Source organism: Maylandia zebra, linkage group LG14 (assembly GCF_041146795.1).
Source record: "Maylandia zebra isolate NMK-2024a linkage group LG14, Mzebra_GT3a, whole genome shotgun sequence".
NCBI classification, from domain to species: Eukaryota; Metazoa; Chordata; class Actinopteri; order Cichliformes; family Cichlidae; genus Maylandia; species Maylandia zebra.
The window spans coordinates 36,104,221-36,228,577 of record NC_135180.1 but is presented as its reverse complement, the minus strand read 5'-3'; the positions used below and the strand labels follow the sequence as shown (position 1 = coordinate 36,228,577).

Sequence of the window (124,357 nt, the reverse complement as noted above, 5' to 3'; positions counted from 1 at the left end):
CAGGCCCGAGTTCACTCAGCTGAAACATTAATGAAAGTTTACAATTATGCAACAGCCAGGACTGAATCCAAAGTGGGGCCACTGGGAGCTTCAAACTGATTCTCACGCAGCTACACGGGCTGTTTCGCACTGAAAACTCTCCTCTATTAACATGAAGATGAAAGGGGGGCTTGGGAAGCTGGCAAACACTAATTACCACTTTTAATTAAAGGAGAAAGAAAAATAGGTGGGATCTAATTTCACAATCGGGAACAGCAGGGGAGGAAAGCTGCAGGCGGCCGTCACAGCGAGACAGATTTAAGCTCATTTCTGCTCCAGGCTCCGCCAAAGAACCGCATTTTGCATAATTGAGACACGGAGCGGCTTTAGAGGTATTGGAGGTATTAGGAAATAATGTTATAAATAAAAAATCCTTATTATTTAACAGTGAGACTCAAGCCTCACACTGTGCGCTGCTGCATGGTGGCGTTGTGTTTTTGGAGGTTTTCCAAATAGTTTTTCTTGTAAACAGGAATTATGATGTTACATGATATGGCTTCAGCAAGGTGGTGCAAACTGGCACTCATGAAAGTGTGCAGAGCGATCAGCAGCTCCTGCCTGCAGTGCACCAGTTATAACTGCCACTAAATTGTTTTAATAATAAAGAAAAGTTGATGCAATTAAAATAGATTTAATTAAAGTTTAGTCAGAGATGAAAAATGTCGACTCTCGGGGCGGACAGACAGAAACTATAGAAAATGAAAATAAAAGGAAGGATTTGCTGATCTCCAAAACCCAAGAGCATCTTAGAGAGGCAGTTTTTCAGAAGTATAGGCAGGCAGAGGTTATTACTCTGTCCCTACATCACTAAATCTTCTCCTCCTGCCTGGCAGCTCCATATTCAACATCCTTTGCCCAGTATATGCTCTATCCCTCCTCTGCACATGTTCAAACTCTCTCAGCCTCGCCTCTAACTTGGTCTCCAAACTGCTGAGCTGTCCCTCTGATGGACTCATTTCTAATCTTGTCCCACCTCCTCCAGCTTCACTTCCTCTGTTTTTGACAGTGCCACCACCTGAACCACAGCAGGTCTCACTACTATCATGCAAGCCTTCTCTTTCACGCTTGCTCCTGTCCTTTATCCCAAAACACCCCTGATGCTCATCTCCACCCACTCCACCCCGCCTGCGCTCTCTAGATGAGTACAGCTTCACCAATCTGCATAAAACTGGATTTAAAAATTGTGGACCAGTTTCAGAATGTATCTGTGAACATCATCATCTACAGGACATAATACGAGGTCAGCATTAAATGTTAAAATTACCTTTTACAAATAATTCCCACATTTGAGTTTTCTATACAGCACTGGTGATGTGAAATCAAACACTCGTGCTGTGGTTTTTCCTTACAGTAAAGCCAGTTTTTCCAGTTAAAGCACCACCAATCTGCCAGTGAAACATTTAGGACAGACTCACTGGATATCAGAAGTATAGTTTAACCCTGTGTTTCCCAACCTTTTGGAGCCACGGCACATATTTCACATTAGAAAAATCACACGGCACACCAACAAAAATGTCACAAAAATCATATTGATAAGTTTTCCCTGTACACCAGGTATAGCAGAAATGGCTCAGTTTGTCCCCTGTATACCTTATTTGCTTTCTTCTGACCATGTCATGGTCCTGAGTCCGTGACTCAGTGATTTTGTGTTTGGTGTATTTATTGTTGTTGTTGTTATTATTATTTGTGGGCTGTTTTGGGATGGTTTGTGTTTTGGGGTTTTGGATGCTGGGTTTCTGCTCCCTCTGTTGGTCCCTGGTGTTAGTGTTCCCCTGTCTCATCAGGTTAATCAGGTCCAGCTGTGTCTCCCACCTGTGTGTGATTTCCCAGTGTCCCACTGTGTATATTAGTGTGTGTCTGCCACTGTTCCTCGTCGTGTCGTCTGTATTCATCCTCTGTGATCTCCTGGAAACTCTTTGTGAATCTACTGTGTGCTCTCCCTGTCGTCCTCCCCCCGTGTTCAGGTTTGTCGTTCTATAGTCTAGTTTTCCCACTTTAGTTTATCCTTAGTTCTGTTTTTCTATCCCCACTTTGTGTTCTGCATTTACAATAAACCACATCTTAGTAAGTGCTGCCTTTGAGTCCTCTTTTGCCCCAGTCGTGACAGACCACTACTCATGCCAGGGCCTTCATCTGGGTCGGAACTTTCTCCAGGCCCCAGGTCGGATTGACTACTTTCTTTTCAAATATTTATCTATTGCTATTATGCAATGCGTTGTCTCACACCATGACTATTAATTAACCATTAATTAATGTAATTTCTTCTTCGTCTTCTTCTGTTTTACTGGCAGTTGGCAACCCCTTTAATTAGAGCAGGTAGTTGTAAAAGGATATAATTGTTCTGCCCGTTACTCTGCCAATCGCTCAGAGTACCAATCAGGTGGAACCAGATAATCTCCCAAGGAACACCTGACCATTTCTCATGACACACCTATGTACCACGGCACGGTGGTTGGGAAATACTGGTTTAACCTCTCTACATCCACCAGGTCACCAGCATCACATCTCCGACGAGGGCTGAGTTTTGTTTTAGCATGGAATCTGTTTTCCTGATAATCAGCAGTCTGTCAGTGACCTTGTGACCTCACATTATAGCTGAGATCAAAATGCAGTGGTGTGGAGTCTCACCTTACAATGCTACAATTGAAACCTTTAAATACTTAAAAATAGAGCTGTTATTATTGTTCTGCCAATAAATACAGCTCTACAAATACAAAATATACGTTTCTGTTCTAGCGCCCCCTACAGTCTCTGGTTGTGCCTCAACATTGTGTAAACAACAGGTCAGTACATGCAGCAGCTTAAAAAAAAACAGACCAGGTTTTCAGTTTTTGTAGTTTTTATTTTTTTTTTTTAGAGTTGTTTCAAAAAAATCCAAAATGACTGAGAAACAGATAAATTATGGCTCTGATACAGCGGGGAGCAAAGACTTCATTTGACCTTCATTTGGACTGTACCAAGTCTGAACCCGCCCCTCTGAACTGCTGCGAGGACAGAGTCACCTCCTACAGTAAAATGAAGAATTTTACCAAAGTACGTCAAAGTAATGACGTCACAGATGAGGACCACCAACCAGAAAAACATTAAAAAAGGTAATGAAACATTTTACTGAGATTTAAAGGATCACTTCAAGCACATATTCTGTGTTTGTACACCCGCAGACAGCACAGGTAGAGACGTTTAACATTTTCTGTTTTACTGGAGTTAAAGTGGACCTATTATGCATATCCTCATTTTACTTACTCTGTACACACAGTTTTTAGCTCTAACTAAATCTCTCCTCCGATTCATTTAGGTAGCAGCTTCAAAATAAGCTTTTGTTCCTTTTATTTATTGATTTTCATTCTGTTATTTCCTGTACTGTTTTATTTCAGTTTAAAGCTCAGGACTGTTTTAAACGCTCAGTTTCAGACAGTATTTCTTTTTTTACTCTTGGCTCTGGATGACATCATAGAGAGTGGATGTTCCTAATATGGTTGTCTCAGACACAAAAGACGTTTTTTCCTTCTGTGAGAGGCAGAGGAAAGTTAGCTCAAAGGGAGGGTGACCTTTAAAGGTACTTTTGTAAAAACCCTAAAAAAAATTAACAAAAACTTTCACCACAAGGTGGCAGCATTTTCCAAACTCGTTTTAGTATGGGTGTGAATCCCCAACAGCTGACTTTTAACTAATCTAATGTTTCTACACCTATATTCTCTTTTAGTTGGTACACATAAATATGACAATAACATGAATTTTGAACAAATGCTGAGCTAAAAGCAGCTTGAATTAGATTTAAATGTTTCATGCTGCACCATCTTGTGGTTCAAAGTGGTATTGCATAAGCCTGCAGCACGGCCCTATTTAACCTTAAATTGATATCACTGCAGCACAACACACACCTGTCCTTGACATCACACCCTAAATGTTATTGACAGTTTGTTCATTTTGACAGGTTTTCAACTTGCCAGTCACAAAGTTTTACAAAACGAACCTTTAAAGCGAGGGGTGAGGGGCTGCACCGAGGCCCAGTATGACATAAAAAAAAGGATTATTCTGAACTGTGAATCAAGCTGCAGCAGTTGAAGTGAGCATATATATATATAGGTCCACTTTAAAACACACTTTTGCTTCAGAGTAACCACAGAACAGCTCAGCTCAGCGGTGGGGTTCAGACCAGGACACAAAGATACACGGTGGTGGTTAACACACTTCACACAGGCTTTGGATGTTTACTTCGGTGCCTTGCTTAATGACACTTCAGCAGCCACTGTCCAAATCTGTGCCCTCAAAAAGATCATTAACATGAGTTTATCATCCACGTTAAAGGGTTGGTCTTCCACTAGGACTGTGATTCTTTGTGAAAGGGTTTCATGTTTTCAAGCTTAAAAAACACTTTTGTTTATCACATGGCCAAAAAGAACAGGAGACGGGATTCTTTGCCGTCACGATTTACAGATCAGTCATGTTTACGTGCTTAATCGTCCCACAAAGGCTCACTTTAAGCCAGGAAAACCCCTGAATGCTATGTTAATACATCTGCCAATGCTGCAACTATCAGAAAATAACCTGCAACTATTTTGGTAATCGATTAACCGTGTGAGAGATTCAACCCATCACAGGTTCAGCGTTACATATTTTGGAGACAGGAAATGTCAGTATTTTTTGATATGTGCTAGTTAGTAAGGATGTTTTCTTGTCCTCTGATCACTAAAGTTTAGATAAAAAAAGATTGAAGTCAAAAATCACAACTTCTGAGCGTACAGGTTAGGAAACATATCCTCCGTGACGACTGTATCGTCACCTTTTTTAGAGAAAATCAATCGCTGCTGCTTTTGGACTTTTTTTGTTACATAGCAAACTTCTACAGATGTCAAACTGGGTAAGCGTGAAAAACATGCTTTCACTTTTTTCAATATTTGAGAAATTTACGGATTAACTGAAAAACAAAGAGAAGAATCAGCAGATTACAGCAAGCTGCATCCCTCAAATGTTGCCGTGGATCGTTGCCGTCACTCTGATAGAAAAGCAGTCCTGCATCTTTGAAACAGTTTAAGGCCAGAGGTACATTAACAGTACATAAAAACAATGAAATCATAGAGACGGTTTTGAATAAATGTTTTGGAAACGTCTGCTGCGTATTTACATTGCAAGTGTTCATTGTGTGAGCAAACAGTCGTGGCTGCTGATGGATGCTTTGGCTCTTGCAGGATCTGAACCTGAAACAGGAGTTTCTCCTTTGTTTTTAATTTTTTTTGCTAACAAGAAAAAATTTTGTTCCAAAACACTTACTCAAATATTCACATCTGAATCAAAAACAACTAATTTTCTATGGTCGATCAGCTAAAAACAATCAAATAAAAACAGTGAGTTTGTAAACAAAGGCAAAAACAGATTGTTGCTGTCATTTTTTTGTCATCTTGTAAAATATACACCTCGTATCGCGCAGTTGTCCAGGCAGGACGAAAACGACATCGTACCATCTCGCTTCTAAAAAATAGGATTAAGATATGATCTCCCGTATCGTACACAGGCGTCCTTCGTGACTGCACGTTTCAGCATCGCCACAACTCATTATTTTGTTTCTCTCTATCTTTAACGTACCGTATAAAAAAAGTTTGTTCACATGCACATTCTCTCCCTCAGCCTGAGCGTCGAGCCCGCAGACCGAAGCCCCAGAGCCGCAGATGGAGCCACTTCTCATGTTTGGTGATGGATAAACACAGAGTTTGATTTTCCTCTCGTACAGGATGTCAACAGCACAGAGGTCGAAGCAGGATTAGAGCTGACAAGATAACTTCAGGTTTAACTCTGAGTGATCAGTTAGGAAGCTCACAGAAACTTACGCAGAGCTCAGAGATCAGCATGTGCAAAACGGTCATCTACCGACCAATCCTCACCCCTGATCTCAGCCAGCGTCTGCAGCTCGTTGTTTCCTGAGCAGTGTCAATAAGAAATGTGGATTCTTATGAGCAGCTGTTGCAGGAGCTTCCTTTTCTCTTTTTTGCTGTCGATTCATGTGACTTCTAAATCCGTCTTATTGCTCTATAAACCATAAAGGAGTTTTATTTTCTGCAGGTCTGCTAGGGCCCTGAGTGACGCAAAACCATCGTTCTTCACAGCTTCACTACCCCTAATGCTACCTGCACACTGGAAGCGATTTGCAGCGATTTGCAGCGACATGACGTAAGCGGTGGATAACATTTCAGGACTTCAACCAATGGGAAGATGGCGGGACCCAAATATAAACTTGAGACCAAAGAATACCTGCGATCGGCATTTGGCCTGGTAGTAAATATGTTAGAGGGTTACTGAGACACCCGGAGACTCGTAGGTTCGCTTCCAGCGAGTATGCAGTTTTAGCGAGACAGCGAGTGTTTGCTGGTAAGTCTGCAGCTTCCACACGAATCATGGACCAGTGCCGTCGCATGAAGGCTTTCAGTGCAGCTCGTGTAGCTGCTTGTGATGAATTTTATCTAATGATCACTGCAAGCACTCGTCGGTTCCTCAATGCTAATGTTTCCCTAGCGACTGTTGGTCGCCAGTCAGTCTCTAGGCCTGTGTGACCGAGGCCTCACTTACATGTGGGACCCTCAAGTTTGGGTTCAGACACTGAGAGGTCGACTGACCTTTACAGTCGTGCAATCATATCTATATGAATATTTAAAGCCAGGGTTCACATCTTGAGATGATAAAACCTTCATGTGAGGCTAACAGGACTGCAGATGTTGGTGTACTGGAGGAGATCCAGCACCTGTAATGCCTCACAGCTGTAAGGGGACATAACGGGATAGCAGCAGTGCTAACAGCTGTCCAGATGTGCACCAGATGACATTGAGAAGAAGGTTTTTGATTTCTACATTTCTTTCTCCTTGAAGTTTTTGATTGTACTTCATATTCTGCACTCTGCTCCTGATTTTGAACCCTACAGCTGTGAATGATTTCCTCTCAGCGTAAAATGAAAGCTTCCAGAGAAAAACGTGTCCAAACCGGGTCCATCGACGGCTCAGGGTCCACCAGTGTTTCCTCCTGATAATTAATAATCTCCTCTAACTCACAGCTCACACTGCAGACACGACAACGTACCACAAATCGTCTGCTCCGTGTCAGAAACGACAGAATTTAACGCTACAATCAACAGAAGTAATAACCCAACATCCCCCGCTGTGACACTCACAATCACGCGCTAAAAAAAATAACAATAAAATGAAAATCAACAAATGCACTTTTAGAAGATGATGAAACGGGTACGGCCGTATCCGCCGATGCATCACAGGAAGTTAAAACACACAGACACACACACACTCAGTGGGCGCTGGTTGGCTGTTTGTGGTCCGGGGTGTTTACAGTTAGAAACAAACATCATTAAAAAAACAAAAACAGTCTTTGGGCTCTCGCTCCCATGCTGTGGTTGTTCATGCCGGCTGAGAGGGTGATGATGCCAGAAGTGACATCACTTCATTACAGTTAGGCCCCACCTTCCTGTCTGAGTCCAGTGGAGTGTCGAAGAAGGAGATGTTACCTTTTGCCATCCCTGTGAGTGTGGAGTTGGGGGTGGGGGATAAGGGAGGTCAAGCTTGGGGTCAAAGGTGACGGGGTGAAGGAGGAGGTAAAAACAGAAAAACAAGGAAGGAGAGAAAGAGTGAAGGCGTTCAAACGGTTGGACAAACCCAGCCAGCAGCCATCGCCGCCTTCACAGGAGGGATGACAGACACACAGAGACAGAAGGGAGGAGCCAAAGGAGAGCTAGCGGTTGTTCTTGGCCGCCTCCTTCGCCGCCAGAATGAGAGGAGTCAGACTGGAGAGCGGCTTCGCCATCTTCAGAAACTGATGCTGAGGGAGGAAGTGAGGGGCGGGGAGGAGGAGGGGACAGAGGGAGGGGAAGAGAGAAACAGAGAAAGACTTCAGTTCACTGCACAGAACATTCACCACAGGCCTGCAGCGCTGAGCAGGATCTGCAGGCTTAGCGAAACAAGTTCAGGTGTGACCCTGGGCGTGCAGCAGGACAGGTGGATCACATCACCACGCAGAGTTATGCTGCAGCTGTAACTGCTCTGGAGCAGGTGGTGTTTGAGATCAACGGGTGCAAAATCACTGCCTAAAGACCAATCAGATACCTGGAGGAGCCCTCAGGAGTTTTTGTCTTTCATTTAGCATCAATGAGAGAAAACAGATTCTTTGGTTCAACTTTATCCCTTTATTCCATTTGATTGTTCTGTAAGTATTAACATATGTACTTAACCCTAAAACAGGGATTACATATGTTGAGTAACCTGCTCGAAATCTGTTTTTAGTTGTTCTTTACTTCATTCACTGCTATCAGAAACCTGCAGGACACTTTGAAAGTCATTCTCCTCACAGTGCCGACTGTCACTGATGTCACTGCTGTCAAACTGCATCACAGATCCAGGCAGAGGAAATTCATTAATACTGACGTACATTTTAAACATGGTGCATTTTCTTAAACTGTTAAATAGAAATACTAAAATTATACAGGCTGTTTGGCTATTGAGCATCTTGAGACATTATGGGAAAGTTTGACACCATCAAAAATGGCAAACTTACCATATAGACCAGTACTAGTAGATTACTGGCACATGAAGTCCAGTATAAATACAGACACGGGTGCTTCGGACATAAAGTCACAGCAGCTGTTTCTTTTGCATGCTAACTATTTTCATCTACAGTGAGTCTCTTTAAATCAGTTTAATGCCTTTAACGCAAATACAGCACCGTCCCTGTCATCATCTGTCTTTACTTTACAGTCTAAAGCACCTCGAGGCAACTGTTGTTGTGACTTGATGGTATATAAATAAAACTGAACTGAACCTTTTTATTATGAGCAAACCTGAGTAACTGTGGAAGTCCTCTTATTTAATTGTCTCTCTCTCACTCAAATGTCTTCAAACTTGTGAGGACCAGGCTTTTAGTCCCCAAAAGTTTGGTGAATTTCCAATTTCTGGTCCCCACAAACATATGAATGCCCGCTCACACACACCTGAAACAACCTTTTAACTTTTATTTCAGACAACGAGACCTGTAACTGCACACACACACTCAGAGGATCCATTAAATTGAATTACATCTTCAACAGAGCTCCTCCTGAAACACTACAAAGACCTGCGAGATCTGACTCATCGCAGTTACACAACTCACGTTGCTCCTCACTCACACCTCCACCTCGTCTCCACACCCACTCAAACTGTCTGTCTGTGAGGCTCGGGCCTCCTCTGAAGGAGGTGAAGTGCTCAGCGTCAAGTCTAAATGGATGTTTTATGCCAAATTACAGATGAATCTGTCAGATATCTAACTTCGAGATAAGCGACGCCTGAAGGAGGAAAGCAATGCCAGTCAAATACAAAACTGCAGATCTGAATATTACTCTGATATTCAAAAGAAAACCCTCAACTTTCTATTAACTTTACATACACAAACTGGGAAAATAATAATAATAAATGTTACTTTATAGATTAAAGAGTCAAATTTCTGTTCATTCTCTGGAGGCTGCTCGTTCTTCTTATCTGATTATCTGATTTTGTTTCTTTGTTCTTTTCCGTTAGAGCTGCTGTAAAATAAGTATGAATTTAAATAGTGGAACCTGTACTTTACTGAGATATTTCTATTTTCTGCTGCTCTGTTTAAAGTGGCGGCCGTGGCTCGTCGACCAATGGGAAGGTCGGTGGTTTGAGTCTGGATCCTCCTGTGTGAGTCCTTGGGTGAGATACTGAACCCCGGAGTGAGTGTGTGTGCATGTTAGTCAAAGTGCTTAGGTAGGTGTGTGAATGATGCTCGCAGTAAAAACTCCTCAGGGCTCATTTAGAGTGTGATATAAGTCCCTGACCCTTTATTGACTGTCTGTAGTCTCACTCAGACCAGAGCAGCTCCTCTGCTGAGGTCTGATACGATGTTTTAAAGGTGGCCAATCACGGCACATTCGTTGCTACTAATTTCCAATAAAGCTGATTTGTTTTTGTGCGTCATTTCTGTTGCATCAAATCTCAGCAGTGCAGTTCGATGTCCTCCGTGTGACTGACTCACTGTTTAATGGATGTCGTTTCATTTCCTGTTTAACGTGTTCTTTCTGTCTTTCAGGTAGTTTTGGTTCTAGTTTCTCGCGTGTCTCATCGTTACAGTTATTGTGTTTTCCAATGTTTCTCATTCCTCAGTCGGTGTGTTTTAATGCTTCGCCCTTCACGGTGTTGCATATTAAATGTTTATGACTGTTTGGTGTTAAAGTTACAGGTTATATGTCCTCTGTCTAATCTCCATGAAACAAACTGTAGTCAGTCACTGAGGGCTGGGATGGTTAATCAAAGGATCGATCCTGTCTGCTCCTGCCCGCCTGGCCCTGAATCCCCCCGTTTCCAGCTTTCTTTGTGCTTTTCTGCGACTCCTTCTCTAACCTATCCGGTCAGCTTTGTGCAGCTCTTTCTGTTTTCAGGAAGTTTTAATAATGAAATATTGTGTTAGTCTAACCTGGCAGAGTCCAGGATCCACACAAGGCTCATGTTGACCTTTCAGCTTTGTCGCTGTTATTCGATAAATCTGTGGATGTTTTATCAGGTAAATGTTTGAAACAATCTTGGAGGTTTAGGGGTTAAAGGATGTCGAGATCGAGTGAGCGTCGCTGCTGTCTGTTCACTGAACAGTGACACAAACCAGACATCAGAGTGTTTCCTTCCTCGGCCTGTCAGATTAATGATGCACAGATCCACACTTTAACATCACAAAACCAACTCAATAAATCATTTATGAACTTTTTTTTTTATTTAATAGCAAATTATGTTAAATCTTACATTTTACATTTACTATCAATTTTTTTTTTATTTGTATTTAAGCTCTAACTGTACATTTTTCTCCCAGAGAAACTGAAACCAAAGAGTTTCATTAAAAGCTTTTTTCTGTCAATAAACACAAACGATCGAAACAGCGAGGAACTAAAAAGAAAACGTTCCAACACAAATTCAGAGCGATAATGAATCTGGATTTATGTTTGACATTTAACATCCAGGATTTTGTTGTTTGTTATGTTTACATAAACAAATACACTCGTTTTCATATCTTAGTGAGGACATCTCATTGACATAATGCTCTCCCAGCTGCTTACTCTAACCATCAAAAATGAATGCCTAATCCTAACCCTGACCGGTGAGTGTGTCCTCACAAGTGACTGTTGGTTCTCACAAGTATGGTAGCATGCCAATTTTCTGGCCTCAGAAAGACATATAAACATGTACACACACACACAAACACACACACACGCACCTGCAGCAGCTCTTTAGCCGAGCCTCTCTTCTCCACGTCCATTTCCAGACATCGGTTCAGGAAGTCTCTGAATATCGTCGACAGCTTCTCCGGGTTCTGCAGCTCCGGCGTCCCGTTGGTTGCTATGAGATACAGCGCCTAACACGTGAAACACACACAAGCAACATGTCTGTCTTCATCCCCACGAGGCAAACTCAGAGTCACAGAATGAAGGATTGGTGCCATCCAAGAAATACAGAAGAAATACAGGACTGTGCAAAAGTTTCAGGCAGGTGTGGAAAAATGCTGTAAACAAAGAATGCTCTCAAAAATATAAATGATTGTTTATTGGCCACAAATATATTCTGCAGCAGGACAACGACCCCAAACACACAGCCAAAGTCATTAAGAACCATCTTCAGGGTAAAGAAGAACAAGAAGTAGTGGAAGTGATGGTACGGCCCCCACAGAGCCCACAGCACATCATCGAGTGTGTCTGTGATTACGTGAAGAGACAGAAGGATGTGAGGAAGCCTGCGTCCACAGATGATCTGTGGTTAGTTGTCCAAGATGTTTGGAACAACCTACCAGCCGAGTTCCTTCAAAAACTGACTGTCAACATTTTGTTGAATGATGAAAATAAATGATTTTTTTGAAAGCATTCTTTGTTTACACAAGTTTTCCTCACCCGCCTAAACATTTTGCAGAGTACTGTATGATCACGTGCACTGTGCTGACCTGAATACACAGAAAGATAAATCTGCCTCATTTTCCAACACCTGTATGTGTAAGGAGGCTTTTTAAAGATAAATCATAGACTTTGATACAATGTGTCTGAAAAACAGAGAGTCGTGATCCCAAAAGTCTTTTCTCTCATAAATCTGAGGATGTGTGTCTTCTTCTCTCTTCTCCAGGATCTGATAAGATACTGGAGAGAGCCTGGGGTGGTTACAGCTGGGCAAACTGGGCATCTAAAGTTTTGTCTACCAAAAAAAAAAAAACTATTAAATTAAAATCATCTCAGCGTTCTCGAGAAAATATCACAAACTAACCTGGATCCATATCTGCGTCTGGACTTAAGTCATGCATGGAGTGGAGGGATTTCCCTCCAGTTGTGAAGTAGGGAAAGCGGCTGCTCTGACTAAGCAGTGCGCCGTAACACACAGCTGCAGCTGTTGTGCTAATTTTGAGTTGCTGAAGTGATCTTGGCCTTTGTTCCCCTTTTCAAACCTTTTTCAAAGAGCCTCCCCCTCAGAACTCACCCTGAGCGGATTCTCGTTCAGGTACGGCGGCTCTCCCTCCACCATCTCTATCGCCATGATGCCCAGAGACCAGATGTCCACTTTGGGACCGTAAGCTTTACGGGTCACGACCTCCGGAGCCATCCAGTACGGCGTGCCGACCATGGTGCTGCGCTTACTCTGCTCAGGAGTGATCTGAGCGCAGAATCCGAAGTCAGCTGAGAGCAGGAGAGCAGACAGAGTCAGTCGATGGAAAAACTGAAAAAACATTAATGGAAAGCAGTGCTCGGTAGATGATGATGATGATGATGATGATGGGAAAAGAAAACGCCTCTAGAGGAAATGTAGGTTTTAAGGTCGGGCTAAAAGCAGCACACATCCAGTAACATCCCACCACACCTGCCCCCTGGTGGTGAAACGTTCATTTAAAATTGGCAGTGGGTAATTTAAAAACAGTATCGGTAACAACTGCAAAGCAAAAACAGCGAGTTAAGAGTTGAATGTAAGTTTTTGTGGACTGACTGAGCTTGACGGAGCCGTCCATGCCCAGCAGGATGTTGTCGCTCTTGATGTCTCGATGGATGACCTGGTTTGAGTGCAGGAACTCCAACGCCTGGAGACACTGAAAAAACAGAAAACTATAAATTTAGCATGTAAAATATATATATTAAAAGAAACACGTCAGAATAAAATGGAGAAACTGACACTGTAACTGAAGATAATCTGAGATTCACAGGAAAGAGCAAATATCCAGCTTCATATTTTTATTGCATGACCTCGAACCTTGTCGTCAACCTTAAACTGAAACAAACTGTTTAAGCTCCTCCCCCTCTTCTGACTGGCTGCTCCTCACAAACTGAAAAACCAGGGGGCGGGGCTTCACAGGCAGTGAAGTCTGAGAATATCATATTGAGATATCCACTTTCATGACATCATACAGAGCCAACAATAAAAAAAACTGTCTAAAATTGAGTGTTTATCTGGAGCCTGAACATAGACTTTGTTTTTGAACTACGCCGTGTTTAACACCATCACAGGAACAGGAAACATGGATCTCAGGGCAGTTTGTGAAACAGTCACATGATCATTCGTCTGCCCCCTCTCACAACGATTCATGCACATGTAAACAAAGTTGTTATTTTTTACTTTTAAAGGTTGAAAAGGTCCACATTTGAGGTTAGGAGGGAGGTTGGAGGGTTTGAAATCATTTTGTTGTCCAATTTAGATTTTTTACACTTGATTTGTATTATTTTCATTGGGATGCTCATTTTCATAAGTAATAACTTGGTTAGGTTTCAAAGTTAAACGCAGCTGGGTTGGGTATAGAAAAAGATGGGTTAAACTGGAAAAGTTAATAATTTGATTATTTTGTTGAAAGATAACTCCAGTGCAAATTCATTAGTGATGAACACAAACAAATTACAATTGGATGAGTACCGGGCTGATATAAAATGAGGAAAAGCAGAACAGAGTCACTTCAGGAATTTTGTTCCAGGTTAAATTTGAGCTCGTTACGTTAAATATTGTGGGAAAAACAAACAAAACAAACAAAAGAAAACATTTTTTTTCCCCCAGAAGTAGAGATGTGTTGCTTTTCTGTCACTAGGAGCTCGCGAGAGACAGCACGGAGATCTCAGAGTGAGAGCTGTTTTTACCTCTCTGCACACAGCAGCAATCTGGGCTTCATCCATGCACGTTTCTGTTACGACATCAGTCAGCGAGCCTCCGGCCAGGTACTCCATCACCACCCAGAGCTCATCACCCACCAGGTAACTATTGAAATTAAGACATTTTATTGGAAACTGAGCTTCAGAACTTGTGAAGTCTTTTTCTGCAACCATGAAAAAAGTTAAACACAAGAAACATTTTTTGTTTTTTTGCTGTTCTGCTAAGAAAAAGATGCAAATGTCAGAAAATCTGTAAACTGTTTTGGCTTGAGTAATTTGGAACTTTGGCCTTAAACCTTTTCACTGTTGAAGTTTTGTTGGCATAGATGCAAATTAATCATTTTAATAACCGCCTTTCTTGATTGTTTTCTTTTCAATCGATTAATCTATAAAACGTTGAGGTCGAGTCCTCAGCTTTCATTTTTAATAGCACAAAGTCAAAGACATTTAGATCTGGGAAGGCGGTAACCACAAACACAGCAGTTTCTTTGATACATTAAACTTAAAGTTTTAGGAATAATTATTAATATTTAATTCATTTGGTAACACGATAACTTTAAAACAAGTTTTAGCATCAGATTTACCAAATTACGGCAAACAATGTATCGATGAGAGTGAAAAGTTCTCTGCATGGTTCAGTAACAATGCTCTAACTGTTGTATCAATGACAGCAGGCCAAAAACAAGCAGGACTGATAAGCAGCACCAAACAGTGTCAGCAGGTTTAAACTGTGTTTGTTTTTGAGGAAACGCGTCACACATCTGATCACTGAGACGCAGCTAAAGGTAAATCAGTTGATTTATGTTGCTCTGTGTGTGCACTGCTGAGAAACGACTCACAAATACTTTTGTGCTCTCTGCAGTTTCCCTTATGGTCTGTGTGGAAGCGTGACTAAAATCCTCAAACAGCGCAAACCGCTCGGCTCCCTGTAAAATGTAACTGTCCTGCCTTTAATACCCAACCTGGGGCTCTCCTCCTCCCTCGTCACTGAAAACAACAGTGCTCTATGATAGCTGTCTAAAAAAGTTACGAGAAATGAACCCAAACAATGCAGCAATCAGTGGGTTTATGGATGTTTTTTTAAGTCGGCACAGATCCTCCCACACACACACACACACACACACACACACACACACACACACACACACACACACACACACACACACACACACACACACAGTAAATCAGTGTCACAGAGAATGTTGTTTCCATGGGGATGGCAGCATTATCACCAGTCTCGCACATTTTTTTACTGTCTCTTGAGGCAGACAGGTAACTACGGTAACCAGACACCACGCTCACAGACACATGTCCAGTGGGTTACCATGGCAACAGCAGCCCCGAACCGGGTAACCTCTCAAGTCGTTTCAGTCTGAACATTTGTCAGCTGAGCTGGAGTTTCCGTGGTGACGCCTGCTGTGTATCATTTGTCCAGAAACATCTGGAGCCTCTGATTTGTTCTCCGCGTTTAAAGGGAACGTTTAGGAAACTCGCATGTTAATATTTGTTTGCACACAGTATGTAGGTAAGGAATCAACATGTGAGGAACAATCAGGTTTTTGGGTGGCACTCAACGGTGGGAACCTCCCCTGCCCACTACGGAGTAAATCATTCAAAATGGCTCTGAAACGACTTCTTTTATCAAGAGAAGAAAAAATGATTAAAAAGCAACTTTTTAATCCAGGAGAAGAACAGCAGTAAAAATGAAAGAGAGACGAAAACTGAAAGTGTTAGTGATGAATCTGTGTAGTTCATGCGAGGATGAGGGGGGTTTACGTTGCCCCTGTTGAAATCTACACAGATTTTGCATTGGTGAGACAGAGAGAGATAATGTGCTGCAGTGATTCATGCAGCAGTTACCCAGCAGACATCGACAACAGAGGTCCAGTCACACCGGCTCTTTTTACAAAACAAGAAAAGCTAAACACATCATTCCATTAAAAAAACAGAAATTAAAGCATGCATGTTTTTTGTTTTTAGCAAAAAAGCACTTGATTGGTCGCTGGACTCCATTAAGAGAAGACAGGAAATAAAAACCCAACAAAATAATCACCAGCTCAGCTGCAGCTTCTAGAAAGTCTCATCTGTCAGCTTTAATCTTTCTGAACAGGAAACAGGAAGTGCCTGAAACGCTCCATGCTTACCAGCCCGTGAGGCTCCGCTCGTACAGGGCAACACCCACCCAATAACATTTAAACATGTTAAATATGTGGTGACATGCAAACATCTCATCCTTTAGCTGCTCTGTCCCTGAGGAAACACCTCCTGGAGGTGTCCAGGAAGTTCCCTTGACAGGTGCATTTTATTGTGGAGTAGCTGCACGTCTATTATAATAGTTTTGTGTTTTCTTTTTTTTTTATTTTTAATTTTTTTTAATTACTTAAGTGCAATGATGAGGTTAACACTGACACCACAAACTGTTGCAAAGCTCTAAATCAGGTGTTGTGAAAATGTGAAACAATGTAAAAGATTAAAACTGGAATTTTAAACCGTGACGTTTTCCCTCAGCGTGGTGACGCGTGATGGCGTGCCTCACCTGTCCAGGTAGTTGACTATGTTTGGGTTCTTGTTTTCCCTCATCACCAGAATCTCGTTGATGATCAGCTCCTTTTTCGGCTGCTGCTGCAGGTTCATCTGTTTGATGGCAACCTTTAGGGAGAAAAATAATAGAGAGAGGGAAGAATTATTATAAGGAGAAGTCTGTGTATGAGGTATAATGCAAGAGGATGACAGACAGACAGAGAAAAGGCCGCGAGGCGGGGAAGTATTTAAATCTGAAAGTAGTGAAAGGCTCGTGGCAGACATTTAAACGCGAGCACACAGACTGATCCTCAGAGAGCGAAGCTGAGGAGGATTATTCCGACAGACGAGCGAGCTGAGGGTTAAAATCAACCTGGAAGTCTCGGTAAATGAAGCCAGACTAAATCCACTAACGGGTGTTTATATCATCCCAGTGCAAACTCCATATGATCACTTCTCCCTTCCTCTTCTTCACTTCATCTCATCTGATTAAAGTCTGCACCAATCGACACGTTCTTCAAACTTCCTGCTGAGTTTTTAACGTCACGCTGTTAGTTTAGTTTAGTCTGAGACTCCGTCTGGGGAACGAATCAAGGTTTTCCTTTAAACTGGCCTTTCAGACTTCAGGGCGTTTAAGCCTCAGCAAAAGGACTACTTGTATTCTGGGACAACAGGACATCACACAGACTTGAGAGCTGGCAGGTTAAAGACCAGCTGGTGTCCAGTCTGACTGAGACGTCCTCGCTTCTCTCTTTGAGGAGTCCAGTCCTCAGATACAAGCACCAGTGCTGTCAGATCTACTGTGGAAGGCTGTTTTTAAGAGAGATGAAACAATAGAAAGAGCAGTTTTGTTGCTTGTTCACCATAAAGAAGCCAAAGTGTGTCGATCAGGGAGGTCAAACTCATTCTACACTGTGAGCCACGTACAGCTCACTTTGATCTTAGTGGGCCGGACCAGAGAAAGTCGTCTTTCGGTCAGTGTACAGAAGTTGAACTACACATTTAATCCCTGAGATATTCTCAAATGAAAAAATGAGTATAATTTCAACACTGCATCTCAGTTTTTCTACATGATGAACAAATGCTACTTCGGGCTGGGAGCAATAATTGTGTACAATTAAAAAAATACATTTATTAGCTCACTGTGCAGATTTGTTATTATTGAATCTTTTTTTTATTACTTATTTACTTTGGTGTTGTATGGACAGCCGGGGGGGAAGTCATAAAAATGTAAAAAGTATAAAGTTACAGGTTAAAGTTAAAATTTATATCCACTTTACATTTTCCGTTCAGTGGGCCAGATTGGAGTCTTTGGCGGGCTGTCTGCCCCCCGGGCCTTATGTTTGACACCCCTGGTGTAGATTAACATCACACAGTGGTTTCGTTTTCCTTCTGTTTGCTTCAGGTGGCGCTGATTTACACATTAAACATCTGCATGTATGTCTGTGTATCCTGTAAGTCCCTATATCGTTATGACTGAGCGAGAAAACACTCCATATAAAATGTTGGTAAAGCCACGAATAGTTGGAGGTGAAATCTTTTATCTCGATTCTTGTCCAAACGTGGACGTTTCGGTGGGACGTCTGAGTCGTGTTTTCCACCTTTACTGTGCACATCAAATGTCTCAGCAGCTACTTGCAAAATTTTAATAATGGTCAGTATTTCCTTTGTATCTGAAAGAACGGAGAAATGTGAAGAGGAGAAGAAAATCATGCTGAGGACAAATAAGTACCTCCTGTCCTGTGGCGACGTCGATAGCTGTGTACACCGTCCCAGACGCCCTGAAACAGACAGCAGAGATCCTCAGTTAAACATCACACAGCAGGACTGGATCAGCTCATAAAGGTCATAAATCCTTTTTTTTTATCTTCTTTATGACGGCGGGAAAGTTTTTTCTTTGTTAAAACCGCAGCTTTCAAACATTACAGCTGAGCCTCTGCTGCCTTTTATGACCTTTAAATGTAGTCTTTAAATCACAAACGTCCATCGGCAGTTAATATTACTTTACATTTATACCTTCTGAATCTGCTTTAGTGACATTTTAAAATAATGAAGACACAGATGTTTCACCAAAGGAAGCTGAAGTGCAACAAGAGAAACAACGATGGAAAAATAGCAAATAATCGTTTTACGTTTTAAAGTGAAACATTTGGTTGTTTTGCTTTTTGTTTTGGAGCCGGCCTGGTTTCCACATCATCAGCGACTCACTGTGATGAAGTTTGGTGACTTAAAGTACAGAAGCAGCGAGCTAACCAAGCTAGCTGCTATCACACTCAAATATGAGCTGTGTCCCAATTCCTAGGCCGCATCCTTCGGAGGACCTCGGTCTAGCTGGGCCGGGTCCTTCAAAGACAGAGCAGGCCGGAAGTGCGAGGCTGTGAAATTGGACTGTCTAACCTTCAGATTTGCGTCACCAGCTCTCGGTGGAGTTTAATTAACTCGGCCGTCTGCTCCTTGCTATCTAAAATATATCAGGACACGAGTAAATTCTATCATCATTAAATAATTTCTGTTTATTCAGTTTTCTGTGTGACGTTTATTCAGCTGTGTAAAAACTATAACTTCAATCTCAGCCAAACCGATTTACTCAGGAACAAATAAAACATTTTTAAGTTATCTAAGTGACTTATATATCATGTTTCACCTGAGTATCGAAGGATCGTAGGGGTCTGAAAACGATGAAGCCGGGAGTCCGGTGTTCTCGCCGGCTCTAGTGAGCCTTGAACCCCGGTCAGCTATCGAGCTGATGGGTAACAGACGTCTCCGAAAATGTCGGAGCACTTTTGCAATTATATGATATTTGAAGTTTACACAGCTACATTCTCGCCTGAAAATATCTTAAGAGTTTATTTTGTGACCCAGATAGAGTCATATTAAAACTAAATAGCTGCCGCCATTGTTGGGAACTGGAATTGGCTGGGCTGCGCTATGAATTCTGGGTTGGTTGGACCACGAAGGATACGCCCGACCTGTCCTTCAAATCTGGGGAAATGAAGGACGCATTTGTCGGTGTCTTCAAATTGGGACAGCCTTCATCGCTTGGCTGTAACGTAATCGGCCTTCAAATTCGGCCTCCGAAGGATGCGGCCTCGGAATTGGGACACAGCAATGGTCACCTCCTGCTCCAGAAATCCAACATGGCGGCCGACAAAGCGTTAATATTAAGACCAATGGAGTCCAAAACCACAGGGGAACATCCATCATTTAGGTTCAGTTTGTAGTCATTCAACACCATCACGTACAGATTGTACTGTATGAATATTTATTGTGTACATGCTAAGATTCATGTTTCGAACACAGATGGCAGATTTTGGACTCACCCCTGTCCGATCTTCTCAAATCGTGTATATTTCTTCTTGGGGTCGCCCACACTGACGATCGTCCCTGAGTTAGAGGAAGGACAAAGAAAGAAGAGAAAAATCTTTTATCACAGCAGCTTTAAGGATCTGCAGGAAAACAAATGATAATAAATAAAAATAAAAATCAGGCCCTCACTGAGAGCTGAAATATTTTTATATGCGGATTTACAGAATCGCTGAATTTGGATGGATAGAAGAGTCGCGTGTCTTTCTATCCATCCTAGTTCTACTCTACGTTCATCACACTGAGGTCGATGCAGCATGCTGACTGGGAGGAAGAGCAGAGAGAAGAGAGGTGGAGAGCAGTAACGAGCGATGGGCGGGTCAGAGATAAAACAGGACGTGAGAAAGGTCAGAACTGTAAAGTCAGGATGGAAGAGACAGAAACAAAGAGAAGCTCTGCCTGCAGTTCAGAATTACAGGACAAAACTTTAAGTCACTCTTTTAGGAAATGATGGAAAGATAGGACAGCCAATCAGACGTGAGGATTGGACAACTGGGGGCGGGACAGAGGATATCAGGTCTGTCGATCAGAAGAGGCAGACAGACGAGCAGTATCCTGGTCTTACCAGCAGAGGGAGACCTGAGCACATCTGGACAGGCGCGTGGCATGGTTCAAGAAATATATACAGGCTCTTACTCAAACATTCAAACATTCAAACATTTCACTGCAGCGAAGAAAGCTTTAAAACTGTGCTCACTTTAAATAATAATTATTACATAATTACTTTAAAGTACTACACTTCTGAGCAGAGATGAGATGCTTTAATGTGCTGGTTTATTTAGGTAGAGCTTTTTATTTTCTCCATTACTTCTCCTTTTGTACCGGTGCACTGAATCATTTTAGTCTTTCAGATTTTAATCTGACAGATGCAGCCTACGATCAGGGTCACAGGTCAAAAAAAATCAATCAGTGCCTCCCACCTGACTCAGAATCACCTGATTTCTTTCAGATTAATGCTATTATTATGTTCAGACTTACAGGCGTTACAGGGGGGGGGGGGGGGCGATGAAATGTGTTTTAATGAATATTTATTTGGGATATTTGAGTCCTCGTAGCTTCAGGAGATAAAAACCAGTGAGTTATTATTAACCTTCCTTTTTAATAGAAAAACCTCACAGACCCTAAAAACCTAAAAACCTTTAAATCAAGTAAAAAATAGAATAAAATCTCCTGTGTTTGACTCTTACTCTCATCTGGCTCATGTCAGCTGCCAGAGTCAGTGGAGAATATCTGCGAGTCTGCAGGAAAGTTCAAATATCCGTTCATATCTGTGGCTCACTTCCTAGAAAAAACAGACCGGGATCTTTTATTGTTAGTATCCGCACAGCTCTGTGGGGTCACGCAGGGGGCGGTGGAACCAGAATATGAAGATTTGTACTTCCCATAATAACGTTTTTCACAGGAACAGCGAGCGAGCGCAGGCGGATATTTTAGTTAGCAAGAAGTGATAATGTTATATAAGTTCTTTCACTTTGCTTCACAGACTGCAGCCCTTCAAGCACAGCAAAAAGCAAAATCTTTCATGGCGATGGAAAGTCTGAGCAAATGAAGCAGAAAACAAGCTGCCCACAGACACACGTGGAAGAAAGGAGGTTTTTATGCTGCTACGCTGATGTCGTACTCATAAATGATGTTAAACGTGAAAATAAGAATCAGTTTGCTGAAATCAGCAGAGAGACGAGCCCAAAATAAACTCGAAGCCTGCTCTCTGAGGGAAGCTGCGCGTGCAGATAAAGCGATGAAATGTCCTGTCACGACTAAGAGAAGCTAAAATTAGCTCACGGACACTCTGCGCTCTGCAGCAGGTACATCAGAATATGGATGGATTATCAGGACCACAGGCCTCAGACTCAAACCTGCACACTGAGCCTGCACTTCCTAACTGCAGAGTTCACGCTGAGATTCACACCGCTCCTCTGTTAGCTTCCATATCTGACACATACAGTAAAGTATGCACAAACATTTATGTCTTAATAAAACTGCCGTCTGATCTACAGCACCGACTTTCATTGATCAACTTGTTAAAGTCCACCTCAGGCTGTTCAGGCGAGCTCACTTTGAACATGTTTAAAAAGGACCCCTCCCCTCGGCTGGAAGCATCAGACACTCTGAGCCGTATTTGTTTGGAAAATGCTGAATGTGAATCCGTAACCAGGAACCTTTTTCCTCCACAGCAGATGTCAGAGGGTGCAGTGACCTTCCCTCGCACTGCTGCTCCGTCACCATCGCTCATCGCCCTGTGACCTCTGGCTAGCAGCATTAGCATCCAGGACTGTGGCAGCTTTTCTCTCTTTATGCTTCCTCCCTGTCGACCTGCAGCCTACGTCATTATGATTTCATTCAATCAGCTTATTTCTAAAGCATTCAAACCATTTAAAAAATGTTTCTACATTTTCATAATGTAGAAACATTTTTTAATGTACACATTAAAGAACACTAAAAGGCTCTCTGCCTGACTCCAGCTCTCTGGGGATCTGCCCCTTTGTCCGAGTGGTAATCTGTCTCTGTCAGAGGTCAGCGACCTGCACACACATTAAACATATTTGAGGCTTTTAATGAAGGTGACAAAGCCTGTTAATGGCAGCTGAGCCGGTCAACATTCCTGAAAGTTACGATCCAGATATTTTACCACGTGTGATTATTCTGCAGTGCCTTAATGCCTTTAAGCATGATCAGACAAAGCTCTGCAGCCACTTTGAGTCTGAGCTTCTGTTCTTCATCTGTACGACGGCGGGATGAAGAAAATGACCTTTTTTATATTAATTTCTACAAATTGCTGAACCTCAGTTTGTGCTGGAGATAAATGTCTGAGCAAACTTTTTAGGGAACGACAGTTATGTCTAACTCACAGCACGAAGGGACAACAAACTGAGTCCAGAAACAACAATCCAGCACTGCCGGCACAACTTTAAAGCGCTACAGAAACAGCATGCTGCTCTTTTATACAAAATCTTTGACGCCACCTCAAAGCTAGGCGGGTGACACCGACACGGAGCTTATGCCGAGTCCAAACAACAGGACGCAGCTGAAGAGGCTCGCAGGCTCACTCACTGTCACCACATTTATCTGTGGGCTGTGTTTTTAAAGCTTTTCTGTTCTCAAACTCATCAAAACTAAAGAGTTTTCAACTAAACTGAAATGAAATCTCACTCTGGAAACTAACTGAAACCAGACTGAACAGAAAATTCAAATCTAAAAATAATCAATAAAAATAACTTTGCTAGCAGGTGTGAGCCATGAGCCCTCACAGCCATTACTGTGTGGAGTTACAGCTGTTGCCCAAATCTCAGCACAGCTCCGTCAGTCAGGGCTGAATCTCCACCTCAGCACAGTAACCGTTACCGGGGTCAGATTTGTCGTGTTAGCGTGCTCCGAGTGTCTGAATGAGCCTTACGTAGCTTCTCCAGGATCTCCTCGTCAGACATCTTCTTCTTCCTGGCTTTGTCCTGTGGGTGGGGCAAGGAAGGACCAGGGGCGGGGCTAGCACTGGGAGGGCTGCTGGGAGCTGCTTCTGCAGGTTGGGCGGGGGTGACGGCGGCGGCCGCGGCGGTCGGTGGAGAGATGGGTGAGGTCGCAGCATCTTTCGTGGGAGGAGGAGGGAGGGGCTCGATCACTGAGCGAGTGTAAATCTGAAAGATGAAAAAAGTCACTCCTGTTTTTATCTGTGGTGCCAAATAGACGTTTAAAGACGAAGCTGAAAGACATTAAAACAGCTTTTGTTATCTGTTCATCTCTTTTTGTCCACAGGCCTCTGGAACAGAGACGTGGACATCAGTGAGACACAGTTTAAATAAAGGCTGATTGTCTGTAAGCCATAAAAACACTGGAGAGTGAATCTAAAGTAAAAGTAATGAGTTTAACTGAGGCAAACACACAACACAGCAGTGTGTGTGTGTGTGTGTGTGTGTGTGTGTGTGTGTGTGTGTGTGTGAGAGAGAGAGAGAGCGAGAGATGGTGAGAGTCAGGTGCATGAGACTCATCACCGAGGAAACTGCAGTGGCGCCGTGGAAACAGCCTCTCAACCGCAAACTGTCTGAGTGAGAAGCAACAATGTGTGTGTGTGTGTGTGTGTGTGTGTGTGTGTGTGTGTGTGTAGGATGAGATGAAACAATGTTGCCTGACAACAACAGTGACAGTAAAAATCTGTCATTGTCTTTGATGCCAAAAATTGGAAGTTTACTATAGTTGTGTGGACCAACAAAATCCAGGTCCCCATGGGTTTGAAGGCATTTTTGAGACTCAAAATGTGGTTTTAGTGTCAGGGTTACAATTGGGTTATGGTTAGGTTTAGGGTAAGGGTTAGGGTTTAACATTCGTTTTTGATGGTTAGGGTTGCGGTAAGCAGCTAGAGAAAACATTATGTCAATGAGATGTCCCCATAAGATATGAATACCTGACGTGTGTGTGTGTTAAGCTCGTATGTGCAGTGGCAGAAAGGCGACAGCGTTTGTGTTCTTACTGATTTGGTGTGCTCCGGTCGGGGGGCGATCACCGGCGGGGGCTCGGCCTCGTCTTCGTCCTCATCCTCAGATACGGTTGCTATGGCGGGTGTCTCGGACACGGCCTTGGAGCTCTGCGTGATGTCACAGGGAGAGAGAGGGCGGAGCCTCAGTGACATCATGGTCACATGAGCCACAAACGATACCAGACCCATCATCGCTTCCTGAATTTCCTGCCACTTCCTCTACTGCTTCACTGTCTCATCATACAGAGGAGTCCTCCGGCCCGTCTTTAGCTCTCCTCCTTCTTCTCTGATTTCAGCCTCCCGCTCTGTCTTTCCACCCTGTTTTCCCTCCTCTCATCATCACTGCTGTCTGAAAGCTCAGGTCACATCTGGCTTCTGATGCCACTACATGCCACACATCCTACCTTTCTATCCCTCTCTTCCTCTCTGTCTCTCGCTGATAGTCTGACGCTCGGCTGGTGGCCAAGCTGCAGAGACAGGGAAACGGTGAAAGGAGGAAAAGATGCTGATTCACAATGCAGAGAGAGGGAGAGAGAGAGAGCGGGAGGAAGAGGAGTGCCATCATCCTCCTCCCTCTGTCTCTTATTCTCACCTTTACATTTGGGTTTAAATGTGTCTTTCAGAAAACACACACACACTGCGACAAAAACAAAACATCCTCATTCATTCAACAAGAATTTCTCAGCTTAAAGCTCGAGTCTGTCGTCCAGCAATAACGCTGGCTCTGTATTTGAAACCAGGAAGGACACCTGTGCCATAAGATGCTCAGAAAAAAGCATTTATTCGTTTATACTATTATCTAACAAGAAAAAAGTAAAGTAGACTAGCTCAGTAAAATATATTACAATCAAAAACTGCTCAAAAGAAAAGCACTTAGTTAAATAAGATGAAATCAATAACTTTCTAAACAAAAATCTAAATAAAATATGTAAAAACCGGAATATATACAAGAAAAATAACTGAAAAATACATTTGCCTGCTTCCTGTAGGGGGCGCCACAGCGGCTCATCTGCCTGGTCCTGCATCCTCCTCTATCACACCAACCTCCTTCACTACATCCACAAACCTCTTCCTCGTTTCCTCCTGCCTGGCAGCTCCATCCTCGTCATCCTTTGTCCAGTTTATCCCAGTTTAACCCTCTGTACACACCCAAACCAGCTCAGCCTCGCTAATTTTGTCCTAATTTTAATCATGAACCTCCCAGTTAACATCTTCAACTCTCCCACAGCCGGCTCAAACACAGCTAAATAAAATATGAATAAAATCCAACATGAAACTGTGTAAAGTGTAAAAATGAGTGAAGTAGAATCAATTTTTGAATTCATTTTAAATAGCAGGGTGTAAAAGGCAGTTTCAGAAAATGACCTGTTGGCTTAGGTAACAGCTAAACTGATGGAAAACATGCAGACGCAGCTAATAATGAGAGGAAGCCTTCCTCACAGTGCTGCCTGTATGTGGCTGTGTGAGAGAATAACGCTGTGACTGAAGAGGTCTCACCGTTGTGGTGGAGGAGCTGAAGGCGTCAGCAGTTTTATCTGAAGGAAACACAACACAAACACAAAGTTGAGTGTTCAGAGCAGATTGAGCTTTTAGGCTCTGAGGCTCATTGTTTGAACTTTGTTTAATGTGAACTGAACGTTATTGTGAATGCACGTAGGCGATGGGAGCACAGCGGTGGGGTGGGTCTTACCAGTGAAGCTCATGTACTTCTGGCTGTTGGTCGTTTCTTTCGAGTCGTAGAACTTTAAAACATCGAGGACGGCCTGAGGGTTCTTCTTCTGCTCCAGCTTGGTGATGTTGGATGTCTGCAGAAGCCGAGCCCACTGCTCCGGCATCCCCTGCACACACACAGATAAAAAATATCAATATTTTATTCATTTATTTCTATGTGAACTGTATTATTGTAGTTTACCTTTGTTAATGGCAACATTAACAACACAAATAACACAGCAAAGAGCAAACTCTGTGTATGAAAAATGACGCTAACAGTGAAATACTGAAACCCTTGTTATTCTCAGAGTTTTAGCATTAAACTGGATTTACTGCTCACAGAACATCTGCTGCCATTATAAGTTTGTATCTCTGTGAAACACCAACTAATGTGAAAAACACGGCCCACTGCACGAGAGTGTTCCCTAAACAGGCTGAAAGATTCAAGGTCATTCAGCAATTTTACAGCAGCGTTGTGGATATGAATGCAGCTTAAGCTAAACTTAGCATTAGCTGATAACGTATCGCAGCCAGTATACCAAAGCTGAGGCTTCAAAATGTGAAGTAGAAACCATCGAGTGACGTCCTGCTTTTACATACAGTCGATGACTACAGTAAGGAACACACACACACACACACGCACGCACACACACACACACACACACACACGCACGCACGCACGCACGCACGCACGCACGCACGCACGCACGCACGCACGCACACACACACACACACACACACACACACACACACACACACACACACTTCTTCGAATCCTAGCAAGGAAGTCTTATCATATTTGTACTTCAGCCACAGATCTGGGTCACATCTCCGTGTTTTCTGTCTCTTTCTCTACTCATCTGTCAGAATCAATCCATTGCACACACTCTTCCAGTTCCTGTTCCATCATGTCTCATATCCACCCACCCATCCATTCATTCGTGTATTTACTGTCTAAATTATATTTAGATTACATCAATTTGAGCAGGAATGTTCATCTGCATGTAGATGTGTGGAAACCTGGAAACCACACACACACAGACACACACACACACACAGTTAACTCCCAGCTAAAAGAAGTTGGTCAGGCGGACCGAGTGAGTCAGTGAAACAAGGCGTCTTTGTCTAAAGTGATTATTTAAAAAGGTTCATTTGCCAAGCATTTGTGTCTGTTAGGAGCTGTTTCACACACACACACACACACACACACACACACACACACACACACACACACACACACACACACACACACACACACACACACACACACACACACACACACACACACACACACACACACACACACACACAATGAGCATGGGTTCAATTAAAGTCTGTAAACAGAAATAAATACCAAATACCACAAAACACACTGTGGTTGAATCTGATAATTTTCTTTGTATACACAGGAGAGGAGACACAGACACACACACAAACACACACACACTTACAGTGAACTCCCCGGTAACAGCATCAAAGCCGACATGGATGGTGTGTTCGAAGTCTGACGGCAGAGAGATCTCTGGGCGCTCCTTCCTCTTATAGGCTGAATGACAAAGGAACAAAAAACAAACACACTGATTGATTTTTTTTAAAGTGTTGTAATAAAACACAGAACAGTTTTCCACCTTAAGGACTCTGGATTATCCCAGGATTTATTTCCGTTTAGAATAAATAGACACTAAAGAGCAGCAGACCCAAAAACAAGTTCTAACTTGGCGTTGAAAGGTTGCAGAGGAGTATCTGAGATGCTGGTTGCACCATTTCGATAATGATCCCGGCTCTAACAGAAAATCCTAAATGCAGCCCTTCATGAGGGGAACAAAGTGATTCAGGTTTATTAAAATTCCTGAAAAGATCTTAAATCCAGAGAGGATCACTGAAAAGAAAGAAACAGTGGGACAAAAGTTCATGCAAAACACGGGAGAGAAAATCAGGAGGAGACGGAGAGAAAAGTACAGAAACAGAGTGTTTCAGAAAACGAGCCAACACATGAGACGCCGCATGTTGGAAAGAGCGTGAAGATCTTCTGGGGAATCATAACTCCAGTGAGAATCACACGCAGCAGATTCCTGTGGATGGACTCACACTGACGCAGGACCACCAGCTTCCTGCAAAGCATCATGGGTAATCTGTGTCCAAGTGTGTGCACGTGAAACACATCAACAAAAACAGTTTTCCTCCAAAGATGAACCAGCAGCAGACGAGTAACAATCAACCAACTCCGTCTGATAATCTTTAAAAAAATAAATGTTTTGATCCAGTTTTTACCGCCTGTTGTAGATTTGCTGCTGTCGTTGGGATCAATGTTCTGTTGCACGATTGAACATTTGCCAAACTTTAACTCATGGCCTCATATTTGACTCTGGAATATTTTGTTATACAGGGGAGCTCACGGTCGACTCGGTGACCGCCCAAATCATCATCCCCCATCACTGCAGTGGTTTTCTCAGAAATGTGTAGCTGTGCATTCAAATCTCCACTTTAGTCCCTGTTCCAAGTCTTTTAGTTTGAGTAGATGTAACTTTGCATGCCATGCCGCCGTGTTCTTATTAGAGAGAAGAGGCTTTCTCTTCCAAACATTAGTCTACCCGTTTGGTGTTTTTCTAATTGTACTGTCATGAATTTTAACCTTTAACATGCTAACTGAGACCTGTAGAGTCTGAGGTGGAGCTCTTGGAGTTTCTGCAGTTTCTCTGAGGGCTGAGGCTTCACCCACTAGTTATTTTCACAGTATTCGCTCACTCCATCTTTAAGGATTCACTAGCTTAGCTTAGCTCGTAGCTGACTTGCTAGCAGCATGGCTCCTTCACCTCTCCCTCCTGCACTTTCCTGCTTTGTGAGTGAGATGTTTGGTTTCCTTTAGTAGTAACGATAAGTGTAATAACTGTAGCCTGTTTGCAGCTTTGGAGGCCACGATCACTGAAAAGGAGACCCGGCTTTGTCTTGAAAAACCCGTCGCTAGCCAGGCCCGGTTGCGGCAGATGACCGCCCCTTTTCTGAGCCTGGTTCTGCTGGAGCAGGGGTAGGGAACGTTAGTCCTCGAGAGCAGGTGTCCTGCAGATTTTAGATCTCACCCTGGGTCACCACACCTAAATCAAATGATTAGTTCATTACCAGGCCTCTGGAGAACTTCATACATGTTGAGGAGCTAATTTAGCATTTGAATCAGCTGTGATGGATCAAGGACACATCTAAAACCTGCAGGACACTGGCACTCGAGGCCTGGAGTTCCCTGCACGATCTGATATCGTCGTGTTGGTGTTGTTCCCAGATCATCATACTAAATGTTGTTCCAGGATCAACATTGCAAGTGACCAATCAGAATGTTGTGACGTCATACTTTTGCGACTTCGGGAAAAACCGCCGTAAAACAAAAAACTGTACTTAAGCTGCGAGAAACCGCCTCTGTCCGCCGATCAACGGACCCTGATCCTAACCCTAACCGTAACCCTTTAATAAACGGTAAGCAGAACTGATATTGTCCTTGCAACATTGGAATTTCATAAATGCACGAATGGCTTGGCACGCAAAAGAATAACGCCACAACAATGTGATTGGTCACTTGCAATGTTGAACCTGGAACAACATTTTCATGATGATCTGGGAACAACACCAACGCGACGATATCAGATCATCCGAGTTCCCTACCCCTGTGCTGGAGGTTTCTTCCTGTTAAATGGAAGTTTTTTCTTCCCACTGTCGCCAAAGCGCTTACTCGTAGGCGGTCATATGTTTATTAGGGTTTTCTTTGCATCATTGTAGGGTCTTTACCTTACATCATAAAGCACCTTGAGGCAACTGTTGGCGCTACATAAATAAAACTGAACCTTCTGTCAGTAGGGTCTGATTTTGGGGGGACTTGGGTGGGGTGTCCACTCCTGAGAACACTGTGGTGTTGTGTTTACACAGCTGAATGCTTTTATAGAGGTCCTCAAACGTGCTGATGATCAGTTATTCAGGTGCATTTTATTAGTAGCACCTGGCTGCTATTTACCCTCTAATGGAAGCAGGATGTGCTTAGTTTTTCACCTGACTGCATAGAGTCATGTGACAATGTTCTTCTTCACATTACTGCAACACGTTATCTGTAATTTTAAGAAAGGAACAAGCTGATGCTGCTCAGCTCTGTGGTGTCTGTTCATTGGACTTCTATTTTGTTTCAAACTTGTTTTATTTGCTTCGTCTACATTTGACAAATTACACATTATGGAGTTAGCTGATCCTTTACATTTTAACTCCAGCACCTGTAGGGGGTCAAAGGTCAACTTCTTTAAGGATTTTACAGGATTAAAGCTGATGAGCTGTTACTCAGTATCAGCTGTGGATCAAGAGAAAGGTCTCAGTGTCTGATGGATTCTCACAGATATTTATGACCCCTAGCTTCTATTTCAGGGATGAATATGTTAGCTTATGGGTTTAATTTGTTGTTAATATCAGTACATGTTTATTTAGTTTGCACACATGCACCCTGCGGCATCACGACTCACTTTTATCGCCTCCTCCTGTCAGGATGAATCGAATGGAGCGGTCTTTCTTCTTCTTGTCCTCCGGGTTTGGAGGGAGGGGCTTGGAGCCATGGTTGAGGGGGACGGGGTCCTTGTTGCAGGAGCCAATCATGGTGCTGGTGTTCCTCATGGGCGGAGCTGGGGGCTTGTCCTCGACCTCCCCATTATCAGACATCTTCAGATAGGCTGCAGCCGACGTTCCTGTGCACCAGAGAGGCCAAAGTCAGAAACACAAACTCTTCTTACAGACGGACTTGTTTTAAATCTGTCAGCTCTTCAATATTGATCTGACACAAACAAAAACAATATCAGCTGCTTACTAATTATGCTGTTTTTATTTTCTGTCAAAATAACAACATCTCATATCACTGCATCTCCCGTCTCTACAGCTCAGCGCACGCGGTCGCGTTTCCCAGTAAATTGAAACTCTTTACAAGACGTTTTGTGGTTTCTCATAAAGAGAAAACAAAGAACCACGAACACTGAGATTAAATGTTTCCACCACATTGTTAGCTTCATCAGCTTTAAGCATAGCAGATCATTGATCATAAAAAACAACAAAAATGGGTGAAAAATCAGTACGAATAAAAAAAGAAAACTTTAGGTCTATTTGCTCACTGAGCGAGGTTGGTCGGAAGATGACTAAAACACCGCGTGTGCTGACTCAGACTTAAATGCAGTCTTGGTAAAAAGATAACACACACACACACTCGCACGTACACACACATTTCGTTCTGTACGTACAACCTGGAGGAGGCGCCCACACAGCTGAGCGGAGAAGACGGACATTTTAATGACAAGTTTTACCACAACGCCCTCATACAAAAATACACAAAATCACACGCACAGACTACAACACAACCTGCTCGGCTAAATGCTCCACTGGGCACAGGAACCCACGAGGCCAGTCTATTTAGGTCAGAAAAACTCAGAATGAACCACAATTCATACTATAAATAGAAATAACCCACAGTAACAAGAACAAACAAACTGCTGTGTGTCTGTATCTCCCTCAGTTTTGGTGTAGCTAAGGTGAAATCAAAGCGTGTTTAAAAGGCTGTTTCAGTAGTTTAGCAGCACTGCCGCAAACACAGAGAGAAAATTGAATGTTTCAAATCTGTAGATCTTTTCTTCTCCCCCTTTGTACACTTTCTTCGGGCAATCGATCCCAGGTGTGGATTATCACAGCCACAGCGAGAGGAAGCAGTCCCAGTCCAAGTCAAACAAACTCTCCAGCGGTTTGTTTGTGGTGGGAAATTGATCTGACCCTAATCTCACCCGGTGCTGCAGGTTTGGGTGCAGCAACTTCTCTGACCAGATGCTGCACTTTAAACACTACTTCCCTGATATTCGTGCAGACGGTAGATTTTTTACTGGCATGTACAGTGGCGTGTCTAGAAAATTTTTGTTGGGGGGGCCAGGTAGGGGCACAGATTTGGAGAAGGGTGGCAGATGTAATTGGCAGATAATGTTTAAAAATAATCCTATAAACCTAATAACCGAATGAGCTTTTAACTCTTATTAGAATGAGATTTTAACCACTACGGTGCAAAGTTTTTAGATACTGCGTTGATAAAGTACAAGAGATACAATCAGTGCTTTGTCAGTGTTTACTCAGCATTCAAGGACAGCAATATTTGCATAGTATTTTTACTCACATATAGTACACATATGTTTTGGGCAAAAACATTTTTGAATATTAAAATACGAACATTTGTAACAAACAATTGACAAATTAGCCAATTCCAATGTAAAACTTTATCTGCCTGTTAAAAAAAAGAAGATAATCTTCTCACAAACTGGTGTTTGATTTTGAAACAGGAAAAAAGTGGGGAAACAAATGAAAAGACTAATATTTGAATAAAACCTGAAAGCAAGTAAATACTTTCTATGCTGCCTTATGGTAAACTTTGGTAATATTGATAAAGAACAACACTGGCTGACGATGAAATACAGTCAGCTGGCATGGTGACACTGCCAGTATTAACCTGCAGGGCTGGACTGGGACAGAAAATCGGGCATTTTGACTACAGACCGACCCACCAGGTATTAAAACCATAAAGCCTTTGAATGAAAACAAATGCTGTTGTGACAGTGATGTACACAGTCTTGTTGGTATATGTATGATTTCTATACATTTTACATCAGATAAAAACTTTGGTTGTAAGATTTAGATAATTATTTAATAAAAGCTAGATATTTTAAATGAGAATAAGAAAGAAAAGTATTTCTTTGTGCCCACCTTTCCCTGTTAATGCCCTACCTGGCCCCCTGGCAAAACTTTGCTAGACCCGCCCCTGCACAGTTACCAGCTGTCAGCTACCTAAAAAAGGATCCTGGTGTTATTTGTCTCTCAGAAACAGCTCATAACTTCCCTTCAACTCATTCATGTCACCTAAACCTGTTTCTTCATCACCTGTTCAGCTCTGATGATTCAGTAAGGACATCTCCTGGTTTCATCTTCATGTTTCCCTCTCACCACATATCCAAACCGACATCATGACCAGCAGCTTTACAGCTGTGGCTCCAGCAAACATCAGCTGATACTAGAAATTAATATTAAATAAATTCTAACAACAGCTGATCAAGCTTAAACGTGCTGCTGTTGTTTAGCGCAATATCCGCTGGTTTCCTCTTTCTGGCACAAAGTGGGTGATAAATAAACAAGAGAGAAAAGCCGATCAGCTGATCATTGATCAGTTTCATGATTGAAGTAGCAACAGGAAAGGGAGGGGGAGAGAATGAGAGAAGAAGAGGCAGCTGTGCAGCGTAAACAAAGTTCGGGACAAACTGCGTCTCTTCTCAGCTCAATACCAAACGCATAATATTTTCTCTGAATGAGGGACCATTCCATTTTTAAGGAGCCGTTGGCAACTCTACTAACTAACCTTATGAATAAAATAAAGTTCACTATCAGTAACATCATAGCAACTGAACAGCTGTACAGAAACTCCGTCATGCTAGCTCGGGCAGTATGAGTTATTGCAACTGACGGTAAAAAGTCAGCAACATGAAAATAAACTCCACCTAAACTTGGTTTATATCTGACCCAGATAGACTGCAGCTCATAACTTCTTACCTGAAGTTCAGTTCACCTGACACTCGGACTGGCGGCTGCCTCGGGGCTCTCCTCCTGCCTCACCTTTCCCTCATCCACCTGCTGGCCTCTGTGGAAGCCCCGCCATAGCCACCACCAAACAACTGAGTTATTTTTACACATCGACCTGCATCTGGCCAATCCACCACCTCTCATTGTTCATGCCATTACAAAATAAAAATAAAAAATAAGTCACTGGGGATATGCCCGGTATGCCCGATGGCCAGTCCAGCTATGTTAACCTGCAACCAAATCTGCAGCTCCATACAGCAATGTTACGACTTAGATGATATCTTATAACTCATAACTCTTATGTTAGCTGCCCTCAGTAGCATACTGTCAGAAATATTCGACGGCTGCAATAATTCTTTAAGTGTTATTTTTTCCTTGGTATTCTAATTTCACCGAAGTTTACTAAACTCAACAAACTTAATATTACTTACCGGGACATTTATTCTGTCCTCATTTTCTTTCACCGAAAAATTGTTTCCTGCAGTGCGTCTTTCTTGCTTGGCTCTCCTACCTTTGCTAACGTGATGCACATAGCGCAGAAGCCGATGCTGCATTCACTTACACTCGGATATCTGAGCTTCACCGTGAAAACATAATCGGACATTTGATATTTGATTGAATTGTATTGTTTTGCCTTTGGGGTGGCACCTGGGGTGGCCAGTCTGGTTGGGGGGGTGGCCTGTGCCCCCCCAGGCCACCCCGCTGGACACGCCATTGGGCATGTATAGTTTTCCTTTAAATTCACTAATACATGCGCTGCTGCATGCGCTGCTGCATGCGCTGCTGCAGCGACAGATCCTCGTATCAAACAGGGACAGATTTATTTCAAGGGAGGAGATAAAACACCTTGTCACAGACAGAACTGAAGTAGGGCACGAAGACCAAGTGTGAGACAAATAAAAGTTATTTATGCTCTAAACCAAGGGTGTCAAATATAAGGCCTGGGGCCCAGAATTGTCCCAGCAAAGATTTTAAAGCTATTCCTACTAAAAAAGACTCCCAACCCCCCCACTGTCATTCACACTACACCAAGGTAATTACGTGATGCACAGCTATACTACGGAAATACCTGTTTTGTTTTACAGTGGGTCCACTGTAGGAGCCATTTCGTGTTGTTAGCTTATGTGTACCACTAGGGGTCAATTTTTGTGTTTTTAATGGTGCAGCATTAAAGGTAGACGGACGTAATTAGCGTGAGGTGTTGTTGGTCAGAAAGAGCAAACGGTTTGTGATTTATGTTAATGATGTTGGATACTAAGAGAACTGTTGAACAACAAATGCAACCGATGGAAAGCAATAAAGGTTTAAACAGACACGATAAGCACAGCTGGAGTTATTGGACTATGTCTCATTCATAACAGCTGCACCGCGACACCCCACTTCAAGGCTTATCCTCTACTGAGAATGAACAAAACTTTATATTTTATGATTACAGACAATCCAGGTGAGGAGCTACTGGAACTTTTCCTGCAGTTCCTGTAGTTTCACTGGTCAAACCCATGTAAGTTCAGTGTGACATCCCTGCTCTAAACACTCCGGTTCAGGCAGTTTTTTTCTACTCTTGGCTCTTCATGACATCAGAGAGACTATATAGCTTTCATATGTGTCAACTCGGCACCCAACTTAAGCCCCGCCCAACTCCTGTTGAAATCTTTTTATGAGGGGCAGCCATTGGAAGAATGTTGACTTAAAGGGGGAGGGGTTAAAACACGGTGTCTCAGACAGGGTTTTATAAGACAAGTCGTTTTTAGCAATTTTTTAAAGGTTTGGAAATAAGTTTAAATTGTTGTCCCTGCTTCCTGTGCACAGGACACCAAATCTTGTAAAGCACCTCATCACAGTATCTCACAGGACAAAACCTGCAGTTCCTCTAAAGTCCACTGGAGGCTCACTCCAAATGTGAGTCAATTCCCACGTCTTCCAGGTCTTGATGCATTGTCAATCATCCAGGTAAGTAAATCTCCAAAAGTTGATTCTGAAGCACACCGAAGGGCTGGTTCCAGTGTTAAAATGTCCAAATTTACAACAACCCACCACAAAAACATGGTACAAGTTCATTTAATTTGCTTTATGTCTCCGAGCATTTTATAACACATATAACTTCTAATGTATTTAATTAAGCGACTGCAAAATTTTAGTTTCAGGCTCTCAAAGTAAAAAGAGGTGGGTCACAATTTAAAGCCAAAATCTCACTTTCGCTCAAAATTATTTTCTCTATAACCAACTTTAATATCATGGGATACATCATAGTTTCAACATGAAAGCACAGATTCATAGAAACAAGCTTTGGTACTCTGGATGTTTGATCTGTTTTCTGATCATTCACTGAAGAAAAGTTAAACTTTAGAAAACTAAACATGAAAGGTCTCCATCTTAGCAACATTTCGATACCAGACTTATATTTGCTGTGTGACAGCACAGAGGCTATGGCCTCTTTCACATGAACTCTGTGGACCTAATCAAACTAATCTGATAATATTATGAGCGTTATATAAGCTATTATACAGCTGTGTAGGCATCATCACGACTGCAATAAACTGTTATTCACGCGTGAGAAGAGGGCTGAGCGAAAGTGTTGAACAGCACAAAGCAAAAGACCAAAAAACAATCAATGAAAACACTCGGTGTTATCAGAATGACACTAATGAAGCAAATCACCTCAAAATGAATTTTTGTCACAGCCCACTGTTCAGGTTTTACTCACAAAAGAAAACATACGAACAGTTACGACAATAAAAACTCCCACTGAGTTTTAATCGCCTGCTGCTCTGGGAGCGACACCGCAGCATGCACATAAATCATTTTTACATTTTTTCCATCAAAGGGTAAATCTGACTGTTTCCTAAAGATTACATCAACAACTAAAATGTTCAGATTTACAAGGTCAAGTTATATTTCATAGTTATCAGAGGACAAATGGGCCTTTTTTATAAGCCATTCACAAAAATAAGACTTTGAATACAATAACAACAGAGAGATGATGAAGGTTGAGTCTTGAAATCATTGAAAACTTTCATGTTTAAATCCTAAAACTGATGGTTTGTCCTTCATGAAGCAGTTCTTACCTTAGCAGAGGCACGCAGACATGTTTACAGCATAGAGGTGATCCACAAACAAACAAACAAACAAAGAGAAAACCTTTCTGCTCGAAGAGAAACTGTTGGATCGACTGAGGGTTAAAGTCTAGCAGAGACTGAGAGGCTCTGTGAGCCTTTTGACCAATCCTGCCTCCTATAGACGGTGATGTCATTGTGTGATGTCACAAGGTGAGTCACATGAGGAAGTGGGACATACAGTAAACACACACACTAACACAGATACTCACACACATGTTTTAGAAAGGCAACAGGAAAACTTCAAACACACAACTCTTTATTGTGTCTGCTGGGTGAGAACACACACAGGCATTATCCCACACAAACACAAGAGTGTGTGTATGTTTACAGCCGCCACACACACAAACAATCGCTGTGTGTGTGTGTGTGTGTGTGTGGTGATGTCTTTGTTGTTGGTCTTTCTGTGAAACATAAACCCAGACACACGAGCAGACGTCTCATATTTCGGACTGTGCTGTCAGTTTCAGCACAGACCTGTTACCAAACAAAGCCACACACTGTCTGCTGCAGGGCGCACACAGACACACACACACACTAATTGATCTTCTAAAAATAAGCACAGGATGAGTGAGCAAGGTTTCAGAGGGTTTTCCAGACTCCAACTTTTCCTTGCGGGACAAAAACTCAGTTTAATGTCGAGTCTTCCCAGCGAGGTGACACACCAAAGCCCCCAAACTACAGACAAATCTGGATTTGCCCAGTCGTGATCACTCTCACCAGGAGAGGATCTTTGAAGAACAGGAAATCCTGACGTCTTATTCTGAAACAGGTGGTTGAAGCCTCCCAGGTCAGAACAGCTGGGCGGGGGTGACGGCTGCTTTCTGGGTCGAAGTGACGGAGGATTGGAGGGACTATTTGACTTTTCTGCAGCATGTGGTTCTGTGACTGAGACCATTTCTGTCCCAGCATTTTTTAACACAACTAAACTGCAAAAAGTACGCACTCATCTCCGAGCTCGTTCACTCTAATTCGGTTTCCAGAGCTCAGTGAAGCAGATCAGCGACGTGATTATCAACTGGATGATTCAACCCAGAGTTTATTACAGGAAAGACGCAGTTTAATCCTGGATCTCTGCGTGGAGAACAAGTGTAAGTTAGATGAACTAACTCCATCTTTCTTATTATATCTTTAAAAAAAATCTAAAAACAAGACTTTCAAAACAGAAATAAAATGAGTATCGACAAAATCAAACAACACACAGCATTTGTTTACTCTGAGGGGAGGGGCTGCACACACAACCACACCCGTGTCTGAGTGATAAGAAAATATCACTGTCAGACAACTTTTATGATATCAAGAATTACAACACACACACACACACACACACACACACACACACACACACACACACACACACACACACACACACTCAGAGGATGATTACAGCTTGTGTCTGTTCTGTGAATCACAAACTGTCTGAGCTGTCATGTCCGACACATTGATTTCTCCAGCTGACGACTTCCTCGCTCTCTTATCTGTCTTCTCAGTGAAAACATTTCCTTTTCCTCTTCGTCGCGCTGCTTGTTACCGCCAATCGTTCGCAGTGTGAGCTGAGAGCAGCATCAACGAAACTACACTGGAGAATCGATATCTGATCGGACATCAAATCATCTAAAATACCCTCGATACGGATCGGCTTGAGGCACAGTGCCTGCTACCCGGACACGGCGGAGGAAGTGAAGGTGAAACATGTAGAAAAAGCTCAAAGAAAAAACACTGTGGGAGGAAACCAGAGCACCCAGAGGAAACCCACGAAGAGAAACTCCTGCAGGACAGGGGATTCAAACCGACGACCTTCTTGCTGTGAGGTGACTGTGACATGTCAGTCTTTTATATACAGTTTATGAGTTAAAACCTCTTCAGGGGGCAAGCGCTATCACTTCTGTGAATCTCACTCTTTCATCATCGCCATCTCTTTAAAACATGTGTCTAATGAATTAATACTTCTGGTACCTTTAAAAACAAAAATCAGAAAATCCAAAGGAAAGTTTTTATCAGGTAGCATATGTACCGAGTAGGGTTGTTAAAAAAGGTGATACTTAGATTCTAATTGACAGTAAAAATCACCGTCGGGTTTGATGCTCATTTAACACTCATCCTCCAACAGCCCCTCCCCCCACTAGCGGCCGAACACATGAACAGCAGCACAACAAACGTGGTGAAGCATCGTGAAGACCCCCGGTGTTTATTATTATTTTGTTTCAGCACAACTAGCATCAGCAGTTCCATCCGTAGGTAACCTTACAATAGACGACGTTAATATTTAACAGCATAAAGACCTCATGTTTCCCAGATTGAAGCTGAGTAAAGTCTGCCAGCAGCTAACCAGAAACGGTGACAGTCTACCTCATCGACTCGATGTGATCAGCGATTATAAAGGAAATAAACAGCGGCTGAATATTATTCTGGGAATTTGCAGTCAATCATGTCATCTAACACACACAAACACAAACAGATGATGAAAACGTGTGCGTCCACACAGGGAAGCTTACATTATGGAGATATACCCACAAACACCTCAAGAGACAGCTGCCATTAAGTGTCAGTGCTTCCTGAAAGTGCCGTATCAGCACGCATACAGATAACTCCCCTCTGACTCTTTCCCGCACATCACCGAGGTTTCACTTTGCCCCCCTCCTTGTATCTTTTTTATCGCCACTGTCGGTAAAGATTTATGAGAAACGGGAACTGAATGGCTGCATTACTAAATTATTGCGCCGCCCTGTAGTAAAGTTTTTATGATGCATCCTGTGATCTGAGTGTTTTCTTGTGTTTTATTTCCTCTCACAGACCAATTTTGGGTGGACATCACAGTTTCATTACTGCGTGTATACTGTGGTGGCACAAAAATAGGAAACGAGTAAAAGAAAACATCACGATGTCCGGGACGATCAGAAAAAGGCTTTTTGTGTTGCTAGAGGTCAGAAAAGAAATGTGAAAAAAAGGAGGCCACTTAAGGCAAAAGCAGAGGTTTAAGGATCGATTTGTTGCTAACAGCCAGGAACCAGTCGCCCCTGGCTGCCATGGTAACCATGATGTGGGTTTTTCACCTCAAGAGTTTCTGAGTGACACAAGCAGTAGATGTGAAATCATGGATCACCAAAAGCATTCGCTCCTCGCTGGCACTGCCCTGAGGACTTAATGAGGAGCTAGCATCCACGCCGCCCCCACGCCTTCAGTGTCCCTCGCAGTGAGATCATGCCCCCCCCACCTCGTGCAGCAGATATCTGAAACAACCTTTCAAAAATTGATGCAAGCATTAAAATGTACATGTTTGTTGGAGCGATTAATCTGAGGAGCTGAGGACCAAACCAACAACCTTCTGAACAGCAGATAACCCACTTAAAAGAGGGGTTACATGTATCCACTTGTGAACGACTTGTCTGTGATGTTCAGTCATATAAATGTGTACCCCGTGTCTGGAGGATGCATATGATGCAATCATGGCTTGATTTTAACAAGCTACTCTTACATTTTTGTAGCTGCTGTTTCTTTCTTTGCAGTAGGAACCGAAGCTGTGAATGTTGTCTCCTCAGTCTTGATGTCATCATAGCCATTGCTCTCATTGGAAGTCACTTCAATCACCTTTACTCATAGTCGAGAAACGCTTTACTCATCTACTGTCATTCTGCCTGTGGTTGCCTAAAGTTGCTCACTTCCTGCATGGATGCTCTTTAAACTTAATTCCGACTTTGTTGAATCTGTGCAGCAGCCTCGTGCCTGACACCATTATCAGCATTTACACGTGTGCATGCTGTGCCTATACTGATCTGCAATTTTAGGCAGGTGGTTTTCTCTCTTCTCTCTTCATTTGAAAAAATGGAGGCAGAAGAAAAAGTAAACAGAAATGCCTCCAATCACACTGATCAATCACAGTCATCACAAGCAACACCACACACCCTGTGTACATACATCTCTAGAAAAGTGCACATCAGGTTGTGGTGTAAGCTTTGGCGGAGGGTTTCAGAAGGGTTTGGAGTTACAGGTTGCCTAGTGTAAGCAGAGTTACCTCAGAGGTAAAAATTCCATTTTAGGATTTGGAATCAAATGTTCGTTTCATGTCAGGCAGGTTTTTGCCTGAACATGGGAACCAGAATGCACAAGCTCTGCTTTTTTCTGCATGTAAATAAATTGTGCATGCTAGCTTCTACATGCCGGAGGATGTTGCAGAAATGGATTAAACATTTAGCTGAACTTGCACACCCAGCAGGGGGGATCCGCCCCAGTCGTAGCCCAGCAGAGCTCAGTGCGCTTGGCAGTGGGAGGCCACGGAGCACCCCCTCCAGCTGCTCCTGGAGCTCCCGCTGTTACAACAAACACTAAACATTGCACACACCCGACAAGCTCTCGCTGTCAGATATTAGAGGAGGCGTGACATAAACAAGGAATCTAAACAAGGAGAGACAAAGGGACAGATGAGAAGACAGATGGAGGCGTTACTGCAGCCTTCTGGATAAAGAACAAAGAAGGAAAAAACACGTCTGCAAAAGTCCCGACAAACAGCAGCGTGAAGAGTCTGAACCGGTTTGAGACATCACCACAAAGAGATCAAATTCTGTCTCGTCTGCCTGCAGCTGACTCCAAAATCATGTCGTCGTGGTAATGAGACGAACCCCCAGGCCCAGACTTCAAATGTATATTTTAACATATTTTCACAGGTTTGACAGCATGCATGGACGCATGGATACATGTGCATGTATCAGTGTCTACCCCACACAGTCTGTATTCATGTTCACACACACACAGCCACACAAACGTCTGAACCACACCCATTATAATTTGGGTCTTTGAAGTTTCCAGCTCAGGAGAGTCCCTGGTTTGCACAGCACACCCTGACGCTTCTGTTCCTTCTTTATCTAAAGCAGCTTCCGTCTTTTATTTTGTGTTTTTATTATTGGACTGAGAAGCAGTTTTGCACGACTGCAAAATAATCCTTCTTATATCTTTTGTCTGATTTCTTATACTGGGCCTCAGCTCAACCTGTGACTGACTGAAGCTGTTTTAGCTCACTTCCTACTGCCTTTAAGCTAACCTTTCTAGGATTGGCTGCCCCTCCTAAACCAGATTTAAACGTGGTGCTTCCATGTAGAATATGGGCAAAACGTGCATGCGCAGTGCCTTTGTTTTCATACGCACATGGCGGAAAAAGCATGGCGGCGACGGAGAACGAGAAGGGAGAAAGCGGATCGTTGAATGAAACAGATGAACCAGAATTGGTTTGTAAAAATGGTGCAACTTCAGTGGTGTGGAAATGGTTTAGCTTTCGTCCGTCAAATACACAACAAAGCACAGTTTTTGGTAGAGCATGCTAGCGGGCCGTCGTTATTACCGTGTGTTTTGGAAAATACGGCACACTTAAAATCAATCCTGTGATTTTCTGAAAAATGGACAGAGCCCCTTATGGGTCACCAACCAGTGGAGTCGTCCCCTGCTGGTCATTAGAAAACTTCACTTTGCCAGCCCAGAAGCTGCCTCTGTGTTTTATATACAGACATATAAAGAGTCCATCTTTTCCTGTTGTTCATATTACAATAACAAGTATTGTGTGTATTAAAGCCATTAGTCTGTGCTACACAGCTCCATTATATTAAAATACATCAATCAGCCACACTATTGAACCGGGTGACAGGTTAATTCACACACACAGACACACAGTAGACTCACTCCCACATATTCTGCTCTGACGGTAGAGAAATGCATTAAAACAACAAAAGTGGATTATTATGCTACTGAAAATAGTCCCAAGCAAGAAGCACTTTTTCTAACTGAGCAGAAAACTTCAGCATTATGAATCACGTCTGAACAGCAGAGAGCGTGTCAAGGCTTTTATGCAGAAACCTTAAAGTCTTTTGTCAGGTGGCAATCAGTGTGAGTGTGTTCGTGTGTGTTCGTCAGAGGACAGATGGTAATTTAGAAGAAGAGGACGTGGCCAAATATAAAATAAAGGAAACACGAAGAGAAAAAGAGAGGGGAGAGGAGGGGGGATAGTGGGTTTTTTTCTGCATGAACGAAGGGCTACCGTGGGCCTGAGTGGGCTGGAATAAGAGATACAAAGACAAAGAAGAAGAAGAAGAAAGCAGATAAAAAGAGGATGCAGGTAGGGGAAGAAAAGAGAACGAAGGGAAGAGTGTGGGTGAAAGGAAGAAGTGAGTGCGTGACCAAATAACAGACTGCATCTTGGCAGGGGGCACACACACACACACACACACACACACACACACACACACACACACACACACACACACACACACACACACACACACACACACACACACAGAGGCGTTTTTCCATCTCTCCAGAGGACATTGCAATGACATATATTCATATCCTGCAGACTAACTTAACTTCAAACCAAGTTTTCAACTAAAGATTTAATGATAACAGAACTTTTTACACTAAAACACAGGCAACTCCTCATAATGTGTAAAAAACCAAACGCATGTACATTTAGTGTATTTAGTTGCCTGTGTCAAGCAATGTCTGTGACACCAGGCTTGTAGATCAGGGCCTTTGTATATTTTTAGTGACGATAAAAAAGCTCATTTAATTACCATAATTACTGCTAGCTGAATCTAAAATAATTAGTAACTAAAGCTTGGCCTTAAATGCAGTGGAGTAAATGCTGAGTGCCCTGCAGGTATCGCTGCTGGAAGGACAGAAGTGGCCCGCTCAAGTCAACCTCATGTTTGACCTTTTTAAACGGTTTCCTGGATGTTTCCCTGCCGCTCGCCTGTGATGTCACCTACACTGACTGACCACTGCCTGCAGCTAAAGTTTGGACAATCTGGATTTTAATCTGCCCCACACTGTGCTGAGTTTGGGTCCTCTCCTCCTGTGGTTTCTAACTTCTCTGAGTGGTGTGGGGGGATTATTCAGGCCTGGCAGAGGTATGCAGCATCGGTCTGCTCTTGTTTAGTTATTTGACTGTGGTCAGGCTGGATATTCTGGGTGCTTTAATGACGCTGGTGTTGCATGATAACCCACGGCGTATTTTTCCAAACCCTAAACAGCAAAGTAAGAGCAGAGCAAAGCCTAAATGACGGAGTACGTCAGTTTACACAGCCACGTTTAACGCAGCAGTCACAGCTGGGTGGCTGTGGTCGGGATGTGCTGCTTTGTACGTGACATGACGTACAGATTAATGTGAATCCAGGACTGAGCCACATCTCTAAAAATCCACTTTAGCTGGATTTCAAACCACTAGAATGTGGCTGAAGTTTCCATGTGGTTTTTACTAGAGATGGACCGATCCGATATTACGTATCGGTATTGGTCTGATACTGACCTAAATTACTGGATCGGATATCGGAGAGAAATAAAAAATGTAATCCGATCCATTAAATATCAAAAAAGCACCTCACAAAACACGGCGTAACTCAGCTCATAACCGTAGCACGTTGGAGCAGTGTGCTCACGTGATAGAGCAGCTGTGGCGTGCGAGACTTGTTGTCTGGTTGAGCATTTGAAGCCTCGCTACCAATCCGGCATTTCATCTCCGAGAAAGTGATCCCAGAGAGAAGTGAAGCAAGTGTATAAGTTCATCTCTGAATGTTTGTAAAGCATTCCAGCGTTAAGCTTAACAAACGATATATGGAGCGACTGCCTCTCTCTCCCTCCCTCTCCTGCTGCTACTTCAATCATGAAACTGATTAATGATCAGCTGATCGGCTTTTCTGTCGCGAGTCCGTCTCTCTTCTTTGTTTATTGCTCACTTCGTGTCAGAAAGAGGAAACCAGCGGCTGAACAACAGCAGAACGTTTAAGCTTGATAAGCTGTTGTTAGAATTTATTTAATATTACTTTCTACACCAGGATCTTTTTCTACGTAGCTGACGCTGGTAACTGTGCAGGGGCGGATCTAGCAAAGTTTAGCCAGGGGGGCCGATAGGGCATGAACAGGGAGAAGGGGGCACAAAGACATACTTTTCTTTCTTATTCTCATTTAAAATATCTAGCTTTTAATAAATAATTATCTGAATCTTACACCCAAAGTTTTAATCTAATGTAAAATGTATAGAAGTCCATTACTGTATATAGTAACTGTTAAGTCTAATATATATACCCTAGTAAGCTGTACTACTTTTTCCTTTGGGAAGATACCATCTTGCAGTCTGCAATTCTGTTGAAGAAAGATGTTGAATCTATTGAATTATTCTTGAAAAACAATTGATTTCTGTGCATTTTTTTTCACACTGCATTAAATTAAAGTTGATTATGTCGATTAAGCATCATGAGGTGGGGGGTGGTTCCCTATTTTTTTTTTTTTTTGCTGGGAGTTTGCAACCCTATTAGTTAGGTTGCTTAATATTTCCACTAAGTACTCTTTAAAATACCAGAATAGGGAGGATGGTGCAGGTTTAACTTTATTAGATTGATCAGTATTGCTGAACTATGAAATATTTTGGGTGCAGTGTATTTTTTGCATACAGGTATAACAGAATAGCTTTAGTGTTTTTTTTTTTAAACTTGAGTTTGAACTTATACAAAATGCAGAAAGATGTTAAAAAAAGTTTTATTGATTAAAAAACACACTACATCGGATTCATATCGGTATCGGCCGATATCCAAATTTATGATATCGGTATCGGACATAAAAAAGTGGTATGGTGCCATCTCTAGTTTTTACAGACATCCAGATAAAAGGAACATGACTCCAATCTGAAAAATCTGATTTGGGACAACAGAGCAAAGCGTTCTACACGAGTGGAAGCAGCAGGGCCTTAATTCAGTCATGTGTTTTTGCTGTTATACTGAAAAATCACAGCGGGCTCTTTTAATGGGACATTTAACACGATTTAGCCAAAAAAAACCCACATCAAACCCCAAAACATGGGTTTAATATTTCATTCAAATGACTTTAAGTACTTTTCACACACGCACAGCAGCCATGAACCTTCCAAACTTTACCTGACATAGAGGTGTTTGCCAAATTACAAATGTCAGGTGTCACATGTGCTAATCCAAGATCTGCAAAAGGAGCAGCTACCACTTTAATTGTTGGGAGGCTGAAGTTACCACATTTGGACAAAAAGACTGTGTAAAAGAGCGCCCAGGTCTGGAAAATCAAGCCTTACACCTGTGTTCTTTATAATGACCAGCAGGGGGTGACACCTCACCTGCCCCCCCCCCCCCAAAAAAAGACTTTGGCTGTAGGGAGAACGACTAGCTTGAAGTTACCAGCTAATACTGGTGAGGTGCTATACGAGTACAGAAGCAGCTCTGTGGGACGTGTTGGAGCAGCTTGAAAACATGAGGCTTTGAGGAAAAAACTTAACACTCAGCAAAACCTTTGCTTCCAGGTTTCACTTCCTCTCTTCCTATATCTGCGCTGTTGTGGTGGTATTATCTGAGTGGTGACAACTACCATTCAGGAGAATACTGCCTTAAGGTCCCAATTAATGGTCACCTGGGGTATAATACTATGTTTCCCAAACCAGGTGGTGTGTGGTTGCTGGAGGTTGCTGGCAGTCACCATGGGAAATTAGTTCTGAAGACGTATATATGGCACTGTAATATAAACCTTACTAACTAACAAAGCAATCAGAATAGGGCGCAGCACCCTCTTTGCAACACATAACGACCTCGAGCGACCCCCGCCCAGGAGGTTGTGGAATATGTATTTTCCCAGTCTGTAGGACTGTGTGGGTCACAAATATCCTGCATGTCTCATAATTTGGTCGATGACTGAAACTAAATGGTCAAGAGGTCCGGTGATTCCAGTTAGTGGAGGTGGAGCTTAGCAGAGAGCAACATCTGTCAATCAAAGCAGCCACGCCCCAAAAGTTACATTGTAAGCCTTAAATAAATCAGAATAGAAGACTTACAATAAAATCCTCCCACCGTGCAGATATGAAGGGGGAAACTATCGACAGAGGCCGAAGCTGTTCTGTGCATCAGTGTGCAGGCGTCTTTATTTCTATTGTAAAGACGTAATAAGCTGATCGATTTGGAGCCAGCCTCAAGTGGCCATTAGAGGAACTGCGGTTTTTAAAGTTGCTGCTCAGTCCCGGGCAGATTATGCAAAAAGTTCATGTGAGAAAGCAGATTTTGGGATCATTACCTTACATTATCAATATTTCAGTGGTGACTCTTCCCCCATGCTGCCTGCCTTCACACATCCACACACACAGGATGTGATTAACTATCCACCTGACTCTGTGTGTGTGTGAGGAGTACATAGATTATTCAGGTTATTATAAGCAAGGCATTACATCCCAAAACCCCACCCTCCCTCCCTCTCCCCGCACACACACACACACACACACACACACACACACACACACACACACACACTGTGGCCTCAGTTGGCCCTGAAGCAATATGCTGAGGCGGGGCTGCACAGATGGCGGTATGGAGCAGGGTGTGTGTGTGTGTGTGTGTGTGTGTGTGTGTGTGTGTGTGTGTGTGTGTGTGTGTGTGTGTGTGTGAGGGAGGATCTGTGCTGACTTAAAAAACATCCATAATCAATTTGGTCTTTTACCCACTGAGATCATTCAGATGGTCTCTCCTCGCTCCCCCCGCCTCTGATCGTTTATATTTCAGTGATTCAGGGACTGATGGAGGTGCTGCTCAGGAGGTGAGGCGGGCCGTCCACTAATCACAGACCGTTCGATCCCCACACGTCCAAAAGTCCCTCCTGCATGTCCGCTCACTGCTACACTCATTCTCATTCGTCAAATACTGCAGAGGCTGCAGCTTTTCTTGTGTTTTAAAATAAACACACTCTTTGTCAGCCTTTAAAATCAAAATGAAGTGAAAAATCTACAATACCAAAAAAAAAAAAAACTGAGGAAGAATCAGACTCAGAAGAAAGGAGGAGGGGGAGGAAGAGGAGGAGCCCAGTAATCACCTCAGAGAGTTGACTGGCTGGAAAATGACCAGCTAAACAAGTATCAACCAGCCCTTCAAAGACTCTGGAGGTTTGGAGGTTGACTGACACGAGAAAAGATCAGCTCAGGCTTTACTGGACAAACTGGGTCGTGATCGTGGTCTCGCCTGCACTCACTGTCAGACCGAACCAGCGTCACAGCCTCTCTGCTTTTTCTCTGTCACGTAACTCTGACCTTTATCAGAGAAGTCTTTCAAAATAAAACAATTCAACTCATGATCGTGACATTTTCTGGTAGACAGTTATTTTACAGACACATATTTATAACATCCTGAATATCCACTTGTTTTTATTTGTTTATCACTGCAAAAAAAAACATTTTATAATTCATGCCTTAAAGGTTTCTGTTACACTCAGCTGTAATCATCCGATTTAGTTCAACACATAAAAAAGAAAACTCCAACTGTCTGTTTCATCTCCCGTGTGTTTCTGTTCTTGTAGTTTTTATTTTGTTTTCAGCTTTACTTGGTTTTCACGGATCACCGGTCCTGTCACTTTGAGTTCAGATTAAATGGTTCACTATGACTCCTGAGATGAATCTGAGTTTCATATAAGGTCGGGAGGAAAATGATCTAATCAAAGACAAAAATCTAGCCTCAGATTCATGTGCTGCACTTCTTTACGCTTTTAAAATCACACGGTGTAACAGAGCAGAAGAGAATCAATCTCAAGCCTTTTGCTTTGTAAAGCAAAGGACCAAACCACACAGCGACACATTAATGACTAACCTGGTGTTGTGGATAGATGATCTAAGATGTTCTCTTGACTGCTGTTTGGTCCATTTTCAGTCTGTTTTTACTCCCATATGACGGCATTTTTCTGCACATCGGGGACCCTCAAAAATGAACTTTCACTTTTAGTGTTTGTTTAACTTAAGGAAAGGCCTGTGTGGACCTGGAAATTAATGACAGCAGACCTACCAAAAGAAAACAAAGGTGAACATTTTCATGATATAACAGTAAAAATAATAAGTCTGATATGCCAGAAGTTTCTGATTTTCTGAATACAGTATACTTTTTAACTCCTCAGAAAAAAACATCACTTTGTGTTTTTTCTGCACTGATATATGTCTGCATTTTTCTTACTATTTTAGTTTAACAAAAATGAAAGTAATTGGTATAAAAGAATAAAAACTTGGGCTTTCTGTAACAGTCAGTAACATAGTAACAGTCTGAGCTCGTGTTTGTACACTGAAATAAAAGTTATCTCAAGGCTCTGAGTCAAACTGAGGGTTTCTGTATGTGTGTGTGTGTGTGTGTGTGTGTGTGTGTGTGTGTGTGTGTGTGTGTGTGTGTGTGTGTGTGTGTGTGTGACTTTATTGGGTTTTGTAGGGTGTGTTTTGGCATGCCACATAAAGCGTCTTTGGAGTCCTTGTTGTTGGGGATTATTCTTTAGCTGAATGTCCTCGATCGTTAGCCACACACACACACACACACACACACACACACACACACACACACACACACACACACACACAGCTCTACATAATCAATACTGACATGGATTACAAGGTCACATTAAGACCCCCAGCAGGGAGACCTGCTATCTCTGACCTTAACACCACACATGTAAATAAACTGTGGAAGGAAAGCTGAACGAGACTGAACTTGAGGATTTTGGTTTCTGTGGTTCCACTTTCTCCCCTGTGTGTTTCCTCTCGCTCTGCAGCACCTCTGCTTCAGTAAAACTGACATTAGTAGATGAATCAATACCATTCGACACGTAGAAGAGGAGGTTTGATGACAGTGTTCAAAGTTTTTGGGAGGTTCACTGTTTGTTTAATAAAGAATCTCCAGCTCATGTACCTGTTAGAGCTGCAGGCAGGTCACAGCAACAGTATTAAAACAATATCATTGAAATCTGCACTCCTGTTTCTCACTAACTGGAAACAGCAGAGAAACAAACATTATTTAAACTGTTGATTTTGACTCACACAAAGGTGTTTTGACCAGGTGTTTCAATCAGCTGTCTGATCTTGAATAACCTCAACCATTTATTTTTACTGGATTATATGTTGTATATATAAATATATTCTGGTAATATTGCTGCACAGCCTTCATACTGGCTTCACATAAAGACCTCAGCAAACCAAGCTGCCAGCTATTTAGTCAGATTAAAATAATCAAGATTTAATCTTTTGTGGTCACGCTTTGAGTTTGACACGAGTCCAAAACGGTTGTTAAAGTGTAAACTGTAGGAAAATATATGTGTTCCCGTCTTTGTTCTGCAGATACCTGTAGCTGTGAGTCACCGTCTGATGGATCAACCGTCTGAGGTCAGTTTGGTTTTATGGGAAAAGTGGGCGGCTGGAGGAGGAACAAACAGGAAGTAACTACCACACCGTCAGAGGCCTTAAAGATAAAGCTAAGAAACAGGAGTCTGCAGCCATGGATTTGAGAAAAATGCACTTTTTAGTCTTCGTTGGCGCTGGCTGTGAATGCATTACCAGCAATCAATACTGATGAAGCAGTATTGATTGCTGTCACAGAAGAACGTGGAGGTAAAATCGGTTTACAGTTAACACAAAGCAGAAGAAAGAGGATGAGGAGCACGACAGAAGTCCGACTCCGTCTGACATCATAGCAGAGGTGTGAATCAGAGAGGCCGTCGCTGGTCAGTGTCGACTCACCGGCTGCGACTGAATGGCCGTTCAAAGCAAACTCTGTGAGCTTTACAAGCTGGAAGAGCTGGAAAACTACAAGACACGAGGGAAGAGACGGGACAGAGGGACATGTGCGTGAATGTGACTGACTGATGACGGCGGTGATGCTGGCCGGTGAGTTGCTTAATGAGAAATCTGAACTGTCTGGGTCTGAACTCCTCAAATATGATTTGTGAAGGAGGTAACTTTGCAATCAGAGTAGCTCCAGCAGAGCGAGAGCCTTTCAGGTCAGTGTCAGTCCCAATGAAACTTTCATTCACATCATATCAATAATTTAACCTTGTGCAGATACTTCAGCATTAGGTTACAGCGCATCAGATACATGCTTCAGTTACATCTCTTTCTTTCAGCTGTGACTATTTGCCAAGCATTTTGAGATGAATAAATACCCGAGTGTTTAATCATCTGCCTCAGCAGTGAGCTGCACATCCTGTGGTAGAACTCTTTGACTGCCTCGGCGAGCAGCAGAGAAAACGCGTCAGCCAAGAGTTCGTCCACGGCAACATGAACATATTATTTATAATTGTCACCAGTGGTATTGTTTTCATTTTTTTAAAAACTGGTGTTGGTGTCAAAAGGGTGGAACCAGCAGTCTACCATTAAATCTTTGGGCCCAAAGTCAAACACACTGACACCAGTGGAGACAAACTGAACTACGATTGGCGGACGCAGCCCACAGATCCTGCCTGCTGTGATTTTCCTCCAATGGAAATGACCACAACTTCTGTTAGCAGCACTGCGTAATAATCAGTTCTGATTCATGTAGAAATGCAGGCTGACTCTGTGCACAGCACCACGTTGGCGGAAATGAAATAGAAGATGTGAAGTGACACAGCTGACTAATAATACAGCAACAGAATGAGGAGAGAGGAAGAAGAGGGCAACGACCGGGCTGAAGCTCCGAGAGCCAAAGTGAAGACAGCCTCAAAACGCTGGCGTAAAGCATCGGATGCATTCCCAGGGTGCACTGCAGCACCTTCAGTGGAAAGTCCATCCTCTAATGACGAGGCTTAATGCACACACACTATAAATTCAGTCAATACCTCAGATACACACTGCACCTTTTACTGTACCGTGACTGATATTAGTGCACACACTGGAAAACATGATGTGAGGCATGAACATGATGGATACATCACACACACACACACACACACACACACACACACACACACACACACACACACACACACACACACACACACACACACACACCCTGCAGTGGAGATAAATCAGTCGTGACGTCCAGTAGATTAGAGTCCAAAGAAGGCAGCTTCTGCTGGTCAATACAAAGCTGTGTGTGTGTGTGTGTGTGTGCGTGTGTGTGTGTGTGTGTTTCACAGTGGGTGGAGAGTGTATTCATTCCTATTTATAAACAGACAGCAAATGTTTTCTCTCCATTCTCTTACTGTTTGCTTTTTTCACAGAATAAACTCAATGACACAGCGAGTCGTCTCCCTCTATGTCCCTCGCAGGCTCTCTTACTTTGCAGCTCACATCTTTCTCTGCTTCGCACAGCTTCATCAAACATGTCAACACCACAAACAAAAAATCCCAGTAAAGGTTCACTCTGACTTTCAAGTCAAAAAACGTTATTAAAGTGTCAGGAAACTGTGGACAAACAGAATCATGCTGTAAAGTGTATTTTATTTATACGGGACACTAAGATCATTTTTTTAGTTATAACTGTTGTTGCAGATTATAGTATGTCTGTAAACTTTAATTTTCACTTTAATACTGTAATTTTACAGGATCAAACGTGAAAGAATAGCAGAAGCATGGACGACAGCCTCAGTTTCTCCCTCTTTGTCACGCTTTTCTTGTCTACTTTTCCTCACTTCAGTCGTCGCTGCGTTAAATCTGCCTGGAAAGTTTTCTGCTTGAAGCTACTTATCATGTGAATGTGTGTGTGTGTGTGTGTGTGTGAGCGTGTTTTCATATCTTTGTAGGGACCAAAATCCTGGTCCCCACAAGTTTGAAGGCATTTTTGAGACTCAAAACGTGCTTTTAGTGTCAGGGTTATGGTTAAGGGTAAGGGTTAGGGAACGAATTGTGTTAATTAGATGTCCCCAAGACATGAATACCTGACATGTGTGTGTGTGTGTGTGTGTGTGTGTGTGTGTGTGTGTGTGTGTGTGTGTGTGTGTGTGTGTGTAAGACAGAAGAAATCATTGTGAAGAAAGATTTTTAAAAGGACTGGATGAAAAGAAGATTGAGGGAGGAATGTGTCCAGCCTGAAGGATCCAACAAAGAGCATGAAAAGAGAGGAGCAAGACAAAAAAAGGAGTACAAAACAGGGAGGGGGGGGAGTAAGAGAGACACTACAGAGGGGGAAGGGGGAAGTGGGGGTCAGAGGAAAATAAAGAGGGGAGGATCAAACAGGAGAGAGATCCGAGCAGAAAACTGGGAGAATTTACACAAAACCATTTCTCACTGGAAAAACTCGGAGAGTTTACGCTCTGCTCCCTCACGGTGTGATGAACTGCTTTCGCCCTCTTCATCTTTCCACTGCTATCGGCTTTCTTCTTCTACCATCCATCACCCTGTTTTCATCTTATTTTTTTCATCTGAAACAAGAAATTAATGAAGTGCTGCCAGAAATGTAACGAGCCCTTTCCCCAAACATGAATTTTGGTCACATTTGAAACATATTTCTCTTGATTTGCTGCTTTGTTTGGTTTTAAAAAATGTAAACCAATCTAATGTCTGGGTTTTGGACACCACCTCGCCACCACATTTAGACCAAATTCTGACACATTACTAAACAATTAAGTTAAGCCGGTCTTCACTGATCCTCACAAGGAAATTCATTCAGTACATTTAATCCTCCCTCAGTCTGAGGAGCAGCGGGAGGCCACAGAGGAGCGTACGGGGTTAAACTCCAGCGCTAAGTGAATGCCTTTGTGATGGGAGAATCAAACCTAGCTTTGTTTTAGCACGCATTTAATGGCGGGAAAAATAACCTCTCAAAGGAAACCTGTGCATGAATGGTGCTCCTTTGACCGGATTTAATCCCAGGACTTTTTCACTGAGTCACCACACTGAGGGACCAATCCAGGAAAAGTACGGCTGCAGCCCTTCAGTCAGTGTCCAAACCAAGTTGAGACCTTATTATGTCAGCGATATGTTCACAAAGAGCAATGAGCATCACTCAGCCCAAAGCAGGACTCTACAAGACTAGCTTTGCATAATCAACAGTTCAAAATAAACCCCATTTATTTCATTCTGCGCCTTGATGCAGCTGCTTAGTTCAGTTGTTTTAGCTCCTCCCCCTTTAAGTTTAGCTGCCCCTCAAAAATAAAAACCAAATTAGGGATGTCCGCTCTCACTGACGTCATACAGATCCAAACAGAGCAGCCAAATGTACGTTTACAGGAACATCTGCCACTCCAACAGTACAAATGTGACAGAAAATAGAGAAAACACAGCAGGTCCCGTTTAAAACAAGACAACACTAAAATACCCAGGAGCCCTGCACTTCACAGAGTACAGTTCGTATCAGGACAGATTCAGGAAGATTTTACTCTGTTACCCTTTCAGCCACCCCTTTTTTGTAAGCCTATAGTTCAAATACTCACACAGAGCTTGAACACACACACAGAATGATGCAGTGCATAAAAAATGCATGGCAAACCCGCCGACTCGCTCTCATCAGCGCAGTAGCCCCACCCTATTACCATCCCCCCTTTTCTCCACCTAAACACAGCACACACACAGGTGTGCTGATGGGGGGCAGGGGGTCTGTCTCCATCCCTGACATACCAGCTGTGTAACTCCGCCCCTGCCAATGCAATAAATAATGAAGGGTGCAGTGCACGCTGGGAGCCGTCAGACCAGAAATGCAGAATCCCGTTACAGCCAACTCACATAATGTGAAGTCCTCTGGTTTCCCTCAGTGAACCACAACTGCAAACACTGATGCACTGCTCAAACATCTTCTTTGTGAAAAATGACCTACCTCATGAACATCGTGCCTGCAGGCTAACCTGCACCAGAATGGGAGTTACTACGGAAACAGTTTCTGTTTCAAATGATAATGTCCGGCTTTATGTTTGAATTTAGCCAGAAGTGCTGCAGAGGTGGACCGACACCCGACCTGGACGGCCCCTGGTGTGCTCTCACTCGCTCTCTCTCAGCTGCTGCTGTCTCACTAGTATACACAGGCAGGCTTCAAACATGTGACCCTAAAGGTATGCAAACAGGTAGCGCTGGCTAAAGATGCAGAACTGCATCCACTCAGGGAACAGAAGACACGGTAGTGCTAACTCTCACATATCAGATGGAGTGGGGCTCGGGTGGAGCGAAGGGAGCAGATAGATTAAATAAATCGACCTGACTCAGAGTAAAAACCTCTGACAGCTGTTTGGAGCTCAGGACTCCTGAACATGTGAAACTAATGATTTAACATGCGACAGCTCACCTGTCTCAGCTGTGGAAAGCAGACTGTGACTTTCTATTAACACCCGACTGATTCTCTCTCTCAGCTTCAGGAATAATTGATCGAATAATTGACGGAGCCACTGCTGCTGTGTCACGTGCAAACTCGCTCGATCTGGAGACGCGTATGGATCCCGAGAAGCTGCAGGGATTTAATAATTTCAAAAAGCTGGATCCAAGAAACGGCTTCTGCTCCTGTTAACACTTCTTCATGCCAGGGTTAGGCTCCATTCACCGCCACTGATAACCTCTTGCACACAGATCCGTGCTCTAAGCGCTGTATCCGTGTATCCCGAATTATCCAAAGAGTCGCATATATGCCTCCACCTGCTTGCTTAAATTTCACATTCTTACTCTTTACTGCATCTTCACAGTGAGCTGAAATGGTGAAACAAAAGCTATGACAGCAGGTAATTCATTCAGCATCCGACACAAGTGTGTGTGTGTGTGCACAGAGATTAGCTGCACACACTCCCTGAGTCTGGTTGTGTGTTCTCTGTTTGCTCCGTCAGTAGGAATTGTGTTTAGGGTGTGGACCGTGTGCGAGGCTGTGTTTCACAGACAATCTGGCAGCCTGGTTAATGGAAAAGCATACAAAACTTACAGATGCTTCTACTCTAGTGATTCATAATAAAGTGTAAGAGTCACACACGTTATCGGGAAAAACAGCAAACCAGGATACCACCTGGGGAAACAGGAATGTCGGCAGTAATTCTAATTGGTGCTGAAACATGGAAAAACCTGATGTTAAGACTGAAAAAAATCTGTTTCAATCTCTACCTTGAAAAGCATTTACACGGCCAAATCACAACAGCAATCACCTCAAAGTTCTTTATGAGAGTCTACAACGGCACAGAGAAAACCACAACAATCAAACACCTCTGTGTGCAAACACTTGGTGACAGTGGGAAGTAAAAACTCCCTTTTAACAGGAAGAAACGTCTCTGAGAATATATCTGTGGCCCAAGGTGACAACAGTAAAATGAGCTGCTTGTGTCTAAAATATGAACGCTGTAGTGATTTAAAGAACAAAGATTGGACACAAGAGGAGAGAAAGCTGCTAAAACAGAGAGAGTGATGCTTTAGAAGCGAAAACTGCAGCCACATCACTGCTGGAGGAAAAGGACAAAACACATCTGAGCCAAGAACAGGATGATATGAGACCTACAGTCAAATATGCTTCCTCGAGTGCGTAAATCCATCCTGTTGTGAAGCATTAAAGGGGTGGAAATCCATCCAATCCCCGCTTAAAATCAACCAGGAATTACTAATATCTATGAGGAGAACTGATAATCACACTGGCATCAATAAAATCCTACCAGCAGAGTTCAAACCAGCCACGCTTACCTGTTAACGTGATGTGTGGCTCGCTCCTGTCACAGAAAGGCAGAGACTCCTGCAGCCTGCACACAAACAGAGAGAGCGCCGTTAACGCTGGCCATCACACGTCGTCCTTTTAAATGAGCCACAACTTATTAACTGTCATTTCACTCATCCCACCTGCTCAGAATGCAGAGTTAAATCTGTCAATGACCGCCACGCAGCTCATAATCCTCTTACTAACAACGCTGTCAGACTTTGACAGAGCTCATCATCAGGGTGCAAAAGGCCAGCAGCGGCAGTACTTCTGGCTTATTAGTGTTTTATGACGCTAAATTCAATCTCATCTCCACAGTCCTGAAGTCAACAGAGCGGAAAGAGAAGGAAATGACTGCGACAGCACTTTAATGCCACCAAGGAACATGAATGACGTGAAACGAGACGAAATTAGAGCAAAAGATTTTCAGCAGTTTGGTGGGAAATGATGAGCAATCTGTTGAAAAGCAGAAGAACCTTGAGTTTATGAAGAAGTGTAACGATGTAGTTCAATATTAACTGTGTTTTCAGCCCTTTCACTTTACACCAGAAAAGCCTTCAGACCTTAAATGTGGGAATATTCCAGACGAGTATGCGTCTAAGTGTTTGTGCTCATTTTCAGCTCCATATTTGTATTCTTGGGACTCCATCTGAGAAGATTTCTTGTATCTTATTCTGGGCCTTGGTTCAGCCCCTCAGTTCAGACTTTGCAGTACTGTGGCAGAGTTTACAGTGATGCCCTGACTGTTACTGGGATACATCAAAGATAGCAGACATCAGGTTATACTGGGCGCTGCTCATTAGATTCACTGCATTCTTCCTTTTATTCTGGCTTTATAGTGTCTAAGGTTGGAAATCAGCCTATATCTCATGAAACACTGAATCCAGTTGGCAGCACAGGTCAGCTGATCGCAGCCGGAAGATCAAAAAGGATAATGTGATTTATTTCTAGTAATTTTTCCCCCATGCTGCACCGCTACACCTGCCAAACTTTAACCCCCCCTCAGACGTGTCATTGCCCCATGCCAGGGGTTAACGTGGGTCAGAACGGCCACTGGGCTTGCACTAAGTTGACATAAGCCATGCACAGGTGTGGACAGGTGCTTCTCTTTCCTTTTGCTCCATCTTTCAGCAGATGGAGTCCACATGGCATCACACAAACACACAGTGCAGGCTTTTAGAGAACAGGACGCCATTTGTGTGCACGCAGGAAGGACAAACAAAAGGAGGTCAGCCCTGCAGCTGTTCACACATTCACACCTTACTGTGAGAAAACACACACAGGCCTGCACACACACACACACACACACACACACACACACACACACACACACACACACACACACACACACACACACACACACACACAGTGTAATGGAATGGCAGCAGTCAGAAGGTCACACCCATGCAGCTCTAGATTACAGTTTATTAAGCTGTTTCTAATCTCTGATTAATGCAACATGCAGCCACCTGCATACGTGGCTGTGCCACCTGGACGGCGTAAGCTGTTGCTAATCATGCACGTACATCCCCTCACTAAGCTACAGGTACAGGTGAGCTGGAGTTTGCTCACACTAACATGCAGCTTATTGTCCGATGGTTTTATCTGGGCTCACTTATAGCAGCAGGTTCAAACCAGGTGACTGACCAGAGAGCTGGAGGGACATAAAACAGAGGACATGCAGTGGCCTGGTGTGAATTTGAGCAGCAGTAATATAAAAGCAGGAAAGAGCTGACTGAAAGCCACTCATCAGGTTTGTTTATATAGACCATTTTCATTTTCTCTAATCACACTATAGCACGTCGGTGTCCAGTGTATCCCAGTACATCCTCTGATTGGTGTATTCAGGGAGGATTCATCCACAGACTCAGCACCCTAGATTGTGTATTTGTAACCTGGATCACAGGTTGATGTGTTCCAAATGAACATATTAGACCAAAAAATTGGATGGCAGCAAATCATTGGCTGCCCAGTGATTGCACTGAATATTTTCTACTTTCAGAGACTGACCACAAGTAGTTGCAGTGACCAGCGACCTCCAGTATCAAGCGCAAGGTGACTGCACAGGTGACTCGGCATGAGGCGAGCTGTCTCCAAACACTCACAGCCTGACTCAGACTGGCTGTAATCACAGGTTTACAAACTGCCATGTCATTTATAAATGCACAATCCCAACACGTTACAACCCGAATCAGCTGATGAGCCCAACTCGTCTGTGACACGTCTCTTTGAAATAGGAGGCTTGACTCAAACGGTTGTTGTTCTCGTTATGTTCCTAGGTAAGAGCAAAGCTCTCATCTCTCATGTCCCTATATAATTTTTCAAAACTGTCGTCCTGCGGGCACTATGTCACTATTTGTGGAGGAATTTCTGTTCAATACCTCTGAGTCTAGCCCGATAAATTAACTTTTGCTGTTCATTCACGGCTGAAGCAACAACAACACGAAGCTCAGCCTGAAAATCCACCGAGTTGCTCTCTAAACTTCTGCCCGTCTGTCCGCGTCCGTCAGATGAAACAAACACATACGAGTCAGATGACTCGTGCATGAAATGTGTTTGGCAGAAAAATGTGAGAGTAGTTCTGTTTCGTGGCCGCACGCCTAATTATTCCCGCTGAGCATGATGACATGTGCTGACAGACAGCTAATGGAGATGCTCACAGGAAAATATGTCAGAACTTCAGGCTAGCTTCACCAGGGTTAATTTTTTCTTTATCTTTAGTTTAGTTTAGTTTTAGTCTTTTAATTATTATTATACGGGGATTAGTTGTCAGAAGACGATGATAGACATTACAATACAAAAACACTTTGTGAAGGCAGTCGTGCAGGAATAATTCACTTTTTTAGTCCAGCTTTTTTCCTTCTACAGTTTACTAAAATATGTTACTTTAGCTGACTGTAATAAAAGCCATAAAAAACAGCATTCATTCACCCAAAGAAACTTTAAACTGCTCTAGGTTAATATTCATGTCTAACCTCAGAATTTACCACCTAATGGGCAGTTTTTCCCACATCTTTATTATAAAAGAAACACAAAGGTAATGCATGCTTCTGAATAGGGCTGCCACGATTACGTCGACGACTGATTTAATAGTTGACGTGTCGTTTGAAGCTTTGTAAGATCCTGAAAGACGCAGGAATAAGTAGTAGGATTTGAGAATGTAATAACGGACTGAAACAGAAGAGGGCAGCGCTGCATGCACAAGGATGCCAGCTGCCGTTAAACCCCGAAGAAGAAGAAGCTGTGTCCGGTATCGTAGCTGTGTCCAAATTCGAGGACTCCAACAAACGCGGCCAACAATGTGTCCACCTTTTCCCCAGATTTGAAGGACGGGTCGGGTGTATCCTTCGTGGCCCAACCTATCCCAGAATTCATAGCGCAGCCCAGCCCATTCCAGTTTCCAACAATGGCGGAAGCTACTTAGTTTTAATATTACTCTTTCTGGGTCACAAAATAAACTTTTAAGATATTTTCACTCAAGAGCATAGCTGTGTAAACTTGAAATATGTGCTTGATTTATCAAGACATCACATATTTGTAAAAGTGCTCCAACGTTTTCAGAGATGAGCTGACCGGGAGTTCAAGGCTCACTAGAGCCGGCAAGAACATCGGACTCCCGGCACATCATTTTCAGATCCCCGCAGCCTTTCGCTACTCAGGTTAAACGTGATATATAAGCCACTTAGATAACTTAAAAATGTTAATTTGGCTTTTTTCAGTATTTTATTTGTTCCTGAGTAAATCGGTTTGGCTAAGATTGTCTTTATGTTTTAGTTAGCACATACCGTAAACACTTCAAGCTGTAAGCTAATGATAGTTATATAAGAGCAGATGCATGCTGGTGCTATAAGCTGTACGTTTTACGTCCAGTGGATGCATGATCTGATTAGTCGACTAATCGCAAAAATAATCGGTGACTAGTCGACTATCAAAATAGTCATTTGTAGCAGCCCTATTTCTGAATGTGGTACTCAAATACGAACGGCTTTGTGAAAGCAAGACAGCGACGTGATCATTACTGGTAAAAACCAGATCTTTATAAACTAAAACAGAAGTGCTGCTCATTAAAAAAACATACAATGTTCAGCTTCAGATATTAAGGCATTTAACTGTCACTGTAATTGCTGCTTTAACAGCATATACTTTAAACTTTTCATTTAGCATCTGGTGAAGAGCCTGTGCTTAGTCTTATCAGGATTTAATAAACACTTAAGTCTAATCTGTACCTGTAGATTCTGAGTTAGTGCACTTCTAAGTATAAAACTGTGACTTCAGCATAGCAATGCACAGGTCTCAGTGGTCCCAGGTCATGTGCTCGGTGAATAGCACAGGGCTAAGTACTGACCCCTGTGGAATACCTTTCGTTTATAAAATTGTCAGAGAGTAACTGAAATAAGCACAGACTTCTGTTAGGAAGGTAAAGTGAATGCTTTGCCCTCATAACACATGTGCTTTTTCCACTCCCAATGGCAAATTAATCACCAAGAAAAATCCTAGAAATTGGAAAAGTGAAAATCTAATGACAGCACTGAAATTTACAGCTCTAACCAGGAAATTTAAGAGCCCACTTGTGATAAGCTGGGAGTGACAGACCCGTCTCACTATTTCCTAAATCTTGTGCCTCACCAAAGGAAGCCTTCTGTGTATGTGGGAAAGAAAACAGGCTGGAGGGAAAGAGATAGGGTGCATGTGGAGGGCAAGCTGACACACTTGACTGGCCATATTTAAAATTTGTAGAGTGTGTTGGCGAGAGAAGAGGGTGTTGTTCCTGCGTTTCTGTTGAAACGGAGGTGAGAACTCAGTTTGAAACGTCCCCCTGGGGAAGGGACAAGATGGGTGAGAGGGAGAGAAAATGAGTGAGCTGGCTCTTGGCCTGAGAGCGATAAGAAGAAATAAACCAGGACAGAGAGTAAATAAGACTCAGTAACAGGCACAGATAAAGCATAAAAACAGCCTCCCTGACCGCAGGCAGCACGGGGAGCTTTCTTAATTTCATACTTACAGCTAATAAGTGATATTCTCCCAAGAATATTGGATAATATTCTGGAAAAAAATGTCTCCTGTACCCAAAGTGCCAATTGGTGCCATGAGCGTATGAGCCAATCATGCTGAGGCATGTGTGCGGTGGAGGTTTTTATAATTTCAGTTGCTCGTTGGTAGAAAAACCCACTTGTTATAAAGATGTAGCTAATGTACTGAGCGTGAAAGTGAAGCTGTGGGACTGCTGGCTGAGCTGTGGGTATGATGGAGAGACTAAGAACATGAGTGCAAGCTGTAGAGCGTCCTCTGAACGGTGGCTTGTCTCAGACACTCAGGTGGGGAGCTATAGGAGACCCCGGAGCAGAGTCAGGACACACTGGAGAGATTTTGTCTCTTAGGTGGATCGGGAACCCCTCATATCTCCCAGGAGACATCCCCAATGAGATCCCTGAACCAACTGAGCTGCCTCGTCTGAACGTGGAGGAGCAGCAGCTCAAATAACTGAGCTCCTCACCGTATCTCTGAGCCCAGACACTCTTAACAAGAAGCTCACATCCACCACTTTTTTCCGGTCACTACCCACAGCTCGTGGATCTATGTGAGGGTAGAGCCACAGAGGTTTAAAAGTTCACGTATCCTTACATGATATTCTCTGTAGAAATTAAAGATGAAACTTCTCCTGCTCTCATTTGAAATAAGCTCTTATTGTGCTTTAAATGTGAAAACAAGGAGAACATCCCTCAGGCAAAAATAGCAGAGAAGATATAACTACAGGATGAGAGCAAGAAAGAAACTTCCTCTATTTGACAGGAGGAGAGATGGAGGGGTATTTATAGCTAATAACATTATAGTTGCTTCACTGGTTACTTCAGATAGACTGAAGGAGAGGAGAGAATGAGGGAAAAAGAGGGTGAAGAGGACGAAAGGAATACACGAGGACATGGTGTACAGAGAAAAGCGTGAAGAAAGAGAAAAAATGAAGATGCAGAGGAGATAAATAAAAGCTGAAGAAGATATGAAGAGTATGGGAGAAGGAAAGAGCTGGTGGGAGAGGACTTTGTGTATTTGGAACAGTTTTGGCTGGGTGGTATCTGCAGGAATGATATCATGATGACGGCATTTTGAAATATCAAGACGATTTCATGATTGGAACTCCCCCTGCTTCCAACTCAGGAACAGTTTGCTGTTAAAGTCTCTGCAGAGGCTGACCGACGTCTGCAAACATCCACCGTGCTGCAACGGGCGAACATTTCCAGTACCGATTGCAGATTATTCCGTCTATAAAATGTCATAAAACACTTCTCCGAGCTCAGTGTTTTATCTTCCGGCTGCCTACTGCGTCAAACTAAACGATAAAACGTGGAGAGCGAGTTTAATAATATTTGTTCAATTTTATCGCACGTTAAGGACGCGGTAAACCCAAAAAGTTGGCAGAACCTGTGATAAAACATCAAGGAAACTGACTGTCAGTCATTTTAAGCTTTTAATAATTTTAAGTAAAGAAAATACTGGAAACATACAAAGAAAAGCTGTTGGTGTAGCAGGTTCGAAAAACCTCCAACCTGCTGTAGCGTTACTCTCCTCCATGCTACGTTAGCCTCCCGCTAACAGAGAACATCATAAAACAGATCAGCACATGGATCAGGAGACATGATGTCACATCTGTGTCTTTGGTCTTGGTGTCTTTAGATTAATTTATTAATATTAGTTTTAAGAGATGAGGTCAAATCATTTTCTTTGACTAAATTATTTTTATTATTAAAAATTCTTGGACATGCTTTGACTGTGGACTTATGGACCCCTGTAGGTGTAACACCTTTATTCAGTTGTAAGTGTGAACTGAGCCTGAAGTTTATACAGGGAGTGCAGAATTATTAGGCAAGTTGTATTTTTGAGGAATAATTTTATTATTGAACAACAACCATGTTCTCAATGAACCCAAAAAACTCATTAATATCAAAGCTGAATGTTTTTGGAAGTAGTTTTTAGTTTGTTTTTAGTTTTAGCTATTTTAGGGGGATATCTGTGTGTGCAGGTGACTATTACTGTGCATAATTATTAGGCAACTTAACAAAAAACAAATATATACCCATTTCAATTATTTATTTTTACCAGTGAAACCAATATAACATCTCCACATTCACAAATATACATTTCTGACATTCAAAAACAAAACAAAAACAAATCAGCGACCAATATAGCCACCTTTCTTTGCAAGGACACTCAAAAGCCTGCCATCCATGGATTCTGTCAGTGTTTTGATCTGTTCACCATCAACATTGCGTGCAGCAGCAACCACAGCCTCCCAGACACTGTTCAGAGAGGTGTACTGTTTTCCCTCCTTGTAAATCTCACATTTGATGATGGACCACAGGTTCTCAATGGGGTTCAGATCAGGTGAACAAGGTGGCCATGTCATTAGTTTTTCTTCTTTTATACCCTTTCTTGCCAGCCACGCTGTGGAGTACTTGGACGCGTGTGATGGAGCATTGTCCTGCATGAAGATCATGTTTTTCTTGAAGGATGCAGACTTCTTCCTGTACCACTGCTTGAAGAAGGTGTCTTCCAGAAACTGGCAGTAGGACTGGGAGTTGAGCTTGACTCCATCCTCAACCCGAAAAGGCCCCACAAGCTCATCTTTGATGATACCAGCCCAAACCAGTACTCCACCTCCACCTTGCTGGCGTCTGAGTCGGACTGGAGCTCTCTGCCCTTTACCAATCCAGCCACGGGCCCATCCATCTGGCCCATCAAGACTCACTCTCATTTCATCAGTCCATAAAACCTTAGAAAAACCAGTCTTGAGATATTTCTTGGCCCAGTCTTGACGTTTCAGCTTGTGTGTCTTGTTCGGTGGTGGTCGTCTTTCAGCCTTTCTTACCTTGGCCATGTCTCTGAGTATTGCACACCTTGTGCTTTTGGGCACTCCAGTGATGTTGCAGCTCTGAAATATGGCCAAACTGGTGGCAAGTGGCATCTTGGCAGCTGCACGCTTGACTTTTCTCAGTTCATGGGCAGTTATTTTGCGCCTTGGTTTTTCCACACGCTTCTTACGACGCTGTTGACTATTTTGAATGAAACGCTTGATTGTTCGATGATCACGCTTCAGAAGCTTTGCAATTTTGAGACTGCTGCATCCCTCTGCAAGATATCTCACTATTTTTGACTTTTCTGAGCCTGTCAAGTCCTTCTTTTGACCCATTTTGCCAAAGGAAAGGACGTTGCCTAATAATTATGCACACCTGATATAGGGTGTTGATGTCATTAGACCACACCCCTTCTCATTACAGAGATGCACATCACCTAATATGCTTAATTGGTATTAGGCTTTCGAGCCTATACAGCTTGGAGTAAGACAACATGCATGAAGAGGATGATGTGGACAAAATACTCATTTGCCTAATAATTCTGCACTCCCTGTATGACCTTGTGCAGACGTGCTGCACAGCCCTCTCAGCCGAGGTCACCTCTCAGGCACGTCACAAACAACCATCGCATTCATCTCCTAGCAATCCAACAAAACACATGTGATCACATGACGATGTAATCCACAGTCACACCGTGGTCTCTCCTGGGGGGTGTAAGGCTACAGGGTGTGAATGCAATACCTCAACAGGGAACTATTCACACACACGTATGGACACACACACACACACACACACACACACACACACACACACACACACACACACACACACACACACACACACACACGGAGTCTCTGCATTGCTCTTCTATCTGTTTATGGTTCTTTTGTCTCTCTCACTCAGTGTGTTGCTGCAAGGTGTGGTTGGTCACAATGAGTGGGTGGTTCCTCTACCATATGGTCCCTGGACACACACATGATTACACGCACGCACACACACACAAACATAGAACATGAGCTCTAAAGAAGTGGTGATTCGGCCTTGACTGTATCTTCACTTGCAGAAGTCCTTCGTGGTATTTTCATGTTCACGTCTGTTTGTTGTCTGTTTCAGACACGAAACTGTGAATGATGTGTATTAAATTATTATAATGATTTTATCTGTTAATCTTTAGTACCACAAAAAAGCCTTTATTTAAAAGACCAGCTAAAATAAAATAACTGTTTTACATGGTCATTCCACTCACAGATGCACATTTATTGGACTTTTCACAGTTTTTTTTTTTTACATTCTATTATGTCTTTTTACAGTGTTTATTATTTTATGTATAAACCATTTTAAATTTGACTTTATTTCTTTGATGTTTTGTCTTTTTGATGTATTTCAAATGACTTATTATTACATATTATTTAATTTTTGCTTTGATCTTGTTGTGCCCTGTTATCATCTTGCTGTGAAGCTCTCTTGTGAGAAAAGTATCAAGCACAGTCTGACTGACGGGTAAACGGTCTACGATTTGGATCCAGAAGCCTGAGGGACTGATAAGGACAGGAGGGATATTTGGGGTTTTAAGCTGTGGTTCAGATAAAGAAGCACTTGTGATGTGAAACACTACTTCTGAACACAAGTGCCAAAGAGCTTATGGTCTTCAAGGACACATAAAGAAGTGGTCATGTGACAGCACGTGCTAACATGCTGTATTATGTTAGAGCAGCAGGTTGCTCCTGAGCTGTCTTCAAAAACAGGCTCAGCGTAAAACAGCAGGTCTCCGTCTTAGCGCAGGAAACTCAGTGCTGACAGCAAATAAATGAAATCACTGATGTTGCTCCTGAATGGCTCCACCTGCGACAGCTTCTGCCTCTCCTGGGGTGAGGGCTCTGATCAGGCCGTGTGGCGACTCCAGGTTTAATGAAACTGATCTGAAGCAGTGGAATATTTCAACATTATAATTACATCCACAATATTAAAGCCATCTTTTGATCCTGAACCATACTATTAACGGCTTAGAGGTGCACCATCACCCTTCCTTTCATCTGCCTCCACAAGTGGATAAAATACTTAAGAAAAAAAAGAATCGAGCGAGGCTCACAGCTTTCATCTGGATTCAGCCAGTCAGCCTGTTACGTGGAGAGAAAAGGAGCGTGCATGTAGTTTTGTGCTGTCGGGGTTCGTCTAGACGGCGTGCTCAGCAGCTCCAGCAGCCTTCCAGGCAGACAGGCTATCCATTATTCAGCTGCTGGCAGGCTTCTGGTGCTCCACAGCCAGTATTACTATTTATGCTGGTACAGTTTGTGAGTTAGTGTCTCAGAAAAATACTGTATGCAAGTTAACAAGTAATTAACTTCAGTGCTGACTGTAGAAAATCTGCCTGAATTCATATCTGCAGCTAATTGTGTTCCATCAATAGCTCAGAAGTCATTTAAATCGTGCTCTATCTCCTCCCGGGCTTTTTGATTCATCACACCAGCCAGGTAATGCTAGCAGCACTGCTGAGTCTGCACAAATCTGACAGTTAAAGATGGAGATTAACACTTATTCACAGTTTCACAATCACACAACCAGAAACCGGGTCAAAGGTAGCCTGTTTTTGTCCACCCAGCAGCCGGGGCTGGGTGATGCATCCATGTTTTAAAACACCCCACAGAAAATTAAAGTTGTAGGTCTTCTTTGTGAATGAGTTTATTTCCAGTTTATCTCACAATAACATGTTAGTCTGGATCCAAAACAACAAATTACAACACAAACTAACCAACCAGACGGCTGGAAAATAAGTAAAATTACAGTTATTGTCAATAGAGTCTGAACTTGAACTTCCTACCTTCACCTTAGTGGGTTTGGGTTAACCAAAATTGCCCACAGGTGTGAATGTGACAGCAGATGGTTGTCTGTCTATGTGGCCATGTCCACACTAATATGTTTTCATTTGAAAACGCATCGTTTTCTCTGCGTTTTGGCCTCTCGTCCACACTGAGACGGCGTTTTGGGTCAAGGAAAACGCAGCGTTTTGAAAACACTTACATTTTAAAACGCAGTTTTCGTGTCGCAATGTGGACAGCGAACGCGGAGACTTTTTGAAAACGATGACACATTTTAGTTATGTGATGCAGTCATGTGACCAATTAAGCCAGGATAGCGGAGGGCATTACACAGCAGTTGTTTTGTTTGCTCTCAGTTTTGACAGCCCTATTAAAGATTCATATCAGTCTGTACATGCTCCAGATAGCTTTTCTTCAAATTCTTTAATTCTCACTCAACTTTGTACTTCTGTGTTACTCGCAGCAACAACTCCACCTCACTGTTAGCCCATTTAAAAAACTTTTCCTCGACATTTTGCCGCGACGTTTCAAAGAGCCGGAAAGTAAATAAGCAGCAGACAGAAATGAGGCAGGCTGAATCTCCTTGCGTTTCACGCTTGCGTAGAACTGGAACGTAAGCGTTTTCGGCCGTTTCAATGTGGACACACAACTCTGTGAAAACAACTGAAAACACTAGTGTGGACGTGGAGCGTTTTCAGACGAAAACACAGTTTTCAAATCTATCCGGGCTAATGTGGACGGAGCCTGTGTGTTAGCCCTGTGACAGACTGCTGACCTGTCCAGGGTGTACCCTGCCTCTCGCTCTAAGACAGCTGGGATAGCTGGAGCATGAATTGGATAAGCGGAAGAGAGTGAATGGATGGACCTATGGTTACGAGCTATGGCTAGCAACTAAAAACGTGGCTGGGCTCTCCATTAGAGAGAGTGAAGAGCTCAGTCTTTGCCTCCTCGATACTTATTAGGTCAGGCGTTTTTGGCATGTCTAACTGGGAGGAGGCCCCAGGGCTAGATTCAGGGCAGCCTGGAGATATTACATACAGGGCTGGACTGGGACAAAAAATCGGCCCGGGCATTTTGACTAGAGACCGGCCCACCAGGTATTATAAGAAAAGCCATAAAGCCTTTGAATGAAAACAAATGCTGTTGTGACAGTGATGTATGCTGTCCTGTTGGTATATGTATAATTTCTATACATTTTACATCAGATGAAAAGTCCATCACCTGTTCAGCTCTGATGATTCAGTAAGGACATCTCCTGGTTTCATCTTCATGTTTCCCTCTCACCAGATAACCAAACCGACATCATGACCAGCAGCTTTACAGCTGTGGCTCCAGCAAACATCAGCTGATACTAGAAATTAATATTAAATAAATTCTAACAACAGCTAATAAATCTTAAACGTGCTGCTGTTGTTTAGCGCGACATCAACTGGTTTCCTCTTTCTGGCACAAAGTGGGAGATAAACAAACAAGAGAGAAAAGCCGATCAGCTGATCACTGATCAGTTTCATGATTGAAGTAGCAACAGGAGAGGGAGGGGAGAGAATGAGAGAAGAAGAGGCAGCTGTGCAGCGTAAAGACAGAATAACTCCAGCTTTGTGTCTTTTTCCATCCTAGCTGAAGTACAGGACAAACTGTGTTCCTTCTCAGCTCAATATTTTCTCTGAATACCAGACGATTCTGTTTTTTACAGGTCAGTTGGCAACTCTACTAACTAACCTTATGAATAAAATAAAGTTCACTATCAGTAACATCATAACACCCACCCAGCTGTATAGAAACTCCCTCATGCTGGCTAGCAGTACGAGTTATTGTAACAACGAAAATAAACTGCACCTAAACTTGGTTTATATCTGACCCAGATAGACTGCAGGTCATAACTTCTTACCTGAAGTTCAGTTCACCTGACACTCGGACTGGCGGCCGCCTCGGGTCTCTCCTCCTCCTGCCTCACCTTTCCCTCATCCACCTGCTGGCCTTTGTGGAAGCTCCGCCATAGCCACCACCAAACAACTGAGTTATTTTTACACATCGGCCAGCATCTGACCAATCCACCACTTCTCATTGTTTATACCGTTTCAAAAACAACAACAACAAAAAAACATCGGCCCGTAAAAACGAAAAATCACCATCGGGCATACCGGTATGCCCGATGACTAAGGATGGGTACTGGTGTGGCACCGGTTCTGACATAAACGGTAGTAACCAGACCGAAAAGCAGCGCACATTTCGGTGCTTTATTTCGGTGCTTTTTTTTCCTGAGCTGTGATACACTTCTAGCCAATCATTTTACGTTTCCGAGGATAGTAGGCGGGGCCAGGTACGTACGTTCTTTTATGCAGAGCTACAGATTAAAAATGCCCAAGGCGAAGCGGTCAAAAGTCTGGCTGTACTTCACAGCAAAAGATGCAAACTCAGCAGCAACAAGTGCTTTAAGCTGATACTGTGATACTGTCAAAGGAGGTAACACCTCAAATCCGATGAAACACCTGGCGACGCATAGCGGGTTTTTTTTAAAAGCCGAGAAATGCGCCGTATTTGATGGCAGCAGCAGCCGTTCTTCTCTGCGTGAGTAGCTTAATGTTGTTCGTGTGTAATTTACGTTGAGTAGGCTAACCATGTTATTACATTAATGCATGTAAGGTGAACTAGCAAACATCATCATAGCTACATGCGGCTGTCTTCTTGTTTGATGGCAGATACTCCCTTCACCCTGGCCAAAAAGGCTAAAATGACCAAAGAAAAAGAGGGAAACAGCTGAACATGAGAGGTTTTTGGACAAAGTTTGTGTTTTTTCCATTGATTAAGCACTGCTTCCAGCCAAGAGTGATACCATATATGCCCCATAGCTGCAGAAAAGGCTAACATTGTTATCTTTTTACAAAAAACCAGCTGAATATGAGAGGTTTGTGGACCAATTTTGTGTTCTCCATTCTTTAAGCACCGGTTTGAGCACCGTTTGAGCACCGGCACCGTTTCAAAAGTACCGATTTGGCACCGGTATCAGATAAAACCTAAACGATACCCATCCCTACCGATGACATCTGAACTTGGGAACGCCTTGGTGTCCCCCCAGAAGAGCCAGATGAGGAACCGTGGGAGAGGGAGGTGTGCTGAGACTGCAGCCACAGCAACACAGATGCGGATAAACACCAGAAGTTGGATGGAAGTCACCTTACTCTATTTTTCAAGTTTACCCTCTTATATTGGCTTATCTGCAACTCAACGAGGAGTACAGCTGTTCATATCTGCCTCATTTAATACTTTATACTGGATTTTTAAAGTACTTTCCAAGTAACACTTCTGCAACGGCAAGAACAGAAACTAATGGGCTGATAATGTTCGGCTTCTGGCCTCGATTTAGTTGTGCTATTATCATTATGTGTTTTATTCGGTTTAAACTTTAATTCTTGTGAATGTGTGATGTGCTTTCAAGTGTTTTGCGTCTAAAAATACAGTAAAGGTTTAATAGTTAAGACGAAGACTCCTGTAGTGATTAACGACACCCGGTCAGTGCGCTCGTTCAGGGTTGCTGTGACTGTGCGGTGTACGGGTCACAAACAAGTGTTCTTGTGGGAAAACCAGTGACATAATGAGTTTATTTATGTATGGGAATTTTGCTTAAACAATAACTAAACTCATTGTTTCATCTGCAGTTTAAAGTAATACTGAGTATTTTTTATCTCTTCTTTGATACAAAGCAGTCAGAATATATTACTGGGTCAAAAAACTGATGCTTTCCTGACTTATTTGATCATGATATCGAACTGAAAATGAATAAATGACTTCATTTGAGAATCATGTGCTTTACACCTTTCTGTGTGGTTTGTTTCTGGTAGAATAAGAGACTTGCATTGTAGGTCATCAGGTCTAATTCACTCAGAGTCAAACAAACCATCTCTGGGGTTAAAAATAACTTCAATGGCAGGTGAGACAGAGCCTAAAGACACACACACACACACACACACACGGTCCTCAGTCTCCTGAAGAGGCCGAGCCCAAAGCCACAGGAGCCAAATGGGTCATTAAGTCCTCCCAGCTTTCCTCGCTCCCGTCAGGCTGCCGAGGTGTCAAAGCCACAACCGGGTGGCCTCCTGCTTCACATGGGGCCATTAAAACATTTCAGACACACCCCTAATTTCCATGGCAACCACTGCCTCGCCATCACCCCTTCAACAACAATGTCGTGTTCATCACAGCTTTCTTCCACTGGTAGAAGAGCACTTTCACACCACTACACTCGATCTACGCTGACTCGTATTTGGCTCTCCGGCTCAGTTATCGGCCTCACCTTTTCTTCACACAAGGAAACCAGAGAGAGCAAAGTGACAACCCCGCTAACATCAACTAACACCAAGCTCAGCTACGTGACATTTGTGTCGATGGTCACAGAGACAAATTAGGACATCACAAAGTCGTAAAATGTCTCACCTTTTTATGACTAAGAGGCACAACACCTGGCTCCCTAATCAACCGTTTTTTCCGTCAAGAAGGAGGCGTTTGCTATGAAATGAGACAGCATGACATTCGTTTACGATCACTTCAATGATACATCAGTCCAGGAGCTCAGAGAATCACAAATGATACAGAGGGTGCTAATGCAACCAGTGTACTAAATCTGGTAATTACATTACAGTTGCATTTATGTCATGCTGGGTGGGAACATCAAACAAGCACACTTCTTTCATCCTGCGCTACAATCAGCTGATTTCATTTTGTGTGTGGGAGGAGTTAAATGGTGGAGCGAAGTAGAACTTGTCAGCGTCTCCATCCCAGCAGCCAGCCTGTTACCTGATCTTCGACAGGTAACAGACTGATGGGCAGTCAGGCTTGCAGCCTCCATGTTTCTACAGTAGAATCACCATGACGACCACTTTAAAGAGCCTTTGGGCTGGTTTTGATGCTTTGTGTAGACATTGAAATAAATACCGGATGTGTACTCTCGCTAGGACATTAGCACAGGGATTATTGGTGTGTGGGACTGTAGCTTATGGTTTATGTCATTAACTGGTAATTATGTAACAATGTGTTTCAGGTCATTTTACAAAGTAACAAGAAAACAAATGTAACAAACTGGTTTTGTTCTGGGCAATTAAGCAACGTACTGCATTACTTTTAGGAAAAATAATTACTTTTCATGGATACTTTGACTAAAAAAGTAATCCCCCCCCCCTCCCCAAAAAAAAGTAACTGGTTGCAACTGCTGGGAAAACTGGGACTTGGGCAAAGGGACCGTGGTGACGTCACTGTTTTTGTGCCACGCATCCATAACGGCACATATCATGTTTTGTGCATGCTAAATACGATACCTACAGTTTTTAAAAATCCAAAAACACTGAGGTGAAACTTTAGCTTTAGCACTGAAGGGCAGAAAGTTGTTTGTCCATCCTTTTAATTCAAAGTTGCCTCAAATGTCAAATAAAAGTTACAGCACCCTCGTCCGCCTCTAATCAATAATATGCAGCAACCAAGAGCCACAAATCCTCTCTTCCAAAATCATAAATGGCGAGAGAACCCCCCCAGAAACAGGAGCAGTGCTCTGATTTCTGCTGAGCCACCTAGAAACAGGAGCTTCAAGCAGAACACAGTGAACATGCTGAAATCTAGAAGGATGTTTCGCTTCATTAAAGGCAGAGCAGCTGATGTATAAGCACAGTTAGGTAGCACTATCAACTTGTGAAAACTTGCCTATAATCTTCCCCAAATATTCTTGATTCCCCAAACGAGAGCAGAAAAAGACATTTCAGAGAGAAGAGAGCAGCATGTGTCACTCTGTTCCTTGATGTGCATTTCAGAAATGACAAAGTAGAATTTCCTGTATTCATTCATTTCTTTGTCATCAGTTTTCCAGTAGAGACAGACTGATAATATGTGAACTGGGAGGAAACTGGTGCAGAGGCACTCATAAAAACAGTGTTGTTATTTTTTTCAAGGTTCAGTAGGAAAGAGATTTGAACTACTGGGATGAGTAACTAGAAACATACAAGCTCATTTTCATCAAAACGCGACATCCTCATAGTTATTTCTTATAAGCCTTCATGTTTTTTCTTCTCATAAATGTAAGTCTTTTCTAGGGCTGAACGATATATCGCATTTGCGATAATATCGCGACATGATCAAGTGCAATTTTCTAACCGCAAAGGCTGCGATTATACTCTGGACATGTCCAAATTCATGGGCTGCATCCTCCTGAGGCCGCATTTGTAGACCGATTACGTCACAGCGACGCGCCGAAGGCTGTCCAAATTACTACCATATCCCAGAATTCATAGCGCGGCCCAGCCAAACTCCAGTTTCCAGCAATGGCGGCCGCTACTAAGTTTTAAAATTACTCATACTAATCTTTCTGGGTCACAAAATAAACTTTTAACATATTTTCAGGCGAGAAAGTAGTTGTGTAAACATCAAATATCTGCTCGGTTTATCAAGATATCCCATATTTGCAAAAGTGCTTCGACGTTTTCAGAGGCGTCTGCTACCCACCAGCTCGACAGCTAGCCGGGAGCTCGAGGGTTACTGATGCGGCCGAGAACGGCACAACTCCCGGCACATCATTTTCAGATCACTGCGGAGTTTCACTGCTCGGGTTAAACGTAATATATAAGTCACTTAGACAACCTAAAAATGTTATTGTTGGGCTTTTTTCAGTGTTTTGTTTGTTCGTGAGTAAATCGGTTTGGCTGAGATTAAAGTTATTAGATTAGATAAAATAAAACTTTATTAATCCCCCGGGTGGGTTCCTCCTTGGTTTTCACACAGCTGACTAAACGTCAAACAGAAAACTTATTAAACAGAAGTATGAGACAGTCGAGAATTTACGCCAGTGTCTGGTTATATTTTAGATAGCAAGAAGCAGACGGCCGAGTTTATTAAACTCCACCGAGACAGCGGTGACGCTAATCAGAAGGCTAGACCGTCCAATTTCACGCCTTTAAATTTTAAAGGCGTGTTTGTGTGTGTGTTTATACAATTGCTATTATGTTTGCACTTTATGTGTAATGTTACTGACTGCAGAGATCAGTAAGATGTGTGTATTTTTTATTTATTAGTTTTATTTATTTAATATTATTTTTTAATTGAATGACTGTCTAGTAGTTCACAGATGTCGAAAAACTGAGTGTGGTAAAGCCACTGATTTTTTTATGTATATTTCTGCAATCTGCACATTGTACTGACTTTCATTTTAATGTTTACACCAGGGTTCCTTGTCAGCACTTTATGCTCAGATGTTTGTAAGCTAAAAATAAACTATTGTGTATGTTCAAATATACTGTTGTGATTGAAGAAGTTAAATAAAAATGTCAGTCATCAATTCATGCATCACCTCATGTCATCATAACAGAGGTCTGTCTTCCAGGAAAGAACAGTTTAAAATTAATGTAATATAGTATTGGCCATACTATATGATGTATTGCTTGTCTTTGTTTAATAATACAGAAGACAAAGACCTTAAAAAATAATCGCATATCGCATCGCAATCGCAATATTGGGGCAAAAAATCGCAATTAGATTATTTTCCATAATCGTTCAGCCCTAGTCTTTTCTGCGCATGAAAGTTCAGTAAGCCGGTGATTCTGAATTTCCATGGATGTGAATGCGAGCGTGAGTGATCGTCTGTGTCTCTGTGTTAGACCTGTCGTGGGCGTACCTTGCCTTTAGCCCTATGACAGCTGGGACAGGCTCCAGCACCCTAATGACCATGTTAATAAAATCCATGGATGGAAATTTGATAGTTTTTTCTCATGAATTTACAACTTTAATCTAGAGATTTTTTTTCCTCAGAATTTAATAGCCTCACTGAGCCACTTAATGTTTTATTTTATTTTTTAAAAAGAATTTTTAAACCGTCAGTGACCCAAATACACCATCATGCCCTAGCTACAACCTTTTTCCCTTTCGGCTGCTCCCTTAAGCGGAATTTACGGTTCAGCAGGGAGACCACATTTGCAATCTACTGAACCATAGGTTCTCTGCAGGTAAACAGGGATGGCCCATCTACCTGCATAGAGCTCAGTGGTCAGAGGGAGGCAGTGAACAAAAATATGTAATAAAGCTGGTCTGGTACCCACTCTTGCTTGTGCTATTGTTGTTTTATGTGTAATTTGTTCATGCAGAAGTAAAGCTATGGAAAAAAATCTAAGGTTTGACAAGAGTGATGTGATCATACTGTGCCTGCACAGCGAAGGAAAAAACACAAAAATGTAACCGTTAAAAATCCATAGAACATATCAATACAGTGATCAATAGAGATTCAATCATCTGAAGTCCAAAGTTTAAATGACTTTTGTAGATTAAAGTATGCCTGAGATCAAGCCCCCCCCCCCCCCCCCCCACCAAAAAAAGCATCATGCTGCACATTTTCATAACATTTGTTCTATGAAAATTTGGCAGCACAAATTATAACAGAAGAAGAAGAAACAAAACTAACAGCATATACCGTGCTTAATGTTTTCCACTGGTGCACTCAGTTACTATCATCTCCAACTACAACATTAAAGGGATGTACACATTAATGAGTCAATAATTGTGATCCCACCACACATATAAGATTCCACATAATGTGTATGTCTTCTTTAGTACATGTACTTGAATGCCCAACTGTGTAATTTTGACTTAAGTAAAAACGAAATACTTCTATCACTTCTTTCTAAATCAGTTATTACGTACTAAACAACCTTCAGAGAAACTTTTCATCTGTGTTTGGACTCACTTCTGCACATAAGTGTGAAATCTTTTGTGTTTTCTGCCAGATTTGTCTCCTGCATTTATTTCTGATGCTATATTCTGATTTCCCGTGGTCCCCCGTGCGCCTTGCTCTTGGTCTCCACATGTGCCACCCCGTGGAAAAAAACCCTGGAAACGCCCCTGCCGGTGTAATAAAATAATAATCATACCACCCACTCCTCAGACTGTTACAAGCTCTGATCTTTGTGCGGGTTTTATGGGCCTGCAGGTTCCGGGCCGTTAATATAGAGGTGCAGTGGACAGAATAAGGAGATAACAGTGCGCTCCCAGCCTACAGTAATCATTAACCCCTTCTATTCTCACGCAAATGAGCTCCCAGCGCACCATGCCCGACTGAGAATGGAGATGCAGGGCTAATTGTGTGGATGCCTTAATAGGCATCCACACTATTGAGTTCCTGTTTCTCTTTATTCTTTATTATTCCGGGTGTTTCCGTACACTTTTCGCCGTGGATCTACTTCCACAATTTTTGTGCTATTTTCACCGTTCAAACTCTAAACTGTTCTGCTCTTTCTGCTAATGCCGGCTATGACTTTTGGTGTTTATTACTATTATACTTTTTAAAATATTACACTTTTTTCCTTTAATTTGTCCCATTGAAATGAATGGGAAACTTCCACAATTCTGCTAAAACTTTCTTGTCTTTGAAACTTAACTACTTCCTCATACTTTCACCTAGAAACTCCATTCAAACTTTAAAACGTTCTCAAATGATTTGGCTATTCCTGTGTGATTCAGCTTTTTCAGATCTTCTACCGTTTTCATCTTATCTCTCTTTAAGTCTTCAGTTGCAAAATTGTGATTTTTCAGAAAATACATGCGTTGCTATGGTTGCTATGCAATTAACTCAGAGGGGACAGTGAAACTGTTTGAATTTTCTCTTCATGTCCAAACAACTTCTTGCTACTCGCTCAATTTCCACTCAAGCCCCACAAATTATACATCAAGACGTAGGTATTTTTGCTGGCTTTCAGAAAATGTCACTATCATTGTTGTGGGACTTATAGATACTTTGCAAATCTCCTCAGAGTAACACAAAGTCAGAAAACTCTCCATATAAACTCAATGGAGAGTTTGTTCAAAATCACCGCTGGATTTCTCTGATGAGAGGCATTTTCAAATTGTCATATCTCCTTAACGAAGCAAAGTTAAGACATGATGCTTGTCCCCGTATATCTTCAGACACTCCTGACGCTCACAATTCAAGAATTTCTTTCTCACCTATTACCGTTCTGAAATGAGTTGGACTTTTTTGAGGGTAGGAAATTTGTCCCTCGCTCAGATTTCATCAGATTTCAATCTCTGGAAATGAACCACTTTTTTCTCTCGTCATATCTTTTTGATGGATTTCCACAGAGCCCTGAAAATTTCCATGACTGTTCACCAAAGCCTGCTGTTTCTTACGGTGAAAGAATGATCTTGATGCTCCATATAGATTTAGAGTTACCAAAGGTTGTTTGAGAGCAAGTCAAGGCAGTTTTTGCTTCGCCTCTACTCAGTTACAGTGTATTACAAGTCATATATCTTTAATAATTTATATTTTATCTCAGAATTATGAACACCTGAAGATTCCCCCATCTCTTCTGAACAAAACGATGTCTGAATGACCGTTCTAGCCTCTACGGTTAGGAAATTATGGCCATTTGTTCGAGGGGAATCCTGAATGTCAGAAATACACTGAAGAAAACTCACACCTCTCTCTGTGTCTGTGTGTGTGTAAGGGCTGACTACAGCAGGTGCAGCTAATTTAACTGACCTACATATACCAAGCCCAGACTCTCAACAGCTCCTGTTCCCTTTACTCTCTGTGTATGTGTGTCTGTGTATCAATAGTTCTCCGATGTTTAAGTATTACTCCTCAATCATAGTATTTCTGCTAAAGCAAAGTACTTCTACTACATCTAAGTACTTTTGCCAAATCATAGTATTTCTGCTAAATCATAGTATTTTTGCAAAAATCATGGTATTTGCGCAAAATCATGGTTTTGGGGCCAAATATTTCTGTTATTTTATAATATATGTGCGGAATATATTATATGTGCCAAATCATAGTATTTATCCCAAATTATAGTATTTATGCCAAATTACAGTATTTCTGCTAAAATGCAGAAATAGTACCTTTTAGCAGGAATTTCTACCAAAAGATAGTATTTATGTTAAAACATAGTATTTCTGCTAAATCAGAGTATTCCTGCCAAATCATAGTATTTGTACTGAAACATAGTACTTCTGCCCAATCATAGTATTTGTACTAAATGATAGTACTTGTGCCAAATCATAGTATTTGTTCCAAAGCATTGTATTTGTATGGAGTCATAGTATTTCTTCTAAATCATAGTATTTCAATCAAATCTCAGTAGTTGTTGTTAAAACGCAGTATTATTGCCAAATCATAGTATTTGTACCCAATCATAGTATTTCTGCTAAATCATAGCATTTGTGCCAAATCATGGTATTTGTGCAAAAACATAGTATGTCTGAAAAACCATAATATATCTCTTATGTTATAGTATTACTACTAAGGCATAGTATTTCTGCCAAATCATAGTATTTTGTACTAAATCATAGTACTTGTGCCAAATCATAGTATTTGTTGCACATCATAGTATTGGAACCAAAACATAGTATTTCTCCCAAAGCATCGTATTTGTATGGAGTAATAGTATTTCTTCTAAATCATAGTATTTCAATCAAATCTCAGTAGTTGTGTTAAAATGCAGTATTATTGCCAAATCATAGTATTTGTACCCAATCATAGTATTTTTGCCAAATCGTGGTATTTGTGCCAAATTAATAATTCTGTTATGTTATAGTATTACTACTAAGTCGTAGAATATCTGTTATGTTATAGTGTATCTGCGGAATATAGTATGTGTGCCAAATCGTAGTATTTATACCAAATCACAGTATTTGTGCTAAAACATAGTATTTCTGCCATATTGTGGCATTTGTGCAAGAACATTGAACTGTTATGTTATAGTATTACTACTAAGTCATAGTATTTCTGCGTTGTTATAGTATTTGTGCTAAAACGTAGTATCTCTGCCAAGTCATAGAATTACTGCAATTTCATAGTTTTTTTAGGAAATCTGTTATGTTATAGTATTACTACTAAGTCATAGTATTTCTGCCAAATCATAGTATTTGTGCCAAAGCATCGTATTTGTATGGAGTCATAGTATTTCAATCAAATCTCAGTAGTTGTTGTTAAAACGCAGTATTATTGCCAAATCATAGTATTTGTACCCAATCTTAGTATTTCTGCTAAATCACAGCATTTGTTCCAAATCATGGTATTTATGCTAAAACATAGTATTTCTGCCATATTGTGGTATTTGTGCAAGAACATTGAACTGTTATGTTATAGTATTACTACTAAGTCATAGTATTTCTGCCAAATCATAGTATTTGTGTGAATTTGTATACTGTAATATCACTGTAGTATGTAGTGGCTAAGTAGGGGGTGTTTACAGTGTAAATAGGTCATCTCTTGTGTTGGAGTGCCCTCTTGTGGCGCCTTTTGGGTAGTGCCTTAGTAAACGTGAACCCTGTAAGAAGTGGTATCAGACTGATTTGTAGTGGAGGAATTTGTTGCCAGTTTTCTTAATCATAGAAACCACACCATATCACCTCTCCACATCCTCCTACTGTATGCCATGCCTCCCTGTACCATCCATCTGACCGCCAATAAACTCCACCTGTGGTAATCTAATCCCTGGATGTCAGCCTCTCCTTCTGACCGAGGATAGTTACTATTGCAGCACCACCCAGCATTAAACTGACGTACACCATTCTGTACAATAGTATTTGTGCTAAAAAGTAGTATTTCTGCCAAATCATAGTATTACTGCTATTTCATACTATTTAAGCGAAATTACAGTGTTTCTGCAAAAACATGTTTGAGGGGTGGAAATCTGTCCTCCTCTCATTTTTCAAACTCCGAAAATTAAGCCATTTCTTCTCTCGTCATATCTCCGCGACGGAGATACAAAGAGCTATGTAAATCGCAGTCAAAGTACACCAAAGTCCGCTGATTCACCCAGTGCAAGAATTATGCTTCTATCCCACCTAGTTTTTGAGTACAAATTTATACACTATCACAGACCAGTAATTCATATTGATAATTTATTACAATTCTGCAAAGTTTTATGATTTTAGCAGCTTTTCTAATATGGACCTCAGATTCTTGTTAACAGTCTATGGCAGAAATACATACAAGTACACAGCCTGATGAAGCAGACAGAAGCAGTACCTCTGATTGGTTCAGCATTTTCACCTCTTATCAGCACAAATCTCAGCCTCTTCTGCTGTTTTCATTAGAATTGTAAGCTTTTCCACCTTTTTTCAGTTACGTGAGAACCAGTTTGGCTCAATGAGTAGCTGAAAAATATCAGCCTCTTCTGCTGTTTTAGCAGGATTTCAGAGTTCAGCTTTTTCACTTGTTTTAAGCACAAATTTCAGTTTCTTTACCTCATTTCACAACAAAGTTCTTCCTCTTCACCTCTTTTCTGCTAATTTGAGATTCTGCTCCACAGTGCACATTGTCCCTCTCATCATATCTTTGTTTGTGACCAGAACTCATTTGGCTCAGAGGGTAGGGCATCTGCCGTGAGACCCGGTGGCAGAGGTTTGAATCCTACCTGTGACAGTTGCTACACATGTTCCCTGCTTGCATGCGCTCTGCTTTCTTGTGTGTCACTGCTCTCCAGTGTGTCATTACACATACAGCCATCTTCAGCAAGCACTTCTGCTTCTACACCTCCTTTCAGCTCATCTTTTTGCTTCTTTGCCTCTTTTCAGCAGAAATTCTTCTGATTCACCTCTTTTCTGCCAAATGTTTAGCTTTTTCACCTCTTATCAGCACAATTCTAAGCAGCTTCTGCTAATTTCACCACAATTGTCACTCTCTCCACCTCTTCTTTGTGTGAATGAGTTTGGTGCAGTGAGGTGAATCGCTGCCTTTAGACCAGAAGGGCCAGGTTCAAATCCTGCTCAGGGCAATGTTTTTTTGTTTGTTTTTTTTTCAACTTTTTCAGCTTTTTTCAGCAGACATCTTCAGCGTTAAGGCATCCACACAGCATTTTCGCAGGAAATGCAAATTTTTCTAGTTCAGAGATAAAGTCCAAAGGTTCACTCACCACTTGTCCGGTCGTAAATGTAAATCCCACAGTGCCTGCGTGGTAATTTCCGACACCGGGACACCACGTCTCCTGTAGTGGGAAAACTCCGCTACCCTGTCGGCTCAGCCCTGCTGTGCTCCGTCTCCCTCCTGGCTGCTTTTTTAACAGTAAACTTGCCGAACCCAGCCTATTGTTAGCGAGGCGCAGAGAAGGCTGCTGCACAGAAACGCCCGCCTCCTCCAGCGCCATTGGACCCCGTTCAGCCTCTCTCTCCTCCGATTGGCTGAGCCAGATGTCCCCTAGAATCCAGGGCGGGTCGCAGCGCTCCGGTTCAGAGCGCGCCGTGGTGCATTCACAACACTAAAAAATAGTGAGAAATTTTACTTTTCGTTGGGTACTGGCTCCCGGCGTTGCTTTCATGTTTGACACTGACAGTAGATCGTGAAAGCGGAAAGAATAAGGAATTTATGAAACCATGAATAAGACCTGATTATCAAGACACAGATATGGGAGCAGTCTGTGCCAGTCAGCTAAAAATGCAAGTCAAATCGTTTTATCTACGAAGCATATTTAAACACAAGTAACGGAAAGATTTTTACTTTAGCATGATATCATTTTGATAAATGTTTTATTGTATTAAGCTAGATTATTTGTATATGTAACATGTAACAGTTAGCTAACTGTTACATGTTACATAGCTATTTAAGATGTCTTATGTTATCTGAAATAAATCTGTTAAATAAAAAAAATACCATCTAACTCATTTTAATAAAAAAATTAAAAGTAAGTTTAATGTTTTTAATGTTTCTTTTAACAATGAAAATAGTTGTTAAAACAAATAAATCAATTATTTGATGATACAGACTTACTGGGGTAAACGGCATGGTAAACAAAGAACATGCTTGGGAAATTAACTTAATGAAGAGGGGAAAATAAAAGAAACCTATGAAACAATAAATATAACAAATAGATTATATCTCCAGAACTTTCATTTGCATGTATGACATTATTAGATTAAAAATATATAATTTTGTAATCAAATTTTTTCAAAGTAAATAATTAAAACAGGTTATTCTACGTACTGTTGCCTCATTAAGTGGGTCCAGGGTAAAAATTTGTAAGAAAAGTTGTAACGCTCTATAAAAATATGCTGTGTCTGTAATAACTGGACGAACATCTATAATTGCTCCTTCTCATTTAAAACCTGAGATAGAAAAAAGCCTAAATTTAAGAAGGTGTTGAGCCGTTTTAAGAATCTGAAGATAAAATTATATTATTTTATCTTTCGTCCTCTGGTAAACTCAAATTAAACATGTGGAGAAACACTTTTTCTGGTTTTACTTTATGGGGAAAAAACAGAAGAAAAAAGAATTTACAATAAATTTGATGTCAGTTCCATCCAATCACATATCATGTCAGGTTAAACGAGCCACAATTACATGAAACGCTTGAGAGACTTCCAACTGCCCTCCAAGGTGCTCAGGAACTTTTACTCCTGCACCATAGAGAGCATCCTGGCGGGAAACATCTTAACCTGGTTCGGGAACAGCACCATGCAGGACAGACGAGCTCTACAGAGGGTTGTGCGGTCAGCTGAGCGCACCATCCGCTCCGAGCTCCCTGACCTGCACTCAATCTACAGCAGGCGGTGCTGGACCAAGGCCAGGAAGATCGTGAAGGACCTCAGCCATCCCAACAACAGACTGTTCTCTCTGCTGAGGTCAGGAAAGCGATTCCGCTCCCTGAAGACCAACACAGAGAGACTGAGGAGGAGCTTCTTCCCGCAGGCGATACGGTCTCTCAATCACACCACCACACAGTACTGACCCACACATATGGTTCTTACACACACGCTGGACTTTCTGGACATTGTTTTTGCACACATTGTTTTTTTGCACAACACTGGTCACTATATTCTTCATTTCCGGTTAATACTTGTACAGCTGCTGTTATTGTGTATATATTTATTTATATTTAGATTTCTTCATACATTCTTATATAGTTCTATATTGTGTATTGTGTATTTTGTTGTACAGTTATTTTATTTTCAACTTTAATTTATATATTTATCTTTATCTTATTCTTCCCAGTTAAATTTACCCTTCATTCTAATTTGTGTTGTACAGTTATTTCATTTTTAACCTTAATTTATATTCTATTCCTTCCTAGTTAAATTTACCCTTTTTAATTTTTCATATTTATTTCCTATCTTATTCATAGCCTTTTCCTTTTTTTGTTTTCTTTAGGTCACGAGCAGTTGTCCAAGCATTTCACTACATATCGTACTGTGTATGACTGTGTACGTGACAAATAAAATTTGAATTTGAATTTGAATTTGAAAAGAAGAATGGGATGGCGCCATCTAGTGGCGAGAGGCTGTTCAAGCCTCACGGTGGAAATGAGGAACGCACATAAACTCAAACGGGCAAACGGCTGTTTTCTAGTTCTGAAAAAACAAAACCCAAGAAAGTTTGGAAAGATTTGGAAAACGGCGGGGGCAAAAATTTGCTCAGGTCCTTGCTGAAGAAAATCTTTCTAAAATTTCCTACAATTATAAACAATACACTCACTATATACACGACTCTCACAATAAACATTTACTGCCTGTCTTATGAAAAAAGAATTCCTAATTTTCCCAATTTGTTTGGACAATGATTAGAAAAACATAAAATAAGATAATAAGTCACACTGACAGAAAACTGAAAGTAAGAAAATATCTCTTTATTATCTTTATGTCTGTAGACATGTTGCTTTCAGTGGTTTCAGTGGTTCGTTTCCTCCCACACACACAAACAATTTCACACACATCCAAATGTTTTTTTGCATATTGTGTGTCTATGTGTGTGTAAGCTTAAATTTTGTCCAGATATTCACCAGTAATAGAGGCTGAATTTTAATGATTTTAGTAGTACTCTGACTCTGACGGTGATATTTTCTTTGGTGGTTCATGGTTTCCTGAGGACTGACAGCTGAGCGTAAAACAAAAGAGATTTTAATGGATTTAAATAAAATAAGACAAATGCAACACAGATAGTTTACATGATATTCCAAATAGAGTCTAAAACTACAAGGAAGCAACAGTACTCCAAGTCAAAGGAACATGAGGAGCTGGCACTGAAAAATGTGGGTGTCTGGGCTCAGCTTTAAAAATATGGTGAGGAGCTTGGTCATTACTGACCTCATAGCTCAGGTGTTTCAGACATCTTCTACTTGGAGGAGACCCATGACACTTTGTTTTTCAGCAGCCCTAGAAACACCTTTGTGTCTCCCAGAAGAAGATGAAGATGGCTGTGGAGACATCCCTACTACCCCCAAACCTGGACGTGTATATGTTCTGGCTATGATGTGACACAGTTTAAGCCTACACTCTGTGCATTCAGATCCACAAACCAAAACACACGATGAAATATATAAGTGAGGCTTTCAAAGTTCTTCTTATCTGATGTGTATTACATCACTGTAGAACAAACCATAAAACTGTAAAATGTACTTTCAAAACTATCCAGTGGGCTGGGTTGGACACAAAGGCCCGGTTTAGTCCCCCAGATCACACATTTGATACTTCTGAACCTGCGCAACAAACTTTGTGAGAGCTGTAAAGTATAAAAGCCGCTTGATAGACAGAGCACTTGATATCGAGCCAAATGCTTCAAAGTGTTCCTTGATGATGTGATAAAGAAGTGGCTTTCCTCCTCCAACCTCAAACAGGAAGCTCATGAAGAGAGCAGTGTCAGTGTTTATGTTACACTGACCAGGAGACCTCTGAGCAGGATGGCTGCAGTCGCACAGCTCTGCTTCTCCCTGCTGTTCACTCTCATCAGCAACATTCATGCAGACGAATTTATCGTGATAATCGAGGAAGAAGGATTCAATCTCCCAGATGAGGGCAACTTCTGCACTTCACAGTATATGAAGATCTGACAGGATGACTCTCGGTTCCTGATATATTTCATGGTTCTTCTTCATTTACTCTCAACAACCTGACGGACTCGGACTCTGGACTGTACCAAGATGTGTGCTGGACTCAGGGCAATGTGACATATAAAAGACACATAAGCCTGACTGTGTGTAGGACAATAAGTGATTGAATATGCTTTATTGAAAATCATGAAGCAACAGCAGTAGTACATTATGAGCGACTAGGTGACAATCTGATGGTCCAGTGGATCAAATGTGAGTTTTCATGGGAATTTTGCATGGGGAGGACATTTCATTGGCAGTATGATCTGGACCAGTCCTGCTAATGGGTTAAGGACCTCCTGAAGGTCCAGAAGGATGGCGCCAGCTCTCCTAGAGTGACTGTTTGTTTCCTGAAATCTCCTCCATGCTCTTGAGCTTGAGACTGTGGTGGGAGACAGAAAACTTTCTAGCAATGGCATCAATTGATTGCCAGCTGGAAAAAAGTCCTTTCTGACAGCAGATGTTGTGCAAATTTGTGAATGACACTGGTACTGACTGGGATCAGTGGCTGCCTTACCTCCTCTTTGCGTATACCCCAAGCTTCTACTTCTCACCTTTTGAACTGTTATATGGTCATGAAGTAAGGGGCCCCCTCTCTTTGCTAAAAGAAATGTGGGAGGGTGACCGGAGAGGGGCAGGGGCTACTAATGTCATCTCATATGTTATACAGACGAGGGAGCGACTTGAGAAGATGACTGAGCTAGCCCAAGCTCATATGGCAGCTGCCCAGCAACATCAGAAGGTCTGGTATGATTGGGCAGCTCAGGAGAGGTCATTCGAACCTGGACAAAAGGTATTTGTACTCCTTCCAAGTAATGACAGTAAGCTGTTAGCAAAATGGCAAGGACCTTTTCAGATTCAGCAGAAACTGGGAGCTACCACCTATCAGGTGGCAACTCCAGGTCACTCTCGCTCCAGTAGAGTTTTGCATGTAAATCTCCTGAAGGAGTGGGTGGAGAAGCCGAAGAGAGCAGAAGTGCTTTTGATAGAGGAGCAGTATCTTCCTTCAGGTGTGCGCCAGCATTTGGACCTAATCACCTTTCAGAAGAAAAACAGCTTCAGGTGAGAGAGTTATGCAGCTCTGGGGTGTTTCAGGAGAATCCTGGGAGGCCGGATGTTATTGAACATGCCATTGTATTAAAGGATGGGGCGTCTGTGAGATGTGTGAGTTATAGGATTCCAGAGCGGCTGCTAACATCATTGAGGAAGGAGGTGGATTTAATGTTGTCTCTAGGAATCATTGAACCATCTAAGAGCGAGTGGTGCAACCCAGTGGTTTTGGTCCCAAAGAAGGATAGTAGCCTGCAGTTTTGTATTGATTTCAGGTACTTGAATGCCATCTCAAAGTTCGATTCATACCCTACACCTAGAGTTGATGATCTGATTGAGCGACTTGGGAAAGCCCGGTACCTGACAACTCTAGATCTAAATTCTAGATGCAAGGGCTATTGGTAGGTACCACTTGCTCAAGGGAACTGACTGCCTTCTAGACACCATGGGGGCTATTCCAATTCACAGTCCTGCCTTTTGGTTTGCATGGAGCCCCTGCCATATTTCAGAGGCTGATGAATCGAGTACTGTGTGGTTTGTCAGAGTTCACGGCAACATATCTGGATGATATTGTGATTTACAGCCAAACCTGGGAGGAGCACCTCAAACATCTAGGAAAGGTACTAGAGCGTCTCAGAGAAGCTGGGCTGACTGTTAATTTGGCAAAATGTGTTTTGCCAAGGCTGAAACTGAATATCTGGGATTTGTCATAGGAAATGGGGTGATAAAACCACAAGTGAGCAAAATCGGTGCCATTGAATCCTGCAGTTTGCCACAGACAAGGAAACAACTTAGATAATTTCTTGGCATGGCAGGGTTCTACCACCGATTTATCCCTCATTTCTCTGCCAGGGCGTCTCCCCTCACTGATCTAACAGGTTCTAGGTGGTACAAATTTCCTGATGGGTGACTGCACACATAAACAGCATATCATGGCCAAGAAAAGATATGCTGCTTACAAAGGAGATTTTTAATTTCAAGTGTCAGATTTCCTGTCAAATGAAGGTGAGAAGGCTCCACTTCATCAGCTCGACTCCCGTCTGTTTTGGCTGCTCTGCTCCATAATTCACTCTTTATTTGCTCAGATTGGTTCTCCACACTCTGAATTCCTCTAACAGAGCATTGTGGCTTAAAACTCAGATTTTGTTCTATTAACAAATATTTTTGCTGGTTTCCCTTTATGGGAAATAATACACTGAGGGGAAAAGAAAACATAAAAATATTATTATTGTAAACTAAATGAGGTGAATACTGAAGTGGCGCCACCACGTGGTAGAGTGAGTTGGTTGCTGGAGACAGGGTAAAAATAAAGCCAGCAGAAAACAGCAAATACATGAAGAAACATATAAACAGCTTTTACTGACCTGAAAAGTCAAAACAGGAAGAAGTCTTAAATTGGATGAGATTGTACCTTTAATAGGGTTTCTGAGTAGAGCGGACTTTGACTTTTAAGTTGGTGCCTCTGAATGAATGCAGCAATTAAAAAAAAATAAGTCAGTGAATAATCTGATTATTTTCCATAAGAAACGTAAATGTCACAGAGGTTTGATTTCCTACATAAAGTTTAGTAAAGTGAGTAAAAGGGACATGAAACTGGGGGTCCAGGGTGGGGTGGACAGGATTTGAAGTGTGCTAGGACCAGCTGCTCTAAGCACTTTGTGATGATGGGGGTGAGTGCTACTGGGCGGTAGTCATTGAGGCTACTTGGGTTGGAGTTTTTGGGTATCGGGACGATGGAGGTGGATATGAAGCAGGCCGGTACCACGGCATGGGCCAAGGACAGGTTGAATATGTCTGTGAGCACTCCTGCAAGCTCCCCAGAACACGCTCTGAGAACACGCCCGGGGATGCCATCAGGACCTGCAGCCTTGTGGACATTGATCCTGCTCAGCACCGCTCCTACATCGGTGGGGGAGAGAGTCAGAGGTTGGTGGTCTGGCGTCACGTCTGCTTTGGTTGTGATTGTGGGGTTCCCTCGCTCAAAACGAGCATAAAAGTTGTTGAGCTCGTTGAGGAAGGAGACATCAGAGGATGCGGGGGAGGGTTTGGTGGTCCTGTAGTCTGTAATGGTCTGGAGTCCTTGCCACATGCGTCGGGGGTTGGAGTTGGAGAAGTGTTCTTCTACCTTCTTTTTGTAATGGTGCTTGGCTTTTTTTTTTTTTTGGCTTGAAATAGTCTTTCAGCGCAGCAGCATCTTCTACCAATGATGGTGGTCTGAAGTTCAGAGCAATCGATTGTGCGAGAGAATTTGTAAGTTTGTCAAATGTTGACTTACTAATTTTGGTCCTGAAGCCAGTCATTTCATCAGGTTTGGGCTGCCGACACCTTTTGTTTGTCGACCTTCTAGCGTTAACAGCTCCCAGTGTTTCTGTGCTTGTTGCAATATGTTTTGCATTTAGATGGTACCTTCAGGTTGAAGTGCTTCGGTGGTAATGCAAACTCCTTTTTGCACAGTTTGCACAAAACCACGCTTTTATCAAGGCTTCTGTCGGGTAGTCTTTTGAAATGAAATTTCAAAAGTCCGAGATCAGTCTGCGCTTTCTTCTGACTCTTTGTAGCTCCGATGTGTGCATCAGTGGTATACGAGGAAATCGTGCATTGACAAAAGTTCCCCTTTTCTTGGAATGCAAAGTGCAATTAAATGCGTTTTTTTTTTCAAATTAATTAATCACAATTAACGCGCTAAATTCCCACCTCTACTAAATCTCCTTCACTGTACAACATGATCAAAGTGCTTGATAGCTGTACACCAACATATCTTTAATGAGAAGAGTGATTTACCTGAACAGCAACTAAAACACAAAACCTGTGAGTGCTCCACCTCTGCCTGTCTGAAGCATGCATTCATTCAAAGTTTGGAGACAGATGAAATAGAACAGATAATCACGATGCCTTGAGTTACACAGCATGATTTCAAGGCTAGAAACACCCAGAATAACAGAGTTTCTGTTGCTGTTTGAAGCCTTCTATTAAAAACCGTGTTTCATCACTTCTTCCTCTCAGCAGCTTTAGTGAAGTGACACTTTAGCCTGTCACTAATCTCTCATGCAATGAAAAACACAGATGCCTGTGCTGTCACTCACTATGGAAAGCTGGCATAAGCTTTCTCATTATTAATTAGCATAGATCATCACTAGGTGTCATACTGTACCCATGTTTTTATCCCAATTACTGCAATGAAGAGAATTTAATTATTTTATGTTTTGAAATAAAATGTGCTTGAGCTCAGAATCGTTCAATTGTCACAGCTCTGGTTCCTTTTGACTCAGTGTTTTTGACTTCTTGTGTTTTAGTGTTACTTTGTATCATAGTTCATACTCTGGTTCATTTGTAGTCTTAGTTATTCTGTTTTGAGTTTCTTATATTCCCTGTTTAGCTTCTTGATTATCAGATTCCCTCTTGTGTCCTTGGCCTCTGTGTCTCTCTGTGTGTCCGTGTTTATGTATGTTGTGAGTTCTTGTGTCTTGCTTCCCTCCTCATGTTTCCTGTCTTATCGTGAAGGTCTATAGCTGTGCCCCAATTCAGGTGCCGCACTGTATGCGGCCTTCGCGGACTACGTGGGGCAGGAACTCTGAAGAGCCAGAAGGGCAGAAGTGTGAGGCTTGTGAAATGGGACGTCTACCCTCCGTCGCGCTGCTCAGGTTGCCTAGCAACCATGATACTAACCACTGGAAATGTTTCACACAGAATTGTTTGACAGAAGGAGAAAAAAATGTTTTTTGTTCGTTTGTTGTTTTATGAGATGTTTTGATTTGTTGAGTATCTGAGGCTGAGACCACAGGACTGTAAAAACATGATTGTTGGGCCTCATTTCTGTACTGAACAGTCATTTAAGATTAGCTAGTAAATAACAATCAGCTAATGTTGTTCATGAGACTAAAGTCATAACACTTTGGTAATGTAAACACAATATGGCCAATATTATATTTATTATTATATTAATTATGATTCATTACAGCAGTGAGTTCAACTTGTTGCTGCCTTTCATGGTGTGTAACTTGAAGGCCCTGAGTACTTTCTCCCACACTGAAAACACTGGGATGATCACATTATTTTAACATTACCTAATAAGACTGATTCAGCACAGACAGTTATGTCAAACTTTCCTAGCAGTCCTTCACAAACAGGGAACAGTCTGTCTATTCTCTCCATCTGTCAGCTGCTGCTGGCTCTTCCTCCTCCTCTTCCTCACACACTGCTGAGTTTGTCCTGGTGGATCATCAGGGCTGCAAAGCCTCACAGATGATGTGCAGCAGTGGGTCCCTCAGTCTGTCCCCACTCTGGACACTTGCAGTTGTCACACATGGAAATCAAATGTGTGATAAGCTGCAGGATTCAAACACAAGTGTAACTTATAAACACATGTTCATACTTTTATTCCACAATCAGAGAGAAAGAAACAGAGAGAGAGTGCAGGACAGACAGACAGGTGGCAGTCTCAGGTGTAGACACTGCTACAAACAGGAGGATTTAGTGTTTGTGTTATTACGAGTGCTGAACAAGAAGAGTTCCCAGATGGTACAGTGGACACATGTGTGACTCTTTCTTTCAGCTTAACGAGTGAACCGTCTGTTATGAAACGACTGTGTGCAGGCAGGAAAAGGACCCAAAGTGCAGACTCCGGAGACAAACGTGAACTCAAACAGCTTTAATGCTGAACTCAAAGTAACAAACTTCCAAAATACAAACAATAAACGCAGGCAGGCAGAACACACAGCATGAATGAGGGTAGATGAGGGAGATTGCGACACAGATCAAAGAGAACACAGGGCTAATATACACAGCAATCAGGGATTGAGAGACAGGAGGGAAACACAGCTGGGACAAATCAGGGCTGACGAGACAAAGGAAGCAAAACCAGACGCATTAACATGAGACACAGACTTTTAAAGTAAAACAGGAAACATAACACAGAGACATAAACCATAATACAGAACTCTAACAAAGAAACCAAAGACTATAAATGATAAATAATATCAAAATCAATTTCAATAATATAATAAACTCAAAACTCTGGGTCAACAACCCAGGCACCGTAACCGTCAGCTCGTTCAAACACACGTCAAAGTCCGTTTGGCTCGACAACACCGAGCAGAGGCAGCAATATAACATAGCTAACATTAAAAGTGCAGTGAATCCTGCTTGTGCCGTGATATTCAGGACTGCAAACCGAGCAGCATCACTGACTTTCAGCTTGTTGTGTTTGTGGATATATGACTGACTTTAACTATCCATAAAATCATCACATTCTCTGTAAAATTAAGGTCGACTATTAAACAGCGTATATTTTAAAGTAAAGGCTTTAAAACCAAGTTAGTACAAACATCACTAATGTCACATAACTTTGCCGACATGTGGCCAACAGTAATGTTTTAATGTTCTTCATTATTAAACATTCGCACATAAATAACTGACATAATATTCAGTACTTACTTTTAAAGAATAACTCTTCAGCCGCCCGCCGTTTTTTTCTGACAGAAATATCCACACCCAACGCCGCGCTATGTATTTTGGGACAGGTTGGGTCACAAAGTCTTATGCCGGACACAGCCTTCAAATTTGGGGAAATGAACTGTGCATTGGAGTACACTTCGAATTGGGACACCCTTCGTTGCATCGCTGTGACGTAATCGGGCTACAAATGTAAGTATACGTAAGTATAGTGTCGCATTCTCCCTCATCGCTGTGCGTTTCCCCTGTGTGCCTCTTCATATGTTTAGTTTATATATGTCCCAGTAAAGTTTTGCATTATTGCCCTTTCAGCAAATAAAGCTGTATTTTTGAGCTTCCTGTTTCTGCGAGTCTGCATTTTGTGTTCTTTCTTGCCTGCATTACAGCCGTCTATGACATTAATATCATATCTATTAGAGGTGGGAATCACCATACATCCTACGATACGATATTATCACAATACTTAGTGCACGATACGATATTATTGCAATTTTTTAAAAATATTTTGCAATATTCAGATTCTGTACATAAAGGTAAACTTTATCAATATTCATTTTATGTAATAACAAAGTCTCACACTCAGTCTTTCTCTCATTTCAGTCAGTTTTATTGTTGACAAACTGAACGGTTTGTATTACAGTCTAGTCCAACTTAACTGAATGCAACCATCTGGTACAATTATAGTTATTCTAAACTATGCAATTTGTGAAAACTATGCAGCCCCTTCAGCAACTGAAGAATTTGAAAGTAAATTAAAACGAAATATAATTTTACATTAAATAAAAAAGTTTTAAACTTAATTAAGTTTATTGCTGCCAAAAAAAAGTTAAACACATTTGGACAGTGAAGGAATGTCAGGGTTCTTGCTCAGAAAAAGGATCAACATGCTCTGAAGTCAGAGTCCACAAAAACTTTTTTGTAACAAAATATCGATTTCTGCTGTCCCTGTATCGATACATTATTAGCAAACAAAATATCACGATACTACACAGTATCGATTTTTTCCCCCACCCCTAATATCTATAAAGTGCAAAGAAGATACTTACTCCAGTGTATAAACTTCACCTTAGACATGCATTCAAAAACACAATCTTGACTGTTAAAACTGCTGCTGTTAGACATTTACATGAGGCAGATATATAGTGATCGAGTATGTATCTCGAGGCGCGATCGTGGCTCAAGAATTGGGAGTTCGCCTTGTTGCCGGTTCGAGCCCGGGGCCCTGTTTCAGGAAGCCGGTTTAGTGGAAAAACTGAGTAAGTATACCCTGAGTTAACGAAAACTCTGGGTTTTCGGTTTCACAAAGCGAGTTCAGATGAAGCCTCAGTGAGTCACCATGACGACACACTCCGTGAAGCTAACCTGCCCCCTAGCAGGTTTACTACAACTAACCCTGACTGTCTCCGCCCCTTTGTCGGAAACCTGACAGTAGGAAGTGTCAGACATGGCGTGCCCCGTCCTTGAAGAGCCAGTAGATCGTGAAGCCCAAATTCTCCGCAGAGCTCTCCGCCGGGAGAGAGTGATTAGAGCGCGTTTGGACATTTTATCATTTCCTGATGATTTTCTGTGCGAACGTTACCGTTTCTCAGCACAATCTATAAGTTATTTGGATAACATCCTCAGGCCATATATTACGCATGTGACACATCGCGGACATGCTCTCAGTTCATTACATATTATTTGTATTGCACTTCGGTTTCTTGCAAACGGGAGCTTTCTGTATAATATTGGTGACGCTGAGCACGTTTCCAAGGCTACTGTCTGTCGGGCAGTCAGGAATGTTACAGTTGCACTGAAACGTCTCCTGTACTCGTTTGTGTTCCCCGGTCATAGACCCACAAGATTTATCAAAGAGGGATGCCACAAAATTGCAGGTATCAGGATGAACAAAACTCAATTCATGATGTGGTGATACTTGAACTACTACTTAAATTTTACATTTATTTTCACGGTTCCCAGGCGTGATTGGCTGTACAGATGGCACTCACATTCCAATCATTGCTCCTTCAGTAAATGAAGGAGACTATGTGAACAGGAAGTCTTTCCACAGCATTAATGTACAGGTACATAGTTCCCTGTAGCATTTCAAACTAACAAATTATTTCATCATAGTAATGGATGCTAATTTGTGTTCTCTGCACTGTGAAGATCATATGTGATGCTGCCAACATTATCACAAATGTGGAAGCCAAGTGGCCAGGCTCTGTCCATGACTCACAAATATTCCGTGAATGTACACTGAGCACAAAATTTGGACATGGTGAGTTGAAAATACTTTAAAATATATAAAGACCAATTGCTTCAGGGACATTTGAACTGAAGTGTACCCTTCTGTCTTAGGAGAGTTCACTGGCTACTTGCTTGGTGATAGGGGGTATCCATGTTTACCCTATTTGCTTACCCCTTACCCTGACCCTGAACCGGGCCCACAGCAGCGATATAATCTGGCTCATTGCAGGACAAGAGCCAGAATTGAAATGACTATCGGAATGCTTAAGGCCCGGTTCCAGTGCCTGCAAAGACTCAGGGTCACCCCAGAAAGGGCATGTGACATTATTGTGGCATGTGTGATTCTTCACAACATTGCCACAATTAGAGGAGAACACTGTCCTTCTGAACCAAACATCAGCAGTGATCCAAACCATGAACATCCTGACCCTCCCACGGACATACAAGATGGAAGAGCAGTCAGAGACACCATATGTCACAATCATTTCTTTTGACCCATCACCTCAACATGTTGAAAGAAGAATAAACAGATTTTTTGTTCAACTGGCTTTATTGGTCGCCTGTATTTCCTGTACACAAAGTATTACAAGATGTAAACCTCATAAAGTGTCTCTGTTGCTTCCTCCTCTGTAACAGCTGTCAATGTTTCTTCATTATTTTCCTGTAGTAAAGAAATAAACAACATTGCTGTTCTACTGTAAACTCATATAATCTGTGGAGTATTACTCACAACTGCATGTTGGTCTGGCTCAACAGGAGGCTGCACCAGATGCAGTACACCATCACCATCAACTGATAGAATATGAGGTTTATACAGGTCACTTATAACTTACAAGGGACCAAATGGCAATTAACAAACATACCAATCACCTTACACTTCATTGTCATTATGCTCTCAAAGACAACCAAGACTGAGGGAAGGCAAAATCAGTAGGAAAATAACTTCACTACAAAATAATCCATTATGGTAAAGAGTTTATCAAATGAATGTGTCGCACTGCAAAGGTGACTGTGAAGAAAGGATGTATGCACATCATGTATTATTTTGAATTTACCCCCTATGTAGGCACTTGTGTCTTGCGGGGTTATTGACTCAGAGGATGTCCCCGCAGAGATGCCTTCGGCCACAGGGCGCCCACTGTTTTGGCTGAGGGCCAACTGCTCAGCCTCTGTGAGTGGTGGTGGTGGAGGACCCCCACCTGTTTTTCGGGCCTCCGCTTTTTTTCTGTTGGCTATAACAGGCCACATTTGAGCATACAGAGTAAGCAAATATGTACTTGTAATGTGCTCAGATAATTTCAATAAGTGCTTACAGAAAGAAAATTAATGTAGCCTCTAACTGCAATTGATTTACATGGGACAAACAGACCAAGCACTATGGCTCATAATACAATTACACCTTACCTGTTTGGACTATATTTTTATATTTCATTTTTACTTGCTGCCAGGAACGTTTGGGGCCTGTTGGGTTGCACCTGCGCTCACATCACATCACAAAATAAAATGTATAAAATAACAAATAAAATAACATATGATAAAATAACGTGTTAAATGGGTGGAAATCCCTCGATCAATGTTTAAATTAACACTCACGCATTGACTCTGTCGGCTATGTTTTGCCATGCATGCTTTTGCAGCTGTGGCTGTGTTACTTTTTTCCGCGGAATTTGCATGTTATCGGCATATGCTGCCATCAGAATTTCGGCCTCAAGCGCTGTGAAATACATTGACCGCGCCTTCTTTCCCTCCGTCTCCATGGTGACTCGCTTAATCTGTGCTCCGCTTATCAGGGCTTTATGTATCCTCGTCCGCGCGCTTCACTTGGGGTTGACGCAACTCCGTGTTGATTGAACTAATTGTTATCAGCCTTTCTGAAACCGAATATTCCGAGTTGGACAGTTCGGGGTTACTCAACCCTGCGTATCGTTTTTCACTCTGAGTTTTCTAAACCGGCTTCCTGAAACAGGGCCCTGGCTCCGACAGGCTTGGTTGTTATGTCCTTGGGCAAGACACTTCACAGGTTGCCTGCTGGTGTTGGTCAGAGGGCCTGGTGGCGCCAGTATCCGGCAGCCATCACCAGTGTGTGGATGACTGAATGTGTAAAACGCTTTGTGTCCTTAGGGACTACGAAAGCGCTACACAAATACAGGCCATTTACTACTGATTTGAGAAGTGTGGATGCTCTGCAATCTGTTTTCATGTTAAAGTTGTTTTTTCTTTGACTTTATAATCTGATACTCTCTCTCACACACACGTGGCTTTTATCTGTTTCGTACACTTTCCCACACGCAGTTCTTTATTATCTCTGAAAACATGTTTACTTCAGTGGTTTGATGTCCGTTTCCTCCCACATATCCTCCACATCTGTCCATCAATCATTTCTCTGCAACAAATGACCTTAATTTTGTGTAGATTTGGTATAAATCCCTACACATACTAAAAAACATTTTAACATTTTAGCCTTTTTCCTGAAAGGGTAAAAAGCATATAGCAGCATGCTGGGGTCAAGACTCTTGCAAAAGAGATTTTATCTCTAGAGTCATAATTTTCTGGTTCAGTGAAAGTTAAACAGTTATACATACATACATATATATATGTATATATATGCCCTTGTGAAGTGGCTGTTTGGTATCTCCAATGACCAAACAGCCACTTCACAAGCGCATGGCACAACATAGAAGAGCCACCTCCACAGGACAAGACTCAGCAGTCCATCTGCATCTTAAGGATAAAGGAAACTCTTTTGAGGATGCAAATGTTCACATTTTGGACAGAGAGGACAGATGGTTTGAAAGAGGAGTGAAAGAAGCATCTGTGTCCACTGTGAGCGACCATCTTTGAACAGAAGCGGTGGTTTACGACACCAACTGTCTGCCATCTATAATCCAGTTTTGAGATCCCTCCCCAGACACCTTAACGCCCACTCACATCCTGGGCCATCTGACCTCAGGAATTCGCATGATAAGGTGGGGCCAGGTTTCACAACGAGCTCACCCGAAACTCTGGCTGATTGGGACCCACACCCAGTTTCACACCTTGGCTCAGGCGATTAGAGGATCATCAGGGGGTCCTTTTGTCCCTCTGTGGGGGGAAACTCCCACTAGGTTTAAATCTGGGACTCTCCACCATTTGACCTTAGAACTGAAGAAGCTTCTCGGATGAGAGGTGAAACGTCTTCAAGCAACTTAAAGAAGTCCAGACGCTTTTCTTTGCAGGCTTCTTTGACTAAGATGACCTGGATGACTGAGAACCTTCACAGACAAACTTTGTTGTTGTTTCTCTGGGCTCAATTTCAGCCTCGGGAGCATCTCTCAGAAGAAAAGCGTTTTGCAAATAATAAGATAAAAAGATTGTTGAACCAGGTGGTATTCTCTGGAGTTTAAGACCAAACTCAAACAGTGAATTGACATTAGACTGGAATTCATAAGATGAATAGAAATGCTCCTGAAGCTAAAGGATTCATTCATGTGTGTGTGTGTGTGTGTGTGTGTGTATATATATATATATATACACACACACACACACACACACACACACACACATATATGTCACGGTTCTGGGTCCGTTGGACCCAGTATTTTGAGTTTATTGTGTTTTGATTTAAGTTTTCATCAGGGATTGTGTTCTTGTTCTCTTGTCGTGTTATGGTGATGATTATGATTTCTATTATTAGAGTTCCATGTTTCTGTTTATCTGGGTTTACGATGTGAGTTTAGTTTCATATGTCATTTCCTGTCTGTCTCTCAGTGTCAGGTCTGCGTCTTGGTGTGGTGTTCTCATTTCCTGTTTTATTGTGAAGGTCTGGGTCTCATGTGAGTGTGTTCAGTTTTACCTTTGTCTCGTCTTGTTGATTATTCCCAGCTGTGTCCACCACCTGTGTGTAATTCCCCTGTGGTTCTCTGTGTATTTAAGTCATGTCTTCCGTCATTGTTGTTGCTGGTCCGTCTGTGTATTCCACCCTGCCTGATCTGTGTATCTACCATGTCTCACCCGTGTGTTCTCCCTGCTGTCCATCATCATTCTCCTCTGGTCGTTCTCGTTAAGGTTTGTGCTCTGTAGTTTAGTTTATAGCTCCATTTTGCCGTTTGTATTTACTTTCATGTTCAATAAACCACCTTCACGACTGCCTGCATTTGGATCCTCCTTCATTTCCTCCACACGGCTCACCTCACTCGCCGTGACAGTGTGTGTGTGTGTACATATACACACACACACACACACACATACATACATATATATATATAATTCCACAATTCATTATTTAAGAACAGAATTCTTTATTTTGATGCACATGGCTCTTGCGGTCCTCCATAGAGAAAATGAGTCCAGTATTATAGAATGAAACCAAAAACACCCGCTGCTGCCTTTTGACGGTGCAAAACGTTTTGTCTATATTTTTGTGTTTGTTGGGGAGAAGACTTACAAACATACTGTACAGCACTTCAGAGTCACACTGCTAGTGATCAAAGATTTATGTGAAATTGACAAGCTGAACGAATTTTGTACTGTACAGGAGACACGGCACCAGATTGATTTGACAATGGTCTACAGCCAATCAGGATACAGCACACAATGCGTTGTTAACCCCCCCCCCCCCCCCAAAAAAAAAAAAAAACATGCAAAACTGCACACAAAAAAATCAGCGAAAGGTAAACCGCATTATAGCGAGGGACTACTGTACACAGGACAGAGACAATACGAAGTGGATTGTGCAGTAGGTATTAAATACCAGGTTCAAGTTATGGTCGGGATATTGTAGACACGACAGGACACTGTGTGGCTGCTGCGACCTAGCGCCCCGCCATATTTCTGTCTTTTTTGTGAAAAAAACTATTAATAGTTTAGAAAGGACTTTTACATATTCATAAATATTCAATGCTGTTTGGTAAAGCTGACATAATCTCACTTGTAATGGTTCAGATTGGACACTGTGACTGGCCGGTTCTGTGCTCCAGACCACATGTTTGATACCCCTGGACCCATGCAACGAAGTATAAAAAAAACTATGTGTTCACTCCTTTGGCCTGTGAAGAGTGAAAGCAGATATACGGCGTGATATTGACCCAAATGCTTCAAAGTGTTCCTTGATGATGTGATAAAGAAGTGGCGTTCCTCCTCCAACCACAAACAGGAAGCTCATGAAGCGAGCAGTGTCAGTGCTTGTACGACACTCACCAGGAGACCTCTGAGCAGGATGGCTGCAGTCGCACAGCTCTGCTTCTCCCTGCTGTTCACTCTCATCAGCAACATTCATGCAGAAGAATTTATCGCCATAAGAAAAGAAGGAGACTCTTTACAGTTCAAGCTCCCAGATCACAACAGCTTCTGCATCACCTCCAGACGTGTTGGTGAAGATACTCTGGTCCTGTGGAACATCTCTGACCCCTGGAACAGAAACTTCACAGTACATGAAGACCTGACAGGACGACTCTCATTTCCTGAGACATTTCATGGTTCTCCTTCATTTACTCTCAACAACCTGACCCACTCAGACTCTGGACTGTACCAAGATGTGTGCTGGACTCAGGGCAACATGACATATGAGAGAAACATCAGCCTGACTGTGTGTAAGACAGTAAGGGGGGAAGAATCTATCGCAAGTCTTGAAGACACTGTAGACGTACAATGTAAAGGAGCAGGTGAGAATCTGACGGTGCGTTGGATCAGACATGACAGTAAGTGGCAACAAGCCGAGCCGAGTAGTTTTGAAGACAGAACAATTTTGAAGGTGAATAAAGTCCAAGAAAGTTTCCTGCAGGTGACAAACACATCACTTCTTCATGTCTTCAATGGACAACAAACTGTTTACATCTGCCTGTTGATGAACCAACAGCAATGTGTGAGCACTTACTCTGTACGTTTGACCAAACAAACAAAGCTACGTTATGCTTCAGAGGGAGACACAGCTGTGCTGGAGTGTCCCTTCATGGACCCCATTCATGACCAGCCCCCAGTTTGGATGAAGGTAGCAATTTCCTACGATACTGATCAAGAAGTTGGTCGAAACTTCTCGCTGGTACTTCCATCACTAATGTTAAATGATTCAGGTATCTACAGCTGTGTAGGTGAAAAAGTAATACATATGTACTGGCTTTTGGTGTGCCCTAAATTTGGTCCACCTGTAGTAAAGGTTTTCTCAGAGGGAGATGAAGTCACTATGAGATGTAAAGCTGGATTTCTATCCATTTGGTTCATTAAGTCGATTCAAACAGAAGGTAAAATTGTGTACGATGATAAGTTCTGCAATTACAACAGAATCACTTGTTCCCATGACAGCCTGATAATCTCTAATGTCTCACTGGAAGATGCAGGAGAGTATATGTGTACAGGTTTTAAGTCAGAGGGTGAGTGTGTGTCAGGAGAAAAAACAGTTCTGATCCACAGAGAGCCCTTTGGGGTTTACTCGACCTTCTACAGAGTCAGGTGGATACTGCTCAGCGGTCTGCAGGTGATGCTTTGTGTTGTTGTGGTCTGTGTGATACAGAAAACCAGGAGAGGAGAGCAGCTTTCAGCGCAGACACACACTTAATATGCTCATCAGCATTTATTATTATCATTCATGTATCTCTCAGAGTATCATTTTGAATATTCTTCTGTTTCTATCAGTGATCAGTTCGATCTATAATAAATGTTAGAAACCAGTAAATGTATTCGTTCTTCACTCTGATGTGAATCATTATCATCTCTCTTGGAAAATGTATTTTGTTATTGTGTTTAAGAGCAGATTCATTACAGCACCATGTTTATCTGCACTATATTGTTTTCATTGTTGTGAATAAACATGATTGTCTGATACAGCAAACACTTCATAATATGGACTTGACTGCTTTGATTGTGTTTTTATATTCTCCATTTTTGTTAGGAATCATTTCTGAAATAAAAATATCTAAATCTAATTTAACAGGCTGAATGTTGATGCTCTTCTGTCAATGACTCCACGATGATTTTTAATTTTAATAAACACACAATCCTCATATTTCAGTGCAGGATGTAGAGCAGAGTATATCAGTCAACTGGATCAGAGCTCCTAAACTTTGACTTCAAATGAATAATCAGCGTTTTGAACTTAACATGCAGCCAACACACTTTAACATGTAGAGTGAAACATATTATGGAAAAATGGAAGACGAGAGAAGCTGCACATGGTTATCATTTATTATTTTTATTCTATTTTTGTTTGTGGCAGAGTTTAAAGTTTAGGTTTTTTTTTAATATTTCATTTTGATGAATTAAAAATGTTTTAATGAAAAACTATGAATTTAAAAGTCATGATATTAACAGCATGATGATGACAACAACTGCCATTACGATTATTACAGTTAATATTATTACTATTATTGCGTAGCACGTAGTATTCAATAATGTAATTTTATTTGATGAACATTAAAACTAAAAGTTACAATTTTACAAATAAATATTAATATGATGAGAAACATTAAGTGACAATGTGTGGTCCAGCTGCTCTGCACAGCGTCCAAGCAGGGGTTTCTTTTATTTACAACAACGGTCCCCAACCCCTAGGCCATGGACTGGCACCGGTCCGTAAATCATTTGGAACCAGACCGCGAGAGTTGAGGTCGGGTGTGAAATTGATGCTTTTCAGGGGTTTGAATAACTCTTCTTTTTTTGGCAGCAGTACTGGTTTTATTTTGTTGTATTTATCCTCGACACCTTAAAGGCTGGTCCATGAGAATATTGCATACATAAACCGGTCCATTGCACAAAAAAGGTTGGGGACGCTGATTTACAGGACTGACGGGACTCCAGGAAACACAAACAAAGTCAGTGTTAGAGCAGACAGTGCTCATCAGCAGACCCGGGCTATCTTTCCATCATCTGGGCCCTGTTTCAGGAAGCCGGTTTGGAAAACTCAGAGTGAAAAACGATACGCAGGGTTGAGTAACCCCGAACTGTCCAACTCGGAATATTCGGTTTCAGAAAGGCTGATAACAATTAGTTCAGTCAACGCGGAGTTGCTTTAACCCCAAGTGAAGCGCGCGGACGAGGATACATAAAGCCCTGATAAGCGGAGCACAGATTAAGCGAGTCACCATGGAGACGGAGGGAAAGAAGGCGCGGTCAATGTATTTCACAGCGCTTGAGGCCGAAATTCTGATGGCAGCATATGCCGATAACATGCAAATTCCGCGGAAAAAAGTAACACAGCCACAGCTGCAAAAGCATGCATGGCAAAACATAGCCAACAGAGTCAATGCGTGAGTGTTAATTTAAACATTGATCGAGGGATTTCCACCCATTTAACACGTTATTTTATCATATGTTATTTTATTTGTTATTTTATACATTTTATTTTGTGATGTGATGTGAGCGCAGGTGCAACCCAACAGGCCCCAAACGTTCCTGGCAGCAAGTAAAAATGAAATATAAAAATATAGTCCAAACAGGTAAGGTGTAATTGTATTATGAGCCATAGTGCTTGGTCTGTTTGTCCCATGTAAATCAATTGCAGTTAGAGGCTACATTAATTTTCTTTCTGTAAGCACTTATTGAAATTATCTGAGCACATTACAAGTACATATTTGCTTACTCTGTATGCTCAAATGTGGCCCGTTATAGCCAACAGAAAAAAAGCGGAGGCCCGAAAAACAGGTGGGGGTCCTCCACCACCACCACTCACAGAGGCTGAGCAGTTGGCCCTCAGCCAAAACAGTGGGCACCCTGTGGCCGAAGGCATCTCTGCGGGGACATCCTCTGAGTCAATAACCCCGCAAGACACAAGTGCCTACATAAGGGGTAAATTCAAAATAATACATGATGTGCATACATCCTTTCTTCACAGTCACCTTTGCAGTGCGACACATTCATTTGATAAACTCTTTACCATAATGGATTATTTTGTAGTGAAGTTATTTTCCTACTGATTTTGCCTTCCCTCAGTCTTGGTTGTCTTTGAGAGCATAATGACAATGAAGTGTAAGGTGATTGGTATGTTTGTTAATTGCCATTTGGTCCCTTGTAAGTTATAAGTGACCTGTATAAACCTCATATTCTATCAGTTGATGGTGATGGTGTACTGCATCTGGTGCAGCCTCCTGTTGAGCCAGACCAACATGCAGTTGTGAGTAATACTCCACAGATTATATGAGTTTACAGTAGAACAGCAATGTTGTCTATTTCTTTACTACAGGAAAATAATGAAGAAACATTGACAGCTGTTACAGAGGAGGAAGCAACAGAGACACTTTATGAGGTTTACATCTTTTAATACTTTGTGTACAGGAAACACAGGCGACCAATAAAGCCAGTTGAACAAAAAATCTGTTTATTCTTCTTTCAACATGTTGAGGTGATGGGTCAAAAGAAATGATTGTGACATATGGTGTCTCTGACTGCTCTTCCATCTTGTATGTCCGTGGGAGGGTCAGGATGTTCATGGTTTGGATCACTGCTGATGTTTGGTTCAGAAGGACAGTGTTCTCCTCTAATTGTGGTAATGTTGTGAAGAATCACACATGCCACAATAATGTCACATGCCCTTTCTGGGGTGACCCTGAGTCTTTGCAGGCACTGGAACTGGGCCTTAAGCATTCCGATAGTCATTTCAATTCTGGCTCTTGTCCTGCAATTAGCCAGATTATATCGCTGCTGTGGGCCCGGTTCAGGGTCAGGGTAAGGGGTAAGCAAATAGGGTAAACATGGATACCCCCTATCACCAAGCAAGTAGCCAGTGAACTCTCCTAAGACAGAAGGATACACTTCAGTTCAAATGTCCCTGAAGCAATTGGTCTTTATATATTTTAAAGTATTCTCAACTCACCATGTCCAAATTTTGTGCTCAGTGTACATTCACGGAATATTTGTGAGTCATGGACAGAGCCTGGCCACTTGGCTTCTACATTTGTGATAATGTTGGCAGCATCATATATGATCTTCACAGTGCAGAGAACACAAATTAGCATCCATTACTATAATGAAATAATTTGTTAGTTTGAAATGCTACAGGGAACTATGTACCTGTACATTACTGCTGTGGAAAGACTTCCTGTTCACATAGTCTCCTTCATTTACTGGAGGAGCAATGATTGGAATGTGAGTGCCATCTGTACAGCCAATCACGCCTGGGAACCCTGAAAATAAATGTGCAATTTAAGTAGTAGTTCAAGTATCACCACATCATACATTAAGTTTTGGTCATCCTGATACCTGCAATTTTGTGGCATCCCTCTTTGATAAATCTTGTGGGTCTGTGACCGGGGAACACCACAAACGAGTACAGGAGACGTTTCAGTGCAACTGTAACATTCCTGACTGCCCGACAGACGGTAGCCTTGGAAACGTGCTCAGCGTCACCAATATTATACAGAAAGCTCCCGTTTGCAAGAAACCGAAGTGCAATACAAATAATATGCAATGAACTGAGAGCATGTCCGCGATGTGTCACATGCGTAATATATGGCCTGAGGATGTTATCCAAATAAATTATAGATTGTGCTGAGAAACGGTAACGTTCGCACAGAAAATCATCAGGAAATGATAAAATGTCCAAACGCGCTCTGATCACTCTCTCCCGGCGGAGAGCTCTGCGGAGAATTTGGGCTTCACGATCTACTGGCTCTTCAAGGAAGTGGCACGCCATGTCCGACACTTCCTACTGTCAGGTTTCCGACAAAGGGGCGGAGACAGTCAGGGTTAGTTGTAGTAAACCTGCTAGGGGGCAGGTTAGCTTCACGGCGTGTGTCGTCATAGTGACTCACTCAGGCTGCAGCTGAACTCGCTTTGTGAAACCGAAAACCCAGAGTTTTCGTTAACTCAGGGTATACTTACTCAGTTTTTCCACTAAACCGGCTTCCTGAAACAGGGCCCTGGATTCACTTACCCTAACGTTTGTAATCAGGATAAACTGTTTTTAGGACATCCTGATAATAATGAATTACAGCCTGGAAGTAATAAATGCGTGAACTAGTTTTTCAGCGTCACTCTGAGACAGGATATTTCTAACTTTAGAGATGTTGCGCAAATGGAATAAAGCAGTCTTACATATTTGTTTAATATGTGCGTTGAAGGACATGTCCTGGTCAAAAATGACTCCAAGGTTCCTCACAGCGTTACTGGAGGCCAAGGTAATGCCATCCAGAGTAAGAATCTGGTTAGAGACCATATTTCTACGATTTTCAGGGCCGAGTACAATAACCTCAGTTTTATCTGAATTAAGAAGCAGAAAGTTAGTGGCCATCCAGATCTTTATGTCTTTAAGACATTCCTGCAGTTTAACTAATTGGTGTGTGTTATCTGGCTTCATGGACAGATAGAGCTGGGTGTCATCTGCATGTGTAAATGTATGCTATGTCTTCTAATGATGCTGCCTAAGGGAAGCATGTATAGTGTAAACAGAATTGGTCCTAGCACTGAACCCTGTGGAACTCCATAATTAACCTCAGTGTGTGAAGAGGACTCTCCATTTACATGCACAAATTGGAGTCTATTAGATAGATATGATACAAACCACTGCAGCACAGTACCTGTAATACCTACAGCATGTTCTAATCGCTCTAATAGGATATTATGGTCGACAGTATCGAATGCTGCACTAAGGTCTAGCAGGACAAGCACAGAGATGAGTCCACTGTCAGAGGCCATAAGAAGATCATTTGTAACCTTCACTAAAGCTGTTTCTGTGCTGTGATGAGCTCTGAAACCTGACTGAAACTCTTCAAATAAACCATTCCTCTGCAGATGATCTGTTAGCTGTTTGACAACTACTCTTTCAAGGATTTTTGATATGAAAGGAAGGTTGGAGATTGGCCTATAATTAGCTAAGACTGCTGGGTCTAGAGATGGCTTTTTGAGTAAAGGTTTAACTACAGCCAGCTTGAAGGCCTGTGGTACATAGCCGATCATTAGAGATAGGTTGATTGAAGAATTAATTAATGGAAGGACTTCTTTGAGCAGTTTTGTAGGAATGGGGTCTAAAAGACACGTTGATGGTTTGGAGGAAGTAATTATTGAAGTTAACTCAGAAAGATCAATTGGAGAAAAAGAGTCTAACTTAACATCAGTGGTACTAAGAGTAGCTGTAGATAATATTACATCTGTGGGATGATTGTTGGTAATTTTTTCTCTAATGATAAAAATTTTATTTGTGAAGAAGTTCATGAAGTCATTACTAGTTAATGTTAAAGGGATGGTTGGCTCAAAAGAGCTCTGACTGTTTGTCAGCCTGGCTACAGTGCTGAAGAGAAACCTGGGGTTGTTCTTATTTGCTTCAATCAGTGATGAATAGTAAGATGTTCTGGCTTTGCCGAGGGCTTTCTTATAAAGTAGCAAACTATTTCTCCAGGCTAAATGATGATCCTCTAGATTTGTGACACGCCATTTCCTCTCCAGCTTACAAGTCATCTGCTTTAGGCTACGTGTTTGAGAATTATACCACGGAGTCAGGTACTTCTGATTAGAGACCTTAGTTTTCACTGGAGCTACAGTATCCAGAGTCGTACGTAGTGAGGAGGTGAAATTATTAACAAGATAATCGACCTCTGTTGGGGTAGCGTTCAGATAGCTGCTCTGCTCTGTGTTGGTACAGGGCATTGGAGATGATAACAGTGGGTGGATTATATTCTTAAACTTAGTTACAGCGCTTTCAGAACAACATCTACTTTGATAAAGTCTACTCTCCACCGCTGTGTAATCAATTATTGTAAATGTAAATGTTATCAGGAAATGATCAGACAGGAGAGGGTTTTCAGGAAACACTGTAAAATGTTCAGTTTCTATGCCATATGTTAAAACAAGATCTAGAGTGTGATTAAAGTGGTGGGTGGGTTCTTTTACATTTTGAGAGAAGCCAATTGAGTCTAATAACAGATTAAATGCCATGTTGAGGCTGTCATTTTTAGCATCTACATGGATGTTAAAATTACCCACAATAATTATTTTATCTGAGCTCAGAACTAAATTAGGTAAAAAGTCTGAGAAATCAGACAGAAACTCTGTGTAAGGCCCAGGTGGACGATAGATGATAACAAGTAAGACTGGTTTCTGAGTTTTACAGCTGGGGTGGACGAGGCTAAGCATCAGGCTTTCAAATGAATTAAAAGTCTGTCTTGGTCTTTGGTTGATTAATAGGCTGGTGTGAAAAATTGCTGCCACACCGCCCCCTCGGCTTGTGCTTCGAGATTTCTGGTAGTTAGAATGATTCGGGGGTGTTGATTCATTTAAACTAACATAATCATCCTGCTGCAACCAGGTTTCTGTAAGGCAGAGTAAATCAATTTGTTGATCAATTATTAAGTCATGTACTAACAGAGACTTGGAGGAGAGAGACCTAATATTTAATAATCCACATTTCACTGTTTTACTCTTTAGTTCAGGGCCCTGTTTCAGGAAGCCGGTTTGGAAAACTCAGAGTGAAAAACGACACTCACGGTTGAGTAACCCCGAACTGTCCAACTCGGAATATTCGGTTTCAGAAAGGCTGATAACAATTAGTTCAGTCAACGCGGAGTTGCTTTAACCCCAAGTGAAGCGCGCGGACGAGGATACATAAAGCCCTGATAAGCGGAGCACAGATTAAGCGAGTCACCATGGAGACGGAGGGAAAGAAGGCGCGGTCAATGTATTTCACAGCGCTTGAGGCCGAAATTCTGATGGCAGCATATGCCGATAACATGCAAATTCCGCGGAAAAAAGTAACACAGCCACAGCTGCAAAAGAAAGGGAGCATGCATGGCAAAACATAGCCGACAGAGTCAATGCGTGAGTGTTAATATAAACATTGATCGAGGGATTTCCACCCATTTAACACGTTATTTTATCATATGTTATTTTATTTGTTATTTTATACATTTTATTTTGTGATGTGATGTGAGCGCAGGTACAACCCAACAGGCCCCAAACGTTCCTGGCAGCAAGTAAAAATGAAATATAAAAATATAGTCCAAACAGGTAAGGTGTAATTGTATTATGAGCCATAGTGCTTGGTCTGTTTGTCCGATGTAAATCAATTGCAGTTAGAGGCTACATTAATTTTCTTTCTGTAAGCACTTATTGAAATTTATCTGAGCACATTACAAGTACATATTTGCTTACTCTGTATGCTCAAATGTGGCCCGTTATAGCCAACAGAAAAAAAGCGGAGGCCTGAAAAACAGGTGGGGGTCCTCCACCACCACCACTCACAGAGGCTGAGCAGTTGGCCCTCAGCCAAAACAGTGGGCACCCTGTGGCCGAAGGCATCTCTGCGGGGACATCCTCTGAGTCAATAACCCCGCAAGACACAAGTGCCTACATAAGGGGTAAATTCAAAATAATACATGATGTGCATACATCCTTTCTTCACAGTCACCTTTGCAGTGCGACACATTCATTTGATAAACTCTTTACCATAATGGATTATTTTGTAGTGAAGTTATTTTCCTACTGATTTTGCCTTCCCTCAGTCTTGGTTGTCTTTGAGAGCATAATGACAATGAAGTGTAAGGTGCTTGGTATGTTTGTTAATTGCCATTTGGTCCCTTGTAAGTTATAAGTGACCTGTATAAACCTCATATTCTATCAGTTGATGGTGATGGTGTACTGCATCTGGTGCAGCCTCCTGTTGAGCCAGACCAACATGCAGTTGTGAGTAATACTCCACAGATTATATGAGTTTACAGTAGAACAGCAATGTTGTCTATTTCTTTACTACAGGAAAATAATGAAGAAACATTGACAGCTGTTACAGAGGAGGAAGCAACAGAGACACTTTATGAGGTTTACATCTTTTAATACTTTGTGTACAGGAAATACAGGCGACCAATAAAGCCAGTTGAACAAAAAATCTGTTTATTCTTCTTTCAACATGTTGAGGTGATGGGTCAAAAGAAATGATTGTGACATATGGTGTCTCTGACTGCTCTTCCATCTTGTATGTCCGTGGGAGGGTCAGGATGTTCATGGTTTGGATCACTGCTGATGTTTGGTTCAGAAGGACAGTGTTCTCCTCTAATTGTGGCAATGTTGTGAAGAATCACACATGCCACAATAATGTCACATGCCCTTTCTGGGGTGACCCTGAGTCTTTGCAGGCACTGGAACCGGGCCTTAAGCATTCCGATAGTCATTTCAATTCTGGCTCTTGTCCTGCAATTAGCCAGATTATATCACTGCTGTGGGCCCGGTTCAGGGTCAGGGTAAGGGGTAAGCAAATAGGGTAAACATGGATACCCCCTATCACCAAGCAAGTAGCCAGTGAACTCTCCTAAGACAGAAGGGTACACTTCAGTTCAAATGTCCCTGAAGCAATTGGTCTTTATATATTTTAAAGTATTCTCAACTCACCATGTCCAAATTTTGTGCTCAGTGTACATTCACGGAATATTTGTGAGTCATGGACAGAGCCTGGCCACTTGGCTTCCACATTTGTGATAATGTTGGCAGCATCACATATGATCTTCACAGTGCAGAGAACACAAATTAGCATCCATTACTATAATGAAATAATTTGTTAGTTTGACATGCTACAGGGAACTATGTACCTGTACATTAATGCTGTGGAAAGACTTCCTGTTCACATAGTCTCCTTCATTTACTGAAGGAGCAATGATTGGAATGTGAGTGCCATCTATACAGCCAATCACGCCTGGGAACCCTGAAAATAAATGTGCAATTTAAGTAGTAGTCCAAGTATCACCACATCATACATTAAGTTTTGGTCATCCTGATACCTGCAATTTTGTGGAATCCCTCTTTGATAAATCTTGTGGGTCTGTGACCGGGGAACACAAACGAGTACAGGAGACGTTTCAGTGCAACTGTAACATTCCTGACTGCCCGACAGACGGTAGCCTTGGAAACGTGCTCAGCGTCACCAATATTATACAGAAAGCTCCCGTTTGCAAGAAACCGAAGTGCAATACAAATAATATGTACAGAACTGAGAGAATGTCCGCGATGTGTCACATGCGTAATATATGGCCTGAGGATGTTATCCAAATAAATTATAGATTGTGCTGAGAAACGGTAACGTTCGCACAGAAAATCATCAGGAAATGATAAAATGTCCAAACGCGCTCTGATCACTCTCTCCCGGCGGAGAGCTCTGCGGAGAATTTGGGCTTCACGATCTACTGGCTCTTCAAGGAAGTGGCACGCCATGTCCGACACTTCCTACTGTCAGGTTTCCGACAAAGGGGCGGAGACAGTCAGGGTTAGTTGTAGTAAACCTGCTAGGGGGCAGGTTAGCTTCACGGAGTGTGTCGTCATAGTGACTCACTCAGGCTGCAGCTGAACTCGCTTTGTGAAACCGAAAACCCAGAGTTTTCGTTAACTCAGGGTATACTTACTCAGTTTTTCCACTAAACCGGCTTCCTGAAACAGGGCCCAGATGTGGATACTGTATTGTTCTTTCTTTGTAATTGTTTATGTTTAAGTTGTTTGTTGCTGGTTTTTAGTTTGTTTTTTGTCTTTTTGGAAGCTGACACAGTCTCTATGGAGATGGGTTTTTGGGGGGGTAGCAGGAGGAGAGAAGCTGCAGAGAGGCATGTAAGACTGCAACTCTGCTTCCTGGTCCCAACTCTGGATAGTCATATTTTGGGGGGGTTTAATAAATTTGTCCATATTTCTAGAAATGAGAGCTGCTCCATCCAAAGTGGGATGGATGCCGTCTCTCCTAACAAGACCAGGTTTCCTCCAGAAGGTTTGCCAATTATCTATGAAGCCCACATCGTTTCTGGGACACCACTCAGACAGCCAGCAATTTAAGGAGAACATGCGGCTAAACATGTCACTCCTGGTCTGATTGGGGAGGGGACCAGAGAAAACTACAGAGTCCGACATTGTTTTGGCAAAGTTGCACACCGATTCAATATTGATTTTAGTGACCTCCGATTGGCGTAACCGGCTGTCATTACTGCCGACGTGAATTATGATCTTACTGAATTTACGTTTACCCTTAGCCAGCAGTTTTACATTTCCTTCAATGTCGCCTGCTCTGGCCCCTGGAAGACAATTGACTATGGTTGCCGGTGTCTCTAGCTTCACATGTCTGAGAACAGAATCACCAATTACCAGAGTTTGACCCCCGGCGGGTGTGTCTCCGAGTGGGGAAAAACGGTTAGACACATGAACGGGTTGGTGGTGTACCTGGGGCTTCTGTTTAGGACTATGCTTCCTCCTCACTGTCACCCAGCCGCCCTCTTTCCCCAGCTGCTTGGGGTCTGCCGGGGAACAGCTAGCGGGGCCTACGCTATCTTCGGCTGCACCAGCTTCAGGGGCCTGGCTAGCTATGGGTGAATGAAGGGTGCGAAGCCGAGTCTCCAATTCAGTAATCCTGGCCTCCAGCGCTGCAAATATGCTACATTTGTTACAGATATCATTATTGCTAAAGGAGGCCGAGGAGTAACTAAACATCTGACACAATGAGCAAGAAAGTGCAGGAGGTACAGGTGAAGTAGCCATGGTGCTAACGAGTCGGCTACGAGCTAAGCTAAGCTAAGCTAGCGAAACAGTACAGAGACAGTGAGTGAATACTTTGGCTATAAATTAGGTAGTGAGTACACAGAAAGTGTGCTTCGGATGAAGCACGTGAAGATTATACTATGAAAAAGAATGTATTTAAAAGTTGTTAATTAAATTGCTAAGCAAATAAGCTACTCAGAAACACCACTGTGTTTGAGCAGGAACAGGGAGTGATACTCTACCGCAGAGCGAGCGAACACCAAGTGACAGCGCCACCAAGAGTCGATTATGTGGAGGAAAAGGAGCCGAGCCAGCCGGAGCGACGAACAGGTAGGCTAAAATAGCTCAAACAGTTAAGCTAGTGCAGCTCACTGAGAAGACGACGTAAGAGCACATTCAGCTGAAATAGCAGATGTTGAGGACAAGCGTTGCAAATCAATCCCTGGCAGAGATCGATCTGGTCCTGAGTGTGAATGTCCCTGTTCATTCAAATCTGAATCCAAATAATCGAAAATGTACCAGTGAGTAGCGGTAGCCAGGCGCGCCAGCGTTCACTCAAGCCGGAACCCAATTGATATTGATATGAGAGTGGTTAAAAGATATAGTAAGGCTGTTATAAAACCGTTTACGTACATCTGTAATTTATCATTTCAAACTGGTCGATTTCCAGACAGAATGAAAATAGCAAAAGTTATACCTCTATACAAATCTGGCAACAAACACCATTTCATAAACTACAGGCTTGATAAAAACAAATTATCATTAAATTTGAATAAAACTAAAATTATGTTATTTGGAAATAGTACTTTAAATACAATGCTAAGATTAAACTAAATGGTGTTGATATTGAAAGAGTCAGTGAAAATAAATTTCTGAATGAAAATAAATTATATTATATCAGAAATCTGTTCACTATTTTTATTACAGATTATATCAGTAAGGAAGCTGACTAAATGTTGACGGATAACTTATGGCAAAGGGGTGGGATTAAATAAGTGTGTACTTCTTCCCTCTCCCTTTCGACATATAAATGAATCAGAACAGAAGCAATATTGAAATGTATTAACTTTATTTTGTATAGTATTTTTTTCTCTAATTTTCTTTGCTAAATGTACCTGTATATTGTTTACATGATTGAAATAAATTAACAAACAGACCCAAATACAGGAGAAGGACGGCTGAGAGTGGAAAAAAAAAATCACAAAAATAAATACTGCCAGATTTTCAACTTCGGTCTACAAGAAAATAAGAAGATCATGGGATTAGCCTCGATTGCACTTTGGAACTATTGACGGGATGCGCTCCGTCCCTTGATGCATGTACACTTTCAATTTCTGGTTGGGCTGCTTGGGTGCAAAGTAAGTTTCATCATCAGATGATGAGCTTCATGTAAACATCTGCATGGAAACTGGATGCCTGGACTTCTCTGCTTACTTAGACCAAACCAAACCCTGATTTATGTTGGAAAATATGTGATGCTTTATGAAGGATCACATAAGAAACAACATTTTTTATTTGTTTTTGAAACTAAAAAACTATTCAAAAAGTTTTAATTACAGGGAGTGCAGAATTATTAGGCAAGTTGTATTTTTGAGGAATAATTTTATTATTGAACAACAACCATGTTCTCAATTAACCCAAAAAACTCATTAATATCAAAGCTGAATGTTTTTGGAAGTAGTTTTTAGTTTGTTTTTAGTTTTAGCTATTTTAGGGGGATATCTGTGTGTGCAGGTGACTATTACTGTGCATAATTATTAGGCAACTCAACAAAAAACAAATATATACCCATTTCAATTATTTATTTTTACCAGTGTGTCAGGGACCAAGCAGTAAAGCATAAAGGACACAGGTGGTTTTAATTCAAAAAATGGGTTTTATTGACCCAAAAATATGAAAACATATTTAACAAAGCCAAAACTTAAACAGGCAGACCAATAAAAGAGGTCAACTCAATAGACTAAACTCAAGATAATAATTAACAAAACCTCAAACAAACATATGACAAACTGACCTGCTGAAATGACACACAGGGGGACTTAAATACTGGTTTAGCTAAACCAAATGACACACGGGGGAAAACAAGATGGCTGCCATATAACCAACTAATACAAAACATTTAAACAAACATGAAACACCCCCCAGGCAATGAAGCATGTGGTGCAATCCAATTAGGCTGTCAGTAGTACTTCAGGTCTCCCAGCCCTTTGCCAGACAGGAGGAGACACCAACCCCCAGGTAACTCAAACAAAGATGTATTAATATAACATAAAACAGAACTTTGACCTTGCAAGGTTAATATGTGTGCACGCCATATAAACATTGGAAGGTGTGATGGAAAAATGAATACATTTAATAAAGAAACGATATTGAACAATAAATAGAATATTTTAAAGTAGTGACTGTAAATTAAACTAAAGTGAATCAACGGGTGATGAGGTGTGGAGCTTACCATGTGTGGCATGCCATCACACACCTCCCCTCTTCAGAGCTCTCGCTGGAACAGCGAGAGAGCTAGTCAGCAGTAAGGTTCTCCTTGCCTGGTACGTGGTGGACAGTGAATCGGAATGGCTGTAAGGCCAGGTACCAGCGGGTAATTCGCCCATTTGTGTCCTTCATCTGCTCAAGCCACTGTAGTGCTTTGTGATCAGTTTCCAAGGTGAAGTCTCTTCCCAGTAGATAGTAGCGGAAGGAGTCCAGGCCCCACTTGATCGCTAAGGTCTCCTTCTCTACTGTGGAATACCGAACTTCCCGTGGAAACAGTTTCCGGCTGATGTAAGCCACTGGATGGCGGCCTTCCATGGTTTCCTGAAGGAGGACAGCTCCCAGGCCCCGATCTGAAGCATCAGTCTGTAATATGAATGGTTCATCAAAGTTGGGACTGTACAAAACCGGTTGCTTACTTAGTGACTGTTGTATGTCATGAAACGCTGCCACTGCCTCCTCTGTCCACTGGATGTAATTGGGGGAACGTGATCCCGTCAGGTCTGTGAGCAGAGCTGCCCTGTTGGAGAACTGAGGGATGAAACGACGGTAGAAACCTGCCATGCCCAAAAAGGATCTCAGCTGCTTCCTTGTTTGGGGCAGGGGGGATGATTCCATGGCCTCGATTTTGCTGACTTGTGGCCTGATAACCCCCTTGCCGATGACATGGCCCAGGTATTCTGTCTCAGCAGCGGCAAAAACACACTTTGACGGATTCACCGTCAACCCAGCTGAGTGCAGGTGGTCCAGAACAGTTCGCAGGTGTTCCACATGCTCCTCCCAGGTGTTGCTGTGGATAACAATATCATCCAAGTAAGCAGCAGCAAAGTCAGAGCAGTCATGTAATACCTGATCCATCAGCCGTTGGAAAGTTGCTGGAGCTCCATGTAGTCCAAATGGCAAGACTGTAAATTGGAAAAGCCCCCATGGTGTTCTGAATGCTGTGAACTCTCTGGACCGTTGAGTGAGTGGGACCTGCCAGTAACCCTTACACAGATCTATTGTGGTCAGGTACCTTGCTTTTCCCAGACGTTCAAGTAGATCATCAATTCTTGGTGTCGGGTAGGAGTCAAACATGGATATGGAGTTCAGGTACCTGAAATCAATGCAGAACCACATACTCTCATCCTTTTTGGGTACCAAGACCACAGGGTTGCACCATTCACTCTTAGATCTTTCGATGATCCCTAGGGATAACATCAAATCAATTTCCTTCTTCAATGAAGGCAGCAGACGTTCCGGGATCCTGTAACTTAATCGTCTCACAGAGGCACCTTCTCGTACCACAATATCATGTTCGACAATGTCAGTTCTCCCTGGATTCTCTTGAAAGACTGCTGATTTACACATTTCTCTCACCTGCTGCTGCTTGTCCTCTGGGAGATGGCTGAGATCATAATCCAGAGAGCCAGCAGGTGGTAAATATTGCTCATCTGCTTCATCTTCTTCAGGCACTCGCCGTATGAGCATTGCATCTGCCTTGTGTTCAATACGCTCCACCCACTCCTTCAGAAGGTTTATATGCAAGACCTTGCTGGAGCGCAACTGCCCTGGGGTGGACACCTCATATGTGGTGGGTCCCAGCTTCCTCATGACTTCAAATGGCCCCTGCCACTTTGCCAACAATTTGTTGTTGTCACTGGGGAGGAGCACGAGCACCTTTTGTCCTGGCTCAAACGCACGCTGACGAGCAGATTTATCATACCAAGATTTCTGCTGCTGCTGGGCCTCCACCATATGTGATTGAGCAAGTTCACTCATTTTCTCTAACCGTTCTCTCATCTGAATGACATAAGACAAAATGTTCTTGGGTCCCTCCTCCACCTTGTCTCCCTCCCAGGTCTCCTTTAACAGAGTTAGAGGGCCGCGAACCTCATAACCATACAACAGCTCAAAAGGTGAAAAACCTGTGGAGGCTTGGGGGACTTCTCTATAAGCAAAGAGTAGATATGGCAGCCATTGATCCCAATCGTTACCACTGTCGTTGACAAACTTCCTGAGCATCTGTTTCAATGTCTGGTTAAACCGTTCTGTCAGCCCATCAGTTTGAGGGTGGTATGGTGAAGTTCTCAGACCCCGGATACCCAACAACTGATAAACTTGCTTTAACAAAGTAGACATGAAGTTAGTGCCTTGATCAGTTAGTATTTCTCGTGGAAACCCAACTCTTGCAAAGAACTGCACTAAACAAAATGCAATGGGCTTGGCCTTTATAGATTTTAAAGGGAACACCTCCGGATATTTTGTGGCATAATCTGTTACAACAAGCATGTAACGATTTCCTGCTTTGCTCCTCTCAACAGGCCCTACAATATCCATTCCAAGACGCTCAAAAGGAGTGCCGATGACAGGGAGAGGTTGGAGTGGAGCTCTATGGGGGATTTTAGCAGATGTTATCTGACACTGTGGGCAACTTTTACAAAACTGAGCCACATCTTTGCTAAGACCAGGCCAGTAGAAATGATGTTTGATGCGAGCTGTGGTCTTGTGTTTACCAAGGTGGCCAGCCCACGGAATAGAATGCCCTAAGGTGAGAATGGCGTTTCTAACCTTCTGGGGAACCACCAGCTGCAGCACCGACCCCTGCTGACGATAGAGAATGTCATTTTGCAAGATGTACTCACTGTTAACCTGCTCCACTCCAGGTTCCTTTTCTTTGGCCTTCCGGAAAAGAGATATTAAAGATTGATCAGATTTTTGGAGTTCAGCAATTTCAGTTGGAATATTAAACCCTAGGGGTGACGGTGTTGGCTCAGCGTCTGTTAGTGTATCCACAGGTGAAAATTTGAATTTCTCCTGCCTTCTTTGTCTGCGGGTCTTCCGTGGCTTCACCACAGTTGTCTCAAACTCCTCATTAAAAAAGGGCAGGGCACTCAGGGTCTCAGAGTGGGTACTGACTTGCTTAGCCTGAGCTCTGGTAACAGCTACATTGCACTCCTCAGTCTGCTCAGACTCCAACAAATCAAAAAGCACAGGAAGGTCACGCCCTAACACGGCAGAGTAAGGCAAACTGTTCACAACACCCACATTCAGCAGATACATCTGGTCCTGAACTTTAATGTAGATGTCAGCTGTCGGATATCTTTTCTCATCTCCATGGACACAACAGATTGAAATTGTATCACTGGTGCGAACAATATTAGGTGGGGCAAAATCTGAGTGAATAAGAGACCGAGAACTGCCAGAGTCAAGAAGGGCATTGAGTAGAACCCCATTCACTTCAATCTGGCTCATTTTGATGGATTTGTCACTCTCCTGCTCAGGATCAGCATTAGAACGAGGAGCAAAACACATTTGCACCATTTTAGCAGAATTTCTTGGGCACATAGGTTTTGTATGGCCCTCTAATCCACAAAGATAACAAATGAGCTTCTTACCAGAGGCCTTTGGTGGTCTAGTGGTAGACTGAGAGCTCTTACTGGTGCTTGTATTTGCTGAATCCAGATGGTTTTGCTGAGGTATCTTCCGGGTGTCCCTCGATACCTTCCATGCATTATGGCTCCATGCTTGCCCCTTCTTTCTGGCAGCAACAAAAACATCAGCTAACCGAGCCGCTTCCATTGCTGAACCAGGGTTGTGTTCTCTGATCCAAACCTGAAGCTCAGGAGATAACATTCTGAGAAACTGCTCCAAGATTATAGTTTCACCAATGTCATGAATAGTTTTACCCTTCGGCTGGATCCATTTCCCATAAAGCTCCTTCAGTCTCGCATATAGCTCCCGAGGGCTTTCATCTGGTTGAACGTCCAGGGATCTGAATCTTTGCCTATATGTTTCAGGGTTAATGTCATATTTTGACAGAATAGCTGATTTCACTTTATCATAGTCTAATGAATCATCAATGTCCATGTGAACATAGGCACCTCTAGCTTTACCAGTAAGCAAGGGTATCAAATGAAAAACCCAATCTGACTTCTGCCGTCGATAAGCTGTAGCCATACGTTCAAATGTGATCAGGAAATGTTCAATATCATCAGCTTCAGTTAATCTTTCCAATCTGCCCTCTATTTGTAGGGGAAACTGAAATGCTGGTGAAATGGCTGGATTGGAATTAGTCATAACTGGTTCAGCCTGGGCCTGTTGAACAGAGGAAGAAGGATGAATATCAAACTCTAATGATTCAGAGCGAGCTTCTGCAGAATCTGATGGTGATGTTCTGACTTGGATTCCTGACTGCAAAAGTCTAAACTGATGTTGAAAGGCTTTAAATCGCTGTTCTTGTCGTGCATTTAACTCACTCTGTTTTGCATCCCGGATGTCCTGTTGTTCCATGTGAGCATGTAGCATATTGACTAGATCAGACAAAGTAGGCTCCTTTTCAACTCTCTCCACAACTTCAGTGACTCCTGAGGCTCCATTTTCCTCCTCTTCGCAGGTTTGCTGAGCAGATCCCTTTTTCTTTTCATTCTTGCCACCACGATGCATTCTTCCTCCTCATGGGGAAAAACAGAAGAAAGAAAAAAAAGAAAAAGAAAAAAGACCTGTGTCCAATACTGGATGATCCCACTGCTGCCACCAATTGTCAGGGACCAAGCAGTAAAGCATAAAGGACACAGGTGGTTTTAATTCAAAAAATGGGTTTTATTGACCCAAAAATATGAAAACATATTTAACAAAGCCAAAACTTAAACAGGCAGACCAATAAAAGAGGTCAACTCAATAGACTAAACTCAAGATAATAATTAACAAAACCTCAAACAAACATATGACAAACTGACCTGCTGAAACGACACACAGGGGGACTTAAATACTGGTTTAGCTAAACCAAATGACACACGGGGGAAAACAAGATGGCTGCCATATAACCAACTAATACAAAACATTTAAACAAACATGAAACACCCCCCAGGCAATGAAGCATGTGGTGCAATCCAATTAGGCTGTCAGTAGTACTTCAGGTCTCCCAGCCCTTTGCCAGACAGGAGGAGACACCAACCCCCAGGTAACTCAAACAAAGAAAGATGTATTAATATAACATAAAACAGAACTTTGACCTTGCAAGGTTAATATGTGTGCACGCCATATAAACATTGGAAGGTGTGATGGAAAAATGAATACATTTAATAAAGAAACGATATTGAACAATAAATAGAATATTTTAAAGTAGTGACTGTAAATTAAACTAAAGTGAATCAACGGGTGATGAGGTGTGGAGCTTACCATGTGTGGCATGCCATCACACAGTGAAACCAATATAACATTTTAGGGGGATATCTGTGTGTGCAGGTGACTATTACTGTGCATAATTATTAGGCAACTTAACAAAAAACAAATATATACCCATTTCAATTATTTATTTTTACCAGTGAAACCAATATAACATCTCCACATTCACAAATATACATTTCTGACATTCAAAAACAAAACAAAAACAAATCAGCGACCAATATAGCCACCTTTCTTTGCAAGGACACTCAAAAGCCTGCCATCCATGGATTCTGTCAGTGTTTTGATCTGTTCACCATCAACATTGCGTGCAGCAGCAACCACAGCCTCCCAGACACTGTTCAGAGAGATGTACTGTTTTCCCTCCTTGTAAATCTCACATTTGATGATGGACCACAGGTTCTCAATGGGGTTCAGATCAGGTGAACAAGGAGGCCATGTCATTAGTTTGTCTTCTTTTATACCCTTTCTTGCCAGCCACGCTGTGGAGTACTTGGACGCGTGTGATGGAGCATTGTCCTGCATGAAAATCATGTTGTTCTTGAAGGATGCAGACTTCTTCCTGCACCACTGCTTGAAGGTGTCTTCCAGAAACTGGCAGTAGGACTGGGAGTTGAGCTTGACTCCATCCTCAACCCGAAAAGGCCCCACAAGCTCATCTTTGATGATACCAGCCCAAACCAGTACTCCACCTCCACCTTGCTGGCGTCTGAGTCGGACTGGAGCTCTCTGCCCTTTACCAATCCAGCCACGGGCCCATCCATCTGGCCCATCAAGACTCACTCTCATTTCATCAGTCCATAAAACCTTAGAAAAATCAGTCGTGAGATATTTCTTGGCCCAGTCTTGACGTTTCAGCTTGTGTGTCTTGTTCAGTGGTGGTCGTCTTTCAGCCTTTCTTACCTTGGCCATGTCTCTGAGTATTGCACACCTTGTGCTTTTGGGCACTCCAGTGATGTTGCAGCTCTGAAATATGGCCAAACTGGTGGCAAGTGGCATCTTGGCAGCTGCACGCTTGACTTTTCTCAGTTCATGGGCAGTTATTTTGCGCCTTGGTTTTTCCACACGCTTCTTGAGACCCTGTTGACTATTTTGAATGAAACGCTTGATTGTTCGATGATCACGCTTCAGAAGCTTTGCAATTTTGAGACTGCTGCATCCCTCTGCAAGATATCTCTGTTAGGGTCCCTGGGTCGTTGACCCAGTGTTTTGTGTTTTTGGTTCTTTGATTTTGTTATTTCATTATATTCTAGCTTTGCTTTATGGGTTTTAGGATCATTCTTAGTTTAGGTTCTCTGGGTGGGGTTTGGTTAGAGTTTTAGTGTTCTGGTTTTGAAAGTCCATGTCTGATGTTAATGTGTCTGGTTTTGCTTCCCCTTGTCTCGTTAGGCCTGATTTGCCCCAGCTGTGTTTCCCTCCTGTTACCCATTCCCTGATTGCTCCCTCTGTGTATTTAAGCCCCGTGTTTCTTTGTGTCTGTGTCGTGATCTACTCTCATTTATGCTGTGTGGTCCGTTTGCCTGGTCATGTAAGTTTATTTGGATTTTGGATTTCTGTTACATTTTGCCACTTTTTTGCCATCCAGCAATAACAGCTGAGTTTTGAGCCACTTTCCGCCTCCGAGTGTCTGCACTTTGGGTCCTTCTACTTCCACTCCTACCTGCACACAGCCTTAACCTGACAGAAGATCACGACCAGAACATGGACCCCGCAGACTTTTCAGCTTTTGGATTCAACGCTGAGATGGAGCGGATGATTAAGCTCCTTGACCGCATTGCTCAGGCCAATGATTTGAGGACCATGGCCGTTGGGCTAAGCGCTGTAGATGCCATCATTCGGAGCAACCCTCGGCTTACTCAGCTTTCTATGGACACTGTGCTGGGCAGCTCCATAGCTGCCTGGAGGGAGCAAGTCAGGGCTGGCGAGCTTGCTCTCTCTACCTCCACCTCCACTTCTTTACCGCCACCCCAGGACAACGCACACTCACCACCTGCCTCGTCGCTACCTCAGACTGCCTCTCCTTCCTCACACCAGCCGGGACCTTGTTCGCCTGTCCATTCGCCTGCCTTTTTCCTGGCGGCCATGTGGTCAGAGGATGAGGTCTCCATTTCTCCACCGGTTCCTGTTCCCTCGTCTAGAAGGAAGCGACGCCACCGTCACTCCTCTCCTCGGTCATCCGTTCAGCAACCTGCCTCCGCTGGAGGGTCCGAGGGACCACTTCAGCTGTCTGTTCCCGCTGGAGGGTCCGTGGGACCGCTTCAGCCGTCTGTTCCCGCTGGAGGGTCCGAGGGGCCCGTTCAGCCTCCTGTCTCCGCTGGGGGGTCCGAGGGGCCCGTTCAGCCTCCTGTCTCCGCTGGGGGGTCCGAGGGGCCCGTTCAGCCTCCTGTCTCCGCTGGAGGGTCCGAGGGGCCCGTTCAGCCTCTTGCCTCTTCAGCTGGGGGTCCGGGAGGACCCAGCCAGCACATCCCAGTGTCTGTTGACGGTTCTGGCGAGGCCATTCAGCCACCACCAGCTCCACTGCCTGCAACCTCAACATCCACACCGCCCGCAGCATCTGCTTCCGCCTCGCCTGGTCCAGCCTCTGCAGCTCCGCCTGGTCCAGCCTCCGAGTCTTCAGCTCCGCCTGGTCCAGCCTCTGCAGCTCCGCCTGGTCCAGCCTCTGCAGCTTCGCCTGGTCCAGCCTCAGCCTCTGCAGCTCCGCCTGGTCCAGCCTCAGCCTCTGCAGCTCCGCCTGGTCCAGCCTCCGAGTCTTCAGCCCCGCCTGGTCCAGCCTCTGCAGCTCCACCTAGTCCAGCCTCAGCCTCTGCGTTTCCTGGTCCAGCCTCGCTCGGTCTCGCTTCGTCTGCGCCTGAGGTCCCCATGCTGTCTGGTCCTGCACGTCCCGTCCGGCCTGCTCATCCTGCACGTCCCGTCCGGCCTGCTCATCCTGCACGTCCCGTCCGGCCTGCTCGGCCTGCACGTTCCTTCCGTCCCGTCCGGCCTGCTCGTCCTGTACGTCCGGTCCGGCCGATGACTGGACGTCGTTGCCATCATGGCCGGCTCCCTGAACTACGCCGCCGTCGTGGACAGCCCCCTGAACTACGTCGCCGCCGGTGCCTCTCGCCCGGCCGGCCTCCTGATCTGCTCGGTCGCCACTGGTGCCTCCCGCCCGCCCGGCCTCCTGATCTGCTCGGTCGCCGCCGGTGCCTCCCGCCCGGCCGGCCTCCTGATCTGCTCCGCCGGTGCCTCCCGCCTGCCCGGCCTCCTGAACTGTTTTCTGGGCTCTTGGACCGTCAGCCTCCGGGCCGCCCCCCTGACCATCCCGGATTTGGACTGTTGTGCCATCAGCCTCCGGGCCGCCCCCCTGAACTTTTTCGAGACTGTTGCCTGGGCCTCTGCGCCTTTCATGGGCTCTTTTGTTTGTTTGCTTTTGGACTGTTCCTGGGCCTTAGTGCTGTTGTTTTGGACTTTGTTCCCTGTGTTTTGGTTTATGGCTCGATGTGTATCATTTGTTTCGTGCCCTCCGTCCTGTTTCCCCCACCGCCCGCCCTGGTTGGGTTGTTTTTTGTTTTTGGTGTTCTGATTTGGGCTGTCTGGAAGCCAGCCCTTAAGGGGGGGGGGGGGGGGGGGGTACTGTTAGGGTCCCTGGGTCGTTGACCCAGTGTTTTGTGTTTTTGGTTCTTTGATTTTGTTATTTCATTATATTCTAGCTTTGCTTTATGGGTTTTAGGATCATTCTTAGTTTAGGTTCTCTGGGTGGGGTTTGGTTAGAGTTTTAGTGTTCTGGTTTTCTGTCTGTGTTCCATAGTTGCTGTCTCTCCTGTCTGCTGTATCCCCACATCCAGTCAGTGTCTATGTCTGCCCTGGTCCCACGTCTTTGTTCCCTTTGTTATAGTGCCTGCCTGTGAGTCTGTATTATGTTTCCTGTTTTACTTTGAAAGTCCATGTCTGATGTTAATGTGTCTGGTTTGGCTTCCCCTTGTCTCGTTAGGCCTGATTTGCCCCAGCTGTGTTTCCCTCCTGTTACCCATTCCCTGATTGCTCCCTCTGTGTATTTAAGCCCCGTGTTTCTTTGTGTCTGTGTCGTGATCTACTCTCATTTATGCTGTGTGTTCCGTTTGCCTGGTCATGTAAGTTTATTTGGATTTTGGATTTCTGTTACATTTTGCCACTTTTTGCCATCAAGCAATAACAGCTGAGTTTTGAGCCACTTTCCGCCTCCGAGTGTCTGCACTTTGGGTCCTTCTACTTCCACTCCTACCTGCACACAGCCTTAACCTGACAATCTCACAATTTTTGACTTTTCTGAGCCTGTCAAGTCCTTCTTTTGACCCATTTTGCCAAAGGAAAGGACTTTGCCTAACAATTATGCACACCTGATATAGGGTGTTGATGTCATTAGACCACACCCCTTCTCATTACAGAGATGCACATCACCTAATATGCTTAACTCATTCACTGCCAGCCATTTTCAAATCAGGTAACTCCCCACTGCCAGGGTTTTTGAGCATTTTTACTCATTTTTGAAGAGCCACAGAAAACTGTGTGTTATGATCATATAAACGCTGAACCTACCAAAATGAAGAACAGACTCTCTTCTTTCATCCAAAAAAAAAGCTTGTTTCTACCATTTTCCATTCTTTAGTAATCAGCTGTAGAAGAGAGGTGCGTTCCACCAAAAATGCCTGTTTTGACCAAAAAAAGGGAGAAAACGAGCTTTTTGTGAAAAATACATTTCAAGCAGAAAAGTGCCTTTGACACTAATATTTCTTGCTTTGTGACACCTCTAACATATAAAATAGTTCTTCACTTCTATAAAACAGAAATAACACTGAGAAAGGTTATGTTTTATCAAAACAATTTATTTACAAATATATGAAAAAATAAAATTCACTGACAAGCTGCCTGAGGTTGTATTCTGGCCCCTCCCATTGAAAAACGTAATTGACGTCTATAGACGTCAATGGCAGTGAATGAGTTAATTGGTAGTAGGCTTTCGAGCCTATACAGCTTGGAGTAAGACAACATGCATGAAGAGGATGATGTGGACAAAATACTCATTTGCCTAATAATTCTGCACTCCCTGTAGTTTAAAAAGGACTTTTACATTTTTATAAATATTCATGGCTGTGTGGTAAAGCTGACATTATCTCACTTGTAATGGTTCAGATTGGACACTGTGACTGGCCGGTTCTGTGCTCCAGACCACATGTTTGATACCCCTGGACTCATGCAACGAAGTATAAAAAAAAAACGTGTCCACACTTTGGCTTGTGAAGAGTGAAAGCAGATATACGGCGTGATATCGAGCCAAATGCTTCAAAGTGTTCCTTGATGATGTGATAAAGAAGTGGCGTTCCTCCTCCAACCACAAACAGGAAGCTCATGAAGCGAGCAGTGTCAGTGCTTGTACGACACTCACCAGGAGACCTCTGAGCAGGATGGCTGCAGTCGCACAGCTCTGCTTCTCCCTGCTGTTCACTCTCATCAGCAACATTCATGCAGAAGAATTTATCGCCATAAGAGAAGAAGGAGGCTCTTTACAGTTCAAGCTCCCAGATCGAAACAGCTCCTGCATCACCTCCAGACGTGTTGGTGAAGATACTCTGGTCCTGTGGAACATCTCTGACCCCTGGAACAGAAACTTCACAGTACATGAAGACCTGACAGGACGACGCTCATTTCCTGAGACATTTCATGGTTCTCCTTCATTTACTCTCAACAACCTGACCCACTCAGACTCTGGACTGTACCGAGATGTGTGCTGGACTCAGGGCAGCGTGACATATGAGAGAAACATCAGCCTGACTGT

At 42.5% G+C, this 124,357-nt stretch overlaps 1 protein-coding gene across 5 annotated transcripts; it reads right to left on the bottom strand.

The window, feature by feature from the left end:
* Positions 1–2,866: 2,866 nt before the first annotated feature.
* Positions 2,867–81,028, bottom strand: pak1 (p21 protein (Cdc42/Rac)-activated kinase 1). 5 transcript variants are annotated; one of them, XM_004575507.2, is made up of 17 exons: positions 80,851–81,028; positions 56,295–56,350; positions 30,719–30,937; positions 27,680–27,774; positions 26,209–26,356; positions 26,016–26,053; positions 24,923–24,985; positions 24,513–24,626; positions 23,448–23,682; positions 20,011–20,074; positions 18,423–18,471; positions 16,707–16,819; positions 14,159–14,276; positions 13,026–13,125; positions 12,525–12,721; positions 11,284–11,421; positions 2,867–7,851 (listed from the first exon to the last, which is right to left on the bottom strand). In XM_004575507.2, exons 3-17 carry the CDS (start codon positions 30,909–30,911, stop codon positions 7,765–7,767), a joined length of 1,752 nt encoding a protein of 583 aa, XP_004575564.1. In that variant the 5' UTR covers positions 30,912–30,937; positions 56,295–56,350; positions 80,851–81,028; the 3' UTR covers positions 2,867–7,764. The 5 variants fall into 5 exon arrangements, with proteins under 5 accessions (XP_004575564.1, XP_004575565.1, XP_012771588.1 ...); XM_004575508.2 differs by lacking the exon at positions 24,923–24,985; XM_012916134.2 differs by lacking the exon at positions 56,295–56,350.
* Positions 81,029–124,357: the final 43,329 nt, after the last annotated feature.

Excerpts from the sequence above, each read along its gene's own strand:
- pak1 (XM_004575507.2), bottom strand. The coding sequence starts at position 30,911 with ATGTCTGATAATGGGGAGGTCGAGGACAAGCCCCCAGCTCCGCCCATG. Across the intron at positions 13,126-14,158 it reads TTGCTGCTGTGTGCAGAGAG|TGTCTCCAGGCGTTGGAGTT; the intron begins GTAAAAACAGCT and ends CTGTTTTTTCAG. Across the intron at positions 12,722-13,025 it reads GGACGGCTCCGTCAAGCTCA|CTGACTTCGGATTCTGCGCT; the intron begins GTCAGTCCACAA and ends TCCTGCTCTCAG.